We start from the raw sequence: 144179 nt of genomic DNA, 5'->3' as shown, positions 1-144179 counted from the left end.
GGCTTTACAAATAAAATTGACTTGACTCAGTTTCTGTTCTTAACACAAAATATTGTTTTAATTCAGTAATTAATTCAAATCTCTCAAAACCAACTTTGACATGTTGGAAGGCTTTTATTGTTGAGTTGCAATGATGGTAACTTTAACATGCTTGAAAAATGGCAAATTGGAAGCAACTTGAAATGAGTTATGAATGAAAACAATTAATTGTGTTAAAAAGAGAAAGTGAGAACATCAGAGTGGTGAGTATCATATGACCCTGTTGTAGTGCTGTGTAACTGAACATTATACTTAAATCATTAAGATAACAGGTAAACATGGAGGGAGTATTGTGTGGTGGTAAACTGTGCTTCCATGAATAGGCCAATAATTGTGCAAAGAAAACATTTACATCTATAAGAGATAGTTCCCAAGAGACTACGGAAGGGGAGAATCAGCAATGTCATATTTTAATCTTCTGTGTGTGATGAGTGAAGGCCACTAGGCGTGTATTGGGAGAAATGTGGAAGAGGCCAAGTTCAACTGAGACCTGTTAGAGAAGTGTGAGACACCTTTTTCTGTAGCTGAGTAGCTGAGTCATGTCTGGATTATTACCAAAGTGTTAAGATCAAGCGAGGTGGGGTTTAGCAATTAAGCTCCACGTTAGAAGGGGTTATGAGAGGTATATACTTTAATATTTTATGATTTTTCATTAGGTTCTTTATCCCGGGATCAAGGCCTTGGTTTGCTTTGTATTGCTCTTTATGCAGCGTAAACCTATTCACATTGAACTCTACCAGTTTGTATTTCTTTGAGTCTTTCCCTTATAAGTTTTGAGTTTAATACTAAGTTGTGGGTGACCTGAAGATTTATTGGCCCATCTGAAGATTTCCCACAACAACTGCATCAACAGCAAATTAAAACAGGAGCAGAACAGAAAACAGGGAAGCCTGTCACTAAAATGTAAACTTACTCATGTTCCAGTTTAAGCCTTCCTCTTTCTTTATCCAAATCATGAGTCTAAGCAGAGAGGGTGTTGCATGCTGTGTCCATTAAAGGCCCGACGTTGTGATTTGCAATTTTGAACATTATTGTAGACAGTTTGTGGGTTATATAAAAACCTGACTTACTGTTAAGTTCTAAAACTTTTGGGTAGCTGAAGTGACTGTGAGGGACCTATTGGCAAACTCCAGGGATACAATGCTGAGCACTATTTTTTCTTTAAAGTTCTTGGTCTGTATATATGCGGTTTAAAGCTCCGCAAAGAGAACAAAAACTATTATTTCTATTATTTACTTTTATTATTATTTATTTCTTAAGATAAATGAAGACATTTATTAATATAACAAAACATCTTAATACATGACAAAGAGAATAATAAAACCAAAGAATAATAAGGCCTTTAAATGGTATCAGGAACTTTAAATCACTGGGAAATAGTAGCTTGAAGTGTGTGACTTGAACCTAACTTAATGTTATAGCATCAGGGAATGCTAATAGGGCTTCAGCTCATCTAATGACATTATTTATCATTTTATTTTATTCAACATCAACTTTGATCTCAAAGTCATGTTATGCCTCATTGTTCTGAAGAGTAGTCGCTGCAGAGATGTCGTCTCAACAGGTCCTGTGTTGTGTTGGTTGCTGTTGTTAGCTGGGGTTGTGCAGGCTTGGACTGCTGTGGCAGAGTGTGGGCCGCTGCTGTGGTGGACCACCGATGAAGCTGGGTAGTCTTTTTTTCAGACTGCCGGGAAAAGTCTTTGTTACCAGCTTAGCTTTCAGGTGATGCAGTGAAAGAATCTGTTGCTGAGCTAGTGAGCCTGACAGAGGGTTATTTCAATCTGTGTGGCCCTCTTGTTTAGGCAGGCGACCAGTGGTTAGGCTGAAGCGGCGCCGTCTTCTTCAAAGTGACGTGAGCCAGCGTTGAGCTCAGGGTTTTGCTGAGTCTTTGTGATCTTGTTGAGCATCAGAAAATTTACTCTAGCTGTTCTGCTTCATTGGCTAGAGTAATTACTTTGGTAGGATAAACTTCAAACGGGAAATGCTACACATCAAAACATGAAGTTTCTTGCTAAAAATTTTAAAAGCGATAATAACTTGACTTTTCAATAAAAGGATTAAAAAGGTGCGCATACTTTAGGTCAAGGACAAAATTTATAACAGACATCTAAAGAAAACGCGAGGTAAAGAAAGAGACAGTTCAAGAACTTCTTGAGGGCCAGCCTAAAGGCATGAAGGTCCAAGTCCATCACTTGGACTTTCCAAAATAGCAACAGATCATCCTCTGTAGAGCACTCTGCAAATTCTAGACATGTGCTAAATACTACTTGTGTACAGAGGAAGCAGGGGCCTGAGGGGGGTGCCGGATTGAAGGTCAGGGTGTCACTAACACATTAGGATTCATCCTGTGGGGACTATGAGTACCCACAGTAGCTTTCAAGGAAGTCTGCCCAGTAGTTTTTTGAGGTTTTGATTAACCTTTTTAATGATCATGGGAATTTGAGCCGGATAGTGGCGCCGAATGTTGAAAAATGACCACATATTGTACATTCAGACAAGACTCATGAGGAAACTGTTGTACTTTGGATCATTCCATAATCATCAATATAAGCCTCGACGTAGCAGCAGCTGTGTCTGTTGAACAGCATGCTGCTTAGTCAGTGCTGGGCTCTGTTGTCTCGCCTGTCCTCCCAGCTCACATAATGGAAGGTCTCTGGATCCATTACCATCATTTAGCCCTGTGGCAACGCTCACACTCACTGTACAACTACACCCTGTGCTGCTGAGTCTGGACATGGACCAACACACATATGGACACACACACACGCAGATAAACGCATGCACACAACCAGCATGACTTCAGTCAAAGTATGGCGCAGCATGGTTGTGGCTGTATTTTGATTACTATAGATAATAATATAATAGTTCAATTGATGATTTGAATGTAATCAATAATTTTGACAACAATATACAGCATAATGATGCTGTCACAATAAAATTCAACATAGGATAATATTGCGCCCAGTCCTTCCCATGTGCAATGATGTGTTTTTGCATTGCCTTCCAGAGTTTAACAAAATGACCATGATTGGCCTAATTGATGATATATATCAAAAGGTCATATTTTAATTCAAACTTGATATCTCACATACTCTCCTGGGGCCGTATTCACAAAAGATCTTATGTTCCCTCTAGGAGTCCTCCTAAACAGCACCAAGAGTTTTCTAATAAGCCTATTCACAAAGCAGCTGAGAGCGACTTTTACTAAAGAACTGAGAGAACTCCTAAGCTAAGAAAATGGACAGGGTTGACACTGTTGCTATGGATGACATCATGTTTACTGAATGAAATTACTCACTTTGTCTACAGTGATTGGATGACAGGTGAGCCACCTGTGTCAGTGAATATGAAATAAAATACTAGTCACCATACAGGTGCAGAATTAATTAAATCAGATAGGTGTGGGGTCTGATAGCACATTTTGGTTTGGTAAACAATTTGGCCTGCATTTTTCCAGTGTCAAAGCAATATAGAGTTGTGCAGACCATTGTCTCCAGTGAGTTTTGGTTTATATTTTTTGTTCAACTAATGGGATTGTTATTAACAAGCCCACCATCTAAATATGCTTTTGAAAGATCATTATTGTTGTATTTTTTCAGAACGCTGATGTGATAAGGCTCATTACCTGCAGCAGTAGACTGATGAGTGAACAGGTCTTGTGAGCAGGACTTAGGAATCACTTAGTCTTCTCTCGGACAGAGGAACTAGTTTTAGCCCTAACATGCTTTGTGAATTATTCTCAATTTAGTGCTTACACACCCTTTATTTTTAGGAGTTCTTCCTAACTTGGCTAGTCAGGATTGGATAGGAGAATATGGCCACTGGTGGCTCTTGTAGTTAACTTGAGTGTGGAGGCTAGTGAAAGTCTGCTGAGTAGCAATTAAGCTATAAATCACAACAGTATTTGGTAAGAGACACTGTTGTGATGAGATAGTTATAACACTTTGTTATAATGGTACTGATTCAAGGAATTAGGTCTGACGCCCACTTATGTTTTATTTGCACAGATATGGTTGCACCTAAAAGCACAGCCAGACACAACCAGGACACCACCAGGCACCACCTACACCTCCATCAGTTTGTCACACTAAATGCTTCCATGGTTTTTGTTTGGATTCATATATGCTTTAGATCTGCACATGAACTGCATCTGAGTTACAGTTCAGCAATAAAATTATACAAGCTTAGAGAGGGAGCTGTTAGTGTAAAGTTCAAGCAGAAAGATTATTATCATTCTGATGTCCTCAACACAGTGGCTCTTACTTTCTGAATAATTATCCTAGTCACCAATACATACTCAATTGTAGTCATTTTAACCCACACCACATGTTTATCTAACCTTAACAAAGTGATCATTTTAGCCCAAACCATGATCTTTCCCTAAACTAACCAGACCTTATCCACAGTGTTGTCACGTTATAAAACATCATTATTTCATTATTATGGACGCCAGATCAGAAGATGCTCCTATGCGTCATTCTGGAGTCACATGGTCAAACAATCTGGGGGACTTCAAAACAATTCATATGCTGAAATGTTCTTCTACATAGTTATATATTAATATAGTTGTGATACAAAATCTGATTTTTATAATGTGTAAGAAGGTACACACTTTCCTGGATTTAAAAGTGTTATCATCAGAGAACATTCAAACACAAATAAACAAGGCATGTCTTAATCTTTCACTGCATGTCACAATACTTTCATCACACTCATTTGCATTTGACTTTTAGGAATACTACAGGAAGATAAAGGGTGCAATCAAATTTACATTCCTTCCTAGCATCTGTATCTTTTCCCACCATCCGTCCATCCAGCAGAAACAGCAGCCTTATGTACAGAGCAGATGCAGCATTCTCACAGTCCTGCCATACTGTGCATGAACGAAAGGCTGCCAGGCTGAATGGGAGGTTGATTACTTACTGCCGTGTCAGTAATCTACCTCCTGAGACTTCTAGGCACCTACCAGGGTTGCCGCTTTCATCCTTTTTTTCTTCTGTAAGAATAAGAGGAGAGGGAATGAAACAGAGAGACAGAGGATGGTGGTGGGTGGATTGGCGGGTAGGTAAGGGGATAGGGAATAGAGGTTTAGGAGTATGCATTCCCATTACCATAGGCTAAATCCCCTGCACTGTCAATTACATTGAAACCAGCATCTGCAGGGGGTTTGGCTGACTGTAACAGGTGGAGATGACTGACAATCAGCCCTGCGAGGATGGTTTTAATGAGGCAAATGTTGTGTTGCTCTTGTCAGATGATGACGGCAAGAAGTGTGGTGTGATACATAGAGAATCAAGTATTCTTATCAAAAAATCCCTCTTCTCAGAGGACACAGACGTGTTGACAATGCACTCAGTGGCATTATCTGAAGACACTTACACAGCAGATTTAAAATCCTTTTTAAATCTTTCATTGTTCACTTGTACTGATGAACACCAGTCTAGTAAACACAATTCACGTGCAAGGGAATTTTTTTCATAATGACTTTTTATCTGAAAGGATTCTTCTTCTTCTAGTTGGAGAGTAAATATTGTTTATGACTGTCAACAATATAAGGAAGTCTAGACAGTATGTATTGCACTCCAAATAATGAAATAATGTCATAGCTCTGTTTACCCAATAAAAAGACAATTTCAACATTTTGTGGAATATGCTGATTTGCTTTCTTCCCTAGAGTTACATGAGAATATGGATAACAATCTCATGTCTGAGAGATTAGCTTGAGTGATTAGGTGGTTAGCCTAGCTTAGCAAAAAGACTGGTAACGGTGGAAACTAAGTACATGGTTACATCTTGTTTTATTTTGGTGTTTCCTGTTGATCCCTTCAGGTTGATCATCTGTCTGGCAGGCACCTGTGCTGATTAGTGGGCTCAGTCTATATAGGCAGGTCCTCTTTATTCAGTTCTCTCCTCTCTCTCTCTCTCTCTCCGTCCTTCTGCAGCAGCACCTTCCTGGTGCTAGGTATCTGGTCTTCACTTATTCATCCATTTTCATTAAGTTACTTTAATAAATTCATATGTAGTACATTCCTACTGGTGTGGTGTCCATTATTATGTACGGTGTTTGCGCCAGCCGTAACAACATTTACTCAAGTACTGTACTTAAGTACAATTTTGAGGTACTTGAGTATTTCCATTTGATGCTACTTTATACTTCACTCCACCTCCACTACATTTCAGAGGAAAATATTGTGCTTTCTACTTCACTACATTTATCGGACAGCTTTGGTTTGTAGGGAGGATAACCCTCTCTCTTTTGAATTGAATCATTAAAGAGACAACTGTGGGTTGAATAGACCCTTTCAGAGACTCCCAAGATCTGCAAAAGTTGGCCTTTCACCTCTCCCAGTGGGAGTGACAAAAATGAAGCTGGCCAGACCAAGTAGTGGTGCTCTCAATGTCCTGAGAGACCATAGCTGACAAGATAAGGAAATTAACAACAGGTCATGAAAACACTTAATGACCACTTGGGTCGGTTTAGGAACACAGAAAAGAATTCAAGTCAGGAGGATTCACATCCACATGGACAGAGAGTTGAGTTACTTGAGTTAAGAGACTGAAATGCACTTTTTCATGTCAGGATAATATAATTCACCCAGATTACAGGGTAGCTTTGCAGCATCGACCAGTGACCGATGAGGATTGTCAGACAGAATGGAGGCAGACGAAAAAAACTCTGCACTGCAACAAACAGTGCAGAGTAAATCTGACTTTGCTTCGTGACAGAATATTATATATCGGACTTTAACTCTGAATACAGAACAGTGAGCAGTGACAGTGTTAAGTTTACCTGTCAGTAAACTTTTGTGGCTGCATCCAGTTTGAGTACAAGCCAGGGTCTGGCTCCTTGTCATCAAAAATAGATTAAAGACACAATGTTTGGTTGCAGTTTTTCACCCCGTCATCCTTCCCAACATCTCAAAACAAGCTGAAATGGAGACGGCAGACTCTGTGGTGTTCTGTCCATCAGGAACTCTGGCTTGTGTGCAGCTGTGCAGCTCTCAGTAAGTTTGCAATGATCGACATAACTGACTCCAGCACACTGTTTGTTTTATGATTCTTGCACATTGGTATGATATATCCAGACTTCATGAGGAAAAACATTTTGTAAATAAAAATAAGGCTCAGTAAAGAGATATAACGCTGCTCAGCCTTTGCTAAATGGCTGTTCTACTGGCCGTAAAAATGTCAGTAGAGTCAGTCAGTCTGATTGGATGGGACGCGTGCAATGCATTCTGGTTGTTGTAGGATTCCCCCTTAAGAGCAGTATGGGGAATCTTCAGCCTTTTTCTCAGTGTTCTCTTGTTGTAGCGTACCAATTTCAAGAATAAATGCACAATTCTACTACATAGGTGACCTAGTTTTAAGAAACCATAATATTCACAGCAATGAATTTTCCCTTTAAGAAACTACCCTCAGTCTCTCTCTCTCATTCTCTTCCTCTCTCTCTGTCCTCATGTTAACCCACACACACAAACACCCACACCTCCCTCTTTTCTCTCCTAACTTTGGGTTTTGCTTATCTCCAGACCTCTGTCATAAATCCAAGGGTGCGTTCCTGAAGTGATTTCCCTATATTCTCTTTGTTTGAACCAAGTCTGAATCAATGTGAATTATCTGTCTAACTACTCAGTAACAACTAGTAGTACTTAGCAAATGTTTCTTGAAAGGTCGTCTGACTCCCATGTCTGTATGATATAAAATAACTGAATTAATAGAATTCTATTTTAATACATTCCTCACCGTGTGGCAACACTGCCATCTGTTGACTATGGATAGTGAAATCTTTGAACACTAAAATATACGAGTGAGTTTTATTTAAGACTGTATTCTATCTTGTCTTATATTGTGTGATCAGCTAATTGCTGCTTTAACCATTTATGTATTTACTAGTAATAGTGGAAATTATTTTGATAGTTAAAGTAGTGAGGAATGTTAGGCCACTGATTTAATGATACTTGAGATATTGTTGTTTAATCCATGTTTTCTTTTCGAATGCTTGGGTAATACATTGTAACCTGCGATCCATATTTAAAATCACTGTTGATGAGTGACCATAGTGATGTTTGAAGTATGTGATTTGTTGCGTGTAAAAACTCAACTGAATTAATTCACTAGAATTCACAGGAAATATGAGCAATCATTTTAGTCACAAAGGACAAGCCGCTATCTTAGGAAAGTCCCAAACTGGGAGCAAGGGAATTAATATTCATTAGAGGTTTGGGCAGGAAGTATCTTTCCCATGCCCAAAACTTTGTGAACTGATAAAAGGCCTGACATTGCTCATCTGAACTCCGAAAACTTTGCTTTTTTGTTTATTTTAGTTTACTAGACGTCTTCTTTATTCTTCTTTTGTTTCTTTGTTTAAAGTATGTGTACAATTTAACCTTTTTCTAAACAAGTTTCAGAGTACCTCAGTATCAAATTGAATAATTGTTTTCTTTTGTTTCATATATTGTGTACCATTAAGCCTCTCGGTTTTATAATATTTTCTTTCTTTGAAGCTTCCATCATCCAGCCAATGGAATAAGAAGTCAGTGTAGCCAGAAAGATCTGTTTGACTTCAACCATGAATCACCAGAAATCACAGAGACCTTACTACCAGACAGCTGACTACTGGTCCACATCTGATTTCCTTGGAGAACTGCCAGCAATGCTACGGCCAGGACCTCTGCCGTTGGCCCTGAAGCACGACCGCCATACTGGCTAAGAGGCCCTGCTGTCGGGCTCACTGCTCAGCTACCCAACTGCATCCATGGAGTTGCCTGGGAGCATAGCAGCCCCGGGGGCATATTCATGGTGTAGCCCTGCAGGCTAACAGGCCTGCATCCCGCTAGGAAGCCTGCACACTAACTTCAGGACCTGCTGAAACAGTGTCATCTCTACAATACCCCAACAAATTAGGTATGACCCGTAGCTTTCTGCGATTAAGAGTTGATGTTGAATAAGAAATAAGTTAATTCCCTTAGAGAAGCTGATTTTCCCTCTGTGTCCCACCATTCTTTTATAACTCTGAGTCACATACTTCACTTCACTATCGTCCACTGAGTTAAGGTTTATCTCACCATTTATCTCATCTGTTATTCCTTTGTTTGATTATTTTCCTTATCATGTATTCATTAGACATTTAGCTATAAATAAATGTCCTCATTTATCAGCAAGAAGCTGTCTGTCTGTGTTCTTTGGAAGTAGAGGACAGAGGTCAATGTAATGGAAATGACTCAGATTCTTGGTTATGAGGCTGAGTAATTTGATTTAATTATTTCCTTCTAATTAATTCATTAATGGAGGTGGTGCTCCGTCTTACGAGTGAAAATTTAACACAAAAGCAGTGAATTACTCCTACAAATTACTTTTCAGATGAAGATTTGACACAATAGATAATATAAATATAGCCTAAGGCAGCAATTCATGGGTTTGAACTCTTTTGCACTCAACAGAAGGAAGCAGCTTGACCGTCAAAAATTAAAGCCATAAACAAAAACTATCTAGCCTCAGGCTTCACAAAGGTGAGCAAAGTCACTTCAGCTAGTTTAATTCTGTTTAAGGAAGGAGTGAGACCATTCAAACACTTGTTTCATCATCAGAAAGCCTGCAGCATTTCAATAATTGCGCACTCAAAGTTCCACCATTTGCCCCCCCTTCATCGGATTTGAACGAAACTCGGTATGTATGATAAGAGATAGCGCAGGATGTCTCCAGTGAGTTTAATCAGGATTGCTCAAAGGCATCTTGAGTTATGAGCAAATATGGGATAGGCCATGCCAACTTGCACTTCAGATGTTGGTTAATACTTGCTCCAAAGCATACACACCAATTTTGGTGAAATTCTATCTAAATTCAGATTCATGTTTGTGGCATTTGTGGTATCCCCTATGGATCAGGCTCAAAATGCTTTGTTAGACCTATTCCCAATCATGGACTGAAGTTTTGTACCAAAATTTATGATGATTGGACAAATGATTAAAGAGTTATGGCCAATATTTTGCAAAACCCTGCCCTTTGCGAAGATATTTTGGTTGATGGCAGCCATGTTTTTCGACTGATCTTGCTTATTTATAATAGAAATGTGTATCTCAGTCCCCCAAGACCGTATACCAAATTTGGTGTTGAATGAGTAAAAATTCCATTACTGTTTTTCACATTATGCATATTAGCAAAAAATCCATCATGGCAGACTTTTATAGTCCGAGAGACTTTTTGTAGAGCAGTGAGCTGAACTTGTGCGTGAAATTTCAAGTTAATTGGACTTACCGTGTGAGGGGCGTGGCTGATTCCAAAATTGCATTTCTGGGCATTAATGACAGAGCCACTATCTTGCTGATTGAGCTCATGTTTCTTGGAAAGCACATGCACATCATTTTCTAGGTTTTAGCTCATTCCAGCTCATGGCAATTTGAGCTGTGGCAGAGGACAACAAATAATAATAATAATAATATTGATAATAAACAGGCACGAGCTCAGAAGGGTTCTACCTCTTCGGGGTTTGAACCCTAAGAAGTTTTTAAAATACAATACACTGACAAGATAAAACCAGTGTTTTCCAACCTTTTTGGTTTTGATGTCTTACAAAAAGCAGTGTGTAGTCGGGGTCACATTTCAAATGTCTATGAGTTGTTAACAGCTCCACCAAATAGTGATTTTTCCCTCTAAACTTCTCACATGCTTTCACATGGTACTTTTGCTGTAGTAGGATTTTTCATGCTGGACTTTTACTTGTTATGGAGTAGTTTTACATTGATGTAGTGATACTTTTACTTAAGTAAAGGATCTAAATACTTAATCCACTCCTGAAGACTGGAAGCAAGGGAAACAACTAGCCTGGCTCTGTCCAAAGTTCAAAAATACACCTACCAACTCCTCGAAAGCCGACTAATGCTGTATCTTGTTCGCAACCCGTACCCAAACAACAAAAACAACAGTTTTTCATTTTAAATGTCAAATTGTATGTTTGAGCCATTAACAAGTTCTTCAGTGCAGCATTTCTAGCTATTGAGGTCATGCAGTGACATTTCACATGGTCCACAAACCACATTTAATTCATAGTTTTTTTGTGCATCAGTTATGAAAGTGGACCAATTTCCACCCGTTTGACTACTCATAAATACTGCTATAATAAGCAAAACATATATGTATGTGACACCTTTTGACACAGCTTTTGGAACTTTGGGCAGAGCCAGGCTAGATGTTAAGATAAGATAAGATATACTTTATTGTCCCGCAAGGGAAATTTGCAATACACCTGCTGACATATAGAACGTAGATCATACATACATACATACATTCAAGATTAAATGTGCTTAATATGTTTAAATGTGCGTAAATTCACATGTTGAGTGAGACAGTATATTTTTAGGGATAATAAGGGAATGGAGAAGGAAAAAAACAAACAAATCGAACAAGTGTACTCCTAGACGCCGATTGGTCTGAACCATCGGTGGTTCGGACACGAGCGCATAACTGACATGATGGGTCTTGCGAATCCAGCTGCCTTGCAAGGTAAGTCTTTATGCTAAGCTGGGCTAACCGTGTACTACAGTATCTACAGCTGCATATACTTAACACACAGACATGATGATGATATTCATCTTTTCATCTCACTCATAGAAGGATGTGAGTACGTATGGCTGAAAATAGTGTGTGTGTGTGTGTGTGTGTGTATGTGTGTCTGTGTGTGTATGTCCTATAATTCATCACACATGGTGCCAGAGGGGCTTTTTCTTCATTTAATTACTATAACATCTGTAACATCAGTAATGTCAGATGAGATTGTTTTGCACAACCAAATATGCAGAGGCCATAAAGGATTGTTTTGTTGTAAATAATATAATGCAGAAAATAAATACGACCTGTGAAGGAAATATGATTGTATTGCACTATTTCTAGCAAACTTTATGCATTCATTTTATATGACTAAAATTAAAACTGAGTTCCACTGACTAAATGTGGACTAAAACAAAACAAAACAAAACAAAACAAAACAGACTAAAATGTGACTTAAACCAACTACAATTTTCAATAAGTGACTTAGACTAAAACTAAATTTAAAATGCCTGTCAAAATTAACTCTGGGATAAGGGTTAATGCTGTTTTAATATAACCGCTCTCACAGGGCCATAAATTGTACAATATTATTATGAGGAGGACTGATGAATCCTACTCTTTTCTGTCCGCTCATCCTGATTCTCAGCAAGGCCCTTTTGGCCCCCAGAGTTCTATGGCTGATGAGTCACCGGCTGGAAATCGATCTCAGTGAGCAGCACTTGCAATCATCCACATCGACTCTCCACACACTCACTTGTCTTGTTAAATAGCAAGGTTTCCTGATTGTGGATATGTACAGAGCAAAGACACAACGCTAGGTAGAATTCCCTTTTACTCCCCAACAGAGAGTTCATTTCAGCTTCTGGAGGGACAGATTTAACACTGACATAAGCACAGTATTCATTATAAACAGGGTCAGGGCAGGCTGATGAAATGGAAACAAGATAAGGTGGTGAAGCGGTGATGCCTGCGTAGCATCAGAGTGGGCTGCGGTCATTAAGTCGTATTATGTCACACTGACTGTGAGTCTGGATCTCAGTGGGCCTCAGGGCTCACTGCGTGGGATGCAGCGCTCACATGATGTCAGAAATAGAAAGAGTGAGCCGAGCCAGTGTTTGCAGGATGAAACATTACACACAAATGTGGTGATTCATTGCGTGTACACGTTCTCTGCTTCAGACAAGAACAAGATGGCGGCACAGAAAATTATACAAAATTCCCTCTAATGATTTCAAATGATCCTAGGCAGTTGTATTGTTTAAGTCTCAGTGCTTATACATGAATATATATCATAATCATCAAATATGATTTGAATTATCAGTAGATTCTGTAAAAAATGTATTGTGTATGAGATGTATTATGTATGAGACGATATGATAAAAATATTAACATAGTACAACAGCTAGAGGTTTATTATAACTTTGGTCTTATTTCCATTTCTATCAGTTATGATAACATGTACACAACTTGCTGGGATCTGGGCACATGGCGTCATCACCATAAATGTTTTTACATAGCTGAGACCAAGTCCTCCCAATGCATAAGTTTAACAATTCAATATTTGAGGTGTGTGACCAGGCAAGATTGCTTGACACTGTCTTTTTTTTTTTTTTCTGGTAAGTTACTATACCTTGAGACTTTAGCTCTTAAGTTCTTCAATGAGTAAAGTGTCAGTGCCCCAAGGTATAAATACAAGCTTTTTTGGATAGGGAGTACAGATGGTTTGAAAGAGGAGTGAAGGAGGCCATCTTCATCAAAGTAGAGAAACCATCTCTCAACAGGGGGCGAGGCCACACTCTCAGGAACCAGGTAGATTTTTGGACTCATCTTCTGACAGATGGGGCAAGGTGTAGGAGTGGCAGAGGGAGTGGCTGGCGTGTTGGTGTGAGTAGGTGGAGTGCCGGGTGGTGTGGCTGAGGGAGTGAGGGGAGCGATGGATAGAGTGGCATCAGTTCCATGTGCAGATGGGAGCACTCTCACCACCTAGTGAGTAAAGCATGGTTAAACACTTTTAAGCGAAATGTAAGTAACTTAGAGGATGAATTATCATTGTATTAATGTTAACATTATTATCCACAGCCTCCCTGGACAGAGGAAAGATGTCTCCCTCACGGAACCCAGCCATGATATTTTGGACAATGACAGCAGTGGGGTAGACATGTTTGAGGAAAGGTGAAAACTGCTTCTTCCCCACCACAAGACCCCCCTCACACCAGACCCATCCTGGAAGCCATGGTAGAGAAGGCTGTCTTCAGTGGGTTGAAGACGGCAATGTCTATGGCTTGAAGGACATGTGTTTTGTGGGCAGGTAAGCAGAGTATTTCAACCTTGTTTTCTCTGCAGTACATGACATCTTTTGACATGTTTCTTGTAGTGGTCCATGATGAGTATGAGTGGTCTCTTCTCAGGGGCGTGTTACACAAAGTGCTGGAGCCATTTGAGGAAGAGCCCAATTTTATTCCCATCCTATCTAGGGAGAATATTTGAAGGCTATGTGTTTGCAATTGGATAGTCATTTCTGTCATCAATGTTGACATATCATAAAAACCAGTGGGAAAGCATTTAGAAATTGCATAATATTGATTAACCAAATAAATACAGAATAAAATCAATAAACCTTAATTTTCTAATCTGTAGCTAAAACTATGTTGCAGCGAAACACATTTAAGGTCTATGATCCCAGCAATCAAACTGTAGCTAAATAATACACTGGTGGTTAATATCAAATAATTTGATGCAATTATACAGTGTTACTTATATCATTGTCTTAGAAAGTTACCGTGAAGGTCGTTAGGTGGCATGTACATTAACAAGGTTTGGGAGCAGTTTCTGAATATTCCTATCCTTTCAGAATAACAAAAGTGTTCTGAAACACAATAGTGTGAACACGTAGGTTGGCGGAGTCTGCCCATATCTGGAAGAAGACAAAACCATTAATTCCAAAACTGTCCATTTCCTTTCATGGCTGGTGGGAAGGGCTGCCTCTTTTAGTTCTGGTCTGTCTTTTTCCTGACATCCTTCATGCCCCGAGGCATCAATACCCAAAGACATTGATCTATATCACGACAGATCATGTTCTGACCACATGAACACTCTTCTTGGGGCTTCATTCGCTGCTTCTCTGATGCTGTTGTGTGCATGCATTTGCACAGCGATTACCTCATTAGTTCAGCATCATTTTGCATGATCAGCTGACCTGCTGTGCAATAATTAAAAGACTCTCTGGCATATGCATAACCATGGGTGGGCATAACTGGGCCCACCTACAGGGGCAGCCACTCAATCACACAGGGTCAAAGCTGTATGAATGAGTACCAGTCAACAAATATTTTAATGTTGTCTGGATTATGTGACTACTGAAAAGAAAACGTTTTTTATTTGGTATGGGTCTTCTTTCCCACTTGAAGATAATTCTGTTTCTGGCTGGCAGCAGCTAGATTTTATAACTCAGTCACTCAGTGGAGCATTGCAGGGCAGAGTAAAGTAAACTCTGTTTTAGTTAGCCTCAGGTTCATATAACGGTGAAACAAAACACTTTTCTTGACTTCATGCCATGAGGAAAAGAAAGAGTTCAAATTCACCTTCTACAAGACAGAGCTGATCTGTGAGTAGACTAGCGCAGCTGCTAATTCACTGCTAAAACAACCTGTTAGCAGCCACTTTTTAGCAGCTGTGAGGGATGTTGAGCATAAAGTTTGTTCAGCTGTTTAATGGACAGCTCACTAGAGAGGACTTTCCATCACTTGATGAAGAACTGGATGTAAATTTAGGCCCCAGTGACATTTTTTTCCCATGATGAGTGGTGCTGTACAGTGATATCACTCTCGACATATGTCAGTCCCTGAGAGAGAACAGACTAGCTCAATGGACTGTAGTGCAATCATCACAGGTAAACTAATCATATTTTAGTTTAGTTTTAGTTTCAGTTTATTGTACATATGGGTCAGACCCTATAAGGAGTGGATGTTGCTACTTCTGCAGGTGTGTAACTGTGTGGTTATTTGTCTGCTGTGTCAGACTGTTATACTCTTATGTCCAGTTAGTTTGTTGATATTTTTTTTGCCTGTGTGTGTGTATATGTAGGGTTTAATGTTAATGCTGCTGCTGTGTTGTCACTGTCTGTGTGTGCATGCATGCACCATTATTTGGCAGTGCTGTGTGCTATGTGCTATGCCCTCCATCAGGTGTAATGATTTTCTCCACTTTGTTGGCATTAGAGCCTGTAATGTAACTTGATTAAACACCAATGATTTAACAAGGATGGTAATAGTTGCCTAGTTTTTGCCAACCTAATTTTCTCTCTGCCCACCTACATTAAGATTTTTGGTTACACCACTGCCCTATGGGTTACAATGGCAAATAATTGGAAGTCATTAATTGTAAGTGTATCAATTGAAGTGTTTCCATTCCCCCTCATAATTAGTACCAAATTACTTAGTTCTGTCCAGGAAGTTTCTTATTATTAACAAATTGTGGACACATAAAATAAAGTGTTGCCATATCTGTTTCCCAGAGATATCAGTTATATTCTTGGTGCAGAGGATTCCCCACTTAGACAAGAATAGAAAGAATGACATATTAATACTATTACTTCACTTACTCACCATGGTTATATGGTTATATGATATGGTTATATTTCCAGGTACAGAGGACAGCACATGTTCCTCCTATCACTGACTTGAGGGCAGTTTTCATCATGCAAAGGGTGTGACATTGATTCATTCTCATGTCAATGCTTCTAAAGTCAGCATGAAGCATAAAACCCATGTTGTCACACATTGTATGTTTTGCCCATATTGGCAGCACACAGAGAAGAAGTAGGACATGCATGGCTAAATGCATTAATAATGTGAGTGTGAGTGTAATGGACACATACAGACATGTACACACGCACATTTACACACACAGAGCCATGCCTGCAGGGCCTCAGGAGGTCTCTCAGTGCTGCCATACTTGGATCGACTCCATCATACTGAGCATGTCACACAGTGAGCACACTTGGCTTAGGTTCATCTGCGCTAACAGAATCTTCATTCTCTGCCAGAGCGGCACTGTAGCCATGAAGACTTTTTTCTCACTTTGTAAATTATGAATTCTCTCTCCACCTGAGGGATGTTCCATTAGTCCATATGTGCAGGCTAAAGGCTTCGAGAAATGAAACAGGAGAGAGAGAGAGATAGTAGTCGTGTTGTTTGTGGAGGAACCAGCATTTTAATGAATAAGATACATTATTCAGCTGCATGTGCGGTGAGGGACTTTCCTACAGAGTGCAGTAAAGACAGTTTCAAATATGTGAGGAATTGAAGGAGACAGATGTTGTGAACAAACACAAAATTGTGTTTTATATAGACTTTTTCATACCTGTGAAAACAGAAAATATTTTTCTTAAACTGTGGTCTCCAAATGCAGGTCAAGAAAAATAGTGGTGTAAAAGGCTGAAATCATGGATACAAGCAGTCAAAATAGGTTTCCTCTAGAGAGTGTCTGGGCTCAGCCTTAGAGATAGGATGACGAGCTCGGACATCTGGGGGAAGCTCAGAGTAGAGCCGCTGCTCCTTTGCATCGGAAGGAGCCAGCTGAGGTAGTTTTGGGCACCTGGTTAGGATGCCTCCTGGATGCCCTTCCTCTGGAGGTGTTCCAGGAATGTCCAATTAGTAGGAGACCCCGGGGCAGACCTGGAACATACTGGAGGGACTACATTTCTCTTCTGGCCTGGGAACACCTTGGGATCCCCCAGGAGGAGCTGGAGGGTGCTGCCAGGGTGAAGGATGTCTGGGTAGTCTGATGCCACCACAACCTGGTCCCATATAAGCAGCAGAAAATGGATGGATGCATGGATCAAAGAGTCATTCAACAAACAAATGACAGTGCTATTAAAGAAAAATGTATAGGAGCCGGAGCAATGTGAGATGTATGATAATGTGTCTTAATAATAACAATGATCCTTTATCAAGGAGTGAGGGTTTGGAATCCTTTCTGTGTGGGGATTGTTTATAGACTGATGAATCACTTTTAGTGTATTGCTTTTTTATTGTTTTTTGTTGTTCTTGTTTTCTATCATCCTTTTGGTTTGTGAATTTGGGGGATGTTCATTATGAATGATACTCATCACCATCCACATATTATTCAATCAGGACACTCCTCCCACTGAATGACTGTGCTGACCTTATTCAGCCTCTCGATTTTTTCTTTATTCCATTTACAGTTTTGTCTCTTAACCTCTGGTTGCTATCATCGGCTATACTAAATACACAGTAAACTCAAGTCAGCAGTCTCACTCCTGACCCTACTATACATCTTTCAAAGTTGGGAAGACATGTCCACGTTTATGAGGAGGTCATGTGACCCGACACCATCGCATCAACTGCAGTTATCGAATTAAAAAGACCATCTTTGCTACAGATTTATGTAGGGAGTTGAGCTTACAACCAGCACAACAAACTTATATGACTTGGTGTTGCAGCAGTAGTTTGATTTTCATCAAAAATGTCAAGACCACTAACACTTACAATGATGTGCATTGTTAAGTTATTAACATGATTTGCATTTTATACAAACAATCACTGAAGCAGCTAATTTTTGCTTTGTTGGTCTGGAAGCTGCTTTATGAATTAAAATTCAACTTTTCACCCAGTAACTTCCCTGTTGCTGGGAAACAGGCTGAGGTGTTTTGAAACTGGTGGGTTTAGAAAAAGGCTTTGGAACCAAAAAAGGCTTTTTATCACAAATTTATCATTCCAAAGAAATAACAAATAGAGGTGTTTAACTCTGCTCAGTGGTGACTGAGAGCTCAGGCAGGGTTCAGTTTGTTACTTAAAAGCTTATTAAATTACTGTGAAAGTGATAGAAACAGTCATAACATGATAACTCTGTTGCTGATAATTGGAAGCTGAGCTGTTGACCTCACACACACACAAACAGCACTTGGCTGTGTTCAGGGTACTACTGAAATGAAGACAGTCAGAATCAGTGTGACACAGCATTATGAACCATGATGCTTTCATTTACTGACGTGCAGTATGAACTGAAGTGCAGCTGAACTGTGACATGGTTAGAACAACTGTGAACAAATGACAAAGTCTGTGACTACAAATCTTTGAACTGAACTGAACAAAAGGATGGGAATCAGCAGAGTGAGAGGTAATGTATGCCTCTTTTGACAAACCCTTATTTAATGAGATAAATACATTTATTTGCATAATTCAGCTTCTGTGATGATTTTAAAGTCATTAAGGGTCATTTTTCAGATCTTACTGCCATCCTAAATTTAGTATAAAGTTATTAGTAAAGGTGGAAGAAGTACTCAGATCCTTTACTTAAGTAAAAGTACCAATACTACAATGTAAAAATACTTAATTACAAGTAAAAATCCTGCATTTAAATCCTAGGTAAGTAAAAGTACAGAGGTATTACCAGGTAAATTTACTTAGTATTAAAAGTAAAAGTACTTGTGTTGCAGAATATTGGGCTCTGACTATTAAATACATTTAATAAAGTACATTATTTATACTGATGAATAAGTGTATAAGCAGCATTTTATGGTTATTATTTGATCCTCAGGACTTTATGAGAGTCACCAGATAAATCTGAGGGATTGTGAGATGATAATTTGTGTAGAAGAAAAACCTAAATTCTACTATATACATTTGGATTCATTTCAGAACCTCTTCTCTCGTCTTTGTGCTTTCATGATATACTGGAGTTTTACCTCTTTGGGTTTTATTTATTTGAAACAAAGTTTAGAGAAGCTAACAACTCACAGACATCTGAAACATGACAAGTAGACACAACTACACACTGATTTTATGTGAAGTTTGAGAGCGGCTGGTTTAATCTTAAATAATGCAGCGTAATTTAGAAGATTGTTTTATTTCATTTGAGTAGAACTACAAAGTAGCAGAAAATTTAAATACTCAAGTAAAGTACAAGTACCTCAAAACTGCACTTAAATACAGTACTTGAGAAAATGTACTTAGCTAATTTCCAGCACTGGTTATCAGTGTACCATACATTACACTACAACACCTAGATGGATTTCATAGATTGCAGTCATTTACAACATTACTGTATGTAAGCCCATGCAGCACTCCAGCTGTTAAGCAGCTCCAGAGGCATACTGTGTTGACACTGTGTTGCATCAGGTGGCAACATAAGAACGTATGATATCCAGCTAGCATCCATTCATTGTCATAAAGAGAAATGATAATAAACAGAGAACAAACCAATTTAGAAATGTCTCCTGAATGAGAGATGAAGTCTTGACCAGTGATTGGCAGATTATTGAAACCTGTTCAACATGTCTGGCTGCTGCACAGCTTCACTTCACATCTGTCAACAGAGTGAACACATCCTACAGCTGTACTTCAAATGATTCTGCTCCACACTCTTCTTTGCCCTCTGCTCCTCTTTCAAAATAAAAGCCCTTTGTGGAGCAGTTTAAGCGTCACTGATGTCAGAGTGAGAGCGACGCATCACTCTGAGTAGACAGGACAACGTGCTTGGGATGATATATACTGAATGTAGATTATACAGTTGAATTGAGCATATAATCAAATAGTGAAGAGGCTACGTTTCATATAAGCAGCTTAGGGAATGAATTAAACCATTACCAACAAGCTGCTATTATTAGGAAGAAGAAAATAACAAGGATATAAAGAGCTAATGGACTCATCTGTACGCAAACTTGAGGGATGTTAGAAATATGATACTACATCCACTTCAAATGGTTTCCATGGGAAGACAAGGCCAATGTTATATACTCATCTTATTATTCATTTTATTATTGTCAACAAATCCCATGAAAAGACCAAAACCAACAATGTGTCTCCTGTGTGTGGCTTTCAGCCCCAAGCTCATTGTTTCCTACTGAAGATGTAAATCTTCATATAGTTTCATTTTTAACCTTTCACAAATTGTAGCAGTCAACAGTGACCCCAAAAGCACTTACTTGATACTTGAAAATGATCAATATTAAAGTTTATTTGAAATTATTGTAGCATGCCCCAATAATGCATACAATGAAAATATGTATGGACACATGTAAAAAAAACAACCTGTGTTTTACTGACTCACTGGGACTCTTGTTATTATAGTTATTTTGTGAATGAGAATGAATTAAATACAGAAAAAATCAAAATAAGAAAATGCCCAGTTTGTGCAAAAAAGAACGATATAAATGACTTACTTCCGCCTGACAGTATTTAATTTATACACATTTTTATGTAGAAGGTACTCGGAGGGAAAAAAACAAAACAAAAAAAAAGTAATTTCCTAAAACAGCTGGTCACTGTAGTTTAGCAAACGTTACTCAAATAGGGTGAAATTTACATTTGTTGGGGACTATTTTTAGCAGTGGAAGAATCCACATTCTCTGCTCTTGTGAGTACTTGTGGCAGTAGGAGTGTGTACAGTGTGTGTGTTGATGGTAATGAAGGAACATATCACCCGGTGCAATAATGTGGCTCATTGATGTGTTTTCAGTCATTTTTGGGCAACGAGCTCTATGACACAGAGGAATAAGATATATCAGGTTTTGGATACACACGTAATCCCACATTACTTGTTCGTAGGGTATATTCATTCTGGGTTTGGGTCTACACATGAGATTTGTTCCCAAGAGGAAACATATAGAATATCACCAGACCTACTCTTCCTCTTCCAACTAATTACACTAGCAGGTTACTGTGCTGTTCATATCATCTGCACACAAGAACATGTGCAAACAATTCAACACTATACCAAGAGATATATACAGTATTTTTTCTCTGTAAAAGGAACTCCAGGCCGAGTGAAGCCAGTAGAGAACACAGCACTCATCAGCACACTTAACATTATTGTACAGCACTGCTGCACGTACGTGTACAAACACATGTTCTCTCCTTCCCCCACTTCTTCTCACTCGCTTGTATTCCCTGCTGCATTAGGAAAAAAGTGATGGTGGAGGGCCTAATTTTCACAGCACTGCTTTATTTAAAGAACCCTCTTTAATATTTAATATGATTAAGTGTGTAGGATAACCTACTTGGTAGTAGTATGTACTAGCCTGTGAACATCATGCAGGGAGGGAGAAATACAGTGAATGTCTTTTTTTTCTGCTTAATGCTTAAAGCAAAGCTGAAGAGGTTGTTTCCAATTGCACACAGTTATTGTTCTGTATGTGCAAACCTCTGACCTTATTCTATTCTAAGCTTTTTGGTTGGTAATACTAATTTCTTTTTATGAGTAGGGTTTGACTGATATGGGTTTTTGAAGACTGATTTACATACAGATATTTTTGATAGAACATTCTAATAAACATTCTACTGTGCCATGTTGTTGTATTGCTAAATTAATTTGACCATATTTATTTAAAGCTGCATTAACATATATATTTTTCTTATATTAATAATGGTTGAAATTACTATGTATAATGTGAATGGGGTTGCTTGTGGTGGCAAACCCAGAGATTTATCACCAATTGTCATTATCATCATTGCCTTTCAAAACGACAACATATTTCATGATTTTTTGCCCCATATCAGCAAAATGACATTGTTTATCAATATGTCCGCAAATGCATACAACTATTACAAAAAAAAATCCCATATTCCCAAAAAAACAAAGGACATGACTTCAGTGTCCTCAGCAGTAACTATGCAGCACTATAACATCACAGAAGAAAAGACTCCTGAAAGACAATGATCATAATTCACATGGCCACTAGAGGTACTTGTCAGGTACACTTAATATTGGTTGATTAAGTCATCTGAGTGATGTACAGATGCTTTTCTTAGGAGGACAGTCCCATTATTCTCCTCATCTCTACGGAGCTTTTCAGTCTCTTTATAATTCATTATCTGGGTTTTCCAGACTGTAAACTCTACTCTCATTTTCAGTGTAAAAGCTCTGATAAGCCCACTGTTCACTACCTGCCCAGCGCCAAACAGCAGACAGACCAGAGACTAGCTAGTGAACACAGTGGAGCATTTAGCAGCTAAAGTGACAGATAGTTTTGATGTACGGAATGGTGTAAATAAAGTTCATAATGCTGTGATGTTCACTGCTGATTCTAACTGTCTTAAGTTCAGTAGAAAGTTCAATATATTGCTTGTTCAACCTGTTATTTTGTTCAGTTAGCACTGTTATAAGGTTAATAGCTGAGTAGTCAACGCATAAAAAAATGGAAACATTGAAAATTAGAAAAAAAAATCTCAAAAAAGGTCATAACACTTTGCTGAGGTGGAAAAGTTGGCGTGTTGATAACAGCAAAATGTGACAACGGAAACACACTTAGCGAGTAAATCATGACGTACATGAAGCATGGGACTTAAAATGTCATATTTACATCATGTTTTCTACATTGTTTTTCACTGTTTGAGATTTGACTGGCATTCTTTCACATACATCATCTCCACTCCCACAAGCTAGTGATTCAGTCAGTGACAATGAGGATTCAATGTTAGAGATGTGTTTGTACATGTACTGAATGACACCTTTACCTAACAATAATCAGGTGACCAGAATGATTCCAAATGAAGACTAATGTTGCTGTGTGTCTGCTGGATGCGTTTTTTTTTTGTTTTTTTTTTTAACGAATATTTGTTTCATACAAATATTTTAAAAATGATTTGTTTTTGGGAAGAAAAAAAAAACAAGTTAAATACCAGTGCACAGGTTGGTTACATCACTATCTCAGTGTCTCTCCTCTGCTCCGCTGTGACGTCTATCAGCAGGTCTCAATGAGGGGAGTCACATCCACCTGCTACATGATGCACATTTCCTAATTTGGACATCACTCCCAGAGTTGGGGATGTTCCTCAGAGATAAAGCTGAACATCTGACACAGATGAAGTGCTTCCAAGGGAACACTTCATGAACACTTATTGTGACACTTTAATATTCTAAAATTAAAAGCATAATAAAAACAAAAAACAGGATTTTTAAACCTCTTTCCACTTTTATTCGAATACAAATACAAATAATTTTGCTGCCTCAAAAAATACAGATACAAATACAAATACTGGGCTCTCTGCACATCCCTAGTAGACAGATTCCAGAAAAATAATAACTCAACTAGTCTGACCTTTGAATACTTTAAAGGTAGCATTAATCTAAACCTAAAACAAACCTTTCCTCTCTGAGCAAAACCACAAATGTTTTTTTTTTTCCATTCCAGCAGTTTTTGGAATATTTTACACATTCAGTGTAAAAACAGGCTGAAACTATTTCATGCACAGTGAGATAACTAGACATTTAAGAAAACAAACCCACACACATCAGCTGACACACTCCACTGAATTCTGACAGTGTTTGTGGAAATGAGGTGAGCACAAACGTTTCCTAGACCTGCTCTTCATTATGGACTGAAGCTCCTCTGTAACTGAAAACAGATAAGCATAAACCCTAAGTTTGTGTGTGAACTCCAGCTCAACTCCAGCAGAGAGATTTTTTTCAACAGCTTAAACCTTTTTAAGAGACATGCAGGGCTTTTCAGTTCAGCCGAGGAGTGATAATAATTACAGGTGCTTCAAAAACATTTGCTAAAAAGAGGTTTCTATCGACATGCTGTCATAGAAGAAGACGAATGATCGGCAAACTGTTGATCATAACAGCTTCATTCAGGATTAGCCCTGCCAACCAGAAGAACTCTGTAAGACTCTTTGACAGCGGGGAAGAAATAATATGCTTGTTGTTGGAATAACAGTCCCCAAGAAGCTTCTTTTTCATGCTGATAGGATGGAGTCATTTTACGAGGGACATCCAACATTTGTTTTTCACTTCACAAACAGAAGCCATAGCAGGTAATAGTGTGAAATCAGTCTTTATTATTATGTCAACATCTCAAAATCAATTTAATTCTGACTTGTTTTCTGTTTTTTTTTTTACATATTCAATAACAATAAAAGCAAAAAGAGAGAAAAAAAAGATCAGTATAAAAGGATCATTGAAGTATTATGTTACAAAGACATTGCAGATAGCGAATCTTCATGAAACATGTAAACATGTAAACTTGAAATCTCCATCGGCACAAACAACCAAACATTCTTGAGAGGGTTTAATAAAGCATTTAAGGCTAATTTGCGTAAAGTTTCACAGCAGATCAATAGTGTTGTGAGTAATTCAAACCATTCTGATCTCACATGTTCACCCAAAGGGAAAACTCCAACTTTAGATATCATCTACATATCACAATATGTGATGCTCAATGCATTTCTAGAGCAATTTTTTGATGAAATATTATAGTTGTTCTTTTTGGTTTTTACCGTGAATAAATCTGCACTGGCAGATTCCTCTTCAGTTCATAATTGAGCAAATACATTAAAGACACAGGACCTTAACTTGAACGTTTGATCATTTAGCTGTGGCAGGATCAGACTACACAGTATTTTTGTCTTTTCAAATGATCATTGTGTATTAGGCAATAAGAGGCTTAAATTCCTGCTGAAACCTGGCTGACAGACATGTTGGACCTCGACCAATCATATGTTCTTTCACAACTTGTGTGGCCTGCAGATGAACAGGTCAGATGCCAGCAACTGACTGCAGCACCAATAATGAACGTTTCTATTTGGGTTATTCTATCAGGGTTTTATGAATGAAAGTGAAGCTGGAACCATTTACAGTCATGAGCGGTGAGGGTGGGCTCTATTGTAATGCTCCTGAGTCAGTCAAATGGTTCCAGGCTCACTGAAATGACATAAAACACCATTCCTCTCCAGCCTCCATCTGTGTGTTAAAGTGATGCTTTTTGTCATTCAGACGTGGATGACTTTTACATTAATGACCTTATCAGGACATTTACAGAGAGAGACGATATTTGCCACCTGGTGTGTGAGAGAGAAAGGTGAGTGAAACATGTTACAATGGTAAGGAAGAGGACTTTTTTGCTTGTTTGCAGCCTGCACTATTGATGGATTTGAAATGTAATTGTGTGCATATGAGATGATTATTGAGACATTATATTTATCACAGTGATGTTAGAAGGTGAAAGAAGAGGCACATTTCTCTCTCTGCATGTTTAATCTTGTGCTGCTGCAGCCTTTACGTTCATCTGACAGCATTCAGTTCAGACTTGTATCATGTTGAAAGTGATACTCAGACACGAGGCCGACGTTAAATTGCCATTGGATTAACGTAAAAAGGTGCATGTCTGAAAGGGGCTTTAGAGTGCTCTGTGTTGTCAAACTGTGATAGAAGGTAAAGAAAATCTGACCTGCTAGTAGTTTTTGTCAAGACATTATGAGGTGTCCCAGATGTTTTCCTCTATAACCCCCCACACAAGATAAAACCAGCAGTTGTCATTACCAGGCTGATAGTGGGTAGTCTGATCCTGGCATCATGTATGTGTGTTTATGACCATACCTCTTACTGAAATCAGGTCCTCAGGCTGCATGGCATGTCGGTAACATAGTATAGAGACAGTTTTTGAAAAAAACAAACAAACAAACAAACAAAAAAAACTTACTAGCTTTTTACAGATCTGTTTCCAAAGCTGAGAATGAACTTTCACACTTAATACAGATGAGTCTCTTGGAACCATGTCACTATATGAGCTCCCTGATGGCAGTCTGATAAAGACTCAGGAAAAGCTGTATTCTTTGCTAATAAGCTATCTAGCTAAGGTTCAGGATAGATTTTGGTCAGTCACATGGTTCCATCGATATGGTATTAGTGACATATTTGGGTCACAATTCAGGGGCCCCATCCATTTAAGTCCGCATTCTGAGATGAATGAATATGTCACAGCGGCTTGACAAAGACCTGTTGTCTCAGTTGGATGAGAACAAAAGCAGGTGTCAGTATACACTAACCTGTTGCACACAGGTGCTTGTTAATGGTTCATTCAGGCCGTTCAGCTAAAGAAGTTGGACATTTACCTCCCAGTTATTGACATTCAGAAAGATCATTGGTGTATACATCACTTAACCACTGCACTGCAAGAAGTAAACGCTGGAAACCAGCCATAAACTATACTGTCTATTGTTGTCAGCAGCCTGGACATGTTCTTCATCACTACATGTTGCTGTTTGAGTCATTTACATATTATGACTGAAAAATGTAGAGCTGAAATAATTCAGACAATCGATCAGTTGCCAACTGTTAAATTAATCATTTTGAGTCATTTTTTAAGAAAAATAGTCCAAATTCTGTGATTCCAGCTTCTCAAATGTGAATATTTTCTGGTTTCTTAAGTCCTCTATGACAGTAAACTGATTATTTTTTGGGTTATGGACAAAAAAAGACATTTGAGGACGTCATCTTGGGCTTTGGACATTTTATGGACCAAACAACTAATTGATTAATTGCGAAAATAATCGACAAATGGATTGATAAATGAAAATAACTGTTAGTTGCAGCTGTAGAAAAATGGAAATCCTGTAGATATATTTACCATTTATTACAGAATGGCTCTTATTTTCATAGTCTTGGCCATCATACAGATCAGTTAGAATATCATTATACTCACCATCATGACTAATCCACCATAGCACAGGAAAACTGTGATAAGTACGGAAGAGTTAATATATGTTTTGGACACTAGGTCAAACAAACCAGTTGCACGTCATGTTGTGTTAGCTGTTCGAGTGCAACTTCCTGATGGTAAAGTTCCAACTTGAGGAGCTGAGGAGGATGACCTGAATGAATCATTAGTTTTGTTTTTTTGAGAAGTGAGGAGTGGGAACTGATGATAAAACCACACTTTAGTAGTAACAATTGCAACTGAAAACTGTAAAATGGAGCTAGAAACACCAGGAGTCTTCATTTAATTTTTGGCCATGCACATGGAGTTGTGTAAACACTAATATATGGATAGTTGGATCACAGTGTAGGCTTTAGTGACATACAATCATCACTGGAATGGTGAGACTGGGATTAACATCTTTGGCCAGACAGACAGAAAAGGAAGAGAGGCAGAATGTGCTTGTTTCGTACATGATGCATGTTAGCATGAGTTGACATTGGTTCAAAGTCTATATTTGGAGGTTTTTGGAGGACAGACAAAAGTGGGTGTGCATTATGTAGTTCCGAAAGAGCAGGCAACCTTCAAGTTTTGGATCATCTCCACATATTAAGAGGCGTCTTCCCCATCTCTCTGTTCGCTGGCCTCCACTCTCTGAGACAGGAGGAATGACTCCCACACAGCCAGGCACTGGAAGAGAAGACACACCATCATCACCTTCATTATCATCATCAGGTTTGGTGGACCCCTACTGTGACATGTCCTCTGTAAAAGGCCTACTGTATCTTCATGACAACTGAGCAAATACTACTGATGAAGACCGTAAGATGTGGTTTGACAAAACTAGTCAACAAGGTTGAGCTTGAGTTAAGATTATTTACTTAAACAACTATTTCCGAGGTCAGATGTAAACTTTCATGGTCAAATTTATGGTTGACGTCACCCACACTCTACATGCATCTATTCTGACACAGGCTTTAGACCAGTGGCAGTGGTGGAAGAAGTATTTAGATCCTTCACTAAAGTAAAAGTACCAATACAGTGATGTAAAAGTACTCCATTACAAATAAAAGTCCTGCATGAAAAATCCCACTTAAAGGTAAAGTCAGTCACTCTGGTTAAAGATTGCTGATATTTGAACTAAACACCCAAACAAATACACCCCTCCCTTCATGCTCCTTCAGAAGCTCTGCCCCCAAATTCCTGGATACACATTGTCAAGACAACAACCAAAAGAGAAATATGGTGGAATCCAGAGCGATCCAGCCCTCCATGAAAAATATTAGGCCGCCCCTGGGAAACTTAATCTTTCCCTTTCATAGTTTACATCAAACGTTTTACATGGCTTTTCACAAATCTACAGTAAATAACAATGTAAATACAAAATGCATGTAAGTCCAAATAAATATGTCTTTCTGTCTACTAATAGTGCCTGTACATGAAACCACAGGTACGGTGCCATGTCATGTGTCAGGCTGAACATATCATGGAGCTGAAATAAAGTCTGATAAATGTACCAGGTCAATTACAGATTAAAAAATATGTAGAATCACTGCCTGTTTGACCAGAACAGATTTGTGTGTCACAAACACAAACAGCTGGCAGTGACAGAAATGGTGTGCCGATGACATTTTTCTGAGGCAACAACAACTGCAGTACTTTCATTCTACCATGAATGAGGCAGTCTACCGCGTCAGTTTCATAGTACATTCACACTTATTGGATATAATCATAAAACAAACTTTTTTTTTTTGGTTTATTCTTAGATTAATTGAAAGAATTAAACTAATAAAAAGACATACAGGTGTGTTTCTGGCATCATGTTGCCTCCCAGTGAACAATGCTGATAAAACTGGCCCACGCTTGAATCTGATTGCTGACCCCTGCTTTAGAACCTCATAGAAAACTATGGTTTCCCTCTTAAAAAAACAGGATAACAGTACCTCACAGATTATTTAAATAAACTGCATCATATCCACCATCATAGAGCCACTTATGCTTACTAACTAGTATCAATTCTTTTCTTACTTATTCTTTGTTGTACATTGTCTTCAATTTATGTTAACATCACATTTTAGGTTGAGGATAAAAATACGTTTTGAACATTTTCATCTTAGAGATAATCATCATGGTGATAATCATCACAGTATTTCTTTATTTTACCACTGTACCACTGCTAGCATCATGATTCTAATCAGCACTGAGCATCAGATATGAAACAGTGTTCTGTCAGTGTCTGAAGTGCTTTCCCCAATGTCTATCCCAGCACTTCTCGCCTCTTTCTCTTTTGATCCCTCTCTCTCTTCTTCCTTTGCCTAACTCCATTGCTATCTCATCAGTGAAGGCACACTGTTGGACCGACAGAGGCACTGAGACAGTCCCATTGTGTTTGTATGTGTGTATGTCGCAGAGGACTTGACAAAGTGAATCGCACTTTTATGGCAAAAAAGCAGTTATCTAGATAGCAGGAGAGGCAGACAGGAAGCCATGCAACCAGAAAGTGAAAATGAACCTGGGTTCCAGTCTGTCAGCACACATCAATAAAGTGCAGGCACTTTTTCCAAGGTAATAGCAGTTTGTTTAGAGGCAGCAATCAGTCAGAGCCTCGGCCCGCCGACTCTCCATTTAACAGCCAATTTCTCTCAATTGCACGGACGGCACCTTGGTGGCACTGTGGCAGTGCAGGCTGGAGGTTTGGTGATAGAAATGATTTTAGGAGGCAGAAATGTCATTGGTCGAGTTAAACCTCAATAGGAAGAGCCCCAAAAAAAGTCCTGTGGAAAGGGGAGCAGGTGAGTCAGGAGGAGGCTGATGTTAAGACTCAAACTCATCATTAAAGAAAGAAGACTAAACAACTTACCTAGAATTTAACTCCTACATCAAAACCTAAATGAACACAATCAGATCCCATTCCCCTCCCATCAGTAGGAGTTGCTAGTGCAGCTGTAAGGCATGATCCCTCACCAGCTTCCCACCCACTATCACTGATATTTGCTGTAGCACTGATGCCACAGACACGGCTGCCAGGGCTAAGTGTTTTTATCCATGCACTACCCAAGATTAGGGGTTTCACAAAAGTTTATCTTTAATTCACGAGATTTGGCAAAATAGTAGTGGAGTAGTATTCAACTAGTTGCTCATCTTCATAATAAGTCTGAGGTTCGTCCCTACATCTAACCACTTCCCCTGTGTGTGGATCAGTATTTGTCTTTTATTCTCACAAGCCAAAACTACACTGTTATAGAAGTGGATGCTAAAAAAGTCAAATCTAAATAGATCTAGAAAAATCTAATCTAGATCTAGATTTTTAAAATTTACTTATTTTTTTTACTTGAGATACTGCTCAGCCCTACACTGCTACTACAAAGCTGCAACAGTTTTCTTTCTACTCCAGTAAAACTTTTATGCTCATCGATCATTGTTTTTCAGGTCTGTGCTCGTAAAGTCTAATAAATAAGACAATATTTTGCAGAGGGGATTGAAATGATGCCACACCTAAACAGTGTCAATGCATGTTGGATGTTGTTTTATAAATCAACTGTTGTAAATCTGGTGATGGATGAAATCACATTATCCGCCAGTATTTGACTGCTGCCCACAGTGCTGTCTCAACCCAGTCTCACGGCAGTTTGTGAAATAGTCACAAAATTTAATCTGATAATCTCCACATTTTTGAATGGAGTTCTGCACACAAGTCAGCAGGTCCTCTGATCAGCCCATCGGACTGATGTGGACTGTACTGATAAAATAAAGAAATAAAAACAAGGATAAATTTGCAGGATTAAATGTTGAGTAATGTAGTGATTATAGTTACAAACAATACAGTGTTTTTGCTCTCGAGTCCTGACTGACTGGTGCAGGCACAAAACATATTTTCAACTGAAATACATTAGTTTGAAAGTCGTGCTATCTATAGATTAAATTTGGTGACTATTTCACAAACTGCCATTAGACGGGGTTGCTGTCTAGTGTTTTTAGTAGTCAGTTGACTAATTGATTGAAACCCAGTATATGTGAGTTATATATCACTTGTGAATAGTGTGCATCTTCACAAAAAAAACCCCAAAAACACTTAATGGCTCCTAAAATCAACCATTTTGCCCTTTCTGCCTTAGCCTGGTTTGCTTTAGTCTTAGTTTATTTGACACAAAGAAAGGGAGGGTCAAATATATGATCATGTCAAGGGTAACACAATAAAATCCAAGACTCATTTCTGCTGTGTTCCTTCATGTAAAGACAGTATTGCTGCAGGGGTCCAGGTTCCTAGGCGACATAAGGCAGGAGGCACATCACAGCAGACTGTGATGGGAAATGAAAAGTGACTGCTGACCTTTCAGAGAATCTTTTTCTACATTTATTCAAATGATTTCACGAGTCAAATGTTTTCTTTCACCAGCTCATCTTGCGCTATTTATAAAACATTACATCCCATCATTTTCATCTGGTCCCCTCACCCAGTCTGACACAACAAAAGATTCCAGCATACAGAAGTTAATATCACCGACTGCATTGTACAGTATGTCACCACTGTTGCTGAACACACTACTATTCTCAGCTTCAGCTTTCAGTATACTCACAGCTTCTGTGAATTAACCTATTAGATCACTTTTTGTTGTTTTCTGTTTATTTATATCCTGTTATGATGTGGGATGTTAAACATACTCAACGCATAAAGGGCCAGTATAAGATAAATACGTTTTTAACTGTAATCATGCAGAGATATTCCAGTAGTAAATGTGCAGAATATCGGATAATGTTTTAAATGTTTGTCTACAAGGCAATGTGATTAGAGTTAGTACTAATTGATGTCTTTGCAGTGTTATTTTAAATTCAAAGATACGGTGCTTTCAGTTGCAGAGAACAGCTATAACACTGAGGGTGTTTCTAACAAAGCAGATTCAGATGTTCTTGTGCAGCACTAAATCTGTCCAAGGAGCCTGGATTTAACAGGCTGTTGACTCAGCACAGCCTACTTTAAAGAGGACTACAGAGAAAGCCACGAGACAAGGAAATTGTAGCGCATTAATCTGACAACAACAGAGAAACCTGGTAGAAAAGGAAACAGGATTTATTCATTTCCAGTTAACAAACAGAAGAAGAATTCATGGTATTGTAGCTTTGGATTGGGTGGAGTCTGGATTTATTTCAGCTTTCTGGATAACCAACAGTCTGTAAAGTCACAGCGAAATGAAAAAAATGACATTTTCCAAGTTCTCATCCTGCACTCAGGCGTGTACAAACATATATCCAATCAAATGTTGCCTAGAGCAACTAACAACTGTTCGTACAATATGAAACAGACTTCTTAAAGTCAGGCTGCTGTTCCAAGAACAAAGGTCAATGCCTGTGAAGCTTAATTTATTTATTATGTGCCACATTTGTGTAACAAATTACCAGAGGATCTAAACTCAATCTCAACTCTGACTATCTTTAAAAGCAGGCTTAAAACCTTTGACTCTCTGCTGCTTTCAAATGTTGTGTTCATCACTTTATTTTGTTTTTATGTCGACAGTTTGATTTTCCATAAAATGTTGCAGAGAATGTTCTCTGTGTAAGTTCTATTTTCTTCTTCAAAGTTCAAAGAATGAATTTGCTTCTCTTTGCTTTTCTTTTAAAGTTTGCTTGTAATTCATTTTCATGTTAAAAATTCTGAAACTGCCCTGTATTTGAATTGTGCTATTTAAATAAATATACCTTGCCTTTGGCTAATACTGGTTCAACGCAACTTGAGTCTTATTTTCGAAGTTTTGACCTTTATTCTTGTTGGACAAAAAAACCCAAAACAAAACAAAAAAAAAAAACTGAGCAGTGAGACAAACAGACTGTAACAACCATATTGACAAAAAAACGAAAAATGACATCTGACAATTTAGCAAAACCCCAATTAGGTTCAATCACATGTAATTTAATGTCCAGTACCATTTTTTCTATTATATCTACACATGGCAACTATGGTATGGTTAAGGATAGGGAAACATTGTGGTTAAAGTTCTAATCCTTCTGGTTTCAATCCATGGTTACCCTGGTAACAGCAAGTGCAGGTTAATAGCAAACAATCTTTGAGAAGCTACTTTGTCATTCTTCATCTAACAGCTCACTGCTGATCCTGACTGTTCCACTATTCCCTTGCAAAGTTTCAAAATGATCAGCTGAAGAAAAAAATGCCCAGTGACGACATTTTTGATTGAACAGTGGTGTCAATACTAATCGCACTGCGTTTCCTGCGGCTGCTTCACAATAAACAACACATGTTTTGTTAGTTAAACACTTTTAATGTGAAGCAGCAACAGATGTTAGCATTAGCAGTTACTTACAGCTCTGACACAATGTAAAGAGAGCTACCAGTAAACAGTAATAGCTTCCTGTGAGTGCTGCATGCTTAGAAAGCTGATCTGAATCCGATGTGGGACTCCGCCACTGCCAATAAAAACTACTATATAGTAGGTAATTACTGCATGTAAGTGCATTGAATGGCTATTGCAGAGAAAATGCAGACCACATATAGTAAAAACAATGGGTTTCATTTCATGACAATCCTAAAGATTATACCTTTAAAGGTTAAAAGAAATAAGCTAACATCATTTGACATTCTGTGACAAAACTAAAACTCCTGTCTTCTGTACAAATGTCCGGGGAGCACCATGCACACATACACCACCCAGACCTCCGCTTGACGTTTAAATCATGCATTGCCTATTCGAACAATGTTAACATTATTCCAAGGTACCCTGGGCTGGTTCACCTTTGACCTACTGCACTTTCAGTAGTTGCACAAGCACTGTGTTTCTGTGCAATGAGGAATTATTACTGACATTTCAGGAGTGTAGTGAGAACACTGTTATCACAACTGACAAAAAGGATGAACTAAACTACAAAAATAAGAAACAAGTGTAATACACCAGAACAATCCTTTAAGGTAGCAAGAGCTTTAAATGAACACATGCATGTACAGTGTAATACACAGAAACAGACACATCTATTAATTAAATACACCATGATACTGCACAGCAGCATGCATTCAGCCTCATTTTCAGTAAACACACACACACACACACACAAGCAGACACAGCCAGGGCTAAAGCTTTAATTACAGGGTTCATTAGGAAAGCAGAGGCCTGATCAGCCGACAGCTATCCAAGCTCCACTGCTGCTGAATAGGTAAACACTGAGAATCAGGACAAACACACATGGACAGCAGGGACACATACTGCAAGCCCTCTCACTAACACACACACACACAGTCAAGTTTTTGCAGTCAACAATCATGTCAAAGGGATTTTCTTGTGTATTTTTATTACTGAAAGGAAGAAAAAACACCGAAGGACAGTGAATGTGTTTGTCAGCTGATTGATGTTAACATTTGAAGGTAAGTTTTGAAGTTCAACGTACAGCCAACAAGCTAATTAGCTACAGAGTGTCAAAGATCTAACAAACCAAAGACTTAAGGAGAACACTGTCACCGTCTCCTCTCTTGCTATGAAAAAGATGGTTAGTCTGAGTTGTTGTTACATTGTCATTAAAAGTCTTGTGGAAAGCCATTTCAGAGAAGATCTAAACTGAGATACTGTCTTGCTGTATTGTACAGTGTGGCATCAAAAGACTTAAAAATAAAGACATTATATTTTCAGCCATAGCCAGTCTGCTATGCGTGGTTATTAACAGTGCTAATGTTTTTAGCCACACTAGCAGTATGGCTCCAGGGATAGCAATGTTGGGTTGGTTCAACACTTTGGTCCAAACTGAAATATCTTGACAACTATTGGATGGATTGTAATGACATTTGGTAGAGATATCAACGTCATAACTTTGTAATAACTTATGTGATCCCCTCACTCATAGTGCCATCATCAGGTCCATTGTCCAGTAACAAATATTATCATGCTAACACGCTACACTAAGACGGTGAACATGATAAATGTTATACCTGCTAAAGCATTCTCATTATGTGCATGTTACAGTAGCATTAAACCAGTACCATATAAACCAGTACCATTTAAATGTTTACTTCATTACAACTGCTAATGATCAAAAACTAACTTTAGACCTCAACATTTATCCACCTCACAATGTGGTTTTCATTCCAAAGAGCTTTACAGAGCCACTAGTGTAGCTACACTGTGCACACGTCTTAACCATCTCTGGTGTAGTTCTGCATTTGTTAGCTTTAAAGTTAATCAAATCCAATATCTTCTTAATCCAATATTACATTATAATTATGAAAATCTGAAATAAAATTATAATCATAGCTTTATATAAATATTTGTGCAACAGCTTTTTTAGCTCAATGTTCATATGCACTTGCCAGAGAAGGCAATGGCATTCAGGTAAAGAAACAAACAAAATACATATTAAAGCCACAAGAGGCTTTATCTGTTCTAAAATCACTGTAAACCACAGCCTCACATGGCTTACTGCCTTTATGAAACAGTTACTACATATAACTGGGAAGCTTTCATAAAATAAATGCACAGCAACAAAAAAGTGCATTAATTTATTGATAACAAATAATCATTCTTCCACCAAGCAATGTAGTTCTTCAGCAACATTTAGCAGAATGGTTGCCAAGCAACACACAGACGCAGTGGAAAGCATGCTAATCAGGTTAGTCAAGCATGCTTAAAAATTAGGGTGATTAACATTTATCTGGATATTGCCATTAATTGTGCAATTGTTGAAGCAGTGTTCAATTATGATAACACTCCTCTGTGCTGGTACAAGGGTGTTTGACTCTGGACAGGTGTGCCGAATTTATACAACCCGGTCAGTCTCCCTACTGACTCTTTGGCACACTGCCCCCCCCCCGAAAAACAGCGTCTGTCTCTATCAGGGAGAGCCAGGTAGGTTACGCTGTTTACTGACGGTGATAATGTGATTTAGGGCAAAAAAACTTTCCACAATGCATGGTGGGTCAGGATCTCTCTCACAACAAAATCTTACTTCTTGACTTTTCCAGCTCCTTCATTTCTCTCTCATTAATTTCAGCATGTCTCCTTTCTTTATCTTCCTCCTCTATCCTGTCCATTTCTTTCCACCACTCATCCACGCTAAGTCCACCCAGTAAATCAAGATTCAAAACAAAATCTGACATTTGAAACAATTCGTATAAGTGACTAATTGGCACAGTAATACTGTTGTAATGCGCTCACAGGCGTGTGTTTATATATTATTTTTACAATTTTAGTATTTAGTATTTTGCAACGGTTTCAAACACAGCTCAGCCAATCATCATCAAGGACCGGAACGATCTGTTTTATAAACTGGAACAAACAATCAGCAAAAATATGAGTCAACAGCTTGTCCAATTCTATGATGACAGTAAAAATACTCCTGAAATCTAACCAACATCCTTCACATATTTATATCAGTATCATTCTCCACCACATTCCCTGTTGCTATGAGGTAACCATGGTGATGCTGACAAGGCTCTGCCTTCGCCATCCATGGTGAAGGCAGAGCGGAGCACAAAACACTCATCACAGCCCTGCATCTGAATGAAAGATTACTGCATCATCAATACCTGCTTGATTTAGTAAACATAAGCTTCACCATGTGTGGGAAGCAAACAGTTGATCAACTGATTTGGTTGCCTGTACTGTGCCATCACTTACATATTGAATGTGAAATGAGTGCTGGGTGTACGTTTGAATTTGATACATGTGTCAAGTGTGTTTTTGCACGGTCCTGTATCTGTTTTCAAGTTTGCTCTGACAAGCCATGACCACACATGTAGATACAGTACATGGGTATTTAAGAAAAAAAAAACAATCAATCATTAATACCAGTTTTACATTATTAATGAAGGTTATTGTAATGCGGAGTCACATGTGTTGAATATTTCTGATATTAATGATGGATTCACATCCCTCCTGTCTTGCCGCTACTCAACAATATGCAGAAGGTGCAGTAGAAACAACTCTGATGAGAACTGCATGTAGATGTTAGGGATGCAAAACCAAACCGTGAAAAAATGAACCGTTCACTACACAAACCACGGCCCAACACACGTGAGTCGTAGTTTTTTGGTAATACAAGGAAACAAAAGTTGTTAGGTCTTGTGCATGCAGGACTCTCCCTTCCCTTTCCCCATCCCCTTCCCCAGAGAGTAGCTGTCCAGTCAACTGTCAGTATACCAATGACAGGTCACATAGATGGAACTGGAGAGAGGGAAATGGAAGCTGAGAGGCAAGAATACAGTGTGGAGATGGCATGTGGAGGAGAAACATTTGAGGATGCAGCGTTGACTGCAATGCTGCTGCTTCTCAAGACCAAGAAAAGTCTTGTCTATTGTTTCTCCAACTGCTGGAAAAGTGAAGGTTAGCCTCAAATTTAGTGACCTGGCTCACGTAAGGTGGACTGACCTTTAAGGTGGACCAGCTATTCTCATTTTAGTGTCAATCTCAGATGCTCCTAAACAGAGAACAGAGAAATGTGTCGTCCATCAGAGATGAACATGTTTCTGCAACAGTATCTTCTTGTACATCATCTAACGCAGAGAAAAAAGTGCCTGAAGGGCAACACACACCGGCAGTGTATGACACACATCAAAACACATATCTATTGTTTTCTATACAAGCCCACTCACTGGCAGTGTATGACATGCATCAAAACACACATGCCTACTGTTTTCTATTCAAGCCCACACACTAGCAGCCACGAAACAACGCATGATGCATAAGGACATGCTACTGTCCTGTGTCCCAGCACTGATGTGAGACAATGTTCCAGAAAAGCAGCTATTTTAATAAATTCACTCCCCACATTGACATTTCCCAACTACCACAACTTAAAAGGAACAGTTCAACATTTTTGTAGTCATGCTTTTTCAATTTCTTGATGTTTAAATAATGCTGGTCTCTTCAATCTGCTCTTCAATAACATGACTTTACACTTTCAAACTGTGTGCAGTGCATACGCCAAAGTCCAATTTCGCCTGCAGGTGATACGCCAATCTTCCCAGGGACATGATGTCAATATAATGTGACTTGCTTTCATTTTATAAGGTGTTTTTTGGCTTATTAGAGGGAGGCAGGTTGAGTGGATGGCTAGATAATTTGTTAGCAAAAAGTTGCAAAAGCAGCAGGAGAGCACTGTTCAAGACCACCAACCAGACATCCTCAAAGTCTTGTCAGGCATTTTAACTGTAGATTTTTACTGTCATAGGCCCTTTTTCTGTTGATCAACTTAGCAATTAATCACTTCAGCTATAGTGGTAGTTTTTTGACAACATAAATAAATAGACATGTCAAAAGAAACGCTCACGAAAGGCTGACAAATCCACATTCATACACTAAATCTGCATGTTTGAAAAGCTCTCTTTTCCTGTCCACACTACAATGCTACTACCACCATTGTTTTCTAAATGTCAAAAATTTACTTTGCTCACTGTGTGTCTCAGGCTGAACATGGTCCCTTTCTTTTTTTTTTTTGTTCAACATTCTCTTCAACGCAGCTCTCATTCTTTTTCTATACTTTTTTTTGTTGTTCTTTCTACTCTCAGTATGTGTGTGTGGATATGTAGAGGTCAGAAGGTACTCTAAGGTCAGGGGTGTAGCAATTGCTAATCTGAAATAGCATTTACACACATCCCCGGGGGGTTATGCAGAGCTTACACAGCTCTGTGTGCTCCCTTCACACTTATTTCCTGGGTTGCCCTTTTGTCGCCACTGTAACATGTTATGTCCATGTGAGCACAGACGAGCCATAAACCTAATGAACCCACCACCCACTCATGTTAGGTGGAGATAAAAAACAAACTCTGCACAAGAAAAACACTCACTAGTGCTGATTCTGAGGGAAAGCCAAACAGGATGGACAGCAGACTGTATGTGAATTAGACAATACTTGAAAAGTGATGTACCAATCTTTATCCCTCCATCCATTTTCTGCTGTATATTCTAGTCTGGGTTGTGGTTGCAGCAGGCTATGCACGGCGGTGCTTATGTACTGGGGATATCAAGATGTGTATCCTGAGGTCTCTTCCTTGCTCAACATGCCTGGACTACCTCCATAGAGCAGCCCCTCATCCTGTCTCAAATGATGTTTTCAAACTTAGCATTAGCATCATAAACTCAGTATTGTATTCTTTGAGCTACATGGCTACAGCCAGGTGTGCAAAATTAACAGTACTAGCTAGAGAATGAATCAAGGTCCAACCTTGACTAGCAACAAGGAACCTCGAGATTGTACGGTGCTCAATGGTTAGTGGCACTGACTACTTGTGACTTGAAGACTCTGGCTAGATGTTCAAAAGCCCAGCCTGGGATGCTTCTGGTGGTCCATTTAGATTCAGCAGTGTCAGGTCTTAAAGGATATGTCTAGTGATTTTCTATATTTTTCTAATTGTCAAAAAAATCTCGTGCAGAGCCAAAACAATAATTTATTCATCCTACCTACAAGTATTGTGTATGTACCCAAAGTCTGATATATCTTATTTCTCTGTGCTGTAGACCTCTATTGTTGTCCAAAAACTGTTAAAAACATGTCACTGAGCCACACCACTGCACTGGGTGACATGTTCCTTCATCCATGAAGACAGTGGTGACTGTAGCTAGAAACGGCTCCAAAGAGTAATAACAGTGATAAGATAGTATCCCGCAACTGTGCATGTGCAGGACTATGGGTCCATTTGTAGAGCTTCACTAGTGTTGTAGAGGAATGCTGATCAATGGTTCACTCATCAGGTAGAAGAAAGTTTCCAAAGCCTTTGATGTCTTATGCTGAGAATATTGATTGAACACATGGCCAAGCGGAGAACAGAAACAATGAACATCAAGGTGTTCTGCACGTAGATGTTGTCTCTTGCTGTTCTGAAGATGAAGGTCTGACTTTTGGTCTTGAACCCCAACAGATCAAACAATATGACAAATTACTCTATTGATCAGGTCACTGTCAGCACATTCTGGTTTGACTGTATGATTATGCCCATGGAATCTACACAGTCACCTATCTGTGGTGTCTAGGGAGTCTCAGGCCATTTCCCTGACCTTGGTTACCGGGACAATTCCGGTTCACTCTTTATAAGAGTGGCTCCTGCTTTCCCCAAACATCCAGACAGCCGTGCACACAAGGAGAGAAACAGTGTCTCTCTGTGTAAAAACTGATATTGCTGTAGTACAAAGTCAAGAGGTTATGATATGTAGCACAACAAACTAGAGAAGCTCTATAAACAGAACCACTTTTGAATGCATGCACAATGGCATCTGCTGCACTAGGATCCTTACTCCTGAGGGTTACTATCTTGGCGCCGTTTTACTCTTCGGAGATGTTTGTTAACAAACTACCATAACCACCATCTTCAGGAACGAAGATACATGTCACCCAGTAAAGGTTGTGGCTCATTCACATGTTTTTAATAGTTTTTGGACAACAAAGGAGGTCTATGGTGCAGAGGAATAAGATATATCAGACTTTGGATAGACAAACAATTCATTGTTGGTTTGGCTCTGCACATGAGATTTGTTGACAATAGGAAAAATATCCATATCCATTAAATCGGTTTTCTCGTTATCCACTCCACCATTATCTTTGATGCTTTAAGTGGAATACACATTAAGATATTGGTCTACGTGAGTTGGTTTCCTGTACACTGTTGTCTACATGCTCCTGTCAGCCTTTGCATCAACACAGGTGTGAAGGAACGGCAGCTTAACATACTCCTCTTGTTTAGTAGTGAGCTGGGTGGGTGACCCCATGGCTTGTCACAGTTCATAGTCATTGTTTCATTTCAAATCAAATGTGCTGAGGCACAGAGCAAAGCAACAAAAAAGAAAATAGTTGTGTAAGGTAAGGATAAGTTTGTCATGCCATCCACACACAGTTCGTCACACTTGTCCTCCCCTGCCTGTTCCTCTGTCACACTGTGTTAATGGTGTATGCATGTCATATGGGAATAACTGTCAGAAGGACTTCACGGTCAGAGCGATGACTTGGTAGTGTTCAAGCGTTGAAAAATGTCTAAATCCCTCAAGATTATATGATTGAAGTTCTTTGTTGACAGTAGGGCTGCAACTAAGAGTTTCTATTATCCATGCATGTATTGATTAAAAAAATTAAATAAATGTTGGAGGTTAATCTGTAAAATGGCAGAACAACGGGACAATGCCAATCATAATGTCCTAAATCCTCACATTTGAGAATATGGAACAACTGATTGTTTGACAAACATTTCAGCACAAGTTGACTTGGTCACAAATTATTTTCCTTCAGACGCTTTGCCTTTTTATTCAGTCTCCCCAACCACCCTCATCCATCCTGCCCCTCTTCTCCCTCCCCCTTTGTTTCCCACTTTTTCCCTACACCTCTTCTAGGTGGTATAAAACCCTCCCAGGTGCAGGTGTCTTATTAGATTCTTATAGGCCGTCTCACTGTGCTCAAGTCCAATAAATCATTCACAGGCCCCATGGCTACAGTAGCCCACATCTGTACCTGAATAACAATAGCAGCAATGGCAAAGAGTGATCTCATTTTTTTGGAATCACTCCATAGGACACTAAGAGATTTATTATTTGCTTATTGTACTATGGAGTGTCTGGAGAACAATGTGTCAAAAACATTTTAAATTCAGTGCGAGTGGTTTGCTGCTTGTAGAGTTGAAATCAAGAGTTCTGCCAAATGAGTCACTGAGATGAAATTAATGTAGTAACTACACTTAGTAACTCCACCCATCCTTTTGGATGGCATCTGGGGGTAAAAGACAACACAATCTTCAAACTACTTTATATTAATTAACTTCATTTAATTAAGTTAAGATTGGGATCTCTTTTTCAATAGAGACCTGAGAACAATAAACATTTATAATTGGATAACAACACAACCAGCATACAGATGTCCAAATTTTTTTGTGCTGTACACACAATCACATAGATTCTTGTTCGTCATTTTTTCAAAAATACACATATTGTGTGTATAAACAGCTTTTTCTGCTCAAAATTAGCTTGTGCCAAATACTTTGGCCCCTCCTTTACTGTGACAAACTTAGAATGCAAGGTCTATTTTATACATTGACTCTCATGCATGGCTGTTGGTAACATAGCAAGCCTTCACAAGCACTGGCAGAGCAACAACACCGTATACAAACAAGAGATGTATTCCTCTTCTGCAGCAGTCAAAACAACACATAGGCCCGTCATCTACTGTGCTATATTCAGATAGTTAGGGCTGATGAACAACAACATTTAATTAATTGCAATTAACAGCAGGACTGCTCTTATTTCAGGCAATAAATGCATGAATGAATTTACTTCTAGTGTTTATCCAAGTAGTATCTGCTCATGGTTGGTTAGCTCTGACAACCAGCACTGTATGAATTCACATTGCTATCCATGCTAAACGGTGCGGTGGCCAATCGGTGTCCCTACAAACCTCATGTCACACACTACGTAGCCACACCTCCTACACTCTATTGCATTTTTAAATATGGTGGGGGGAGGGAGCTTGCAGAATTTGGAGGTGTAGTTATTCTTCAAAGCTTGAAGGCAGCTTGAGAGCAGTTTGCAGATCATTCCATTTAAAAACATGTACAATACCTGAAACAAATTCTGTCAAGATAACATTTGAAATATCTAGAGATAAGTAGTAGTAGTTTCAAAATATTAAATGAGAGAAGAGATGTGAGGTAGTTTGGAAGCTTAAATAGTGGAGCTTTATAGATGCCTATCATGATATGATTATTTCTTCTTGTCAGTAAGGAAGTTCTGCCATAAGGAAATAAACAGAGAGCAATGATGAGTATGTAATTTGTCATTAGTGATGCTTGAGTAATGCCCTATGATAAACAAGGTATGTGCACATGTAGTTGAGATTACCACAGGCCATTTGATGAAAACATGCTGTCTGAATTAGTGTTGGATGATAGGATGATACAGTTACAGATTATACAGTGGGACTGTCAACAATGTTGCTTTACTACTTATACCATGGCAGGCAACTATCCTTATAAAGGATAATCTTCATCACAGTCTCACAGTCTTTGGTTTTATTTTTATAGTTTTGTCCATAACCTCTATATGTAAGGAACAGGGGGTTTTATACACCATAGCTTATGGTAAGCAGTCAGATGGTAACACATCTTAGACAAACCCTCAGGTTAGTCTTAAGGCCTCAGTATACTACAAACTGAGCACAACACCATGAACCATTGAGAAGAGATTGTCCAGCAGTGTGCATTGTTATCCCTATTTGTATGATTCATAGGGATTACTTTTACCTTGAGAGGAGATAGGGCAACATGTTGTGCAACATTGTTTCAAGCATACTAAACTGAACTAATTTGGAGGAGAAAATTATGAAGGTGAAGGGTAAAATTGTTTCCCAAACCGTTCACAGACCTGCTTCCTGCTTCAACTTTGACCTGTACTTAAAGTTGTGTGCACTCACAGTTTTCCTGTGCAATGAGGGATTATTAGCAACATTTCAGGTGTGCTCCTTTTTAGTTTGAGCTCCAAAAATAGTGGTTAATAAATATTATGTATAAGATAAGATAAGTGTCTGACTGCTCATGTTTCGTACCCCTTTGGACGTAGTTGTATCCACATATTGGCGATGACTTTGATAAATAGTGTTATCACAACTGATAGAAATGATGACCGAAACTGCTTACGACTCAAGTTATAATTTACCAGAGTTATCCTCTAATATGTCTGGTTGCATTAGGCTATTGCCGGCGATGTTGCATAGCAGTGTTTGATTTGAAGTTTGCAATGTGATGAAGTGATTTGATTTGTATTTAAATCACTGGACAAACCAAGAACAGACATTCATATTTTGTTATCTAGTTATTTCCAGAAAATGCACTTCATCACAGTAAACTGTAAGTTAATACTGTGATATAAAATTACTATGACAAGATTTTATCCATACTGACCACCTCTAGTCTGACTAATGGCTTCTGTGCTGTTTTTTCACCACATGGGATTCCTAATAGCACTGCACAGTACGTTGGGGTAAATTGATTCACAGTATATCAATAAGGTTTTCAAAAACCTTTTAAAAGTTATTTAACTACACCCCACATGACTCTGAGTGCAGAGCTCATAAAAAAACCCTCAAAAACAGGAACTGAAGCTCTTCACATGCTCTGAATACATTTAGAAACACCAGGTATTATCCAGATGGGACAAATTCTCAGAAGATCCACGAATGTGCCAAAAAAACAGCAGGTATTTGGGGCTGTAATTAATACAAGGAGAAGGTAGAGAAAAATCAAACACGTGCTACAACACAGGATTGAAATCATTGAATATGCAATACTAATATCAACCTAGCAGTCCAGCATCCTGTCCAAACAGTGCTGTAAATTTGAATGCAATAAAAAATATCTTTACATAAATGATGGGGCAAAATTACATTGGTTTTAGATTACCGCAGTAATACCGTATCACCCTGTTTTTGGCAAGGTAAGATTGCATTCTCTGTGGACTGGTTTTATGCTAGGACAGAACTTTTTTCATTGCAACTGAGGCTGAGTAGGGAATGCTCTGCTTCAGCACTGTCCTGATTTACACACATTCTCACTGGAGAGCTGCCCGGTAGGCTCAAGGGACTATAATTGACAATCTGAGAATCACTGGTGTGTTTTTCTGCCCTTCATCCTACCCTCACAGCAATCTCATATTAGATGAACCTAGTTCTAGTTCGTTTTTATACATTAATACTATATTAACTTACCAAAACAACTTAACATCCGTAGTCCAGATGTAGTTACAAAAGTCATCCTTCATATTAAAGTGATTTTTTTTACTTTATTGTTAATATTTTTATTATCCTAAGAAATAATTCTAGGTCTTTGTAGATACATCAGGAATGCTGCTCTGAGTGGGCAGGCCCTTGTGTATGTGTTTGATTGACAGCTCAGCTTCCAGGGGCACAGAGAGGTCTCAACACACCTCATTGCAAAATGTATCTTACAAGTGTTTTGTTGGCAGTGCTGGTGAAAAATAACCCCTTTGTCTTGTCTCTTGTGAGTCTAAAGCTTGCAGCCGTGTTTTTGGTGAGTATGTAATTAACCTACTCAACTTTGGTTCCCGAGTGATGTGTTTGCACAATGTTTTTCTTATTTAAAGAATAAGTGAAGTACTTTTAGGTGACTGAGAAGATCAGAAATGAGCAGAGTTTTTGTTTCTTGAGGGACTTGAATGTGGCTGGTTGTCTCCAGGTTGTTGCCCCTGTACATCATGTGCATCAAGGAGACCGTTTCTCAACTTCTCCAGGTGACGTCATGGTGCAACTTTAGAGTCTTGTGTCAAGGAGGAATGGTGATGGGCCAAGAAAGTATCTGGAGGTCCCATTCACAATCAAGGGGATCCTGTTGTGTCTCCAGTGTGTGAGTCCATATGTGTTAAAGGGAGTTTAGGATCAAACCAATTAAACATACTGATGTTGACATCTGCAAGGAAGTTTTGAAGCCTTTTAATGAGCTGCAACTGAGCAGATGATTAGCTATCTAGCCTGCAGACTGATGTTAGCAATGCATTTTTCCTTGGTGGATATTTGTTGGGTAGAACCTCAAACAGGCTAAGGGGCAGGACAGGACATGTGTCAATGTGTGTATCGACATGTGTCCATGTGTGCAGATAAGGAGGAGACATTAACTAGAAAGCTGATGCTGGTCACAGCCTTGGCTCTTGTTTACTGGCTATTTGTCAATGTCACTGTCAGCCAGTTATTGAGCAGTGATGTCACTGCTTTATGCAAATACAGATCATGTTGTCATGACTTTTTTTTTTTTCGAAGGACTGCAGAGGATTGTGATTTGTATACTGTAGCAATAAATAAATAGTAATTTCAGTTGGACTATAAAGTTGTCTATTACCATTTCAGTTTGCTTCATGACCTGCACCTGAAATATTGTCTTAAAGTTTCTGTCTTTTCCCAGTGACAGAGCAGTTCTCCTGACGAGGCCACTGCTGCTTAATAAATGTAGAGAACACAGCACTAACAAGACAAGTGAGCGTCTGAGCTGCATCAGCTTGATGTACCGACTTGCCAGTGCAAACATCTTCTAATAATCTGAGTCATGGAATATTTATTGCATACATTGCAGGGCACGATTGATCTGTGTGCCTCCAACTGGCCTTCCAACAAGAAGTTGTTCTGTTTGCACAAAGACAAACTTGTCTTACAGAGAAAACATGTCCAGCTCAGGCCAAATAAGGGAAAAAAAGTGATGGGTTTAATCTTTCATCGATATGGACGCTGCATTGTTTTTATGAAAGAGGCTGGATTGATTAGAAGTCTGTGCTGGTTGGCAGAAACAAGAGGAGTGACAATAGACTAGGAAAGACAAGATTCTGGTTTCCAAGGAGCTGTCAGGTAAGAATCATTAGGTACTGAATTGCCTACTCACTCACTCACTGAGACACACACACACACACACACACACACGCACACACACACACAAACACTCACAAAAAAGGCAAAAGTAAAACAGAGTCAGGACATCTTTCAATAACAGCACCATACCACTACATCTGGCCAGAGTGAGTTCACCTAACTTTTTTACTAAAACACTGTACAGTTACAATCCTTAAGATTTTCATGAAATCAAACCCCATTTTTCATACATGGTCTGCATTTTTCGGGCATCCTGTACATCTCTCTCTTTATAGTAGTTTTCATTGGTAGTCGCATGGTCCGCCATTCCTATGTTGGATTCAGATTGCACACTTAGGTTCAATGGACTCACAGGAAACATGCATATAATCCACTGCACTGATTGTTCATCAAAAATGCATCTACATTACAAGACAAAAGTCACTTTGAATCTTTTCAAGGGAGTAATGGAACAGTCAGCAGCAGCCACAGTGAGCTGTTAGATCAAGAGCTGCAGGCGACAGGCTGCACACCTCCAACTCAGTAAGGTAACCGACTTTACTGTGTCCTGCTGTGTGGAAAACTTCTTGTGCCATGCATAGAATGACATCAGGTCAAGGTTGTTATTATTATTGACTAACTTCTGTATTAAAACTACATGTTTGATTGTGCTGTAAACAGCACCTAATCCGCACTTGGGACTAATTACTATTTTTATATAAACAATGGCTCAAATGATTGTGTGTAATGTGAAAAGGGTCGCTCATATTGTGTGGGGAAGCCTGACCACAGTGGCTAGGAAGGTGGTAGGGGGCAGAGGACTTGCTATGTGTACAGTCCGCACGGTCACAAATTTAGGGCTGCACACGGATGTCTGCAGAGGGGTCTGCATGGACCTTGCAGACGACAAAATGTATTTCACGCAGACCCTCGTGTCCATGCACAGGCAGAAAGCATGAACTGGCCCTCAAAAAGGAGCAAATATTGAACTACTGAGTACATACAGAGACAACACAGTGGACAACAAGAAGACTATGATTAGTGTCACATCACTAGACAACCCCCGAAATCCTGCAAGAACACAAATTCTCCTTTGGACAGAAATGGACATCCATCAAAAGTATTTTGTCCTGTAATTTAAGATGCAGTTTACAGTGAAATGTGTGAATGAGATGGCAGATAGAGGGATGTTAACACTTTAAACATAACATATTTGACCTATTTTACAGGTTCCTCAACGGATCTACCACTTACATAACTACTCCAGTTGACCCAGATTGGAATGAACTCGGTCAGATTAGTTGTGACATATATATTATATATGTTTGGCCAAAATTCCACATTCCAATTTTAAAATGAACTAGCAGTTGAGTACATTAAAGTATGTTACACTGTTGTAGCTCGACGCTTTGAAATATTTTTCTCGGTTCATGTTTTTAGTAATACTACGTTCACACATCAAAAAATGGAAGCTGCTCATGCAACATTAATAAACACACAACTGTTCTTAACTTCTGAATGCTTAGGAGCCTTTGACTGTCATTAATGTTTCATTTCTGAAATATTCAAAGTATGTAATGAGTAAGAACTAAATGTATGTGTGGTATAACTGTTAGATATGCACAAGTCAACCTCATTCTCATTATTGTGCATGTCCGTGGTCATATCCATAAATTAGGCATAATCAATGTTTTAAAGCTCAGTTTCTAACATACTATTTTTATAGAAATGCTCTCACATTCAGAAGCAAAAAGCCCTTTGGCTGCTTCTATATACATGTTTCCACATGCACACACAGACACGTGCACACACACACCACTACTCATTTGTTGTATTGCATTTGCTCGGAGGGGGTAACTGTACTGGGTGATGAGTGTTTTTGTCAGGGCTGCTGCAGGGAGAGGCACTGCAGAGAAACCCAAATATGACAAGGACACACACACACACACACACACACACACACACCCTAATATTACACTCACTGTTAAAAAAAGAAAAGTACACCCATACATCGTGCTCTTTCAATATGTTAGCAGCACTGAAAACTGTTAAACAAGGAAGGCTGACTGAATATGGATGCTGTTTTTCAGCAACACCCTGTTTAGTCACAGTATTAAAGCAGATATAAAACATCTCCAGGTCCATCTACTTGACATTGCTAAAGTACATCTGCAGATACCAAGCAGCAACTACCATGACTTTATGTGGAAGTACCTTAAAGTGACGGCTGCTAGCTGCTTCAACTGACTCCCATTCAAAAAGCCTCAACAAGGTAGTGGGGCGTGTTTCCAGAGCATGAAAGGCAACACCCCACACTCCTTATTTGGAAGCTCCTGACTCCAAACGGAAAAGATGGCGCCAACCACAAGCTGCAACTCTGGGTTGTAACCGGCTCCAATGCAAAACAGTGGGTGAGGTCACACCTGGTTACATCCATCTAGGCTATGTAAACGACTGTGATCAGGATCTGGACCAGAAAAACTTGATCCGGACATCCCTACTTATAAACTGTACACTGATATCTCATAACCTATTGAGTATAACAGGAAATAGCAGTGTAGTAACATACGATGTAATGAAGATGCAGTGACATCCAGAAGTGATCAGTCAGCCATCTGTCCAGAGAGTCCTGGAGAAGAGCACTTCAACAGAACAGCCATGCAGCACACATTCAAATCCAGAGAGGAAAAGAGGACACCTGACCAACCAGGAGTGTGTTTGATAATCAGCAGACATTACACTGATGGAGAAGCAACAGCAGCGTCCACAGGAAATAAAACGGCTGACAACCCTTCTACAGGAGTTGTGAGGAGAGAACAAAGTTGGCGCGCTGCTACCCTCTGCTGGCAGAGCTCCAGCTTCCAGGACTAAAATACATCCAAAGCAAAAGGAGGCAAATTTCTGATTTAACTTCATGCTTATGTGATTAAATGATTGTTACCGTAACAGCTTTATTGTTTCATTCTCCCGCTGTAATGCGTTCTACTTCCAGCCCCGCTGCATTGTTCTTTTCTCATCGTCTAATTCCCTCCTGTCTCTGCCGGGCTGCCTGCTCGTTAATCTGGATATAGGATTGTCTCTTCTTCTCTGCATCTCCCACTGCTCTCTCCTAAATCTTTTTTTTTTTTTTTTTTTCTACATTTCAATCTCTTACACTCTTCCCTCCTCTATATCTGTATCCTATTCTCAGGTTAAATCCTCTCCCTCTGAAAAGCTTCAAAAATCATTCTGACAGGTGCAGCTGCAAAATATATCTTCCCAGTGAAATGTTAGTGCAGAGTTGTGCAAATAATCACCTCGGGTGGATTGTTTCATTTTGTTAATGAGATGTCTGGATCACCTTATCGACTCGCCAACCATCACAATATGCTTTAAAAAGGTTCACTAACACTGATGTGATGAGGCTCATTACCTGCGAGAGGAGCTTAGACACTTAGACACACACACACACACACTCACACAGGACGGAACACAGCAGTCACAACCACAGTACCTGAGAGAGAAAACACTGTGAGAGAAGTTTATCGCCCTTCTCCTGTGTCAGTGTTGGAGCCAATTAGTAATCAGTGTCCTTTGTCATTATCCAAACACCTCCTGTGTATCACCTCTGTCTTCCAACTCTGCATACTGATTCGAATCTCCGTGCTGCCACCTTATTCCCAATTTATACAAACTGCTGCTTTCATGTGTGAAGACAGAAGATGTTTTCCAGACTGATGGTGTTCTTTAACTGCACATTAGCTCCAAACGGAGTCCATTCTAACAGCTTATTTAAAATCATAATCCCCAGTCTCTCCTCCCTCAAATATGTATTCACAGTTTTACAGCAGAGTTTAATGTTGTATGAATCTGAAGCTTACCTTCTCATAGTATTCCACGTTCTTCTCAGCAGTGGAGATAAATGCTGACTTGAGGTCAGTTCTCATACTGTTCTGCCAGCGGGACCAGTCTCCTTTCAAGACGTTGTTGGCTTGTTCCACTCGGTCTGCCAGACCATCCACCTCCTCCTGCAGCTGCCAATTACAGACACACACTTCAGAGAGGAAGTCTGGCAAATACAACAGTTTGAGCAGAGTTTGAACTGAGCTTGGTTCTATGTAGTGGTGTGAGTCTGCCAAGTATATACAGGTAGTACTGGTCTGTTGTCTATTACTATTGTGTGGGTGGTGGGTGTGTGGAGTCAAGTCCTACATTTTGAATCATGAGCCTTAAACAAGTCAGTTTTTTTAAACAATGTATTTGTTATTATAGCACATAAAAAAGAATGCTTTTGAAACTGGGTACATTTGGGGCATCCTGGTGGGGTCTAAGACACTTACTAAACCCCATCAAATAAAAATGACAAAAAAAAAAAAAATCTATAATTTCTGTGCTGAATGTTTTTCATAGTCTGTCTGTTTTTGTCAAACTCATTAGAATCTTTACATCTAAATATGATAATCTGAGGTGAAAATCAAAATGAACCAGCGCACACTGTAATGACTTTACTGTGACTTTATTAAGAGCGAATGACGCGTTTCGCCTGTAGCCTCTTCAGGTTCACTCAGTACGGTGGTTAATTTTGATTTTCACCTTATTATGTTCCTGCGACCGACCGGCACCTGACTGAAAACACTGGCTGTGCATGAGAGAGAGTTCTGTCCTATGATAATCTGAGCTTCATCTGTAGTCTGAGCGTCTGCTGCACTGACAAACACACCTTTACCTCCAGCTCGCACTACCCGACTGCCTGCTGTCAGACACACCTCTGTTCTCACTATTGTTATGCTGGTTGTTAATTTGGATTATCATTATTTGTTTTAAACAGAATGTCATGGGGAAAACTAAATACTTATGAATACTGATACAATAATGGTTATATTTAGGCACTCAAAGCATACTATTTATAAAAACTATCAACCTAAAAGTTTTACAGAATGTTTGTCAGTGGAAATGCAGAAGTTGTAGAAGTGCTCTTCATGTACATGTGTTCATGTACTTCACACAGCTCAGGATGACCACGCAACTAGAAACACTCGGGAGCATCCTGGTGGCTGAGTGGTTATGATTTGTACCATAAAACCATAATGATCATGTTGAACTCTCTCTCTCTCTCTCTTTGTTTCCTGTCTGTCTCAACTATAAACTGTCCAATGAAGGCACCCCTCCAATGTGGCATCAGTCCATGTTTTATTTAATTAAACATGGACCGATGCCACATAGCACAGTGTTTAGAGCCTAAGCTGGTTTGCAGTGCCTGTCCCTGGATAGGCCTTTATACAAATACACACACCTCTCAACACATGCGGAGCAATGCAAAACATAAACAATGATACAAGAAAAATGTCTTCTAAACTAAACTAAAAGCGTCTGGTTATTCATCACTACATGACTGATTCCTCATTAAAGCTGCACTAATCAATATTTTCACATTGTCAATGGATCGCTCATAGTGAGTATGTTTACATGCGCATGAGTATCCCGGTTTTGACTCTCATCCTGGTTCATATTGATCCAGGATGATCCAGGATATTGATTGATACTGATCATATTCTGGATATGGTGTTTACGTGGAACATTAGAAACCTGGTTATTCATCTCTCTGCTCACATGAGTGTGTTTACATCCTCACTAGTATCCTGGTTATGATCAGGTTTTTGGAGTATCCTGGTTACGTGTTGCACATGTAAACACCTTATCCTAGTTTTGAGAAACCTGGATATGCTACCTGGAGTACTCCAATAGAAACCAGGATACTGTTGCATGTAAACACCTGATCCAGGTTTCTGAACTTTCTTTACTGGTATAGAACACGGAGGCCAAGACGCTGAGGAGTCAAGAAACAACTGGACACAGATGATCAGAAACGTTGGAATCATGTGAACAGGGAGATGAATAACCAGGTTTCTAATGTTCCATGTAAATGTCATATCCAGAAAATGATCAAAACCAGGATAAGAGTCAAATCCATCAGTCTCTGATGAGTCTAAATGTTCTATATGTAAGTCCCAATAGCAACTCACTCACTATTAGAACGGACCATTTCAGTCACACTGTTTGTTCTCCTCTATAAATAAATATTGCTACACCACAGCAGAGTAACAGGAGGGAGCAGAGAGTTACAAATAAGTGGAGATTATGTTTTACTGAACTATGGTATGGTTCATGAGTCTGTGGCCTCTTACATAACCATTAGAAAATGACTAGAGACACAATAGAACAGTTATTACAGTAGGTGCAGTATACAGTACCTATTGTCATGTGTATTTTAGCATAACAACATGGACAGTAAATCTAAGCAGACTGTATGAAGAGCCTAAAGTACACATTATACTAATATCCTCACACTGCAGATAATCAGATGTTACCATGCTGCTGGATTCACTGAGTCTGAGCGGGATTAGCTGTCTGACATTTAGACTGACAATGGCATTTACTCAAGTCCAATAAACAAAGCATGCTTAACATGGGCTTATCCACAGTATGTGCACACACACACACACACACACAGGTCTCAGTGGCCTGCTTGTTATTGCAGTGGTATCGATCCAGCCAACTTTTCAAAACTGTGTGTGTGTGTGTGTACTATCACTTGTCTTTCCTATAAAACTCTGTAATACTAAACACAGCTTCAGGAATCAAGCAGTGTGTTCAGTGTAGTACAGTAACTGTATAATGAACTTCCAGTATGAATGAAAAGTAATGATTAATATAGAAAACAAACCATGTTATCAACATGAACAAGCGTCTTGTGAAAAGTCTGGCTTGAATGATGTGAACAGACAAAGTCAGGTTTGGTTTCATGATTCTGAAACAAAAACCATCCATTTCATCAAATCATCATCATAGTTAAATTGCAAAAAAACAAACAAATTAACATGCAAAGAAGACCGTATTGTCCTTTTGACTTACCAATGCATCAGTGTCTTTAAGGGACAGGTTCACGATGTTTCAAGTGTGTCTTAAACCAGCAGTCAGGTCCATATGAATAATGAAAGAGGTTTTCCTCACTGTAATCATTCCTCCTGTTCATACTGGCTATTAAAAGATCCCCTTCTAACGTGCTTTCAATGTAAGTGATGGAGGACAGTGTTTCCCTGTTGAGCTGTGGTGGAAGTATAGTAACACAAAGAGGGACTGTTTCACTGGTTATTTGGGCTCCTGACTGTTGTTTAAAGACACACTTGAAAAATTGTGAACCCATCCTTTAACAAACTACTAATATCATAGAATGACTTCAATAATTAGTTTAAGTACTTTCCCATTTAATAACACTATGGTAAACTTTTAAAAATAAGAAAAGTTTAGACTACAACACTAAATAATTTAAGACTTCTTTAATCAGAGCAGTCTTATGTTAAAGTAGCCCTATAACAATATGAAATGACTCCTTTACAAGTAAAAGTATAAAGTAGGTCTGCTATTGTAACTCTATAAAGACACACAGATTTAGAAAATGTTAATGGTGGAATACAGTGTATGAATGAGTGACACTGGTTCCTTGCTGTGAGCTGCAAAATTAGAGCAGCACTGCCCCCTGCTGGCTGTCATAGAAACACATTCATTCTCTGGAAAGGTTGACTCATATAAAAAGCTCAATATTTTCTTTTGCAGTAAAGGTCAAGTTAATGTTTACAGAAGAGAGAAATTGTATTCTGTAGTGTTTGCAGTTCAGAACAATTCTCACCATATTGGCCGGCACAGTTCTGAATTACAGCTTATAGCTCACATATCTGGATAACTGCTCATTGTCTGGAGTCCAGATCTGACATCTGAAGTCTAAAAGGCCCACTAGCAGTCCCTCTGCCGTCCATGACCCTTGTACTGAGGGAAGCTCTAGAGTAACATGTCTTCATGGGAACAAATTTCAGTACAGTGACGGATATGTGGAAAACTCTGCCAAACCAGATGTGAAATCACGTCATGTCTGTTCTGATCCACTTGGTTATTACAAATATTGACACACAGACCCACAATAACACAACAGAATCCTAACTGACCCGATTAGACAGCCTGACCCTGACCCAGGTCAGGTCTCAGGTAGTAGGAACCAACAGGACCAGTGAAGACTTTGGCTTCTTTCCAATAAATATGAAAACACACTCAATGCTTGAAGTGTGAGAACGGACACAAGAACATACGGACTATTAACAGTTCAATTTAAACATAACATTATCAGTGTTGAAAGCCTGCCTGTTCAGGGCTGCTTTAGTGCTTAAACTGACCAATACTGGATTTTTTTAGGCTGATATGATTGTGATATTTGAGAGTGTAAACAACAGTAATAATATATTGACTGATGATAGTTTTTTGATAAGGAATTTTGATAAGGATCACTTAAATAAGTATTTTTTTATATGCACAGCCAATGATGCCCTCTGGCTGTCAAACTATGCCGAGTGACTCGGTCTAGTTACTTATCAGCTTTCATATGCATCCACATCAATATATGTGTAAAAAGCCAAACAGCTGATTGATCAATCAAGCTCTACTCCAGTGTTGCATTTGTATAAAGTTGAGAAGTCTGAGAGAGACACTGTTTTCACAGGCTGAGTAGATGCAACCATAATAAGGATAGTGACTTTAACGTAGAACATTGGTGAAATGCCCCTTTAACCTGTACTCTAAGCTCTGTCAATAAGTATATACGTTAAGTTTTTATCCAGGGATGCAGCTGGCCCTCTTTAATTCTCCATATGACAACTACTTACAAATCAACATTTTTCCCACCTAACTAATACATGAATAAATGAAAGGAAGCCTCTTTAAATAAAAGCCGGATGAAAGCCAGTGTGTTTCCTGGGTGCTCATTCAGCTCAGTGTGTGGCCACATCGTTTCTTTGATAAAAGCCCTGTTGGAAACAGTAACAAAGGCATCCATTTGATATTTCCCTCCTCATTAGTGGAGATCTGTTAAAGGCAGAAACAGACTGATATGCATTAAAGGCTGCAGGACTGAATTAAAGCCAGTTCATTCACACACACACACACACACACACACACACACACACACTGCTAATTAAAGCAGGAATACAATACAAGTCTATGGGGGAAATCTCAGTCCTGCTTCTTAATTAAAATCTCACAGATGGATTTTGATATCAGCTGGGTGAGGGCATACACACCTGCAAATCTACACACACACACACACACACACACAGGCAAACACCACAACTACAGTCTAAAAATAGCTCTGTCCTTTGCTCGCCTAACTTTCCGTCTTCATTCTTTGTCTCCTGACATTTTGAAGTGAGTCATCATCTAAAAAGGATATGGGAATTTTCATTACGCTGCGATTAGCTGCTGGGCTTACACTGTGAAATAATATTGACAGCTCTTATTCCCACTGAGCTGATGACTGACTTCCATCCGACTAGCCTGGATATTTAGATAATCCCCCTAGGAAGCCTTTTTTCCTCCCCAATATGAGCTGAGGGTGGCCCTGTGGGAGATGCCCCACTCCACGCTTCACTTTATTACACATAATCTCCGGGAAGATGACAGAGGACACACAAACACATCTGCTGGCACAGAGAGACACAAGGAGGGAGGGAGGGAGGGGAGTGTGTGTGCGCGGATCTGAAATTGCACTTACTGCTTCTTGGTCGACCTTTTTGGATGCCAGGGCCTCGTTCTTGGCCTCAAACTCAGCCTGGATGTTGTCTCTCCGTCTCATCACAGCCTTAGACAGACAAGCAAAGAGTTTTGTTGTTTCATTCAATAAAGTCACCTTTTTTAAAAAAAGAATTCACTAATTGCCCAGGGGCCCATTTCCCAGAACAATCGATCTCTGTGAGTGTTTTGAAGTGTGATTCCACGAATGTTGCTCATTTTTTACACACGTTTCCCCCAAACAGCTGTTAAAAGCATCCTAACATGGCAGTCAATGGTGCCAGAGAGAGGTTGTTGAATCGATCTGAAGGAAACAATGCTGACTGAGCTGCCTGTAAGTCTTCTGTAAGTTCTCACCCTTTTTAAAGGAGATCAATTTCTAGGAAGTTTCCAGGACATTTTAAATGATATCAGTCAGTGTGTGGCTATACTTCTGGACCTGAATGTTGCTCACAGGAACGTGGATGTGGTTTTATGGATTTTATACAGAGCTCAACAGAAGAGAATGTAGAGATTAGTTGTTATTTTGTTTACATTGAAGAGTAAAACAAGGTTTCTGCAGGTTTCACCAAGTTAAATTTAAGACTTTTTTAAAGACATTTTAATACTGCATAGAATGCAAGCAGCAGAAAAATAATGGATGAACTGATGGATAGATTAACCAACCAAAAAATAATGAACTGATTTAAGGTCAGAGGTCTGGAACAATAGAATCAGGGATTGTTTTCCAGCCAAGTTTTGCTAAACTCACATAAAAAAAATCATTTTTTTAAAATTCATTTAAAAGGCCTTTGTGAATGAAATATAAGACTTTTAAAGCCTTTTTGTTTTAGGAAACCTACATCAAAGCTTTTTAAGATTTTTCAAGACCTGCAGATACCTTGTAAAAGAGGTAATATAGTTGACATATTTGACCTGACACTTTACATTTAATGAAAAAACAATATACCTGAAATTACTAAACGTTCTGCCAATAACATTAGGCTAAATGACCAAATAACGTTGGTTAGCTTAGCATAAACAGATTTCCCTCCCACTGTAAACTCTGAGCACAACTAATTACAAAACATGCATATTTTCCCAGATACACAGTACTGCGCAAAAGTTTTAGGCAGTAAAGTAAAGTGAGGATGCTTTGAATAGTTTTTATTGATCAGTCACCTTGATCCAAAGTTGAGTAAACAGCAGAAACCTAAATGAAATCAATATCTGCTGTGAGCAGCGTTGCCTTTAAAGCAGCAGCAGTTCTCCTCAGCACACCTGCACACAGTTTTTCAGGTGATTGGCAGGTCGGTTGTTCCTGCATCTTGAAGAAGTTGCCACACTTCTTCTGTGGATTTAGTCGTCTCAGCTGCTTCTGTCTCTTCATGTTAATCCCAGACTGACTCCATGATGTTGAGATCAGGGCTCTGTGGGGTCCAAACCATCTGTTGCAGGACTCCTTGTTCTTCTTGGTGATGAAGATAGTTCTTTATGACTCTGGCTGATGTTTGGGCTTGTTATCATGCTGTAGAATAAATTTGGGACCAATCAGACGCCTCCCTGATGGTGTTGCATTATGGATAATGCTGACTTCAGGTCGGACTTGGTGTGGATTGAACGGACAGAACGCTTTAATAGCACTTATGCGCCACTCACATTTCACTTTCTATGTGGATTCCCAGTTAGGATCTAAACATCTAGAGTGCCTAAAACTTTTGCACAGTACTGTACATATATAAATAAAACTGTCATACATTCACAAAGGATTGTCAGTTATGGTCATTTTATCTTTTGGCATCTTTTGGAAGCTCAATTCAGATCTTTATGGTCCCATAAGAGGAAATTATTTTTGCAGCTGGGCAACATAAAAACACAAACACAATGAGACAATTGAATACATTATAAGTGCTGGTACTAAGCAGGGTGAAGCCGTCTTCTCTGCTGGTAACCAGGGAAATCAGAAACAAGAAAAATAAAGTGCTGAGCTGTGCGAGGAACCAAGAGACAGTTTATACTGTATCTAAAAAGACTCATTGCACATGTGATAACTTGAACCTGTTGCACCTCAGTTTTGGAAACCTGTCTCTCTGACTAGACAGTTTCATTACAGCGAGTGATGCTACAGTGATTTCCTGTTATGTCATCATATTTGGCTGATTCATACTGGACTGCTTAACAAATTGCCAAAGGGTTTAGTAGAAAAAACATGTCTTTAGTTGAAGTTACATGCATGAGCCAGCTGGGATGTTGTCTATTTGTCCTGAGGTGCATTCAGGGGCTCATACCATTCAGGGGCTCGTACCATAGTTTTTTTTTTTTCATTATCCAGCTACTATCAAGTTGTGGAAAGCCAGTCTGCTGTATTCCAGGTTTTCCAGGACATGTGCAAATTCCATACCTGTCCTGAGGCAAATTTGTTAGTTTGGAACAGATGTGAGGTGGAGGAGGAGACATGAGCAGTGTGGTTGCGGCTCACCTTCAGCGTCTCAGCACAGAGGACGTACTCATGCAGGGCGGGGACCAGGACCTCAGACAGATGGTGGATCTGTTCCTCTGTTTCCTTGCTGCACCGCTCCACACAGCTGGCCACGCCCTTCAGCGGCTCCTCAAGCTCCTCCTCTAAACCCGCCCACTGGGTGTAGGTGGGGCTGTACTGCTTCAGTTCATCCAGATACTCTGGAAACACAAGGGACACATTTAACCACGATCCAGTTGGAGGTAGCTTTAGCTCTGTGCTGCATTCGTGTCAGATTGAAATAACAGTTGGGATGAAACAACAACTTAGAATTTCTTCATACAATATGATTTTTGAGACAAAAGTTTTATTAAATGAAAAGTAAAAATTGCTATATGCTTCAGCCACCATTCAACCCTGTACCAGACTATGGAAGTCTATAGCTGCCAATATTAAAATGAAAGCATTCAATCAAATTGAACTGTCATTTTCTATTTGTGTGCACAAAATTAAATTATAAAAACCCTAAATTTGCAATGATAAGCTCCGCCCATGGTTCCGCCCCCAAGCTGTGACTGGGGACAGAAAAACCAATGATTGATTTGATTTCACTGTGGCATAAAAACATAAACGACATACATACATATTCAAATGCTGAACATTTAGTCAAAGTATTTTTAATTAATTGAACATGACATGACAAAAAAACCAACACATTTCTTTGTGCCCCTGGCTGTGACTGCTGCAGTACCTCTCTGTTCCTTGATGATCCTCTGGGTGACTTTGTCCACAGAGGAGATCTTGTTGCTGAAGTCATCCACATACTCCTGCATGAGACTGAACTCCTCCGGCCGGTTCCTGAGGCCTCGTACCGAGTTGGCCACCGCCCTCACCGTCTCTCCCATCCGGCTCAGGAAGCCTGGACCCTGTTTCCTGTGAGACGCCAAGTCCTGCAGGTGGTCCAACACCAAGACTTCAGTTAAACTGTGCATCACTGTTAGTAAAAGTGCTCCATGACACAATGAAGTTCAGTATTAAAGGAATAGTTCAACACAATGGAAAATTTATATTTATTTTCTTTTCTTTCTTTCAAAAAAAAAATAATGTGGACTCTCAGATTTTCCCTGTGTGTGTGTGTGTGTGTGTGTGTGTGTGTGACCTGTGCAGTGAGGAAGACTTTGAAGTGCTGGCTGTAGGACAAGATGGGATGCTCAGAGATCTTGTTGAGGAAGCGATGCAGGGCTCTCTTCCTGGTCTCGATAAAGTCGTCGTTGAAGCGCTCCACCATGCCTTTCATCACAAACTTCTCTGGCAGAGGCTGAGGAAAAGATCCATACATTGTGCTCAGTCAGAGAGTCAAACAAAGGCAGCGTGCCATGATGCTGATGCGGTTCCACAGAGCCAGTATGGTGTCAGTTCCCTTTCATACAGGGAAGTAAAGAGTGGATAGTGGACACTGAGCATTTAGTAAGAACATGTATACCGATTCTCTTCCTGTTCTTTTGGCTTCTTTAATTCAGAGCTCTATCAACTTCTGTCATTTGTGTGGATTTTAAAAATAATCATAAATTATTTCATCTTTATATGTATGCAAAGCAGATATTACACATAAAGCAATGTAATATAAAAGTGTATCAGAAAAGCTAAGTGTTAAGACTCAACTCCCAAATTATTCCAGAGCTCCTGGAAAAGATATTTGTTTCCTCTATTCTCATCCCTTCCTTCAGCATGAAAATATGAAAAAAAACAAAACAAAAAAAAAAAAACAGTGCAGGAACTGGAGAAGGAGCCTAGTTTGGCTGTATTAGAAGGTATAAAGTCTGTGTAAGGACTCAAGGGGGGGACGTGTAAACACTATTCCAGAATTTGAGAGGTGGATAAATGGCATTTAAACACGTTTACCTTCCACTACAGCCCTGCTTATGATCCGAGTGAAGGACCATTCTTAAGACCATTTCTTCTGAGTTTTATATATACTAGCAGTAATGTTAAGTATGTATGACTTGTGGTTGAATAATTCAAAAACACTGTTATGGGCCAGGTGGCAAACTATTCCAAAAGGAAAATCAATTAAAAAAAGGAAAATGAGATACCACATTGACTGCCTTCCAACCTTTAATATGAGATGACATATGAAGTCACTGCAGCAGCCCACAGATGAGCAGAACAGATGATGTGGTGTGCGGATACATACGTGGACTATGAGCGTTGGGTAGTTTTCTTCCAGTCTACTTCGGAGCCAAAGGAAATCCTGGTAGCGTCGGCGTACCTCATACTCACTGGAGTCAAACTCGCTCCGTGTGGTCTGGAGAGAGAATCCCAAATCATTACCAAGCCACCATGCACCTTTTTAAAGAACATGGAGTGTTTCCATATACTGTATACATGCTAGTATTCAGATGTTACACAGATCTGAACCTGTATTCATCAAGTGTCTCTCAGAAACTCTCCTTGGAACTGCACCGAAAGTTAAACTGGGACTAAAACACTTCAAGTACCTCAGAGTAGGACTGAGATATATTGATGAAGCTTCCCACATTGACTTTCAGCAGGGACGTTCTTGTCTCAAAGTAAAACTTAGGATGAAATTCGGAGTTTTCCTGATGGTTGCTGATAGTTATTTGGAATATTAAACAACTGGAACATTTGAAACGCAACCCTAACCCTCGGCCCCATCCTGTTTACCCTCTACATGCTCCCCCCTTGGATGTGGCATCAGCAGACATGGGATGTCTTTCCATTGCTATGCTGATGATACCCAGCTGTACATCAAAACTGCCCCAAGCCCTTCTGCAGCCAGGTCACACCTCAGCACCTGTCTTAACCCTTATATACTGTTCATATTCTGACCCTTGATAGTATGCAGTGGGTCATTTTTGACCCGGCTCAAGTATCCCTTTATAATTCGTCCTTACATCAAATTTTGAACCACAAATGTATTTTGCGTCTATATATATATCCTTCATTAATGCTTCAGGGAGCAGAGTTTTTCTTTAGGTTTGACATTATTTGTTTATAGAGAAAATACGTTCACAATCATGCTATATTATGATTTCATGTTATCTAAAACAGGAGAACAAAACAGGTATAATTATTTCTATGAATTTTATTGAGAGTGAAGGATTCAACTTCGACTTTTGAATGGTAGGTTCCCACCCGGTGGGATCAAGCTGTAAGATTTTCTCACAGTCAAAGGAATAAGAGGTGTGTGTCCTGGTCACACTGTAGTTCAGTGATAACATCCTAACACAGCAGCCTCTCTTAAGTGGCTGAAGTGTTGATCACACTGGACTGCATCAGAAGCAGTGTCACAGTGTGCTGAACTTCAACAGACCTCACTAGCATTTGGTGCTGGGGCTGAGAGTAGAGTACTAATGCATGCACAAAACTTATTTTCAGACTTCTCCATTTCCATCACATCCGTTAGGTTTGCAGTTAGGCTCTGGTGGGCTGAGGGTTAAGAGGTTGACCATGAACCACAGTGTCCACAGTTTCATGGCAGGCCAGACCTTTGCTGCATCTCACTACCCATCTCTCTCTACCCCTCATTTCCTGTAAGTGAACAAATAAAGCCCCAAATGGCCAAAAACTAATTATTAAAGAAAACAAACTTTGTAGAACTTTGCAGCATATATGCAAAAAATTATGCTAAAATGAATAAATATCGTACATGTTATAATGATATTCAAAAATATTCCACTTGCATAGTAAAATGTAAGTAAACATGGACAAGCCAATGAATTGGCCTAAAAAAAATTAAATATTAAAAGAGTGGGGAATGATTGGAATTATCCCAGTTAGTCTTATCCAATCACATGGTTTACTATGCTTATAGTAGAGCTGTGCTGTTTGTTTTTCCATAACCTCAGCAACAATCAGCACTTTATCTGATGAGCTGTAGGAGTAGTCACAGCTGTGTAATGTTATGAGGACCTCAGCCTCTGTGGGGAAAGCATGTCTTGTCCTTGTTGGTAGAACAATTCCACCCAGCACAAGAAGTGTGCTCAGTTTTTAATCACAATGCTAGCTTTTAAATGAGGTGATTGTCATCAAAGGTTCCCGCAAAATATCTCCTCCCATGATTGTCTCTGGCTGACCTCCATGTCCTGGCAGCTCCTCACAGTTAGGAACCCCTGGAGCTCTCCTAATTATCACCAAAGTCTGAAGTGATTTTCTAAGTTTCTAAGTTAAGGGGAAACCACTTATTCACACATCAGTGTGTTTCCAGGTGTTGGGAACAACTATATGTGTAAAAAGTTGTGTTAAGTTTTTTGTGTCTCCAGAGTGAGCAGGTAATGTCACTTAAGTCAAAGTAGGACCAAATATGCCTCTGACAAAGTTTGGTCAATTCAGACTTTCTTTCAGATTTCTACTCTGAAATGCTTGATAAATACAGGCCCAGTTCATTTTAAGAACTTGTTAAAATGGGTCAAATCAGTTAAGTCCCCCTCCACTAAAAAATGTGTTTTTCTTCTTGTTCCTACAGTTGGATGTTTGAGCTTTTCCACACAGAATGATGTATGTGCAGAGTTTATTTTCACATTCATCTGCTGAAAGTGGAAAGTTTCTCTCTTTTTGTGGAAAAAAATCATATTAGCCCCAAATTATTATTGAAAATTGAGTATTTTATACACATCTTACAACATGCCTGGAGGGGATCTTTAACATATTGTATGCATATAAACATGCAAGGCCTCCTTCCTCACCTTAGTCACTACTCTGTACATGATGAAGGTCTCGATGGCAGTGACATGGCTCTCTGGGTTGTCAACAGTGATGAAGAGGTCTTTGGTGTTGGCATCCTGCTGTTCCTCGTCCTCCTCCAGTCGGTACTGGTTGACCATGGAGCTGGGAGAGTTGGGCATTGGGTCTCCATCTGCCAGGGATGTGTTCTGGACCAACAAGACAATGTCACTGTTAATCCATAGTGACTTTTACAACAAGCAAAAGCTCTCCATTATCCAAACTACAAAACAAGAAATAGAAATACAGTAGCTATATAGAGGATTTGAACTTCTCTCTCAAGCTGTCTTGTTTCACTCTTTACACAACTACTACCTCTCTCTATGATGGCAGGCTTTTCACCCTGCCCTCAAGTGTAGCCATTCCTCTTAGTATTAACTAGTTAGTAGTAATGTTACCACTGATTTGCTCCATACTGTTTTTCTGACACTAGATTTTCTGCACTTTTTGCAGGTAATCATGATTGAATTGCAGTTGGGCAGGCATGGACAAAATACATTCATACAGAGTACATACACTTTAGCACATGTTTAAACAAGGTTCAGGAGCATGTAAGGAAGCTAAAAGAAACCTAAGGTATTGGAATAGGTATCAGGAGATGTTTTTTTTCTTTGCAATGATTTGCGTCATGGCAAAATAAGCTTGAAACCTTCTATCACTTATTGTTCTTGGATCTGTGAAAGCAAGTTGTGAAGTCAAGTGACATTCTCTCCAGCTTTGCTTAACATTCACAAATGGCTTCACCTCATCAATCATGTTGAAACACACCCATAGCAACCTCTGTTAGAGTTTTACAACCTTTTGGCTGCAATGTCATTCTACCCTTAGTTCTTCCTCTTTAAAAAAGTGTATTGAATGTGTTTGGCCCAACTTGTAAATCTGCCTCTCAAGCTCAACAAAGTTTCAGTTTCAACCCATAAACTACCAAGAGCAAGAAGCCTGTTTTCCAACAGAGGGTTCAGCCATTGGAAATAAATGATCTGCTGTATAGCACGTGTTTGAAAGGCTAGAAATTCACATAGTAGGTCACATATCTCAGTCTTTTTTTTAATTATTATTCTTTTCTATCCCATCCAATAGTGGAGTTGTCGGAACATCTGGAACAAGGTCAGTGGACGAGCCAAATGCATCCATCTAAAACCTTGAATTATTACTAATGAATGCTGTCCATTTAGATACAGCTGAATATGTGAGGATTCTGAACACTGTTAGCACTTCTTATCCATGTTGGTTAAATGTTATGCTCAACAGTTCATTCTTGACCTTGGAAAAAGCAGCTAACAAGGCAATTCCAACTCAAGGTCAACTCACTGGCTTGTTGTGTCACACAGAATAATAGTCTGAAAAAATATTGTGTTGATGAAAACTCTGTGATTAGCTCCAAAACAAGTGAGTGGACCTTGAGTTAAGACTGTTTTGTCATCTGCTGTTTACAAGTTCAAGAATGAACTATCAAGGTCAGGAAATGAAGACAGCAATTTTGATAAGTGATTAACCCAAAGTCATTTATCAAGCGAAAATGCCAAACACTTGTTTCTCAAGTGTAAGGATTTGTTGCTTTTTACTTTTTTATAACGTTACAAATTTAATATTGTTGAGTTTTGAAGTGTTGGTCAGACAAAAACTGCAATTTAAAGAGATAACTTTGGGATTTGAGGAACTGTGATGGACATTTTTCTTTTTTTTCCCTTTTCATACTTTATAGACTAATTGCCAATTACAACTAAACACAAAGTACAGCTGAGGCTGATGGGAATATTATTGGTTAATGATGAAATACCTGCAAAACTAAAGTACTGGACTCATCCTGAGGGGAGCATAAATGTGTACTAAATTTCATGAAAATTCATCTAATACTGTTAAGACATCACTTAAAACCAAAAATGTCAACCTCATGGTGCTGAAAGAACACATACTACAAGCGTTACTGGAGTTGTGACCTCTGTTTATTATGGGACTAATGTGTCTCAGTTTCTGGCCCTCATTCTATCTGTCTGTACACAATTTCATGACAATTTCAGTCTGGACCAAAGTAATAATTGTTACTTGCATCCCTTGACTTGTCACTTTAATAAGAATATAAAAGTATATCACCTGCTATAATTATCACCACTATGACTGCATCCAAATACTTAAAATACACAACATTTAAGGAGCATATTTCATCATTCTAGAAGACTGCAACTGTGAGGATTTTCAGAAGTTGGGATTTTCAACAGTGATACACTCAGCTTGTCTTTGAGGACTAACTCTGAACGCCATCTGGACCCTGTGGGCGCATTCACAATTTGCAAACCTATCCAGATGGTGTGTGGGGTAAGAACTCGATTGAGGATAAATATGCTCAGTACAAAAATTGGACTGGATTAATCCCTAGTTAGTCCATCCACCTCTCTCACACACAGACTGGACTGTACAGTACATTCAATAATAAAGAGTGAAAGTGTTGCCTTTGTCAGAACTGAGCTGTCAACTCTACAGCAATCCACAGCAGTGACATCAATTTGAGAAAAAAAACTTTGATTCCCGGATCAACAACATTCTAAATGGTAAAAAGGTCAAAGATCAGCAGTAATAAAACTCATACAGCTTGAAGAAATGTTCATTTTACCCAAATAATGATTATCCATTATGTATAATATGAATAACATCTTCAGCACTCCACCTAGTGGTTAATTTAGGTTACGTTACAGTAAGCCAAGCCATTTCAGACACATTACTTACAAGATTTACTTATGGGGCTTTTGACGAGCAGTGACCTCTGCTGGTACAAGTGGTAATGACAGGATATTTGATTCTATTGATATCACTTCCAACATCAAATTCCAAACAAAATATGATCGGGAAAGAGCAGGGACAAGAAACAGACGATTAGTCGGCTAATACTTTGAACAGCACTTGACCACACACTCAAATGCAATTCAACATTGTGACATTGTCTTTTTCAGTCAATAATAAAAAGATTTTGGGAGCGATTCCAGTGTGCTGACATTCCAGACTATTAAACATAAAAATCATTCATTATGTTCATATCATCCAATTATTTGGTCTCTACAATTTTTGTTAGATTGAATAATATATAAACATTTGAAATTATTCACCAGATAATTCCACAGTTTGACTCCATATACTGAAATAAGACTGCTTTAATGTGTGCAAACTGAGTTTTAAAATGAAATTTCCTTCTATGATCATCATCACCTGATCTTAACACAAACATGTTTTCAGGCAATAATCCACTTTAGGCTATAAATATAACTAAAAAAGTAGGCTAAATTCTTCAGTTTTATGACTCTTGACTTGATAAACCGCCTGATTCATAATTCATACTGCTCTATTATATGTGTTGCCCCTCCAGTAAAATAAGTGAGAAGTGCAACATGTCGAGGGCTTTATAATCCAAAATACACTTTTGCTTTGTTCACAGTTGTAATACTTTTGGAAACTATTTTCTTTATATAGGCTAAGTTACGTGAGGTTTCCAAGAAAAAATTATGGTCTATGATCACGCTACTCTACTGGGGGGGGGGGGGGGGGGGGGGCATTACAACAACAGCTAGTCCACCTCTTTGGTCCAGACTGAAATATCTCAACTATTATTGGATTGATTGCCATGACATGACTTTGATGATCCTGACAAATGAAGACGTATTTTCATCTCGCACCACAACAACAGCAAGTCAAAGTTTTCACTTATAATATATTAGCACAAAATTCTGGAACAAATATTCAGCTGACTTTGGCGCCTTTTCATCTATCACCAGCAGCTAATGGTGACATACTGTACTGTGTGTGTGGTTCATTTGGAAGCACGGGCCTTTTCACAGTGGACTTTATGTTGTCACATTCAAATGATCCAGTTTATGCAAACAGCAGTGAACCATGAGCATTAGTGTGCTGCTTGCAGGTCTGTTTCCTGTAAAAACAGCTGAGAAGCTGCTGAGGTCAGCAGAGGTTCCAGAGCCCCGCCCCCTGCTCCGCTCCACACTACAGCACGGTGACAACAAACATGTGATGACTTCTCTCTCCCAGATAGTCTGCTTATCATTTGACCATGCATATGCTGCATGGAGTACTCACTCTGCCTCCTTTTCCAGGAACCACAAACAAACCAAAATGGCAACACATGCTCTGCTTTTAACTGCAGAAAACTGAAGTTAATTCAGACCACAGTATGCACGCACTAATATCCACAACTAAATTCTTTGTGATGAGCTCGCCACGAGACTGGTTGTTATGGTAACAGCCTGAGGGGAGAAGGAAGTAGCGATTTCTACAAGATTCTGGGGTCCACAAATGTCATCGTATGCATATGTTACATTTAACAACATGTGAGACTACCTGAGCCAAATGTATCCACAACTAAAAATAACTGTTATTCACAGGAAAAACTGCTTTGGATCATGTAGCAGCTCAGTTGTTATAGTAACTGTGTTAATGTGTTTCAGTACAAGAGGAGGCGAAAGCTCCTGGCTACATTTATTTCATTTAATATCATGTTTGACTAGAACTAAATGAGCTCTGGCGTCAGGAGTCACTGAGCAAATTCAGCTCTGCAGGAATGTTCAAAAATCTTGAAAAATAACGAAAAGAAAAGAAATGTATGTAACTGTCATCTTCAAGACTGAACATCAAATCTAATCAAAATGAATTAAAACTCATTTAATTGATACTCTCTGAAATTAAATTGTATTGAACTGAGAGACAAAAATCCAGCTCTGTGCTAAAAATAATAGTTCATGTAGTTAGCAACAGTTTAGCATATTTAGAACATGATCTTGCAGCAGATCATGTACACTGTACACTGTACACTGTTGTTTATTCATCACCACTATGTATGTATCATTACAACCTGCTGTCTGTCTCTCAGTGCATGAATGAGTAGGTAAGATGTAGGAGCAGGTGTGCCAATATCAAAATATAATGACACAGTTGGAGACAAAGAGGGTTTGCTGTTGTCCTCATGTTGGGACACGTCTCAGTGTAAAACCATACTGACACCACTTATCAACAGGAGAAAAGACAGACTGCGTTTGATTTTTTTTCTGTGTAAGTCTGTAGTCAGTTTAACCATGGTTAGGTCCATGTCAGCATCAGTACTGTTGCTATGGCTACCTGCAATTTCATTCACTGTATCTTGCACACTGATTTAGAATTGTGGTTAAACTATTTTTCCAGATGTCTTCATATAACAAACAAATCAAACCGAAAGCAGTGGGAATAAGTGAGTGACAGCTTTTCTAATATAATTTACAGTAATGAGACTTAATGGAGTGAGTTTGCAGTATATCATCTATATATAGTAACCATGTTTGAATTTGTCTTTTTTTTGTCCTCTATCTTCAGGGATGGCAATGAATGTCTCTCTAGTCCAACACTTTGATCCAGACGGAAATATCTCAGCAACCACAGGATGCATTGCCAGGGGATGTTGTACTAATGGTTCCCACTTTAGTGATTCTCTGACTTCCTCCAGCGCCTTCATGACGTTGACATTTGTGATTTTTAACCAAATGTCTCAACAGCTGTTGGATGGATTGCCGTAAAAATTTGGTTCACATTCATGTTCCCTCAGGATGAAGTGTAATCACTTTTCATCTAGTGCCGTCATCAAGGCAACAATTTACTTTGTCTAATACTTTGGTTTATAACCAAATATCTACAAAACTCAGCTGCACTTTGTGCTAATTAGCAAATGTTGGCATGCTTACAAGCTAAATTAAACAACGGGTTGATGATTTTTCACGTCTGTCTTAACAACAGTTAGGAGCCCAAATGAACACTGAAATTGTTTTTTCTTGCCATAATGATCCCTCCTGTTCATACTGACCATTAGAAGATCCCTTCATAATGCACTTACAATTACAAAAGTTTATCTGAAGCTAATATAAAGCTTCAAATGAGTCAAATCAAGTAGATATCTTTCAACGTTACAGTCTTTTTAGTGCTAAAGTCCCTCTTTTTGTTACTATACTTCCACCGCAGCTCAACAGGGAAACACTGTCTGAGGAAACACAAAGAGGGAATTTGATGCTAAAAAGACTGTAAACGTGGCAGATATCCACTTGATCTAGTCAATGTTTGTGATCACACCAGATGGCTCTCCGCTTGGCTCCGTTCCGCTAAACATACGCACTTCGTCTATTTTTGACGGAAGCCGCATCAAGCTGCACAGAGCAGATCAAACCGGGCAGGACGTCAGACACGGTAATGGCATAGAGCATCCAATCAAGTTTCAAAATAAAACACCCCGTGAAGATCGTATGTCGCATCACTACATCAACATGACGTCATGACTGGTGGCACCGGGCCAGGCGTCAGCCGGGTCAAGAGTGTCTGAGCAGATATTTGACACCATGGACAACAAGAGGTTCATCTTGTGAAGTGGAAAATCACAAGATTTTATGACAGCAACACTGCCAAACATGGCTGATGACTCTTAGTTTAGTTCCTTTAGCATCCAGAGGTTAATACTCCTTTTTAGACTCTCTCTATGCATTGAAAATGTGTTCTTTATGATAAACTGTTAACAAGTGTGGAACTGAAGTGACAGCTATTCTAACTCTCTGTATCTATGATATAAACTAGATCTACATTATTAACATAATAACTGTTAATCACTGCCTGGTTATAGTGATTAGTATATCCAGGAAGCTAGCACTGAAATACATTCACTGAATATATTTATATGCATCACATTTAAAGTATGTTAGTTCTGTTTGTTTCTCTATCATAGTTAGGCTACGTGATTTGGGTAGATTTTTCATATACATTGTAATCTTTACCTTAATGTCAGTGTTTTCTTCTGTATCTTTCACATACAGAAGCTCAGCGCACCGTCTCTCTACAAGCCTGTCTAACTCTACCAGCATATTGATGTGTATGTAAGTCTCTGAGGGGAAAAAACAGCTGTGCCTGGAAGTGCCTTCATGGAAATAGAAAAGGCCAGTATCACAGTGAGCTGGGCAGCACAGCTTCTTTACAGGTTTGAGGTTAAACCTGCGGCAGGTGAAATGACACACCCTCCACTCTGAAGGACGCACTGATCAGCCTGTTTTTTTCATACATTTTTACTAAAGCCTGACCTAGATATGTACTGAGCAAGACATTATGTAGTTTTTATCATATTACTATTATGTCATTTACATAGAATGAGTGTCACGCTACATGTTAGCAACTCATTAGCTATCGTTCACACTACTGGCAAACCATGACATTCACTGGCTTGGTGGCTAACTGGGAACTAATTTAGATACAGTTCAACTGTAGCATTTTATAGCGTCTGTCAGCGTTATACTGACAAGACAGGAAACGACAGGGCCGCTGTTCATTCACTTGCTAGAATTGTCTAACTAATAATAAAACGTAAAACTAAATTTGTCAACAGGCTTCACACCACTCCACTGCTGTGCTGCTGATGAGGAAGAGGAGGAGGAGGTGCTGACTGTAGCTTACTGTAACAAAACCAGGCTGTCAGGCTTATTTAGTGTATACAATTATGAGCGGATATGCTTTATTATCATTCAACTCATGTATTTCACTCACAAGTAAGCACCTTGTCATGAAGACACGAACACAGACTCTGTTCTGCTTTGTCAGGGGCCAGCTCAGCTGTGATGCCTTCAAGTGAATTGAGATTAGTGTGTTGCCAACAGCTGAGTTGGCTCTGTGGTGGACAAACTACACAATAGCAACTACTACTGGTAATAAAGTTACTTATGTTACTTATCGGCCGTGAAAACATCAATACACATTTATCTGCAGTTAGCTTCTATTAGATGATAAAATCGGCCCGCTGATGTATCAAAAACTTTCCAAGAGCCACCACCGTTCCTCCTGTCATGTTATTTTTCCAACCTGGAATCATAACTTTACAGTAGTAATATAATCCTCTCTACAACTAACCGCTTGGGTATTGTTGAAATGTAAGAATTTCAGCACCGATTCCAAAATGATGGGCCTATTTTTTCTGATATCTCATTTGTATAGTATGAATATGAACACAGCAACTGATTCATAGATTAGTCAAACAATAAAAGTCATTTATCAGGCAAATCTGCCAAATATTCTCTGGTTGCAGCTTCTCCAAAGCCATCCTCTGTTTTATATCTTTATAAACTGCTCTGAGAAACTGTAATGGGAATTTTTCACCATCTTGTAATTCATAAATCATACTAAATAACCAACAGATTGATCAACAGTGAATGTGATTATTAGTTGCAGCACTATCTGAAACAACCTGTTCACGAGCTACTTCCTGCAAATACTGACTGACACTGTTGTTGTGGAGTAAAGAGGGAAGTTTACAACCACAGACTATAAAAGCTGTTACCAGTCAACATTAGGCTAGTTTCTTTTTAACATGACCACAATCTTTTCTTAACTTCAGGCCAAGCAGTGTTAGCTGCCTAAACTTAACAGACTGAAGATACATGTGATACATCCAGTGAGTGGCAGGTCTGGGCTTTTGCTAATTTTGTTCATGAGAGGTCAGAGGAGAATGGCCAGACTGGTTTTAGCTATAGAGGAGCATCTCTGAACACACAACATGTGGAACTTTGAAGTAGAACTAGAGCTACAGCAGCAGAACACCAGGTTCCACTCCTGTCACTGGTTGAAAAACCACATACTGTAATCATACTAGTGATTTTAGCTTGATGGTACTGATCATACTGTGGGTGAAACTAATAAATGTTTAAAAATAGTGAAACATGACCATCACAATAACCTGGAAAGCTTCAAATAACTTGTTTTGTCTAAGAAACAAAACCCAAAGACATGCAATTTAATTTCCTATAACATTTACTGTTTGTTGTTGTGTTGTTGTATATTTTGATTATAATGAATCTAATTATCTGACTAATCATTTCAGCTCTAGATGTTACTTGAATAGGTGCTTTTATTTTGACATAAAACCCTCAACAATCAGCAATCATCTCTGACTGATCACAGAGCATCTTCACATGTCAGGTGATATTCCAAACAAGCATCTTTACATCTTCTGCCAGCCAGGAGATGACAACACAGTTGCTGTTGACAACAATAATGCACCAGAGGCCTGTACTATGAAGCAGCGAGGTCACTTCAGGTTTAACTCTGGGTTTTCAGTCCTATAACGCTGGTTCACTTCTTACCGGGGTTCATCACCATGGTAACTTACTCTGGAGCAGGTTAACTTCAGAGGACTGGATCACAACCTGTCAACACTCCAACCACTGACCAATCAGTCATCATTCTTACAAGATCCCGACATGGACAGAAGTCCTGAGTTACAATAAAGTGACAAGTAAAAAACAGCGATATATATATATTTCTATAGGTCAGTGGAAACATTTTATCATTCCATGTTTCTATTTCCACTCTGGTTTTAAAACAGAGCTTCTAACAAACAGAGAGATCGTTTACAACACTAAACACATGATGATGATTTTAGCTGCATTTTAATAGTATAAAGTTTATTTCTCCCTGGAGTGAAGCTGACAGTGATTTTACACTCTGATTCCATCACTGCAGCTCAGAACAACATGAGACAACTGTGTGATGATAACTGGAAATAAAAACTAAATATTATCTTTTATTAGAGAAGTAATCCACACTGTTAATTGGCTCCTGTGATTATAAAGCAACATTTGGGTCAGTTAGACCTCATCACTCGTTAACTACTTTTCCACTCTTTGCTTCAGTAGCAGAAACAGTCTGATGTTATTTTTAAGTTTCTTTTTTTTATGTGACATATTCAGAATGGTCACTTCATTCATGGTTCTGATGATGTCGCTCGTAATTAACAACCCTTGCCTCTGTAGCTGGATAGTAAAACCACAGGTTGACTGAGTAGGTTGATAACCAGCTTCATAGTACTGGTTATCTGGACGGCCAATGTTAGGCTCAGTGAAGCCAGATAAGGAAAAGATATCCCGGGTATGTTGAACTTGCTTTGTCGTACAGGCCTCTGGTTTACAAGGTAAAGCAGCCCTGCGCATGGTTGCACATTGCATTGGTGATACACACTACGGCCCTTTACATTCATGATTTGTGAGAAAGTAGAATGAAACTGCTGTTCTCTCTGTTTTGATTGAGCTTCCCTCAGTTCACATTTGGCACTAAATCAACCTTAAAGCCCTCACACAGAAATACATGTGGATGTATTAAATCACAATATGTTATCTACAGTAGGTCGTGAAGGCTATGTTCTTTTGATTATTATTATTATCAACACCATTTCTACCTTTTTAAACAAATGTGTGGTTCAACATTTATATCTACTATCTCTGACTCCTGTGATCAGATCACATTTAGACTTGGAGAGCTATGACTGCTCATTTAAAGAACAGTGATACATGTAACTTGGCAAGTAGTTACAGAATTTATTCAACTTTAAAGTCACTGTGAGGAAAATAATGTCACACCAGACATCATTCAGAAATTTCACAATTAATAGTGCCCTCTATTATGAGCATAACACATGGCCTATAAAACATAACTATTGAGAATTGTAAACTCTTAAAACGTTTGATTCGGCATCTGCACCATTAAGCACTCAATCAATAGCATTTTAACTTGAAGTTCAAGATCAAATTCGTTTGCTTAAAAACAGGTTTTCAACAGGTGAACCAGTCTGAGCTGAAACTCTGTTGCAATCCACTGCAAGTGTTGATTGTTGTATTAAAGTCAAACCGAATTGAAAAGTCGAACCTTTAGGTTAGTAAAATCTCTGAAGTACTTGTCTATCTGGTGTAAAGCTTTGAAGTTAAGCAAACAAACATCAACTTCATAGAAAACTAAAGGGAGTTTGGCGTTTGTGTTGTAAAAAGCAGTAAAAGGCGGATGGGACAGTCGGGTCCTAAGGTCAGCTCATCAGCTGATTCCTTCTCTACGTCACTAGGAGCACTTCAGACTTCAGAGTGGCACAACCTATAAAACAACAGTATGAAATAGGCTGTGTGTTGTTCTACATGCTAAAGGTAAAGCGGCTATGTCACAGCCAGTCAGGGTCAGATCGATCCACGTAGCAAGAAGAGCGATGTTCGTGTTTGCAGCTGAGAGATTTTCGGACAGTTGTTCTTTACCTTGCTGAAAACCTCCAGGTCTTCGTCTTCGTCCAGGTCCAACATGTGTCCTGAGAAGTCCGCAGGAACCGTCTGTCCGCTCATCTCACTCTCCAACTTTCTCAATGAACTGATACAGACATGAGAGGTAAACTTCCCCGACAACTTCAGAACTGCACAAAGACACCGAGAGTAAGCGAGACCGCTACTTCCTGTGGTCGGTTTCACAATAAAGCTGCGTGTCGACACGGCGGGAGGTCGCCGCTCATTCACTCTCTCACATTCTGAACGACCTGAAGACTTCTCACCTTTCTTGGACGTACAGATGTTACAGTAATCGGATGACTGTCGTTAAATGAGCATAAAAAATAGACAGCAATGCAAAATGTTATAGATTTGTTTTATTTTTCAATTGTAGCCAACAAACTGTGGTCAGAACAGCAGCGTGCTGGGAAATACACAGTGGAAGGTGGACAGTGTTCCAAAATAAAGACAAAAAAAAAAAGATTTTGTTAAATTTTTTCATCGTGATTTCTCATGATCATGATTTTTTCCTTTTGATCATGTTTTATATACTATTAAACAACAGTTAGTCTGAGCCATGTAGAGAGATGTCATTTTGAATGTACTTCTATACATGCTTCACTTTAAATGTTCACACGTGTGTGAGAGTGTGTGCCAGCATCTCTTTGACATCCCATTTAATTAATACTTTGAGTTTTTAAGCAAAACATCATTATAAATGAGTTAATTTTCACAAAATAAATTTTGATATTTATTCTTCTGTATGTGATTCTCTCATCTTCAGTCTAATTATTCAAACTTTTTCATTGGAATTTTCATTTTTTTCTTTGATAGGTGACTTCAAATATTCGGTATGTAGCCTTTGCCTTTTGTGTGTTTCTTTAAATGTATTTAATTGGTCTATTAGATATTAATTATGCTCTGCTGCAGGTGTATGAATATGTTTTCTCTTTGTTTTATTGTATTTATCACATACAATTATTTGCAGTTTACATGTTCGTGTTTGCAATGTTTTTAAAAAATCCAGGCTTTTGTTTTGGCGATCAGCAGGATACTTCCGGTATGGTCCTGCTTTGGATCGCTCCTCTTGACGCAGCTGATATCATGAGCGCGCATATGCGGAAGGATCAGAACAGCAATCACTCCCTTCATGATTCAGCTGTGGGAACAGAACAGGATTGCTTACAGAGCACTTTAAGTTTTCCAGCAGATTCCAACCAGTGAAAACGAGCCATGATGGAGGTTTACATGGAAAAACTAATGGAAGAAATAATGATTAATAGGAGGGAATTCAGAGAGAATCTCTGTGTGGCAGCAAGGAATGTCCTGCAGGCCAAAACTTTGCTCTCAGAGGGGAAGAGAAGTCAGAACTGGCCCTGCAGTGTGACCACTGTTGAAGCAGAGGTTACTGAGCTTTCAATGCAGTTTAAATAGTCAAACTTCCAAAATCACAGTCAACTTTATTGGCCAACTATGTTGACAAGGAAACTCTCAGTGTACACAGTAAAGAAAACAAATTCACAGGACACAAATAGACATACAGATAAACAAAGATCAGCAAACTTGTATCTTAAGTGAGAAATTATTAATATTTCACTTTATTCTCTATTAAACAGTGTTCAATGGTCTTATGTTTTTTAAATTTATTTTTATTAACCCTTTATTTAACCAGAAAGGTCCCATTGAGATACAATATCTCTTCTGCCAGGAAGTCCTGGTCAAGATGGCATAAAAGTTCACATACAAGTACATATGCGGACAGATAAAATCACAAAAAACATACCAAAACAAAACAAACAGACACAAAACATCTAAAAAGAAAAACAGCTAAAAAGATCCATGGCAAATAACGGTACTTGTTAAAAGCAATAACATTGTTCTGTAAAAACTGATTTTAACATTTTTAAACATGTCAAGAGGGTAAAGATTCCAATTGAGGTATGCTTTGCAGCTCATTCCAAGCTTGCAGGGCATGAAAGTTGAGCGTGAAGTTGGAGTTAGATTCATACATTCTCACTGCACATTCTGATTGGATAAAAATTTACATATGTTGGAAATGGTGTATGCATTGCTTTTGTACGTACATACATCTGGTCCGTGGACTTGAATGTTGTCGCATGTTAAAACACAACTAATTAACTAATTAAAAAGGTCACTTGCTTTTTTGATTCTGACTTGTAAAGATACTTATTGTATATCAATAGGTAAAAATCAGACACATGGCAAGGTACCATCGGGTGATTTGTCCGTTGGTGTCTTTCATCAACTCCAGCCATTATAGTGCTTTGTGGTCAGTCTCCAAGGTGAACTCACTTCCTAGGATGTAATACTTGAAGGAGTCCAGGGCCCAATTGATCATCAAGGCTACCTTCTAAACTGTCAAATAGCAGACCTCCTTGGGGAATAGCTTTCAACTGATGTAGGCCACACTGTTGATCCCTGCAGAAGCACAGCTCCAACACCCCTCTCAAGTGCATCAGTTTGCAAGATAAAATGTTTATCAAAATATGGACTGTGGGGAACTGGGTTCTTACTCAGGGATTGCTGGATGTCCTGGAAAGCTGCCACTGGACCTGATTGGGGCATCTCAAGTCAGTTCTGTCTGTCAGTTGAGCAGCCCTGGTTGAGAAATTTGACTATGAGAATGGGGAAGCCAGCCATCCCAAGGAAAGATCTGAGTTGCTTCCTGGTTTGTGGAAGAGGACATGATTCAATTGCATGGACTTTATAAACTTGTGGTTTAACTCACCTCCTATGGTGAAGCCCAGGTACTCAGTTTCCATTCTGGCAAGGACACACTTGGCTGGATCAATTGTCAAGCCTGCAGAATGCAGGCGTTCCAGGACTTCCTTCAGGTGTCCCAAGTGCTCCTCCCAGGTGGCGCTGTAAATGACAATATTGTCAAGATATGCACATGCAAAATCAGAAAGCCCACAGAGTACCTGGTCCAGGTGCTCTGGCTTGAAAAGTTGCAGGGGCACTGTGTAGTCCAAATGGCAACACTGTAAACTGAAAGAACCCTCAAGGAGTCCGGAAGCCCGTCAGCTCCTGAGACTGCTGGGTCAGAGGCACTTGCCAGTAGCACTTGCAGAGGTCAATGGTGGCCAGGTATTTTGCTCTCCCCAGGCCCTCGATGAGATCATCAATCCATGGAGTGGGACATGAGTCAAACTTTGAGTTCAAGTTACCTGAAGTTACCTGAAGTCAGTACAAAATCATATTGTTCCATCCTTCTTAGGAACCAAAACCACTGGATTACACCACTTACTTTTTGAAGGCTGAATTTTTCCTAGGGATATCATGAGGTCCACTTCCTTCTTTAGTGACTCACGGAGATGCTCTAGTATCCTGAAACTCGGTTTCAACACAACATCATACTCTACAAGTTTTGTGCAACCTGGGTAGTCTTGAAATATTTCTGGATGAATCAAAGCTTTCACCTGAGACTGCTGGTCTTCAGAGATATGACTCAAATCCAGATTCCATGATAAGGATTTCACCTGTTTCCTGAACACAACAGCTTAACACCTTACGACTGCGCTAACTCTCACACACAACTTCATTTCAAGACACAACAACCTTTAGTAAACTGTAAATGGTAAACAGGACCGCCTCTCACATATTTTAAGTCCACCACAAAAGTAATGAGTGTCCCATCTCCCTGCTTGAAATCGAGTCTCTTTCATTGTCCACCTCCAAAACCTCCTCAGTCACCAGTCCGTCAGAGAGCCAGACCTGGACCCACAGCTCCGAAACCCAGTCCCAGAGCGACAAGCAGCACCAGGGCACAGAGACGGCTCAGTATCTGACAAAAATCTATCACTGCTTTTGACTTATGTGAGCCGAGATCACTTCTATTGAAAGTCTCTCATTCCGGCGTTGTTAATACGTTTATCTGCTGTTCAGTGTCCCCTGCACTACAGGCAGTAGTCTAATGATAGCATGTTGCTTTTCATCTCCGTCTTTTTCTTCTCTCCCTCTGCAATTCATGCAGTCCTGTCACTTTCTATCCGTTGGTGTTTTGCATGGCCTCCAAACTGGCTTCTGATTGAGATGGAGCTGATTTACTTATGACCCAACAGGATAGTTAAAATTAGCTCCAACTCAATCAGCTACAACATGACAATACTGCTTAACTGTTAATGTATCCAATCAAATAATATAAAATCTATTATAGTATAGCACTCTGAAAGGGGCCATTCTAAATAATGAGTACTTTTACGGATAAAACTTACAGGACCGGTTAATAATTTTTAAGTGTGTCTTAAAGCAACAGTCAGGTCCATATGAACAGTGAAAGAGGTTTTCCTGACTGTTATCATTCCTCCTATTCATACTGGCTATTAAAATATCCCCTTCAAATGTGCTTTCAATGTAAGTGATGGAGGCGTTTTGTGCAAAAATGCATTTAAAAGTTGATGTGAAGCTTATATTCAGCTTCAGCAGTCTGAGTTAGTCATATCAAGTGGATATCTGACACATTTACAGTCTTTTTAGCATCAAATTCCCTCTTTGTGTTTCCTCGGACAGTGTTTCCCTGTTGAGCTTTGGTGGAAGTATAGTAACAAAAAGAGGGACTTTGGCACTAAAAAGACTGTAACATTGAAAGATATCTACTTGATTTAACTCATTTGGACGCTGAAGCTTCATATTAGCTTCAGATAAACTTTTAAATACATTTTTGCACAGGAGGACTGTGGATTTTGTCCCCCATAACTTCCATTGTAAGTTCATTATGAAGGGATCTTCTAATGGTCAGTATGAACAGGAGGAATGATTATGGCAAGAAAAATCTGCTTCGGTGTTCATTTAGGTACCTGACTGTTGTTTTAAAATTGTGAACCTGTCCTTAGCATTAACATTTGGTTGTTTGTGATGTTGAACATGTCTTTTTAATGTGTACATGTTGATCAAATGGTTGCGTATCTGAGGCTCTGACTGGGGGTGGTGGGGGGTTGTGAACTCAGGGACAGTCTGTGTCAAACTTGCTCAGAACACCACCAAATGAAAACACATGATATTACAATGAAGTCCTTGACATGAGTGTTCTGACTGAAATGACATATTTTCTCTGTCTCACTTTCTTCTCTCACAAAATACATTTTTGTCACATGAAACCAGGTTTTTTTTTTTTTTTTTACCATTTAACAGATGTTTCCATAGGGACTATTTCTTCTGAAAAAGGAGTTCCTATGAAAAGTATCCACAGTGATTGGATTATCACTGTGGAATATCCTGAGTAACAGAAACATTGTTGCTGGAAAAAAAAACACTGCTGCTGAATTCTTCTATGCTGTGAGCACCACAAATTAAATTCCACTGTACTGGGGTGGAGGCAGAAGTCTCATGGACAGATATCAAAACATGTACAAATAAACCCAACACTATCTGCATGTCCCTTTAAATGTATCACAACTAAGCATATGTGTGTCAGGTATAAAAAAAGAGGAGAACCAACCAACCAACCAAAGCCTTTAGAAAACTACAAGTATAAACCTGTCAGCATTTCTATGTCCAGACTCTTATCCGCTGGCTGCCTCAGTTCACCTCTGAAAGCTCATGTCATGCTCAGCCAGCACCTGAAACAATATAATGTATTCCTGTGTATTTGTCAGAGCAAGACTTCCTATCACCTTCAGCCTTGTCAACACACCGCTGCACAGTCAAACTCTCTGTCGCCTCGAGGACTCAAATAACTGTCAGAGCACAAAGAGAGAGTGCAGACTAACACGAAGGGGCTGTGTACAGATGGAGCAGTCATTTGCATAATGTGATCATAATCTTTATTTACTGTAGTGTGGCTGGCCTGCAGGCTGCACTGACAGACAGCCCCTGCTCCACCAGCAGAGAACAAACCAAAAGATGTCACTGTTGCACAAGCCATGCTGTGTGTCACGCTTCAGTCCGTCCCTGATAGACGCATCCTGGTCATCGATCACTTGGCTCTCTGTGTTCATCACCACAGCTGCTACCTCACATATTCCCCATTCCTTCACTCCAATAGCAAACACAGCTCTTCTGAAAGACGAAGAAAAACTTCTTGCAGGAAGAAAAATTTGATTTTTAAAAATTAAATTCATAAAAATAAATTTTAAAATACATATTTTTATATTAAGAACTACTTTTCTAAGCCACAGGAGCTGGAGAATATTCACCTCTTCATTCATTCAAATACTCTGTATATGTATCTTGAAAAAGAAGAAAAAAATATCTTTCTTTTCTCAGCATACAGATGTTTTCTAACTTCACCAGCCTTGCATTACATGGAAACAAGTGAATTGAATAAATAAGTAAATAATTAGATAAATGAAAACACAGGAAACATGATTCACAACATTGATGACATACCATAAAACAGCCCTGAACTCTTTTCATTCCAACAACAATTAAAAAACAAAACAAAAAAACATTCAAAACAAAAAACATTTCACCGGATCAGCTCCATTGATACATGATGTGTTGTTTAGCCTCATACAGTTTACTTATTGATTCATTTTATTTCTGTTGAATATGAAGCATTCTGGCTATTATACGCTATAACAAAATGTGGATATGACATAACCATACATGTTAGGTGTAGGCATTATGGTATGTGCTTCCGATTGCCCTTTGTTGTGATGGTGACAATGTTGGTAATAGTAATATTTATTTACTTATATACGTATTGATTAGTTATTTTTTAAACACAGAATATTTGTCATATGTAGTAGGTGTGTAGGTGGTTTAATAAGCATCTTGGCACCTTCTCTGTTGAATTTACCAGAGAAAATATTAATAAAAGATCTGAAAGGAAACTATACAGTCAAGAGAGTGCTGGGGTCTCTATTGCACAGTTAACACTCTATTTACATATATACCAGCGAATAAGATACACTGTTGTTGGTTTGTCAATCATTAGTAATAATTTGGGGCAATGAGATATTTCCACATTGAGTAAAATAGGTAGAGTTGAAGACACCAGCATTCAAAAACAATTTGATTATTTGAACAAAAACTTTCAAAGTGCACAGGAAGTAAGTGTCAAAAGAAACTGTTTTAAATTAAACCGAGTTAAATATATTCTATGAACAGTAAAGCTTTGAAATATATCAGGTTGTTTATGATCAGAATTTATAGAAATGTTGTTCAGGTTGTTCCAAACTGTTTTCTTCATTGACATAACCAAATGTTTTATATATAAAATATAAAATCAGAATTCAAAAGATGTTATATTTTCCCCCTTAAAGTATGATTTCTGCTCAATTTCTTCTTGGTTTCATACCAACAAAAGTCATTCTTAAAACACTGAGTGTTGCAACAATAATCAGACTGAGGAAAATAACTGGAAATTTGAAAAATACAGCCTCTTGAAATAAAAGGTTTTCTGAGAAATTGAAATTCTGAACTGGCAGCTGTTTCAGTTCAACACTCTAAAAGATGAAACTTGAAATTCCTTAAATTTCATCAAAGCTTGTTACATCAAGAAAAGCAACCAGCACATCAGAAAAGACCCTTGATTATTCGATCCAGAGGAGGAAAATTCCCAACAGTGAGTTTCCACTCATATCGATTGATCCCAATAAAGCAAGGCTGTGGATGATCAAGTTGTGACGCATCAACTAAACTGACGGTCAAATTCTGCATTTTCTTTGAAATCAATGGTGTTTTACTCCCAACTCACTTATGTCGATGTGTCATCTCGTTGCTCGCTGAAACATCACCAATTATTTCTAATGGACAGAAGATAATCAATACGTATTGATCCATTCTCGCCTCTACAGTAACAATTACAGCTAGTCTTCCACTTGCCAGGGTCAGATTGCTCAGTCTACACTCAGCGCACGTACACATTCACATATGCACACACACAGTGGTGCAGATAATTATCTATTTAAACACTCCACGGGATATTTTTTCTGTATTTTCTCTAAATGCACAGTGCCAATGGCATTACAAACAATGTGTCGTTCCACTTTTGGCATTTTGCAATTCAAAACGATGCAAGCGGCGCCTGAGCAGAATACTGAGGAGCACAGATATGCGTTTCAGCCAGCAGCATTAACATACAGGAAGCCATTATCACATCTGGCCTTTGCAGCCAACAGGAAGGCTGCTGAGTGTGTGCACTAGTGTGTGTGTGTGTTTCAGTCTGATTGCATGTTTCTACCTTGTGTGTCTGTGTTAATTGTTTTTGTGCATGCATGTGTGTGTGCACACGTAAGTATTATGCATGTACATGGCTGCATACTGTGTGTGTGTGTATGTGTGTTTACTGGTACATATGCATAAAGCAGATGCAATACATGCTTGTATGTGGTGTGTGTGTGTGTGTGCCTGTCCAAATTACCCACGTGTGTGTGTGTGTGTGTGTGTGTCTCCCTGTCCCCCACCTTTCAGATTAGAGGCTTCTGTAATGGTTCTACAAAGGTCAGGGTTTTTCAGTGGTTGGGATGTAGCGGCAGGCCGTGTTTAAAGGTCACCACGCCACACCATCGCATTATCTCCTTGCCATTTCATAGCAGTTTGTCTGTCTGATTGATTTTTTTTAAATAAAGCTTCACCTCCTCCAAGGCTCAGTGTGGCTGCTTATTCTTTCACAGTGAAAGCAGGGGGGGTGGGGAGGCGGTTGTTGGAGATTTGTGAGTGTTAGACAGGAAGAGGGACGTCTACTTTTCGTGCCTGTGATGGTGATGATGATGAGTGCTCCCCGCTCATTCGCTGGCAAAAGTCGGCTGGGTGAGCGTGTCATCCACTAATCGGAAGATTTGGCGGTTCGATCCTCGGCTCCTCCGGTCTGCATGTCGAAGTGTCCTTGTGCAAGACACTGAACCCCAAATTGCTCCCGGTGGCTGCGCCAGAGGTGTGTGAGTGTGTGTGTGTGAATGTGCATTAGATTAGATCCTGATGAGCAGGTTGGCACCTCGCACGGAAGCCTCTGCCATCAGTGTATGAATGTGTTTGTGAATGGGTAAATGTTGACTTGTATTGTAAAGTGCTTTGAGTGGTTGGAAGACTAGAAATGCGCCATAGAATTGCAGTCCATTAACCATTTAACTCTGAATACAGAACAGAACAACAGTGACTGTTACCTCGTCCAAACTAGGTAAAAGAAACAGTGTTTGTTTGCATACCATTTCGATATATCCAGACTAGGGGTGAGCCAAATCTGAATATGGTATTCGGCAAAGCACAACGAATATTTACGAATATTTATAGGAAGAAAAAAGAAAACATGTCAACGATGCTCACATGGTTTTCCTCATTAGAGCGTGGTGGTATTTGTGCTCAGCATGCTTGTGCTGACGTGACACTGAACGGAGCGTGTGTGTGTGTGTGTGTGTGTGTGTGTGTGTGTGTATGTATGTGTCACTGCTAATCTGTATATGATAAACCAAAAAACAACAAAAAAACATAAACAATATGGGATACTTTCACAATACAAGGTAGTCTTGAACTTGGAAGTATACCACGAGTAAAACCTCAGGTGAGTGTTCAAGAAAAATTGCACAAGTGTCCGTGTTTGAAAGTATTGTTTACAGCTGGGTTAAATAAAAACTATGGACCAGGTCCACAAAAGGATTGTGCAGTTGTTGTGGCCAGTAAACTTGTGCAAATGAGACAAAAATAAGTGTGTAATTCATAAAGCACCTGCAAAGGGTGAAATGCAAACTGCCAAGCAAATAGTGTCATGGTGCGCCTGGTTCATTTGCATGTATGTTAATTAGGTGTTATTCATACATTCAGCGCAAAATAAGCAAATATCTATGCAAACAAGCCTCGAAAAACATCAAGACCTAATTCACAAAGACCAGCGCTAATAGCCACACACAATCAGGGTGAAGTTATTAGCATCTTCAGATAGCTGGTGTTGACTGCATGTACACTCACTCCTCACTCACTCTCTCTCTCTCTGTCTCTCTCTCTTCAAATCTTCAAGCTTGTGAGGCTTTGAATGGTATTGAATTGATACTGAATTATATCAAGGGCCAAGTCTTCAGTCAGACATTGGGAGGGCCGGGGTCAAGTGGGGTTGTGGGCTTATCTTGGATTTAAAAATAAAATAACAGCGTTGACGGAGCTCAGGATTCATCCATGCAGTAAGGGGCTGCTTTATTACAAACAATTTCACCGTATAAATCTGGAATCTGTGTGTAGCAGCTGACCTGTGTAGATGTGTAACAGAACACAGAACATTAATTACCGTCAGATCCTGGCTGATTCAGTGTTAATGAAGTTACCGCTGCTGTGCCATGTGTATAAATGTGCACAGCCTCTTTCTCAGTTTGGAGACGCACTTATGGTTTCAGCTGCTGTGTGATGCTGCAGCCAGCTGTGACACACAGCCAGCTGTGGGCAACAAACAGAACATCAGTACTGATGTTTCTGTGAAATCCCGGATCCCTGATACGCTCAGTGACACCTGAACAACATTATTGTAAGATTCAGACATTAATCTAATATGTTTCAGACCTCCCTGAGTCACATTAATAGCTGTAGCCTATTTTGATGGACATTTCAGTAGATTATGTTATAGATGCAAAATACCAGAGAAGTAAAATAGCAATAGCAAAATATATGAAAGTTATGATAGTTTGTGATTGTGGAGAGCTCTGTATGTGCACACCTCTGCTAATTAAAGACATGGAATTTGAGGTTTTTATGCTTCATTATTTTTCGTAAGCTCAGTGTGACACATTTCCCGGTATGAGCTAACGCTGTTTTCTCTGTTGTGAAAACGGGAGTGCAGAGCAAATTATGTTTTTTTCTGCTATTTTGCTAATTGTAGCTCATGGCAATGTGGGTTATCTTGCACCTGTTTTTGAGTTTTAACAACCGTTAGTGAGTGTATCCTTATAGCTGTCCTCTTTTCAAAACAGTAACGTTATGTGTGTGTCTGTGTGCAGAAACATTAAATGTTAGGCTTTAATATCCTAAAATTAGAAGTGTACTAAAAACAAAAACACTGTTTATTGTTACGACTGTTTCCACTTTTATTCAAATACAAATGCAAATACAAATAATTTTGCAGCCTAAACAAATACAGATACAAATACAAGTACTGGGCCCTTTGCCCATCCCTAATCCAGACTTGATGAGGAAAAATGTTTTGTAAATCAAAATAAACCTCAGTAAAGAGATATACCACTGCACTAAATTTGTCTTTGGTGCTAATCTGGCTGTGAACACACCGTCAGTAGAGTCAGTCAGTCTGATTGGACAAGATGTGTGCAATGCATTCTGGTTTTTGTAGGATTCCCTCTTAAGAGCGGTATGGGGAATCTACAGCCTTTTTCTTAGTTTTCTCTACTCATAGGGCATACATTTCCAAAATAGTTGCACATTTATGCTACATAATTTTAAGAAATGATCATATTCACTGTGGTGAATTTTTCCTATAACATGGGAGTGTAAAAATGGGTGAGCATTTGCAGCATTGCAGCCTGGTATCTCCAGCCCGGAGAGTGAGGAGGTCTGCTGGCTTGTTAGAACATTTTGTGCTGATATTTTTCATTTCAGTGCAGAATTGGGAATTTAATAATTTAAACTCTGAATCTTGATACACAGTGCTTGTTTTTTCCCTCTAGTAATATTATTCATTAACATTTTGTTGGATTGTCCTTTCACCCGGCTTTTATTTTCATGTGAGGACTATGGATGACAATGTGGGTCAACTGGTCAACATCTTATGATGTTAATGACTCCCTGACTGTTAATCCGGTGACACCAATTGAGCCTGGTCTTTATATAACTGAGTTAGTTTGATTTGATTGTTGATTATGTAACACAAGTCTGAATACTTCAGTTATTCAGAGCTGGTTTTCTGTTTTAGAACTGCTATCAAAGAAAAAAGTTGATGAGCCCAAATCTATCAAAGTACAGATTTATTCACAGTTATCTAGATCTTGATGGAACCCAATACATTCTCAGATACAAATAACTCCTTTCCTTTCAATTCACCAATAGTTGTTGATATAAATATGATTTTAGATGAGAACATGTAAAGTACTAAGATATCATCTGGATATGTTAGTGTAATAATCACACCAGTAAAATGTCTGTACATTATAGAAGCTATAGAGTGCTACTGAACCAGCTGAATCTTGGTTCAGTTTGTTAAGTTGACTGATGACTGAAGTTGACTGAATTAATGATTTAATTTCTGACAATATTTAACAAATATTCTTTAACATTTTTGAGAGTACAGTGATCAGGTTTCCATACTGTCAGCAGTTAAAATCTAGCTGATTTTTCCTGTAACTCCATGACTGAACAAAATGATTTGAAAGAAACCAAAGCTGTAATTAAAAAAATAAACCTTTTCAAAAACCAAATGAAAAGATATTTGCAACAAATTAATGAACAGGATCTTAAACTGGTGGTCTGGGGCCACAGGAGGGTCCAGGAGCATCAGGGGCCAGTGTACTTGTTATGGATCGTGCGCTTTCACTTCGTGCACCAGCAGATCCGTTTCCTCTGCAGAGAAGTGTTCTTTCTTACTACTTGGCAAATGCACCATTATAATAGCAATCCACCAAGGTACAAGTGCACCTGGCTTTTAAGGGGAATGGGAGATGAATGGGAGATGAAACTCTGATTGATTTATTGCATGTTACACCCAAAACACATCCATGATTAATTAAGAGACTAAGGACAACTGTTTTGAACCATGCACCTGGCGCTGCAACCGTTTTTCCGCTGTTAAACTAGGAAAAGTAGATTTGGACACACCCTAAATGCACTTGCGCCATGCGCTTCAGACCGTGCGCTTTGGATCGTTAAAATAGGGCCCTTATTTTTTCTTATCATTTGTATCAAATCGCACCACCCTTTCTGTAAAATGTCCTGAGCATTTATTGTTAAATACCTGCAAAGCATTACCTAATAAAAATAACAAAACCTATTGACTGACTGTAGATATGATAGAGGAACCTAGTCCTAGAACCTAGGAGAGGTGGACTGGGCCACAGCTGATTCTCAATAAAAGATCAGTATTGACAAATGGATGTGTTGGTGTAACCCTGCTAAAAACACAACTCCCTATACTCTCCACTCACCAGATAACTGGCACAGCATCAGGATCCATGCATAGCCACCAGCAGCATAATAATCAGATCAACCAATCCCCTTCAACAATGGCTTACGTTGATCACTGCTGTCAAACTGCTTTTACACACTGTCATAGCCATTAGCCTGCACAGGCCTGAGTGGCTTCTTGCTAAGACAGAAGGAAAAAAATTCAACCAAATGGAAAACATCCACTGTGACTGTTTGCCCTACACCACGTCCAAAATGACTAAAGTAGAAAAGCATTACTGACAATTATGGCACAACTCTTCTGTTTGTCACTTTCCAATGTTTTTCCTCCCCCCTCCTCTACATCCATCCTCTCTGTCTAATGTTGAATGAATTGCTCTTGTTCAGGAAATTGCTGCTAACGGTGGCAGGCAGCTCCAAACATGTTCCACTTAAAGAGAGAGAGAGAGACAGACACAGAGAGAGATTAAATGGGGGAACTTGGCCACCTGGATGAATGCAGGGACTGAACAATTAAAAATCAATTTACCGTCAAAAAGCTTTGCCTTCTAATTAGGACTGCATGCAGGCCAGAGGGGCTTTTCTGTTGAAGGGCACTGCTTTTCCCCCCCTTGCACATTGTTTCATATTCGTGTTAATGTTTTTCCCCCCTAACTATCCCATTGTTTTTCATCCTCTGCTTACATGCCCACATAATGATAATGCAGCGGTAAATAGTGTATTATTCAGGCACAGACTAGTACAATAGGCCTAAATGTATCTGCCAAAATGGAGACACGTTTGTTTTGATTCTCAGCAGGTGTGCAGGGTTTGGCCCAGTCTTTATTCTGATGCGGATGACAATGTCTCATAGAGCATGAAACTCACTGTACACATACCAACAAATACATGAACGTTCAAGGAAAACAAAGGCCTGATCCAACACTCTGATTCTTTATGAGAGGAACTCTTACTTTTGTTTGGAAGCCATGTTGTTGATCGTTTCACAGTGATGGAGTGTTTTGTTTTGACTGTTTTAACCACTGTCCTTCGTAGTTAATAGAAATGACAAAGTAGGGCTGGGCGATATGGCCAAAAAATGTTATTTCCTCTAATCTTTTTTTCTACCAGTAAAATGCTAGCTTGACACATCATATTTTTGGGACGTCATGTGCAAGACAATTGAGCAAGAATAATAAAAGAGCTGCACCATCTGCATGGCTGTCCTACATGCATAAAATACAGGTTATCTCACACTGCTATGGACTGTCAGTACCAGATGTTTCAACTAATTAGTGTCAATCCAGTTTAATAATCAGTTTCAGCGCAGACAGAGCAGAAAGGTCCATTCACTAATTGATCTGCTGCTGTTTGTGTTTCTTCTCAACACATCAGCCTGATATCTGCAGACTGCTGCTAGCTAGCATTAGCTATCCAGCAGGTAGAGACAAACCGAACAATGTAAAATCTGGAAAATGTTCAGTCGACTCCCAGCACTTCAACTCATAACCAGAGATGATACCTCATCCACAGACAAACAGTGAGCACAGATCAGTATGCAGTATTAAGTGTTGTTAAATTAACTATGAGATAGCCAGAGCAGCTAGCTTCTTGCAGTCACCACAGTCCCGTAAACTGCAGCAGGTATACTGTACTTCACACTTAACAGGGCTGTTCTGACTCAAGACAGCTAATGTAGCCAGCTATTATTCAGACTTTAGTTTAATGTTTTGGATAACTATGTGAGATCATTAATCTTACAAATCTAATAAGAATAGGCATGAAGTCAAATGCTGATAAGCAAAATAAGTGGCTTTGAAAGGCTTTAAAAAATACACGTTGGGGTGTCCTGGTGGCCTAGAGGTCTAACATACTGTCTGTGCAATAGTGATGACCCTACTTTGAGTCTGGTTGGGGACTTTTGTTGCATATTATCCCCTCTCTCTGGCCTCCCTCATTTCTATCATATATTTGCCACCTACAATATAATTAAATGCAAAAAATAAAAAATAAAAAATTTGACAATTAAACAACAGCAACTACATGCCAAGAAAGGGTATCATGAGCATTCGTGGGCAGCTACACTGATCTGTTGGATTTGTCCATGGACATGGTTTCAAATTCATTTTCAGTGAGAGCTGTCCATAGTTCTAGGGAAATAGACATTAGATTTCTATGGAAAACACAACATGAAACATTGGCATAAAACAGAGATAACTGCAGGTTTACCACATTTTAAGGATGACTGTTTGTCAGTCATCCATCAGTTCAGACTTTGATTCTGTGCAAGACCTCTTAACCACTACTGGGCAGATTGCCATTGCAATTTAGATATTCACTGTACCCAGGGGATGATTCCTGATCATGACCCTCCTGACCGTTATTCTAGCGCCAACATCAGGTCAAAATAATAATAATAATATTTTTATTTTTATAGCAATTATCAAAACAAAGTGCTTCACATAGAAACACATAAAAACACAGCAATATAAGAATAACAGTACTAAACGAGCAACATAAAAATGGTAAAACCCATGAAATAGAGTAAAACTAGAATCAGATGAAATAAGGGAAGACAGTGTGATAAAAGTATGTTTTGAGCTTAGATCTAAAAGAAACCACTGACTCAGCCTGCCTTATTTCCTCAGGCAGGGAGTTCCAGAGCCTCAGGGCTCTTAATTCAAAAGCTCTGTCCCCCTTAGTCTTCAGCAGGGAGCCTGGAAGGCCTCTGCCCGAGGATCTGAAAGTGCGAGCAAGGTCATGCAGGGATAAAAGATCTGAGATATAATGAGGAGTCAGACCATTTAGTGCCTTGCAAGTAATGAAAAGAACTTAAAATCAATTCTAAACTATACTCGAAGCCAGTGTAAAGAGGCCAAAACTGAGGTGATGTGTTCAAACCTGTTTACTCTGGTTAAAAGCCTGGCAGCTGAGTTCTGCACAGTCTATAGCCACTCTACAGTTTTTCTATTTAGGCATGTAAAAAGGCTGTTACAGTAATCTAGGTGTGATGAGATAAAAGCATGTAAAATGGTTCCTGTATCTTTAAAATTTATAATAGATGGAATTCTGGCGATGTTCCTTAGTTGATAAAAGCATGTTGTACAAGTGTTGTAATGTGCTGCTCAAAGTTTTAATTACAGTCAAATAAGACGCCAATTTCCAGCAACAGGTTTAATGTATCTCCCTTGAAAAAGTGTTTGATTAATAAAACCTTATCTTAACTCATCTTAAGAATTGAACTACATTAGCTGTAGATGTTCATGGCTCCAGAGGATGATTCCTAATGTTTCTGGTGACCCCCTGACCTTATCTTTAGCGCAATCATGAAGACAACACTTGTTCAGAAGAACAAGCATCAGGAAAAATGTCAACTTTGCTTACAAAAAATGTCATAATCTAACGGACACATTTCAATATGACATTTGCTTTATGCTTCCAACCAGATAACCCTTTTGATTGAATGACCCCATGACCTTTCCTGCAGAATGTTTAGCTCTGTACTGATAAACTCTAAGAATATCATCAGTATGTTTGTTCCTTTGTTTCTGGGATGTGATGAACATTGCAGCATCTACAGGCCACAAGAGGGGCTTTTTAAAATGTATGATAATTCATGATGTGTGGTCTATTTCTTTTCAGTCAAACACAGTGCAATAAACAGTGTATTCTTCCTACAGCACTTCTGCTCTGCCCACCACACTGACTTTCAGAAACAACTCAGCAGAAGTCTATCCGTCAGACAACAGAGACTTTCTGCGCCACCAATGTGGCCTCCCACTTACTGTATGTTAGAATGTATTGCATGGAATAGATTTGCACAAATTGAAATAATTTGTTCAGCAGAGATCGTTGTTTTTTAATCAGGGGACATTTTATAGAGTTTAATGCTCACGTCTTATTAGAATGAGCACTGTGTACCTGGTGCGTGGACGTTCTAACTCTGGTTTAAGAGGACATATACTTTTTGTGATTCCAAAACTTGAGGTGAATGTATGTAGAAATGTAAGATAAAGCCCAGGTTTTCAGCAAGTTGTTTTTACTTTGCCAACGGGATGACATCAGGTCTTCGTGCATGTCCATAAACAGCTGTCCATTCCCAAGTCTTTGTTGCTAAGGTTATTATATGGGTTATTGCCATTGTCCACTCTCATATTCTGGATCTGATTCAGGCATGAACATTATGGATGTAATTGAGAAGTTGCCATTTTAAGTAAAGAACTAGAAAGAAAAGTGAAATCCTACTTTTTAAAAAAAAAAAAATTACGCAGTTGATGTAGTAGATGAAGAGACATCAGTTAAACAAATGAGACAAAAATGTTACACTTGTTCATTTATTTATTGAGGAAAATGGTCCAATGTTACATAATTGTGTGAGGAAAGTATGTGAACCCCTAGGATTATCACCTCATTTGAAGGGGAAATTAGAGTTGGGTGTTTCAATCAATGGGATGACAATCAAGTGTGAGTCTGGGAGGTCCTGCCTTATTTAAAGAAGAGAAATCTGGGTCTTCACTATCAAAGTCTGACCTTTACAACACAGGTTTGTGGAAGTGTGTCATGGCTCAAACAAACAAGATTTCTGAGGACCTTAGAAGAGTTGATGCTTACCAAGCTGGGAAGGGTTACAAAATCATTTCTGAAGAGTTTGGACTCCATCTGTTGACTGTCAGACAAATCATATACAAATTGAAGACATCCAGCAACACTGTTACTCTCCCCAGGAGTGGTCGAACAACAAAAAACACACCAAGAGCAGGTGTGTAATAGTCCGGGAGGCCACAACGGATCCCACGGTAATGTCTAGGAAATTAAGATCTCTCTTGCAGTGGCTACAGTCGATGTTAATACTTCCACCATCAGGAGAACATTGAACATCAATGGTGTGCATGGCAGAGTTGCAAAGAAAAAAGCCATTTCTCTCCAAAAAGAAAATTGCTGCCGTCTACAGTTCGCTCAAGACCACGTAGATAGCCAGAAGGTGATAGGAAAAATATTCTGTGAATGGATGAGAACAAATTGGCTTTTTGGCTTGAATGAGAAGTGTTATGTTTGGCAATGAGCAAACACTGCATTCCAGCATAAGAACCTTATCCCATCTGTGAAACATGGTAGTGGTAGTATCATGGTTTGGGCTGCTTTGCTGCCTCTGAACCAGGACGATTTGCAATCATTGAAGGAGCTATGAGTTCTGAGATGTACCAGCAAATTCTACAGGAAAATGTCAAGGTAAAGGGTTCACAAACTTTCAAGCAGCACTGTATGTAAAAGTTCTGCACTGCAGGTTTAAGTAATCCCCAATTCCACAGTCATGGTTCTGTGCAAATATGCATTCTAAAGTTCACAGTATACCAGAGTACCAAGAGTATGAACAATAGAGACTTCCACCGGCTAGCAGTGGCTAACTTCCGGTTAGCTCTCTGCTAACTTTAATGGGGATAAATTTAATCATGTGGCTCTTCTAGACTTTCCTAATGTTATTGGACCAAATGGATCAAATTCTAAGATTGAAATGAATCATTTTGAGGGGGTTGTGTGATGCTCAAAACAATTAATCCACCATTTTAAAGCTGCAACAGCATGTGTCGACAGTGTTTTTTTAATTACTCTCACTGCCACAAGGGGGAGACAAAATCCCACACTGTGAAACTATGTAACTTTTGAAAGAATAACACTTTGTGCCTGTCATGAATAAAAAGTTGAATTCATAAGCAATTAAACCCACCTTTGCTCAATTTATTACACTCGCTGCTACAGTCTTACTTGACCAGTAGTTTTTGGTGGCTAATATTAGCTAATGTCAACAAACTTCAGGTAGATTTTCATCAGTGTTTGACTCATCTTTGCTTGTGCTTCTGTTACACTACAATAACAATACAATACAATTATTTTACAATACTATAAATTACAGTGTGTGTGTTCATGTTAATGAAAGAAAATGTCACCCAGTGCAACAGTGTGGTTCAGTGAAAGTTTTAATAGTTTTTGGACAACAATGGAGCTCTGTGATAAAGATGAAAAAGATATAAATCAACAAATAATATTAATAAAAAATACATTTAATTTGTACTGCACTTATCATTCATAGTGAAACTGAAAGTGCTACAGTATTAATAACATAGAACACACAACATAAAGAAAATAGTAATAAGAGTTAAGATGAAAAAGCCTTCCTGAATAGAAAGGCTTTTAGGCCTTTTTTTAAAAAAAAAGAGTTTAGGGTCTGTGCTGCCCTCAGATTGATCAGGAAAGCTGTTCCACAAATGTGGTGCAGCAGAGCAGAAGGCTTGGAATAATACAATATATCAGACATACAATCCATCCATTGATAGTTTGGCTCTGTACATGAGACTTGTTCACAAAAGAAGCCTTTGAGAATGTAACCAGGCTTCTTTAAGAACACTTTCTGTCATTGTTAAACTTAAATTCTTAAAAGCTGAATCAATAATCGTCTTTTTCATGTCTTACCATTTTGTTGTATGCTGTATTTTCTTTGGTTATGTTTTTCTACAGCTTTTTTCATCTGACAACAGTATACACTGTAAAGGTTTGCAATTCTGTGGAAACATAATCTCGAAGTACGTGTACAAAGAGATATCAGTATACAGAGTGCATCATTCCTGAATCTAATTTGAGGGGAGCGTGGGTTAGGGAGTTGGGATAGACAGATGGTAGAGGCCACTTGATGCTTTTTTTTTCACTAACTCTCCCTAGAATGTCCCAAATTTTACTGCTGCTAACATGCTTGAATATGTACGCTAGAATATTCAAAAATGATAAATGTACTGTGAGATAGAGGACGGGTTTACATAAAATGCTTCAATTTGACACAAGCACTTTAACAAATGTGACTGCAGTTGTCCTCTCCTTCAAACATAATAATTCTTAACCTGCTGTTACAACTCAGACCAGTCTCAGCAACAGGCCTCAATTAAAAGTTGATGTAATTATTAACAGCTCTCAGAGTCTTGCCCTGTAACCTGTGAAATTTAATTAAGTCCCAGACTTTGTGTGGCAGAAATAAATGAAAACAGGCATTACTAATCAATTAGTCCGGAATAAGATAAATAAGAATGCAGAGAGAGGCATGATGCAGGGCTGAAGTGCTGAGATAACATGCTAGCATGCTGAGCCAACATCCAGCTGCTCTCAGTGGCTCTGGTGCCACAGAGACTACACTCCTCAGAGGTCACAGTCTCTGCTGCATGCTGTGTGTCTGTGTGTTTGACCCATAGCCTGTAGACATGTCAGCTGAAGCTTTTAGAGAGGATCCACTTGGTGGAAGTCCTGGGAGTCCTCCTTCAGGAACATTTGGCCGTTCAAAGCCTGATTCTTGAAGTAACAGATTTGCCTAATTTATGTCTTTATGAAATTGTAGCACAGTAGCTTCATCAACCGTGTTAAAATGTAAAAATATAGCTCCAACATAGTTACTAGATAAAGGCCTAGCCAAGGGGATGGATTTTGGGTTTGAACCCCACCCAACCAACTGTAAGTATGGTTTAGAAGTATTTAGAGATAACACTAAGAAATATTTCATCGATGGCAGCATGAAAACTGAACATTTTGAAGCATTTCATGAGGGCAAAGATGACTCACAGAATACAAGGACAGACTGAGAAGTGTTATAATGAAGGTAATTGAACTTTAAAATATAGTTTTTTATATATATATTTTAAAATATGTCTGGGGGGATCTTTAATTAAAAGTAGCAATTCCATAGAAATACTCCATTAAAGGTAAAAGTCCTGCATTCAGAACTGTATCTGAATAAAAGTAGTATTATTGTCATCTAAATGTATAAAAAAAAACTAGACTAAAACAGTCATGCAAAGTGGCATGAGTTTTATATCTATAATATATAATATTTGGATATCATTACTGATGCACTAATGCATACTAATGTTGTCAAAACTACTTTTAATAAGTTTATATACTGGTGATTATATTGTTTAATCTATAACAATGCATCGTATCTTACAAACTGGTCATATGTTTTACATGTAAAATCCTAATCTGAAAGGTATGTAACTATAGTTGTTAAATAAATGTAAATAAAATGGTTGGTATCAAGGATAACATTATGGACTTTACCACATCAGAGCAGTGATTTTCCCTTATCAATAAAAATGTGAAAAGGAGTTAAGACCGAATTGTTTTGTGCTTGTGTCCTACTTTACTTCTTCCAATACTTGTTAATTAGCACTGAACACAAAGGATGGGATCATCATTAGTCTTTTAGGCACCTTACCTTGTCACCACCACCTTGAGACCGGACATTGTTCTCTTGTCCAAGTCCACCAAGCAAGCAGTGCTGTTGGAGCTAATAGTCCGCTGGGAAGACCGCTTAGAAGAGGCCTTTGAAAAGAATTTCGGCAAGTATAAGGGACTAGTCAGTGACATCAATCAAGATGGCTGGAGAGCAAGGTGTCAGTGGAGGTCAGGTACAAGGGCCTTGCAGCCCAATCCCTGTCCAGAACTTTCAATTATTTAAGCATCAAAGGAAAGAAGAAAAGGGAACCATCCGCAACACAACCGAAGCAGCAGAGTGAGCCTCAACATGGTTTTGGCTCAAGGAAGGATAACCATGGGGGGCAAAGTAGCCAGCTAGCCATCTGACCACAACCTGGAGTCTGATCAGCATCAGCTGGGTCGCCTGGAGGAGGTGTGAATGATGTTCAAAGACCCAAAGCACCCGATGATTCCAGGAACATCAATGAAGGTGTGTCTAGAACTATCAGCAGCTGTATTGTCACACATAAACCAAAGTATTGGACTGAATTTTGACCCGATGATGATGAGGTGCAATGATTTTAAACTTTTACGGTTTTTGTTGTTTTGTTTGTTATTCCAATCAGAGTATTTTTACATGTCTTAAAACATGTCTAAAGGGGATCTTTAAGGTAAAAATGAAGTAGCCTTATGTCGATGTGCGTGGGGTAATCTCTGAAGTGAAGCTTTTTTTTCTGCCTGGGCACAATCAGTGAGGTTCTGGACCAAGCATTCTCAGTGATACACAACTACCTTATAGCAAACTGGTGTTGTGCTAACAGACCTAGTAAGGTAACTGCCTCCCCATCACTCCTGGTAGATGTTGTGGAGGATGACAGTTGGTGTGGTCTATGGGACATCTGGAATCGATTCCCTCACATCATTGAACTCCTGCCGATGATGGGAAGACAGCTGCTTCCCTCCTCTCAGTATCAGGGTGACACTATGATTATGGTGTGATGAGGTGGTGGTGGCTAATCTCAGACCTTTCTGGCTACATTGAGAAGCTGTAGTATTCACCAGCTGTGAATCACTAGCAGCAGCTTGGTCAACTTCCCAGATGGTGGAGAGTTCACAGGGGAGGGTGTCAGTCATGTCCATCACTCATTGTGGCATTCCTTTAAGCATCTTGTTGAAACAGTCAAACTAGACATCTGTATGCATACACTAGAATGAAGTATGCAGGTATTTTACCTGGGGTGGCCAATAGAGATGAGGCATCAGCAAAACAAAGCAAAACCCCTGGAATGTTTGCAATTCCATGGGATGAGGCCAGGTGTTCCCATGTAGCTGCTCTCATATCTAGGCCATGACATCCACTGCTGTGCCTTGTACAGGTCACTGCACAATACTGAAACATCTATAATAGGTACCATGGAGTTCTACCATTCTAAAGGTCTAATTACCACAGTTGGAAATTCCATAAACCTCTCAATTGTCCAAGAACAATCAAGCATAGGCACATCTTAAAGGATAATTATACAACATGTAGTTCCGACCAAGCAATCTGATTGGTCAACTAGACATTTAGAATGGCAAGATGTGCTGTCATGCTGATTTGAGCACGTTCTAAAAATCAGCATGACAGCACATCTTGCCGTGCTCAAATGAAAAAAGCGTCATCACTAAAAATATTACCCCGCCATTCATTAAAACTACAGACTGTGACATTGCGCTGACAACAATAGTCATTTCTGGGTAGACGACTGGTGGTTGATTTGAATTGCAGAGATATGTGAACTTGGCAAACTTGTTTTTTTCTGTTGTCATTTTACACCGTAACTGTAACAAAGATATATAGTTAAACATGGTGGTCCGCCCTAGCTGACATTTCTGTTGGCTTTATTTATATACTGTGTTGCTAAGCTAGTGTCTTTGGTTTGTTTTGTTCTGTGGGGGGGATCTACGGTGAAAGCCCGGAGAAGAATTTTGAGTTGTCTTTCTTTATGTTTGTGAAACTGGATTGAACTGAACTGATTAGGGGTTGTGGGGAAAACAAAACAGACCCTTTGCCGAGTGGACTGAACTCTGAGACTGTGAGACGAGTTACACACGCACACAGTCACACACACACACACAAAACCTGAACCCTTCTTCACTCTTCATCGTTACCTGGCACCCCCATACACAGCAAAACTTAGCCAAGTCGGACAAATCAAGAGATCGCACTTACTATAGTTGTGTGCAGTTTTCTTGTGTGATGAACATTGTCAAGATGGCTTGTTATTTGTCAAAGTTCACCAAAATTGAACTTGACATGAAAAACCTGTACTAATTTACAAGTGAATCCACCAATGATTCCACTGAAATTAATCAAATTTGCAGAAATGCCGCTTTTTTTAATCCTGGTGTGTCCAGGCCATGACACTATGCTGATTTTGGTGAGTATGATGTTATCACAATTTTTAGAAAAGTTGGGCAAAACTCGCAAAACCTTAATTGCAATAAACTAGAATTATCATTTAAAGCATCATATGTTTAAAGAATCATTGCATCATCAAGTGTTATACAAAAGCTTGATATGAAAGAGGAAAGACAATAATGATTGAAAATCCAAGTCATTCTTTGGAGTGTTTGCACAAACCAGGTATGGTTACTGTGTGGCATCAGAGTCTTTTATTAAATGAAAAAAAAAGAGTCAACATTCAGAGAGAGCTGTGATGGGTTTATTGTTGAGACTGATGGCTTGCAGATATTAGCTCCTCATACTCATGCTCCCTTGACTATGCTGCTACTTTGGCAGAGGTACCACTGGCTCTTGCTAATCCTCTGCATAAGCAGCCTGATCATGGACAGTGGCAAAGAGAGGGGTATGGGAGGCTTTCTATGAGCAGCACTGTCACCTCATTGGTAGGTCTAAATGGTCATTGACAGAAGTGTTGTGGAAGATTTTTTAACATTCTAATTGTTATGTGTTAAATTTGAAAATATTTAATATCAGCAGCATAATTTGAATGCCAATAAGAAGTAAGCACTCCCCCCCTTTTTGTAATCTAACTGAGCATGCAGTATAGTGTGTATGAGTCACTACTTACTATTTTCCATCTTGAAGCTTGGGCCATATGAACCAGGCCTACTTGTTCCACTCAAACTCACGGACTCTTGAGGACAGACCATTTTCCTGGATCCCACTCTAACAATAGCAAAAGTAGCCACCTGCATACGACACTTGTTTGGACACAGTTATGGATATAAACAAGTATATTGCCAGTAATGAATTTTCAAACAATCTGTTGAGATTCCTGCCTTAGTGCACTTTTCCACACTGTGTGATTTGTTAAAAGCTGCTGTATGGCTTTGAATACTCACAATGAAAATGTGCTTTTGCATTACAAAAGGATTAATTCATTTTTCACATTTTTCACATTAATTTTTAACAGAAAGATACTGTATGTCATTGACACCTGTATTGTGTGTTAAGCTATGATAGAACACAATAAGTGATAACATAAAGTCCTATCTGGCCAGCAATCCATAGCAATGTTAGTACCATTTCTTTACCAATGTATTGTTTGAGGCGGACAGTAGATGTGAACATGTACCGCTGCCAATGCTGGTCTTCACTCTCCATTGTTTTGTCATTTCAGTCAACCACATTTTGGATCGGGTCTTATTATCCTCAGGTCTATTTTGATTAGATTTGACTAGGACACTTTCAGATTGTGTGTATGTGTATAAATTATAAATTTATACATATATAAATTATAAATTTATACACATTGGGTTTGGATGGGATTTCCACAGGCCCATTTTGAATCAGGTCCAACAGTTTGCACCCATGAACACCTATATATTAGTGTATCAGGATGTGAAATAAAGTCAGCAGGAGATTGAAAAAAAATGACAGTGTCAGACAATTTTTAAGAAAATCCTAGAGTGCTTGTTACTGCTGACACTTTTTTAAAGGGGACATATTCTGCACATTTCCAGTTCTATATTTTTAATCCAGGGCTCTACTGGAATATCTTTGCATGATTTACAGTTAAAAAAAAAAAAAAAAACTTCTCATTTGAGACTTCTTTGTCTGAAACAGGCCGTTTTAGCTCGTTTCTTTAAGGCCCCCCCCCCCCCCCCCCCCCCTCTGATAAGCCCACTCTGTTCTAATTGGTCAGCTCATGGAAGCTACACCTCGGGAGACATCTGCTGGCTCCGGAGGCTACTTCAACAACTCATGAAACAAAGTATAGCAGTATAGCGTTAATAGTGTAGTAGTTGGATTTTACTACTTTTTCTTGTTCTTTACTCGAAATGTCAACTTCTTGAATAGATCTGTACATGTTCGAGCTGAAATCTGACCTGAAATATGAGAGTGGACAATGCTAACAATGCATAGAAAAACCTTAGCAACAATCTTAGCAACCAAGGCTACAGAACGTACGGCCATTTATGGGCATGTGCAATGAGCTGACATCAGCTGGTCAGCAAGGTAGAAAAAAATGTTGCAAATGAAGTGTTCAGAGCAGGTTGAAGCCCTGAATTTTGACTTGCAGGGAGCATCTCTACACATGTTCACCTCAACTTTTGGAACTTTGACCATGTTTACCATAAATATCTGATATGCTAACACTGTATAAATAGCAGAAAATAACTAAAAGCATAATATGTCCCTTTTAAATATGATGTTAATAGCAACAATATGGTAAAACCCTCAAGTGTAGCCATGTTTACTTATGATTATGTTTCACTAAATGCAAAGTTCTCAAAGAGGATTCCATTGTTGATTCAGTCCTACTTCTTTATTCTCCAGGTACACACAAAGTACGCAAACAAGTATATGAACAACGCTGTTCACATCACAACCACTGTGAGAGAAGCAAATTAGATATGTGCACATTTTCAAATGTATATACCTTATTGTCGGTGTGGTTGTGATTCAGAATAATTCAGATTGAAGCCAGTTGAGATGTGAGTCACACGGTGATCTTAAACCATAGAGACATTGTGAAAGCTCCAGATGATGACGCATTTTTTTTATTTTTATACCACAATCAAAGTTTCTGGTCAGAGTGTTTCCAGTGTGTACATGCAGAACACGGGAGACTATTTCAACCACAGAGGAGGGATTAATAAAGTGACACAACAGCATGGGGATTAGGAGTGTTTCCACTGCTGTTTCCCTAATGAGACACTCCCCACCCCCAATCCTTCCATTAGCTCTGGGCTTGAAAGCATGTAAGGCCAATCCACTTGTCCACCTGCTACCTGTGTATCCTGCAGTACTCCATCACATTAGCATTCACTTTCTTTTATTTATCGTCTTTCTCTACCCCCACCCACTTTCTCCATCTGTCTCTCTTTAGCTTTCTCTTCGGTTCAGCTCAAATCTGTTTTAGCAGCACAGTCAACATTTGTCAGTGTTATATTCATTAAAATATATTTCAAATGTCATTGTACTTTTTCCTCTCTCACCCTTCAGTGTTCTGAAATTGCCAGCAGATTTTTCCTTCTAGTCATCTTGACCTTTGTCTCTCTTCATTCATTCTTACTTGAATCTTTTGTCCCTCCATCAGCCATCCCTCTCCGTATCTTTATTCTTTTTTCCATCCTTATCTTTGCATATTGTATTTATCTCTTTACCTGCATGAATCTATAATGTTCAACCAAACTTAAAGTTGTTGGAGAATGAAATATTTAATTCATAGACAATATAAAATGTGTCTGAAACAACTCATGCTGCATAAAAGTGTTTTGCAGCCAAATGGTTGCATGGTGAGGAAAAGGCCTGTAGCTGCTGAATTATACACATCAAATTCTCTATCGGCTTGTAAACAGCAGAAGCTCATTTCCTCAGGCTGAATCACCAACAGACATTAGTGTGTTACTGTGATAGATTTGATCTCATCCCATAAAGTGAATGGTTTTTAACCAAAGCCTGAGCAAAACTCGATTTTTGAGTCCAATACCAATATCAGTATCAATATTTGAGACATAAAAGAATCTGAAAAATATATATTTGCCGATATTTGTTTTTTTTAACATAAAGAGATAACATAAACATAGCGATAACTTAAGTTTGGTTATTAAAGAACTGTGACCAAGATATGTGCCGAGTGTCAGTGGTGGAAGAAGTACTCAGATCTTCTACTTGAGTAAAAGTAAAATACCACAAGGTAAAAATACTCCATTAAAACTAAAAGTCCTGCATTTACAATCCTACTTAAGTAAAAGTATTACCAGGTACATTTACTTAGTATTTAAAGTAAAAGCACTTGTTTTGCAGAAAATAGGGGTTTGACTATATTAAATACATTTAATAAACAACATTATTAATTCTGATGAACCAGTGAATAAACAGCATTTTATTATTATTAGATCTGTAGGACTTTATAAGGGACACCAGATAAATCTGAGGACTATGAGATGATCATTTGTGTAGAAAAGAAGAAAAAAAGAAAAAAAAAATTCTGATACATACATTTATGATTCATTTTCCGGAACTTTTCTCTCATCTGCACTTTTATGAAATACTGGATGTATAGATATATGTCATAGAGACTCTGTTTCCCAATGACTTCAAATGTATTTTTGGAATTTCTTGACTGACATTTCTTGTTTCTCAGCTGTTAAAATATATGCCTATTTTATTTATCTGAAATAATATTTGCACACTTCTCCTGCTCCGGAGCAAATAATGTTCAGACAGAAAATAGTCACCATATAATCCAAGATTCTGATTTGAACAAAATAATGTAATCAAAAGCATTTTTGCCACCTCAGTTACAGCCTCAAATCACTTAAGAGGTGGTCCAACTGGGATCCAGTCACACAATTTCTAAAGCCAGGAAGACAATGTATGGATTAAGCCAGGTTTTAACACAATATTGGTTGCCCCTTGACTAATTTTGAATCGGGGTAAAATTCTGCCAGATCAGTTGTCTTTGATGTACAGTTTGAGGTCATGACGACCAGTTGGATTTCTGGCTGTCTACAGTTCGAGCAGTTACACATGGTTCTCAAATGGCTGCTGTCAAAAGATACATATAAACTATAGTAAGCAGTGAGCTGTATAGGATTAATACAAATGCACAGTGTCTGCACAGCATGAGACAGGATCTTCTCCATTTCTATCCAACTGCTGCTTGCTCACAAATCATCATTCCCAGTGTGACCAGCCAAGGAGTTGATCTTTTGTTTTTGACCAGCTAAAACTCCAAGTGATGATTTGATACCATGCTTTACTAGCAACACAAGGTTTCTCATGTTACTCTGTTGCAAAGACTTCTAAACTTTCTGCTACCTGATGTTTAAAAAAATGTAACTTTATTTTTCAGTAATTTTCAGTAAATTTATAAGAAATCATATATATTTTACATGACTGGTAAAACACGATTCTATTATGTGTTTTCCTATTGTCCAGGTATTAGTTTCCATTCATTTCGAGCTCTGCACTTACTTAACTGTACTAACTTCTGCAAGTGTATGTTCATATTCCTGACATGAATGGAACTCAGTGGCTGACATATGCCAAACTTTTATAATTTTGTTTGGAAAATGGTGGGCAGTAATGTTAATTATGGGTAATTTTGGGTAAATGGGGTAAAATGTTTAAAATTGGCATGGTGCTTTAAATTATCTAGAAGAATTTACAGTATGTCACGTTATTACAGGCTATTGTGGCAAATCCCAGCCTTTCCGAGTGAATGTGCAAGACTGTCCTAAGAAGAATAACAGCATCAGTTGTCTCAGCAAATGCCACAAAACAAATGTTTACATTTAAGTGACAAAGAGGAGGGAAGCTGCCACAGCATCTCCTCTGAAAGCAGTGCTAAGTCCTAACACACACTCATACACCATTGGGAACTATCTGCCACGATGCACCTCACTTCATCAGGTCAACGGGTCAGCTTGTCGATTTTTTACCTAACCTGCAGGCCTCTTGTTCTTAATCCTCTCTGGAAATAATTAACAACAGTGAAATTTATTCATCCCCACGATGCAGCATCACCTCTCACCATCACAGATCCTAATAACAAAGTTCTGCATGAACGCATCGAGTGTCAGCTGATAAGACTTGGCACAGTGTGGCTCAATGCACCCAGACAAAGAATTTATTTTCCATCTGCCAAATGAATGGACAACATTAATAAAGATGAGATCAGTTCAAATGAATTTAATGAGTGAATGTTATGAAGATATCTCCATTCCAAAACATGGTCATGTGGGACTAATATTAAACATTATATCCTCCTTCCTCCTCTCTCTTCATCCACTCTTTCTTTTTCTCCTTATTTCTCGACTGCTTTCACTCTTCTCTTAACCCTAACCCTAATTCCAACCCCCTTCTTTTTCTTCCCCCTCCTCACTTCTTTGACTTCTTTTCCTGTGCTTCCGCTCTCCTCTTTTCCCACCTTTCCTTTGTTGCTTACTCCTCCATACCTTGTTGCATCTTTTGTATTGCTGTTTCTTCTTCTTCCTCCTTCTCTTCATGTTCATCCTCTGTTCCTTCATTGTCTTCCTTTAATTAGGTCAAAGCAGCGAAGCTCGCTGCTTTAGCCTCATTGTTTTTGTTCTCATTATTCTGTCTTTCTTTCTTCTTTATTTGTCTTAGCTAAAAGTGTTTATCCAGCAAAACCAAAATTCTGTAATCATTTTAATCTCTCAAGTCATCTGCATCTGGTATTCTGCTCTAAAAATGTCAAATTTTAAAGCTTCTCTCAATTTTCTCAAAATCCTATTTTCGACAGCTCGTCAGAAGCTGTAGGTCCAATCGTTCCAAAACTTAGTCAGGATCATCTGTGGACTTTGCTGATCCTAGGTTATCAAGGAAATTTTGATACATCAATCTGTTTTGAAATTATACATTTTTAGACCTGTGTCTTTAAGTTAAATTTTACATAAACACTCATGAATCAAAATTGGCTTAAGCTGTTGTAACCAAACTTGGTGCACCTGTTCAGATGTTTGGTCTGAGCTTCTCTATGCAGTCTTTGGATATTCTGCCAATGGGGGGCGCCACAAATGTGAAAAGTTTATATCTTGTAATTGGCTGCACAGATTTGTGCTCAGTCATGCATTTAGTAATGACTGATCAAATTGGGGGTGGCTTATCACAACAAATCTAAATTTATAGACATTTCACATTCCAACCTTCAAAAAATATGCAAAATCAATTAATGTGATATGTGATATCACTGCCTCAAGTTGTAAGAAGGTGTGTGGAAAGCCATGTCTCCCCAGTGGTGCAGACAATACGTCACATCTGGGGATTCAGATCTCCAGGATTCAAATCAAGTCTTACAGTTTTTTTTGACAAATTTCACCAATATCTTTGACAATTCACCTGAGAAAAGCATATTGATGTGTGATTTTATTTTTCAGAATGTTTTGTGACATCCCTCTCTCTGCCTTCTGCTTGTGAGGTTGGTTTGGCTTCCTGGCTCAGGAGACAGTGGGCAGGGTTGTAGAGGGCGTCAGGAAACTACCTGCACCTGAGTTATGTAGGCTTTAGCCTATTTTGGTGGCTTCCTTGTTAACTTCTCTCTTCTCTTCCTCCCAGGCCTCCAGATGGGTTAGGGTTTTGTGTTTTGTTTGCATGCATCACACACATTTCATTTATCCAAGTTAATCACTCTTATTGACTTCAATGCATTGTCCTGATGGTCTGGTGGTCTAAACACATGCTGTGTAACTGTAAGGTCAGCAGTTTGAATCCATCCTGGCACCAAGGTATGTGCATCTTCCAGTTTCTGCCCATCTGTGGTTTAAAATTTGCACAATACATGTATGTCAGATCATGTGCTTGTGATATTCAACATCTTGCTTTAATTTGTACTGTAAGCACAAAATTTTCTATTTCCCAAAACCAGCAGAATGATGTGTGATTTTGTTCAGAACTTTATCACCAACATTTTGACTGTTGTAAGCTTTTAAAATTTAAATAGACAAAATACCCCAGTTTTGCATGTGATGTCATTGCCTCAACTCGTGAGAAGGTGTGTGGAGACCATGTGTCCCCAGCAGTGCAGTCAGTAAGTCACCTTCTCTGATATACAAAGGTTGAGAAACTATATTTACAGGTCTTTTTCCTATGGACTTTAAGTATGTAATAATGTCATGTATCTGATTAAGTCTCTCTTCTGGACCTTACTAGAGGGGCTATTTGGACTCACCCACTCAAATAGTGATGGAGATCTTGTGTTTTTCCGAGTTCAGATGCATGAAGAACTGACAACCATGGAAAATGTCCAGGTCTGTCATATCGTGACCTTAGGATTATCAGGTTCTCTCTGACATTTTTGTCAAAGAATTGTTCACATGAAACGATTCTTTGACATGTTATTAACATTTTTGTAGATTTATTTTTTGATTTCTGCATTATTGGTCTTGAAATTTCAGAAAAAAAAAGGTTCTATCTCAAAAATTAATCTCAAACTTCCATCTGCAAAGCACCAATCAGTGCTTGTAATGTAGACAGGAGGACCAATCAGGTTCTGCCTCTTTAACATGTGACCTCACCGCTTTGTGACTGTAATTAAAGGGGCTGAAAGATCATGAAAAGTTGCTCAATTTTAAGTTGTGAAGCCTCAAAATTGATTATTTTATCAACATAATTATATATAACACTGGTACAAACACCAGCTGAGTTAAATTCAGTTTTGTTTTGTTTTTTTAATCTTTGAACTCAGTGAGAAGCAGATTTTTACCTTCATCTACCATGCTAGTCAGCTAGCTTGCTGACTTTCATTACAGTTAGTGCAGTTGTTAGAAATAATTACTGTTAGTAATAATGACTTAAGTTACTCTGACTACATAAAAAATGGCAGCAATGAAAACAATTAAAACAAATTAAGACTAATCTGTCTACTCTTTACAACAACATCCTTCTGTGAAGCCTCAGCGGATAGAACCTTAATCCCAAGTGAAAAGTGAATTCTCAGAGTTAAGGGCTGTCCACACCAAGAACTATAACCATAACAATAACTGTAATGATAATGATGTGAGCATCCACACTAACAAATGATAATGTTCTGTATACAGTGGCATCAAGCACATGCTGCGTGCTCCAGCTGTGTTGTCAGCTTAGGAAAATGGATATTGATGACTTGTTACTGCTGTACGTTGCACAGAGAAAGAAAATCAGAAGGGTTCACAGGTGGGCGGTGATTCAATGTGTTGCTCAGAAGTATTTCAGGACACTAGTTGCTGTGATGTTCCAGTATTTACAGACCAAACTGCTTACCAACAGTAGCAGACGCTGAAGCGTAATGCACAAAAGCGTACAGACGACCGGCTTTTATTATGCTGTGGCAGGAATATACAGTATGAGCACAGATCTGAAGCCTAAAAAGGTCGCTAACTGTTATTTTTTTACATTATAATGGAGAACAAAGTTCCAGAATCATTGTATAATAAAGAGAGACAAAGCTATCTAAAGAAATCACCTCTGCGTGTCATTCTGCTCCACCTGACAGCGCATTGGTCCTTTGTGAGAAAGGACCAAAACTGCATTAAAATGGGTTTTGAAGTTTTACTGGAAATTTCAGGCTAGATGGAGATTTTGTCGTGCTGTATGACTTAGGGGATGGATTTTGAATGTTGGCTGTCAGTGTTTCCATCATTCATGAAATAAACTGTATAAATGGTATGAACAGTATGAACACGTCTATAATAAAGTAGTTCTTCTTAGTTCTAAATGCCAAAAAAAGTTGCTCCATCCGTTTAGACACAAAGGATATCACTGGTCCAGCAGCTTTTGTAAATGGGTTGTCTGGCCCGCTTCAAGCTCAGTCAGCGGGTCCACAGCAGGACTGGAATCAAATTGCTCTACTGAAGGCCCCTCCAAGCTGATCCGCATCAAGTCATCAGTTGTGGAAACTCCAGGGCAGCTGCTTGTTGAATTCTTGATGTGGTTTTGGGCAGAAAAACCTCTTTGGGCAGCTGGATTGGGGAGTACCAGTATGATCTGCACAAACTCCAGTATCTTCTAAGAGAGAAGATGACATCTTTTAAATTCATTTCAACTCTCACCTTTCAATAATCAAAACCAATATGCAACTATACAATGCTTAAATTGTGATTTTGTAATGTTGAAAGCTCAGCTTAAAAAAATAAAATATGGGCTTTTTCAAACTCATTTACTTAAAGTGCTCTATGCCTGTGACTTTCCCCTTCAGTGTTGTTCACACACATACACACTTAAATCATGGCTGTGATCTCAGCTGCATTTCCCTCATCTCCAAACCCTTCTGCTGTGCATCTAATACAATGATTCTGAAAGTGCCTGTTGTAATTCTTAAGATGATCTATTTCTCTTAAAGCCTACACATTGACTTACCCTAAACACACCTGGAATCTCATCTCATCACCCTGCTGCTGAGCAAATGAGGTCTGGATCTTCTCAAGCAAGTCACCTGGCTTTGGCTTTATCTTGAGTGCCTCTAGTCTGGTTACTGTCTTTTTGTTTAACTCTGAGGTGGCTTGAGGGAGGATCACATCGTTCCTAAATAGTGTGAGGCTACGGGTAGCTACCTCCTCAAACAGGTCACAAAGAAAGTGGCAAAATACATAGAAAAATGTACTCTCCATTCTCTTCATTATCTGTTGAGTAGTGAGTAAATTAATAATAAAATAAACATTTTAACTGAGTGTATATAATATAATAGTATATAATATATAATAAATATACTTGCACACCCTTGAACTTCAATAGAAGTGGATGATGAGGCTGCCAGATTCTCCATATGTTGAAGAACCACTGAGTACTGATCATGGTCACTGGCAGAGTCCTTGTCCTGCAAGAACACCTTTATAACTATGTGTTTGTGGGGGATCCATCGAGTTTCCTTGACACTGCTGGGACTGCAGATGTCCACTCCATGTTTGAGACTACCGACACCTCAGGTTCCGTCTTCTGTAGGGTGAGTATCACAAGTTCCAATCTATGCAAGACGCAGACAGGTAAGTATCTTTTACTAATTTGATGAGAGAAGCATTATAACTAGTTGTAATTACAAGCCTGTGTGACATACAATGAATTCTGACTATATGGCTCCCTGCCCCGCTCTGCAGGTGGGCAATCACACCTCCATGGGTGCACATGGCCCCATCTGCACTGAAAGACACATTTTCTCATCCACCCTCCATCATCCCCTGGGCAAAGTGCATCAAATGTGGCCTTGGTGGCATTCAAGATCCCTTGAAGGAAAACATAAAATCCATAATGATCAAAAAAACAAGTTGACATTCAATTCTTTGAATTGCAAATACTGTTTGTAACTTTAAAATGTTACTCTAAAATAAATTATGTTAAAAAGAGACTCAACTTTCTTACCAAGGGCATGTGAATGTTCAAGGGTCCGTTGTCCAATCACAAGGTTTATTGGCTTTCTGTTCCCCGCATACACAATTTCACATTATGTGTCTGAGATATCATTGTCTCTGTCAATCAAAGCAGCCAGATAATATTCTGCTCTCGGCTACGCTGTAAGGCTTTCTTTTATCTTGTCTGCAATTTGCCCAATCATTTCTGCACACCTTTTTATCATTGTCATATGTTGGATTTATTTCCACTCTGTTTTTCTTATGTAAGGTAATAAGTGGTCCAAACTTCACAGAGGCCGCCTCTTCTTTCGCAATATAATATGTGATGTTAAATTTTATTTTCAGCTGTCTCCTCTTTTCCTCTTCAGGGAGCAGCACCTGCCTTCTCACGGTTGCCTCCAAGTTTCCCGAGCCTTTGTCTTCTCCAGCGATGTACGCATCTCTGCACAGTGCATAGCAGTTTTTCACTTGCACGTTGCAAGAAAGAGGGAGTAGGAACGAGAGAAATAAGTAAGGAAGGAACAGTCCTGTCCCGTTATTTGATATTGATGAATTCTAGCGAATTTTTGAGGGGCTACTGCACCTGTGCATCAGGACTCTTATACATTCACATTGTTTTGATGCGATTAACTTGTAAATCATATAGATCTACTGTCCATACAGACATGCAAATATGACTTTTAGGCTAACTAGTCCTACAATTAAGCAAAGAGACACACTTAATCCAAAACCCAACAAGCTTGGATTAACAACAGCCAACAGCCCCAAACCTTCAGCAAAAACACACGGTCTACTTTCACCCACCATCTACTTCACAATAAAATTATCCTATTTCAGCAGCACAGGAATAGCAGATTATACTAAACATCAGTGAATCACTAAAGAGGTTTTAGCCGTGCACAAATGTTTTTATAGTGTTTTTATATATATGAATGACTTTGTGTACATATCAAATATTATATTAAAATGTTTTGTTAAAAAATGTATTTTGTAACATACAAACAAATAAGGAATAAAGTAAAACATCAATCAATAGTCAAAATGCAAGGAGACAGGAGGAGAAAAAAGTTTTCTGTCTCTTTGGCCGATAAAAGTATGCAATGCATGCTGGTTAGATTTTTGTCCGCCTCGATCTCGACTTGCTCAGATATCATGCACACATGGGCAATGAAACAGAAAACATAACCAAATATTAAAGATAGGCCACAATATGAAGATTATGTAATTTTTTAATTCTTGTCAGCATTATGAACTGAAATAATAAATAACAAGTGTGACATGAGTGTGACATCTGTAATCAATCCAAACATTCATCTTTGAAATTAGTGGGAGAAATATTTACTATTTAATGCAGGCTCTCCCCTTTTCCATGAGTGGGTTAGGGGGTTACATTGAATATTTGAATGAAAATTTTGCACATCCCCCATGTGTGGCCATGTGTTACTGGCCACATGTTTTCCTTTTGTTAACGCTCACCCTGCTGCTGCTGTCTGGTTCAAGTAGGAAACTAAAGTTTTATTTGAATTTCTTTATTTCGGGAATGAGATGTCAGCTGATTATGGTCGGTATGTTGACCGGCACATAGTGGTCCGCTATTTAACCTGGAAAGCCTCAATAAATGATCAATACAGAATACTGTATTGATCATTTATTTGAACGTTAGAGACTAATGTCTATTAATTGGTTTGATATTGGAGCTTAAATTTCATCATTTTATGTCAGCCCAGCGTGGCAGGGAGGGCTACCTGCTTGAAAGTGTGACCATTAAGTTGAATCTAATCTAATCTAAAATAACAGAAAGGCCAAGCAGGCATCAGCAAGAATTAATCATAGAATGTAGGTGGGAGTGAGCATTCAAGATCTGTTGCAGACAGCCAGTTTCTAGCCATCAGATACATTGTGATACGAATGTGTAAGAGAGGTTGATTTACATGAAACATTTTTCATGAACATCATTCCCGCTTGGACATTTGTATCTCAGTATACCTTATGGCCACTTCCATTTATTTCCTTAGCATATTAATGGTGGACAATTCCAGAAACAAACATTAACGTGTGTGTGTGTGTGTGTGTGTGTGTGTGTGTGTTTGTGTGTTACAATAGGTGTACTCCTGATGTGATCTGCATCTCTGTGTTACTCAACTTCAGTAAATAAAAGTGTGTCATAAAAGAATCTCAATGCATTAACCATCACCAGGCTCAACAATGAATTATTCAAGGATTTTATTAATAACTATAGTAATAACAGTCCTACAGTCCAGTGAAACTTACAACAGCTTTTGGCCTGACTAGGGTAAGGGCAGACAGCATGTTATCGGACCGAATGGATCAAATTCCGATGGGGTCATTTCACGGGGGTTGTGTGATGCTCAAAACAATTTATCCACTGTTTTACAGCCGCAACAGTAGATTATGGCCAGTGGTGAAGTGGCTATCAGGCATACTGTTTTGGGACAAATCCTGGTGAAATGGTGGACCCTCAGAAAATAAGTTTTTGGGTCAGTGGACTGTCAAAACATGCCCATTTTTACTGTCCCTCTCTGTGTGCCTGTCATTCGGGCTATGCATGAGAGCATGCTGCATGCCTGTGTCAGGCAATCACAGCCGAGAGCCCCCCTTTACTTTCACTGCCAGAAGGCGGAGACAAAAGTGTCACACTCCAGCTTTAACAGCCCATTAGTCTGACGGCCTGTTATCCCAAAAACAAAAGCCCACTGCTCCGAGGGCCCGTTGCTCTGAAAAAAAATACACACTCTCCTTGGAGTTTTTTGCCCTTAATATCTTTTGTTTTGACATGCAAATGTGCAGATGCTATTTCAAAAAGCTTCCTTTTTAGTTGGCTAAAAATGTCAAGGCTTTAAAAATAGATAAATTGGGCAGTCCCCGTGCACACAGGTACACATAAATAAACATAAATACAGGTACACATTGTCTCCTCTTACCATTCATCCAGTTCCACAGTGAAGAAACAGCTGAATAAATGGCAGCTCCAACAAAGAAAGTTGCCAGTTTCATTCACTACAAATATAACACAGCACGAATATTCCATAGTTTGGTTGTAGTTTTCAGTGAAGTTACTGTAAGTCATAAACTTTGAAGTGTTGCTTCTGCTTCATTTCCTGTGGAGTCAGCAGAAATAGAGACAGCGCCACTCTGCCATTGCAACCCACATTGTGGTCGGAGGGTGTACTCTGCTGCCACCTAGCATCTATAGTTATCAAGTGCAGCCCACACTTAACCCCTACTTTTATTGCCATGACATCACTGCGGTGATGCTGCAGGAAGTGCATCAATTGAATGTTGTGACATCTGTATACAAGCCAGATATATCTGTATATCTGGCCTCACTCTGTATAAAGTGAAGCCAAAATATCTCGTTTCCAGGAGGTGCCGTCTTGCTTGTGTGATGTCATTTGCAACCCGAGTCTGCGCAGTAGAGTCGGGCAGCGGGATGATGGTTGTGGGAAACGCCCCTCAACTTGACTCACAGCTGTCCTGTTGACATAAACCAGTCGGTAACTAACAGCTACAGCTGGTAGTGAATCACAGATGAAAACATAGATTAACCTCCTAAAATCCACCGGGTCGCCGGCGACCCGCTTAAACCAGTTGTAAGCAGTAGCATCATGCAGTAATGAGTAAAAGCAATTGGCACAATTGGAGATGATCGGAGAGGTTCGGGGACACCAGTGACACCACAAACTAAAAACCTCCTAGCTTCCATAAAGTTAGGCCTAGAGGTCTGGAATTTTATACATGTTGACAAGATGTAGAAGGTATATGGTGTTCTGCATAGTTCTGGCATAAAGCATGTCTTAATTATTGTTATTCAAATATGATTCATAATAGACGAGGACCAAAAACACTTTTTTGAGCCTTATTTGAACTGATGTAGTTTTGTTTGTGTTTTAGCCACATGCTAAACAAACACATTTCCAGAAACTAGAAGATGTCACTTGTCAAATGAAGTCTAATACATGCATCATGGCCTTACAGCTCTTCTGTTATAAGCTTTTCCATTTGGGTGTGCCAAATAGGCGAAAATTGTCTTGATATGTCTTCCATCAGAAACTGCTGCGGCCAGTCAGCTCGTCTGCCACGTCTGATGGAGGTTTGAGGGCGGCTGTCAATCATGATGCCACACCCCCTTTTTATATTGTCAAATAACTCATTAAAAACAAACTTATCAGAAAAATGAGTACTTGAACATACATCAGCGTGATATGAACTACCTAAAATGACCACTGGAAAAATTTACTTTTTACTTTGGCTCATGTCCCATCCACTAACATTGAGGGGGCGGGACTAATGACCTATACTGCAACTCATCGGGGGCAATTGAGATATTTTGGCTTCACTTTGGGGGCGTTGTCATTGCGTCCATCTTTATATACAGTCTATGCTCTCAACAGAGTCATTTTGTCACAGCCAACAGATGAGTTGATTGTTATCACAGTCACTGGATTGGCTCAGAAAGGTGGCGTCATATACAACCAACAAAGAGAGGGGCACTGAAAGAGTCCCAACATCAGCGCTAGACGTTTTGTGGTTTGTGTTTCTGTTGTTCGGAATCTCTCGCTCATGCTCGCAGCAGCTAGAAATGGCTGACATATGATCAAGGTGAGCAACATAAGCAACATCTTTCACCACATTGCTGGGCTCGACAGTGTGAGTGTGTCACTCGCATTTGCGACTAAAATAGATGTGTGTAAACTGTAAAATGTATTTAAGAGGATGTGTACAAATAAAAAGTATTACAAAATTCAGCCCAAGCAGCCTCTATTTTTTTCTTCATTCATCATCTCTCCTCCCTTCTTCCCTTCCTTCTTCCTGTTTTCTTCCCAATCCTGTCTACCTCCCAACCTCCCTTTACTTTTCTATCCTACATCCTCTCTCCATCTTCCTTCCTCCTCCTTCCTTCCTTTTTGTTCTTCCCTCTGCGCCTCTCTTACCTCCTCCTCCCTGCTCTTCCTCATCCAGAAGGACTCATTATGGCAGACTGTTATTGTTCTGCCTGTGTCACTTTCTCTCTCTCTCTCTATCTCTCCCTCTCTTTCTCTCTCTCTCTCTCTCTCCCTCCCTCTCTCTCTCTCTCGCTCACACACACACACACACACATACGGTAGTAATGTTTTAGGGGGCTGGTTAATTATTTAGGAAAACAAAGTACCACAGTCCCATCTCCAGAGAACCTAGCCATGTTTAATTTCCATAATGTTCTGGAGGCAAAAAACACACAAAACACAAACATTATCTATCTTTTTGTAGTATTTATCTTCATATATATATCTGGGTAGAGTCCAGAAAAAAAGGTTGCCTCAACTGGGTGTGAATGCTGGTATAGCTGGCTTGTTCTTGTGACTAAAAAGTCATGGAAAACATCAGCACCTGTCAACATGCAGTCTGTACAGATGTGCACTTCACTGTCAGTCTGTACCAATTATAAGCTTCTATCCACAATTTAGTTGGTGCTTCTTATGTCCAACATTAGCTTCAGAGCTGGAACAACATGACACATAAAAATATATGATACTGCCAGACAGTATGGTAGAAGTTCATTTTAACAAGCTTAAAGCTACTTGTGCAAAAGAGAAAACTGTATGTGGAGTGAAAGTTCATTCTTGAACTTGGGTTGAAAAAATAATCTGGTCCCAAGGTCCACCAATAGCCTTTTCAGGAGTGTTCAACCGTATCGCCTTCATCAGCAAATGGAGTTTCCTCAGTTTTCATCACTTTGATCACATGATAGCAGGTGGTTGTATATGGGTGATGTTCAGTCTGTGTTCAAAAATGGTCTCTGATGTCAGAAGTGTGTATCCTCCTTGGTCATTTTGTCAGTCGCTGCTATGAGTGGGTTTGGTCTGGTTTTCACAGACAGCCGATATTGTCTGTTTCTGGTGTTCATTCACTCTCTTCATGTAATGTCATATCACTCTCTTCATGTAATGTTATGTCAGAGATATCATAATTACCAGTTTCTGACTTCATCATAACAAGTCATAATTATGACTGGAAAACGGGTTTTTCTGAAAGCTCCGATATATACAACTTGGCACTTATAATAATCTCTCTATATAAAGCAAAGAATCTCTGTCTGTCTGTCTGTATGTATGTATGTATGTAAGTTTGTCTTTTGCGTATCTCAAGAACCGTTCATCTAATTTACTTCATACCTTGCAGGTGGATTGCTGGGGAAATGAGAAGGTGCAATGTCGATGTGTGAAGTAGTTTGGATGAGCGGTTCTCAAGAAATATATAAAAATACTTCATAAATCATGTTGATAATGTGGATTTGCTACTTCTTCTGCCCGTGGAGTCACGAGCAGAAATATGGACAGCACCACTCTTCCACTGCAATCCACATTGTGGTTGAAGGTGGGATTACATCTGCAGTGATAATGACTTGAATACGTTTAAGAGACTTAAGCTCTACTATTGAACTGTGTGCTTTGAACAAAACTTGGCATGTACGTGCAAGACTTAGTGCTGGGTGTCTCAGGCACGTTCAGAAATATATAATAATACCTCATAAACAACGTTCTGTCTGCTTCTTCTTCTGCATGTGGATTCAATTAGGGGAAATATCAGCAGCACCAGTCTGCCATTGCAACCCACGTTGTGGTTGGAGGTGGGATTACACCTGTAGTGATAAGAACTACCATAGAGAATGAACTGAAAAAGTTTAGAGAGTTAAGCCCTATTCCCGTTCCTCACACACAGGACTTTGTATGTATGTTCAAGACATAGTGCAGGATGTCTCAGGCACATTTTGAACAGGCACTACAGGTCATCTGATCAACTTCAGCTCAACTCAAAGTTGTAGTCTCCAGATATTCTGCATGTGAGGCATTTAGGGAGCATCGGTAAATTGTAGGATCTACTGATGGCCTGCATGTGAGGTGTTTAGGAAACATGGTTATAATTATAGCGTCTACTGATAGGCTGCATGTGAGGCATTTAGGGAGCATCAGTAAATTGTTGTGTCTACCGATAACCTGCATCACAGGCATTTAGGGAGCATCGGTAAATTGTAGTGTCTGCTGATAGCCTGCATGAGAGGCGTTTAGGGGACGGGCACAACTCTCTCTAGGTATTGAGAGATCGGCCCGTCCCAAACGGGCACATTTTGAACAGGCACTGCACTAGTGTTACAAAAGGCCTGAAAACCAAACAAATATGGACACTGATGCTTAGTGTGAAATGAATGCTTGCAAGTTCTTAACATGGTAATCTTTCCATCTCTACCTTCCATCACATATGAATGCAGCATCTCTTCTCTTGCTGTTTCACTGATGTAGTGTTCCCCACAGCTGTCACATGTGATGTCATGATGATGTCATACACCACTCCAGTCTTCCTCTCCGGAGGGGGGGTGGGGGGGTTCTATCTTTAGGGTGCACTAGCAGAGATCTACAGTGTTGAATGGTTGCGGTGAGTGCTGACTCATTGAAGACTGGCTGGATGTTCTGACAGTCCAGTCACATAAGAGAGCCCCACTGGGATGCTGCTGGAGGTCCCTGTTGATTTAGCAGTGTCCAATACAGTCAAAGGTTAGTTTCAAACCTTAAGTTTGTTTGCTTGTGTCCTGGTGTGAACATGTTTTTTTTCTAGGCTGTATTCATGGTAAATCCAATATCACATGAATGCAGCATAAGAGGACCCTGCAGTTTTTCATCTGCTCACATTAGCATGTCGCCTTTACTTTTGAGGCTGCACTGATTGCCAAACATCAAAGTTTGGGTTCAAACACTTAGCCAAAAAGCCATGTGATGCTACGTGCCTGGATTCAGTGCAAAAAAGTGTGCCGGCAGCCATGCAGAGCCCTCATCAAAAGACAGGAGAAGCCTTCAGACATCATTAGTCTGGAGTGTTATACACTGTGCGGACATGTCAAACAGTGTTTCGATGTTCTTGTGCAATGTGTGACAGTGCTTTGTGTATGTAAGTGCAAGCACTTCATGTGTGTGGTTTTTGTGTTCATATTTTCATTTAACTTTGTGTGTGACATGTTTCATGTGAGAATAAAATATCTGTGTGGAGGCACTGTTATATATGTGCTTCTTGTGTGACAGTACTTATTCTATATGCATGTGTTTGCATTCTTAAAGGATAAATCAGCTTCATTAAAACTTCGGTCTTCTTTTTGTAATTTTTGTCCATTAATCAATCAATCAATCAAACTTTATTTGTAATAACACCTTTCATACAGGTTAGTGCAGTTCAAATTGATTCACAGATGACTGACAAGCCAATAATAAGACTGAACAAGTGTAGACTGTAAAAACAACAAAAAACAAAACAAACAAAAAACAAAACAATTTGAGACCAATGCATGCGAGAAAATAAAAATAAAGTAGAAGTAAAGATCTTAAATTGGTAATTCTGCCTTGGTCTCTGCATTTTGGTCCACTTGCTCTGCTATACCATGACAGAGCAAGTGATAGATATGGACCCAGCAGGGCAACGGTTTCTGAGTTTGACTGGACTGTGGCAAAACTCATTGCCTCTCGCTCTCATCACGTACTCCTGAAGAAGATCTTTATACAGCATCAGTATTTCAAGGAGAGGCTTGAAGGTCTTCCCCACCTGGATGTAGTCCATGAGAAGCTCAGCCATTTCCTGCAGACCAGCTCAGTTGACTCTTCTGTAGTCTCCAACCCTGCACTCCGGTCGCCTAGCCCTCAGCCTGTTAGCCACCAGCAGCCAAGCTATCCTGTTTCTTCCAAGTCATTCCAGCCTCCTCTGCACTTTGGCCTGCACCTGGGACGGCTAGCCTCCAGTCTACTTCTGCTCCTGAGTTGGTTAGCCTCCTACCTCATCATGCCCCTCCAAATCCAGCCCCAGTCCCCAAGGACACTGTTGACTGGATGAACTGGCCAGACATGGCATGCTAAAAAACATGTTTCTAAAGCAAAGCACTCCATGACTAATATGAGACGCGGTAATGCGACAGTCACAGAGATATTAGAGGAGAGAATATCATTTAATATTAAAGTTATTTAACATCAACCCTTGATCACAAAGCCATATAATGCTTTGCTGTTGACGAGTTATGTTGCTGCAGAGATGTTGTCTCGACAGGTCCAGCATTGTTTTGGGCTAAGCTGGGGTCAGTCTGTAGTTAGCAAGGGTGTAGAGTCACCAGTGGTGTTTGGTAGTTGCATGGCCCGGATCGAGCCGTGGGCTGTGAGCACGTCTTGTGGAGGCAGCAGTGTTGAACACCAGTGAAGAGGAGTCAAGCCATTTCAGGCTGCTCTGGAAAGAGTCTTTTCAGTTTAACTCTTAGTTGGCTGACTGTGGTCAGCAAGCCAGCTGAGATCCAGTTTAAGCATTGCTATCCTCTTCTTGATTTGAGGATTCAGGCTTTGGCTGGCTTCTTGCAATGTTAGTTTAGTGCCAAATAAAGTTTAACCTGACTACACTCAAATCTTGAGTGGTGTAAACTTCAAAAATGAAATATTGTACATGGAAACACATGATTTAATGTTACAAATAAAACAAAAACAAACTGAACTTGTTTCAGTAAAATATTAAAATATGCATATACTTAGAAAAGAGACATAAGAAAGGAGACATCTTAATAAGGACTGTGTCTTGGCTCATGAGGTGGACGCCAGCTCAGAGGAAGATTCCTCTGAGGTCATTTTTATAATTTTGAACAAGATAGGCAGAGTTTTGGGTGTGTTTTAAATGTTTTCACGCCAAATTACTGGTGGATATTTAATGTCTTTGTTTCAGGGGAAGTCTAATGTGTGTCTGACTTTGACTTGGATAATGAATTATTTTTCTACAATGGAGAATTCAGTTTTGAGTTTTATATGCAAAATTCACACTCAGTTTGGTTGGGAGTACACATGCCTTGTTCTCTAAAAAATTGACATTTTTATTAAGTCTTAAGTCGCATTTTAAGCTACATTTTTAGATCCTGGTTGTTTTATCTACATGGGTTTTATCCACCTGGTTTTTAAGCGATTTTAAGTTGTATGTCTCCTGGTTGGATCAGCCTGCCAAGCCTTGCACAAACTGGCTTGTTTTTAGCATGGGAGCTAACTAACATCAGCCAACCGGGACTCCAGATACCGAGTATCAAGAAGCCACAACTCCTGACTGAAGATGAATTTCAATGTCCAATGTTCTATATGTTCATTTCATTATAAGTCAGTCCTTCTATGAACGTACCAAACATTAACATTCATATCAACGATTCTCCATGTTTAGACATCCAATCTTCTTTGATTCAACCTTCTCAAAACAGCTACATGTCTAGTCATGAAATAAAAGTTTAAAGCAACAATTTTGTGATTGGATTAAATCAAACTTTCAGAACATACTCAAATATAAATTCAACATAACTTTTACTTCATAATATAAAACATTCAATATGACTATTATTTTCTAATGAAAGAAAATGTTCAACTTGAAATTCTTCACACATTATATCTTTACATTCCTATTACTTCAGAAACTTAATTCATTCAATACAAATACTCATCTATTTTAACTATTAAATATGATCGTCTACGAGGTAGAACACCATTGCAGTTACCATATAAACATTCATTAACTCTTCATAAGAAAATTCAAAATCTTATCACTAGATGGCAGTATTGTCACATGTAGTAAAAATGTGATAAATTCAAAAAATAATATCTCCTCAATAGTTTACAACACAGCTATCACAGTTATAGCATTCTTTATATTTTTCTACAACAGACAACACAACATGATGATTAGATATATTTAATTCACATAAATTCAGATTTGTCTCAGATTTGCAGAGGCTCAAAATTAAAGAGAAGACCCCGAGGTGTCCTACAGGAAAGAAAGCTATGGATATTCAAGACACTTGTAGGGTCAAGACAAGACAAAGTGTCTGCTTTCAAATGAAACGTGGCAATTAATATCGCAATCGAGCCATTTATGAAGCAGTGGCTGGGCAAATGGTGGAGAATGACTACAAGCCAATGACAACAGCAAGAAAAGTGGCAGGGGCACTTGTCCCTTTTTTAATGAACTGGATGCAGCGCTGGGTGATAGACCCGCATTTTGCCCTGGTGATGAGGATGAGGAGGATGTGACATTTGTTGTTTGAGCTGGACAGAGTGATTGGATCTCAGTCAGATCTCAGTGTGCACACTGGAGTCAAATATCAATACCAGGTGTAAATGTAATCAGGTTAAATCATATCTAGATACAATCTGGATACAAATGCATTTTAATGCAAGGTGTAAAGGGACTCAATAGTACCAAGAAGAGAGACCACATCGCTCCTGTACTGGCCTATCTTCACTGGTTAGCAGAGAACTACAGAATTGTTTTTAATTTGTTCTTTTATTTGTCTTTAAAGCTCTGCATGGGCTGGCACCAGTTTATCTTAGTGAACCCCTCATCCCTTATTCCCAGACCATCTCAGGTCCCCTCAGGTCTGCTGACCAATCGCTGCTTGTCATTCCATGCTCCCAGTTAAAATTCAGAGGTGATCAGGCATTTTCCATTGTTGGCCCTAAACTGTGGGACAGTAAGCCTCTCATTATTAGATCCTCCCCGTTGACATTTTTCAAACCCATCTTAAAATTCATCTCTTTTCTTTGGCCTTTTAATAGTCACCATCAAGACATGAATGGTCACACTCTGCTTTTCTTTATTGATCTGTTTTTCTCTATTATTTATTTGTTCTCACAACGCTGTTGTGTTTTTAGGGTTTAATCCAATTTTTATTTATTTTATTCTAAACTTTTATTAATTTCCCCCTTGATCTTCATAACTATGTCTGTGTTTTTATTTGATCATATTTCTCAGTCTCTGTAAAGCACTTTGGTCAACTTTTTTTGCTTTTAAATGTAAATTGACTTAACTTTACTTGAATAAGAGAAAATTATACGTACAAGAATGTTGGTGAATGCCACACATTTTCTTAAATCACTTGTACGTGATATTTAAGAACGGATATGTTAGTAAGAGTGCTTTTTGCATGAAGCCCATTGTGTTTTCAGCTTGGCTAGCTGTCCTCTTCCAAAACATGACATCAGTTTGAGTGCAGAACAGACAGAGCTGAAGCTGGAAGAGCCCAGCGTCAGATATGTGTACCAATATACAGGAGACACACTGGAAGTAGAAGACATTTGGAAGTTACTAGTGGAATTCTAAAACAGACTGATTATGATTTTTATACAATTCATTGTTCACCTGCCCCAAAAATAAATAAATTGTCAGAAATAATGTATATTTCAGAAAAAAAATATAATAATAATCTTCAATCTTCAGTCAATATGATTGTCAGCTGGCTCAAGTCTAGCTATGATAACATTATACAATATAAAATGGCTGAAAAAACTACAAAAATAAGATTTAGTCATAATAAAACCAGAATGATCCTGTATACACCAATGCGTATTGGTGTTTGAGTGTGATTTTATTGTGATAGTTAAGTTTGTGTGCATGCATTATTTGCAGAGCAGTAAGAGTATTTAACTTGAAGTGTGTGTTATGTGTGTGTTGGTGTGTTGATTTCATCTAATCATCAGTTTCAGACTGTGAGCAACAGTACTGGTCAACAGGTGATGGAGGGATGCTGAGATAGATAGCATGACCTCTTCCTGATCAGACCTCTGATCAGATATGATCTGACCTTTACTCAGCTCCTCCTCTACCTCTCCTACTTGGCATTCTTTTCTTTCTTCCTTTCTCAACCTCACATTGTCCTCTTCCTCTTCTTTTCTCCTTGTTACCCCTCCTCTTCTCAGTATCCCCCTCTTCCTCCTCTACTTCCTCTTACAAGTGTCTGTACAAGTACAAGTGCCTCTCTCTGAAACATCCTCTCACCATCCTCCCATTTTCCCTCTCCTCCTCCTCCTTCACTCTGACCTGCCTTCCCCCCCTCCCTCCCTCTTCCCCGGTCCTCTGCTTCATCTACTCTCTTTGTCTCCCTCCTCCTCCCCCTCTCCCGTCCCAGTGTCCCATCAGGCCGAGCCAACCTAATTAGGAGTGTTGTGCCTGTTAGAGGGCTCAAACACCACTCCTGTTTATTGCAATTAGCACGGCCATTAACAAACACTTCACAACACCGGGGGTCGTCGCGTTCTGCATTATTTATAAAGTGGGGGAGGGGGAAAGGGGGAGGGACAATAGGATGTTGCTCCTGTCTTGTCTCCTTGTTCCCTTCTCCGCTTTTACTTCCTCTCTTCCTCTCACCTGACCTTCCCCCAGTTTACTACCATTAGAGAAACAAACATTTATGTCCACACATCGGGTTTTCAGAGTTTTGAGGCTTTTTCTTCCCACAGAAGCAGACAGTTTCTTGTCTTCGCATTTGCTCTAAGTCACTGGTGAAATTGAGGTAAACAGGACGATTCTGTTATAGTTTTGCTTAAATGTTTGACAAATTAATCTTATGGTATTATCATATCTACATATGTTTAGGGTTATGTTTTAACCTAGAAATAGGTTATGCAAAAAAACAAACTTCTCTGATAGGCTAATTGTGTGGTGTTGTGAGTTGTGTAGTGGGAGAAGATATTTCAGGCACCCCTGGTTCCAGGAGTAAAAACCCCATTGATTTTCCTATAGACAATGTTGCGTGACTCACAGTTTGAGCACTTCTACAGCTTGGATCGACATGAAACTCACTCAGTTAAACCCTCCGTACAAAAGATGAACAACTATGTTAGCAAATATGTTTCTTTAGTAAGAAGTGGAAGGTGCATTTAGGCAAGAAACAGTCAATCACTGAAATTAAAATTTGGTCACATGGGCCTCTGACAGCAGGCAGAAGCTAAAGATTACAGTGTTGAGAGAACTGATTTTACAATCTGCAGCATGAGTTGATTTGGATTTCAAGGGTGCAAACTTGTCACCCTTTAGTGATATTTGCCATTTTGAATCCAAAATATGATTTGTGTGATTCATGTAGATCTGACGAGTTTTTGAAATTGATATAACATGACATTGACATAAATGATGGACAGATAAATATGCCACAGTGAGCAGATCGAGGAACACTGCGACTTTTTTCTTCCTCTGAAGGCAGGGATGTGCATTTGTTTTACAGTTTGTGCAGCCGTTACGGGCAGTCATCGAACACACCTGTAACTTGAGTTACTAAAAAGTAAGAGGCTCCACCTGGTGGCGCAACTGCGTACAACAGCAAATCTGCTGTTTCCGCATATCTAGACAGCAAGCGTGTCAGACACATTTTTCACACGTTTAGATACACAGGCAGAGCACTCACTGCTGCTGCTACTCTGCTGACGTGCTGCTCGCATCACGCTTGCTGTCTAAACAGCGTTATATTGCATGTCCCTCGTCCTCTGCACTTCTGGTTAATATATTTTTAATTAGTTAAATTATTAACAGCAATTAATCAATAATCAATAAATCACTGCACCTCCCTCGTCCTCTGCACTTCTGGTTAACATATTTTTAATTGGTTAAATTATTAACGGCCATTTAATTTCTGGGTAACTTTTGAATGAATTCAGCAATTATGGCATCACATTTTACTTAAAACTTCAACAACAAAGCGTTTTGAATTCATCACACTCTGATTCACGACTATGACTGGCCTCTTCTCCATGGCAATGACAGCTGAGGATCATAGGTATTGTAGTACAGTGGAAACTGCTTATAGTGATCATGGTTACAGTGATCAACCACTTATATGAAACAAAAAGCTCAGGACAGAATCATTCCTATACAAATGCTGTTTAAAATAATTTGCTTATAGTATTCAAGCAGTCCACTTACAGTGTTCATTTTGGATCTTGTCATACATGAAAACATATGGAAAAAAAAAATTAAACTATGGTAATTCTATTTTTCTTATTTCTATTTTATTCTATTTCTATTTCTATTTCTATTTCTATTCTATTTCTATATTTTACTTTACTCCCATAGTTCATGTATGATATCTATTTAGTGGCTGTGGCCCCATTATCAGGTGTTGCAGTGTACCTCTGCAGGGTTGTGTGGAAGTGTGGGGTGTGGGTGTTTATTTGTAACTGCGGTGAAACAGAAAATCAGAAAATAATGTTTTCTTCCTCTCATTCACCAGCTTTCTCACTACCACTGCTCGGTCTCCTCATTCACTTTCTAGTCCACTCGACCACTGCTTCTCTCTGTCTCTCTCTCTCTCTCTCTCTCTCTCTCTCTCTCTCTCTCTCGCCTTTTTAAAAATGAGTCGGGAAGCCATCAACAAAGCCTAACTTTACTTTTATGTTATCAAACGAAGAGAAATGTCCTCCCCTCTTCCTAGTAATGTTTTTGTCATCCCTCATGGCAGGGTTGTACAGCATTAGAGGTTGCGTTTCTTCAAAAGTTGATTCTGGCTCAACTTTCTCGCTGTGGCATCCCTGCAGCCCCCACCCCCACAGCCTAAACGCAAAACCCGTCTGCTGCCAGTGGGTGACCTCAGGCTGGTGACGCGGGCACATTGAAATCATGACAGGAAAAAGAAAAGGAAAAAGTTCAGTAAATAAAAGTATAAAAATAAAATTCAGTAAATAGCGAAGTTGTCCGCTTCATTACTTTATATTCATGTAATAAATACACAAATGTCAATTAGATGGTAATCTGCATGAGAAATTAAGAAAAAGAAAAAAAAAAAATTATAATAATCTGCTTACAGTGACCAATTTGACCCAGACAGAGGTGATCACTATAAGCGGTTTCCTCTGTATTAGCTATCCGCATAAACAACAGACAAAACGTGATTTCTTTGAAACAAAGTTGAAATAAACATAGTTGAAGTAAACTGGTGATCATGATATAAATCTGTAGGATCATAAATTATCCAGGAGAGTCCTGATTTTCTATGTTCAGTAACATTGAGGAGATTATTTCAAGAAAATTCTGAAATGGGAATAAAGAATAGGGAAAAACACTTCCGGAACCAGTAGACCCCCCACTCCCAACTCTATATTGGCTTTTGATCATACCACACAACAATCTTCACCAGCAGTTGGAACTTGTTGATGGTAGTGCTGTCCTCAAAATGCTCTGAAGAAAACTGAACACTGACAATTCCATTCCAACAGGATGGAGCACCAGAACAGCTACTAAATGGACCTTTGGTGAGATTGTTTTTGCCTTGTAGAGCTCAGCTGGGTCAAACAAGCAGTAAACACAGTATTTTACTGTATTTGCCTGAGAAACCAGTCAGTTTGTGACACAGGCACATAAACAATTTGTAAATTGCCACCAAGACACATTAGAAGAGGTGGAATTTTCTTTCTGGATCCTGTGAGTTTCCTAAATTTGTGACTCTGTATTTTGAGAAGGAAGTTGTCCAGGTCTCCCATTAGCTTAAATACAGCGGCACACTTAAGTAGCTCAGATACACTCAGAGCTCCCTTGGTCTACTTGGGTACATTTTATCAGCTCCACTTGGGTCAAATGGAGCCCTGTTCATTTTAATCCATTTGTACTTCTCAGTGATTGAAACATGAGTCTAAAATGACACCATATAAGCAGGAAATGAGTCATTGATCTGTTTGATCATTGACTGGGAAATTCAGTCCATTAGATTACTGCTTATTCAGCACTACAGACTTTAAGTCAACCTCCAGCATCCTGAAGCCAGCTGGGGATGAGACAGTAAAACTGATCACACTGAGCTGTAAGACACAATGAAACCTTGATGATTCATGATGAAGTCATTGCAGTAGCAAAATAATAGCAGAGATAATTTTAATGTTCCTGTCTTTCATCTGGCTGCTCATGTCAGAATTGGTTGTAGTGAGGTCACCGTATTACCAGATCACAGCAATAAACTATGAGGCTGAGTCTGTACTAACTGCGATCGTGGAATGTTAGCATGTCCATGTTCAGCATGTATAATGTTTGTCATGGTATGCCTGAATATATCTTGTGTTTGGCAACGCCTAGTGCACGTTTCATAATGTTGCATTGCATTTACTGCTGGATTTATTTGCTGTATCTTGCCTGTTGGTTAAGCTTGTTCACATATAGATCACACATTTCAAAGCAGGAAGTGTATTCTACTCACAGTGACAGAAGACAGTGACACAGTGACAGCTGTTAGTTTCAAGGTGAAATCCTCTTTTCTCTACCATTCTTGCCCTGGGAAAGGCTTTGCTTGTAAGTACATTATATAATGTCAATGCTTGATATAGATGTTGTTTCAAATGTAACAGTGTAAATATTTCAATAATGCATTTATACATTACTGTGTTACATGTTAATTATGCTAAAGGCTATTCGTGTTAGCTACAGATGCTAATAGAAATATAACTGCATAATTTTAAGCACATGTTAATTGTGCTCTTTTGTTTATTTCCAGTTTTACAACGCACTTTACAACTAATGTTTCTGAAGACAAGAACAGTAAACAATTAAACTTCACTATAGCGTCTGAGGATTCATTGATTTATTATCAGTGTTCGCTATCTACTGAAGTTGCGCCCAATTAACGTGCAATGGGATCAGAATAATGTTTAACATGTTATCCATCTTAGTTTAATGTGTTAGCATACTGGCATTTTTAATTAGTGCTAAACACAAAGTACAACTGAAGGTCATTGGAAGGCCATTCATCTTGCAGGAATTTAATTATATACCAAATTTGGATGTGATGATGGTGCTAGATGAAAGAAAGGATCACCGAATTAGCAGAGCTTCATTAGCAGCGCTAAAAAACAGTCGACACAACTAGATATTTGGACCTGTTTGTTCAGCGGATCAGTTAGAAATAATGCAGGGAGGAATAGTACACGCAGAAATAGCCACAGTAATGTCCACCTCCAACAGGTAAACTACTTATTTTACTTTGCTGTGCTGTGTAATGGAGTCATGGAAAAATGCCATAAATTTAGTAGAGCAGAGCAGTTAACTTGTACGCTGAGCATGGACCATATAAAGAAATCTGTCACAAGCTGATGTCGGCTCCGGCTGAAAGTAGAAAAAAACATTGGAAACCAAGCTTTCAGAGCAGTCTGAAGCCAGTGTTTTTTGCTCATAGTGATTACATTTACCTCAGTATTTGACAGTTGGCCACTTTTAACATGACCCTCTGACACTGCAACATTATATATAGGACTGAAAATAAGGAAAAGCATAATAGGTCCCCTTTAACTGAATAAGATCTTCTGGTGGTGCTAGAGAACAAGTCAGGGGATCACCAGATTCATTAGCATTCATCCTCTGGACAAGATGAACATCTCAATCTCTTGCATGACCATCCATAGACTGAATGACAGATCGATACTGACATCCCTAGAGCCGCACGGCTAGCATGACTAAAACTAAGACACATGTTGTAAACCAGAATTACTATGCGTTAAGATTCTGATGAAGCATAAAGCTGACTTTGGTAAGGTAAAGTAATTCTTTCAAAAGTTTTAATCACAATTGATTAGATGAAACCTCCAGTATCCCTGAAAGGAAACAGTCAGTAGAATGTACTGAAACATGAAAAATAGAAACAGTTACAAAATTAACTTTTTAATAGTGAGACTCTCCAACAAAATGTGATGCCGTCTGTCCAATGTCTCTGGTGCTGACCATTTGGACCCGATAATGATAGAATATATGGTCTGTATATAAGGATGTGAAAAGTGAATTTGGTCTACTGAGTAATGGTGTCCATGGTTGACCAAGGCACACAGCAGATAAAGTGAGGGCTGCTACTCTACTGGAATGTTTAAGTGTGGCAGGATGAGATGGAGGGAGGTTTATCAGTCAGCTCTGACGGGCTTTGGGTTCCACTTCACTGTCCTCTATGAGCTCGGAGAGCAATGGAGCATCTAGGGGGACTGAATGATCCACAGAAACTCCAGGGAAAGTAAGATGGTGGGTCATGGACAGCAGCAAGCCTCACCACATCACCCTCAGGAATCACTCCCCAAAAATCACTTAACCCTCAAGTATAAGCATATAAATTGTCCTGATAACAATAGCAGGGCCTAATAGGTTGAATTGGAGTCAGAGAATGAAAGATCCCAGTGAAGATGAGGTATTAATCAGACGCCATGATGGTGCTCTGTCCCACTGGACAAAATTGAGACACTGCTATTGGGTTATTGGTCCCAAAATTAGATTTGAAATGCAGTGCTAATTATTTTTTTCCCTCCCACATCCCTCACATCCCCACCCCCACCCTCACCCATGGTGTGCGCAGACACACACATGGATAGCTGCTTGTCATTGTAATTATTGGCTGTGTAAGAAAGGAGAGAGAAAAGGGAGGATAAAAAAACAAAAAAACAACCCCCCCCCCCCCCAAACATTTACATTTCCTGGTATAAAGTGCTCACCCGAGCCTTAAAAAATGAAAACCTCTTTTGCTGGGCAGTTACTAATATAAACCGTACAGCAAGCCACCGAATGCCTCATTTATATAAGGATTAAAAATATGCAGGGGCACCTGCATTAAACATTTATGCTGCCAAGTTTGGGAAGTCAGCATTTGTTTCATTCTTCCTTCTTCTAAATTACAGCAGCTCTGTGGGGACCCGTAAAGGTAATATCCAGTGTTTGAATGTTCACAGATAATTTTCACTGAAGCAGTAAGCAGCTATGGTCTGGATAAAGGAGGTCTTATCCTAAATGTCTGAAAAGGTTTTCACATCAATCTGATTAGTCAACGTCCATGTTAGCAGCTCTGTGAGGCTGTACTCAGACACAGCAGTGCTTTGAGCTAAATGCTAACATGCTCACAATTATGATGTCAGCATGCTGATGTATACCAGTTAATATTTATCAAGTTCACCATCTGAGATTAGCTTATTATTGTGCTACCATTTTTTAAATTGGCACTAAATACATAGTACAGCTGAGGCTGGTCAGAATACCATTAGATTAGCAGGTATTTGGTCATAAACCTTAGTATCTAGCAAGTTAAAATTTCGATCTGATGAAAGGGCAGGAATCAACAAAGCTATTAAAACTGATCCTCTGGGCACCTTGAGTATTTGTAGCAAAGTTCATGGCAATCCCTCCAATGGTTACACAAGGTTAAAAAGGTTACTCCAATAAATGACAGATGTATTGTTCCAGGTATAGTGTTTGAAGCTTTACTTAAAGTTACAAGAAACTTGATGTAGCACTGTGTTTCTTCCATATCTATATGTAGGAATATATGTGTTGAACTGTGCAAAGCATTTAAACTGCTTTACAGAAAACATCAAAACATGACTAAAAACCACCATTGTTTTTTATGATTTTTCATACAAAGGTTTTGTTAGCGACACTTCAGAAAACTGCAGGTCTTCAGGCAAATACTGACTGGCACATCCATTCTGACTGACTGGTACACTAGCACACCTGCCAGCTGATTGCATCAATTATGCTGATGATGTCACAGGCCTGCACAGCTTGTAAGATAGAACAATGATATCAATACATAGGAGGGGTTAAATCTACTAATGGCTGATGCTAGAACGTTTACTTTGAAGAGTTTTTGTACATTGTCGAGAGACAAATGTCTTTTTTGTGAGTTGTCTCCAACTTTGGTATATATTTGCTGTGGTTTCCTGACACCAAACAGTTCCTGATGATGGTTTTGAATCAAGCTGAAAGCTTGAGACTGGAACAATGGGCCTCAGGTATGAATGTTTTCTCATTTTTCTTTTTGTTGTTCTTGCACAAAGCAATAAGAGGAAAATAAGAGAACTCTACGTGGGATTCAACAAACTCTCTTGACTGCCTTAACTTGTTGTAAATTGCTCATTTCAGTTTGATGAATGCCACCGGTTCATGAGGAGGTGTTGGTTCATGAGATGTGATCGTTAGCATAATCCACGCCCCTAAAATTGCCATAAATGGCTCCATGTTCCGCTCTGTTTGTGGTGAATTTCATTCACAAAATTCCCCCAAATAGTAAAAACACAGCACAGCTTCAAGTCCTGCTATCAGAAATCTGAAGACAACATGTAACAAATTTAGGAGTGACAGTAGGAAACACCAAACAATTCGAAAATATGAATCCAGTTAACATGTCTTCAGAGCATCTCTGCACTGTGACAGAAATAAAGAGAGTGCTTTGACATGAAGTTAGATGCTAAAAAAAACATCTTTATAAAGCAAAGTGCTCCGTGATGAGAGGTGGTCATGTTACACTGTCAGCTGCAAAACAGGATGCTACTGGACAGAGACCTTCAGAGAGACACAGGCAGCTGTAGGAGAGAAGTTTCCTAGCAACTATTGAAATGTATAAGTTGCTGCGCAAAAATATGCCAATAAAAATCACAAAATCTACAAACCTTTTATATAAATTGGCAGCTTGTTTGTTTTACTTAGATATTTTTGTTAATTCTGGTATCATAGCTATTTAAACTCACATTTACTTCAGATTAGGGCATTATAATTGTGAGTCAAACAAGTGTTTCTCCCCTGTGAAGAAAGGCAGAGATGATCTATTCATGACTCATACAACAGGTCTAGACCACTTGTAAATTTCTCTTGTACCTAAGAGAAAATTCTAAGTACAAGAATATTGATGAATACCACAAATGTTCTTACTTGTATGTGCATTTTAAGAATGAACTTGTTTGTACGAGTCATTTTTTATGGAATAAACCTTATTGTTATAAGTACTGAATGTCAGTGGATCTCCTGGTTCCAGCCACACACATTGCACACAACTCGGAATCTTACATGATTTTGAAAATACTTATGCAATGCGACGTTAAAGCTTTACATGCGGTATTGTTACTCCTTACACTGCACATAACTAAAGATGCTCTAACGACCATTTCACTGGAACACTGGAACACTGGAATTCTCCTACAACATACTGACCATTGTTTATAAACCTCGTATGCTTTCCAGTTGTCCCTTCATCCCATATACCTTCATCCCATTGCCCTCAATCTGCTATTCACTGCTAACTCCCCCCTCTGCCTCTCCCCCTCACACACAGAACGTGGGTGGCAGTGGGGAGGACGTAGCCACCTGGCCAAGCATGCAGGGATCCACATTAGCCTCCTGCTGTGCAAACGCCCTCCTGCATCCAACGCTGCCGCTTTAATTGTCATGGAAATCAGGCACATTTGTGTGTGTGTGTTTGTTGTGTGTGTCTCTGCGCAAGAGCTCCTAGCTGTGTGACTGATTGTGTGTAATTTTTGTGTGTGTGTGTAAATGTGTGTATGCACCTGTCTGGGTCTGCGCTGTACATATTCTGCATATGCTATGTGGATTTTTCATGATAAGGAAGTGTTTTTGATGTGCATATTTTATTGTTATTATGCTGTTCTGAAGTGTGTGTGTATGTCTGTTGGTGGTTGTACCACAAAAAGCTCATAGTATTCATAGTATGAAGTCCTACTGAAGCGACTTACTGTATAAAAGCTTTTAGTATGAATGTTTTATGATTGAGGATAAATACTGAAAATGGAATCATACACCAAGCCTTTGGGAGATGATTTTATTGGTTATCTATGATATAATGCACATATAGAATCAGTACTGATGTTCCATGCTAATACTTCAATCAGAAACACATTTGTTCTGTCCAACGGTTAACATATCAGAATACGGTAAAGATGTCAGTGTAATGAAACATAGTGTAAAGAGGCAAGTCTACATAACCATACCATTACCATGTATTGATTAATGGATTTAATTGTTAGTGTTGGTGGTTTCAGTCAGCAGCACAACAATTCCAGAGCTGTATAACAGGTGGGGACTATCTGAATTAGTTAGGAGCTGAACATTTATGGCGCTTTTCACTTCAACTTTACTTAACCCTTTCAACTCTTGGGTATTTTTGCTAGTTTTTAATTTCATTCATTTATAGACTTGTGGCTTGGTCACTGTATGTGTCCATCCATCCATCCATCCACCCATCCATCCATTTTCCACCAATTATCTGGGACTGGGTCATGGTGGCATCAGACTGAATAAGGAAACCCAGACATCCTTCTCCACAGCAACACCCTCCAGCTCCTCCTGGGGAATCCCAAGGTGTTCCCAGGCCAGGAGAGATATGTAATCCCTCCAGCATGTTCTGGGTCTGCCCCTGGGTCTCCTAACAGTTGGACATGCCTAGAACACTCCAGAGGGAGGCATTCCAGGAGGCATCCCAACCAGATGCCCAAACCACCTCAGCTGGCTCCTTTCAATGCGAAGGAGCAGTGGCTCTACTCTAAGCCTCCCCCGAATGTCCGAGCTCCTCATCCTATCTCTAAGGCTGAGCCCAGACACTCTCCAAAGGAGATTCATTTCGGCCGCTTGGATCTGCGATCTCATTCTTTCAGTCACTACCTAAAGCTTGTGACCATAGGTAACGGTTGGAACTTGACACTGCACTGATCTGCCTATAAACCTCATGCTCCATCTTACCCTCACTTGTGAATAAGATCCTGAGACAATTAAAACTTGCAATTCACTCCCAACTCCCAACCCAGAGGGAGCAGTCCACCTTCAGATTTGGAGGTGCTGACTCTCATCCCGGCCGCTTCTCATTTGGCTGCAAACTGTCCCAGTGCCTGCTGGAGGTCACGGTGTGTTGAAACCAACAGAACCACATCATCTGCAAAAAGCAGAGAAGCAATCCTGAGGTTCCGAAACTGGACACTCTCCTCCCCCGAGCTGTGCCTTGAGATTCTGTCCATGAAAACTACGAACAGAATTCTTGACAAGGGACAACCCTGGCGGTGCCCAATACCCACTTAAAATGACTCTGACTTACTACTGAGAATATGGATACAGCTCTCAGTGCAGTCATGTAAGGACCAAATAGCTTGCAGCAACAGCCCCATGCTCCATACCCATACCCCATACTCCCACAGGACCGCCTACACGGTGCCCCGGTGGATACGGTCGTAAGCTTTCTTTAAATTCACAAAGCACATGTAGACTGCATGTGCGAACTCCCATGACCCCAAAAGTATCCTTGCAAGGGTGAAGAGCTGGTCCACCGTTCCATGGCCAGGATCGAATCTGTATTGTTCCTCCTGAATCTGAGGTTTCAACAATCGACCAGAGCCTCCTTTCCAGCACCCTGGCATAAGCTTTCCTTAGTAGGCTGAGTAGTGTGATCCCCCAATAGTTGGAGCACAACCTCCAGTCCCCTTTTTTGAGGATGGGAAAAACCACCCCCGTCTGCCAGTCCACAAGCGCTGTCCCAGATCTCCATGTGACACTGAAGAGGTGCCAGCCATGACAGCCCAACAATGTCCAGAAACTTCTGCATCTCAGGGCAAATCTCATCCACATCCAGTGCCTTGCCACTGAAGAGCTTTTTGACTGCCTCAGAGACAGTGATATGAGAAAGGCTTCCAACTCTGCCTGCTCCATAGAGGGCATGTTAGTTGGGTTTAAGAGATCCTCAAAGTGTTCCTTACACCGCCCGACGATGTCTACAGTCAAGGTCAGCAGTTCTCCACCCCTGCTGAAAACATCCTGGGCTAAGCCCTGCTTCCCCTTCCTGAGTCACATGACGGTTTGCCAGAACTTCCTTGGGGCCAACCAAAAGTCCTTCTCCATTTATATGCCATCCAGGCATGCCATTTTTTTACCATATTTCTTCATGAGAGTAGTACCATACACGCAGATATGAATGGATAGAGGAGATTGTGAGGGCTCCAGGGATATAAGAACCACAAAGGATTAATCTATCAAGGAGAACAAAGTTGAATTTACCAAAAAGGACAACATGTTAATTTAATCACTCTTATTTAGCTTGTATAAGCAGTCTATACGTCCATTACTGGAGTACACAGATAATGACTGATAAACAGTATCACACAGAGCAACTTCAGATAAACTTTTAAATACATTTTTGCATAGAAGGAGGACTGTGGATTTTGTCCCCCATCACTTAAATTGTAATTGCTTTATGACACATTATCTTCTAATGGTCAGTATGAACAGGAGGAATGATTACAGCAAGAAAAAACTACTTCAGTGTTCATTTGGGCTCCTAACTGTTGTTTTAAGAGTTGAAAAAATTGTGAACATATCCTTACTAAGATTTACTGAGCATAAATCAAAAAGAGATCATATTTCTCCCATCTTAGCTTCGCTGCATTGGCTTCCTGTAAAATCCAAAATTGAATTTAAAATCCTTCTCCTCACCTATAAAGCTCTTAATGGCCAGGCACCATCATATCTTAAAGAGCTGATAGTACCCTATCATCCCACTAGAACACTGCACTCCCAGAATGCAGGCGTACTTGTGGTTCCTATAGTCTCCAAAAGTAGAATGGGAGGCAGAGCCTTCAGCTATCAGGCTCCTCTCTTGTGGAACCATCTTCCAGATTTGGTCCGGGGGGCAGACACCCACACAGATTAAAAACAGGGGGTCAGATTCCAATCTCAAATGTTACACACTGTTAAACAACTGTAGAATCTTGTGGTTTTAACAAAGTTTTAGATTTGAGTCCATTTTTATAATGTAACGTGTTCTGTTTTTGAACCTCCAGGTAACTTTTCCTCAACAGTTAGAGATGAATGTTTTCATATAAAGTGTGTGTGTGTTTTTTTTTTTTTTTTGCTCATGCTGTTGTATCCTTAACTATTATATCTATATAACAGTGCTTTGTACATGTATGTATGTATGTATTAGGAATGTGCAGAGGGCCCAGTATTTATATTTGTATCTGTATTTGTTGAGGCAGCAAAATTATTTGTATTTGTATTCGAATAAAAGTGGAAAGAGGCTTAAAAATCCTGTTTTTGTCTTTGTTTTTATTACGCTTTTAATTTTAGAAAATTAAATGTTCATGAATAAACTACCCACACCGGGTCTCGACTGGAGTCTCCCAGATCATAGACGACTGCGCTGACTACTGAGCTAAAACTTTATTCATTGCCTCATTGCAAACAGACCTCTACCTATTTATACACCTACAACACAGAGACAGCACACTGTGTAGGGAAGAACTTCAAAGGTGATTATTGCTTTGCACTTTTCATTTACTGCCTATTTTTTACAACCTAGCTTTGTGGAAAAGAGAGGGGGAACAACAGATTATGGAAAGTCCTTTGGGAGCACTTGTGTCAGTAGCTCAGTGTTATCTTTGGCAACCACCCCCAACTCCTGGAGTGATGTCCAAATTAGGAAATGTGCGTCATGTAGCAGGTGGATGTGACTCCCCTCATTGAGACCTGCTGATAGATGTAACAGCGGAGCAGAGGAGAGAGACTGAGATAGAGATGAAACTAACCTGCACGCTGGTATTTGGCATGTTCTTTTTTTCTTCCCGAATACAAATAAATTTTAAAATATTTGTGTGAAACAAATATTTGTAAAAAAACAACAAAAAAAAACACTATTTGTGCTTTGCCGAATAATGTATTTGTATTCGGGCAAACCCCTGGTATGTATGTAAAAATGTGTTGAGAAATGTAAATGTTTTGTCATATGCTCATTATTTGAATTATCAGATGCTTTAAAAGCACAACTGAGCCAAAAACTGAAGAACCCACAGTTTTGTTTTGAATGTTTTTTCCATGGAAGGAGGACTGTAGATTTTCAGTCTGAACAACCGCTTAGACCTCCAGGTGGTCTAGAGGAAAAAATCCCAGATTCAAATTCTCTGGCTACAGCACCTCATCAAACACAAGGCAGTGTTACTTGGTGGGCAGCCAATAATGATAGGAATCCTATCATTGGGCCTTTCAGACCTGACCTGATGGAAGACTTTGGGTCCTGCAGAATTTGTCACCCAAAACAACCTGAGACCCGAAGATATTTTTGTAATTTCTTCTTCAAAGACAAAGTTATATGATTGCTTTGGCAAGGCTTTCTCACACATAAAAGAAAACCTTAATCTGACAACAGCAAATACAGAGTATTGCACAGCATATTGTGTTGTGACTTCTACCAGATGATTGGCCATGGGTTTAGTAGCAATACACACTGCACTCAACTACCAACACGTAACACTGTAGCATCTTAAAATAATAAATTATATGCCTTACTGGTTGGAAGACTGACTTTGCCTTCTCTGAAAACTGGCCAGATTAATGTGGCTGGTAAACTCCAAACATCTTTCCCAGCTTGTCAACACTTCAAACAGTTATAATCCAGAACAGAACTTGGAGGTTTTTACCTGTTGTCATGATGAGGTCACAATGTTTCCACAGTGTAACAGCCTTCCCTGAATCATTTGGATTTTAAGAAACTCCCCTCTTGCAAGTTTTTGCTTTATTTCATTCATTACTGACAGCTAGCCCACGAAGCTAATGCTAATGCATTGGCTGCACTTTGTTCTCTAATCTTCCTGCTTCCCAGTGGACATTGTGTATCGACTTGCAACACATGACATCGATGCAGACAATTGGCATAAAATAAGTGAGATAATATTCTTATAAAATTACATCTGAAACTTCTGAAAAAAATACTATAACCTGAGCCCAAAGCTTTATGGGGAAAAAACAGGTTAGGTCAGTATGCTGAACTCTAGTTCCAATAGCCAGTTCCAATTTGGATCTGGTTCCAGATTGGCAAAATACCCAGATTTGCTCACCCTGACACTAACAAATCTCCTCTCAATTTTTTATTTATTTATTTATTTTTAACATTTTTTTTATTTCTACTCCTCTTTTTTATTAGCAAAGGACAGTGTACAAAACAGTCAGGGTACCTGGTGCTGACTGTGGCTTTCGCCAGTTAAAATGACACTCATTGATCACTGGTAGCAAACTACATCAGCTGTCAGATACAAATTTAATCAACATTTCTTATCTTATTTGATAAAATGTATTAACCCCCAACCGTGTAGGCAGCAGATAAACACATGGTTGCTCACCTGACACAGCTCCAAAAATAAACTTGACAACAACTGTTTATTTCTGACATATGAACAATACTCAGTAGCTGTGGTCAGGAATGCAGCTCCATCATACACAAGGTGGATGACAGTGACTCTTCCGTGTTCTATTTTAAAGTCAAAGCCAGCATTGACCCATGATATCAGCATGGTCCCCTCATAGCTTGCTAACCTCTGGCTTTCTGAATTTAAACATCCTAATAACTAGAGGCAGCCCGCTGCCTCACCATACGCATCACACACATCAAACCTCACCTTTCCACATCAGACTGAACACCCAGGTAGATGTATCATCACATACACACATGGACATGCACATGCCTAGTAACAGGCAATCTGACCAACCTCTTGTTGCAACTGGCGCTTTCTTGTTGGAAATTAGAGTGTGGACAGCAGGCTAATGATCAATAGGCAGGCCCACTGGAGAGCCACCACTGGGGCTCATTAGAAGCTACATGTGTCCGCACTGTCACACACACACACACACACACACACACACACACACACACACACACACATCCCCAGAGAGACTTCATAATCAAACATTGCACCAACGCACACGTTCCTCCCACAGAGACCTGAAGACAGCGAGGAAAGAGAAGGCTGAGGCATTTACCAATCTGCATTTCTGGGTAAAAACAGCAGGAGAAAGTAAATAGTGTCAGTGCTTCACTCTTGATTAAAGTTCACACAGTGGGCACAAAAGTCTTATTAAGTGTTAGATTCTAATATATCTGTGAATTTCATACATGTATATAAAGGTCATATGTACACTGGAAAAAAACATAGTTGGAAAAGGGATCAAAGAGAAACCAGGGTATTTTTAGCCAAAGTATTTTATAGAATCAAGATGTATTTTCTAGCCTCAAGAAATGTTTCACTGAATAGCTTGTAACTAGTCAAGCCAAATCTGGTGGAGCAAAGAACATAACTCCACAGATGGTTTACTTTCTAAAACCTATCTATGAGTGAGTGTTTTCAGGCCAACTACTGTGCTTTGTTTTGGTCACATGCATAATTTTTGTTATTGAGAATGTGCCAAAGTTGATTTCAGCTGCAGAACACTAATGGAACAATTGTTTCTTTCAGGTGCTGTCTGTCAACTGTTAAAGTAATATCCATGTGTTCATGGTTTCATGTGCTGATGGGTAGCTCAAACCTATTTAACACTGAAGTCACCTGCAAAATTCATGAGCTGAATAACAGTTAGAGAAAGTATTTTCCAAACTGTATCGTAGGAGGGGTTCAATCATACTGCCGTGTCAACTGCATGCAAGCAGACATTTAAAGGAACAAAACAATGAGCATTAAGTTTATTCCTTGGAAGCTGAAGGTTTAAAAAAAATCTTTACTTGATTTCCAGAGCTTGTATCTTGTTTCCTCAGTGAATGGAGTTTCACCTAAGCTTAGGTCATATCATAACAAAGCAGAAACCAAAAATTTCCAGACACTTGAAGCCTTTATCATCTCATCTGAATTGTTACTATAAATGTGATTGTGAAAAAATAAAGTTTACAGAATTCCATTATACCCACAGCAATCAATGTATATCGTCACCCTGTTCATTTTTCCAGCTTTGATTGTGGTTTTGATCAGGATTATTTAATGCTTGCTAATTTCAAGAGTACAGGATCATTTCATTTCAAATATTAAAATATTTTTTACATGAGTGATTGTCTTTAATTTATTATATATTTATTTGGTGGGACCATGCACAGTGTTAAACATAAATATTACCATTTGATGCACTGTACCAGAGTTAGCCTGTAGCTAATTTTCATCTGCAGTCCCTTCAGTAGGTCACAATTAAAACATATAACAGCACTATAACAAACAGAACAAAGCAAAAACACACAAGACACATAATACAAAATACAACAAATGCTGACTGCCCAAATGCAGTGTGATGAAATGGTATGGTACAATCTCATATAAAGGATATTCTGGAGGATCTAAGATAATTTACTGAGTGAGTATACACAAAGTTACATAGTGAAGGAGGGGCCAAACCATTTAAAATTTTGTAAACCAGGCACAAATTTGAAAATAATCTAAAACTCTCAAAGCTCAGTAAATTGTATTTCTCCAGTACCCTACAGTGATGGAAAAGCACTAGCTTTTTGTCCAGGGTTTTTAGAGTTTGTTTGTACAAGGACTCAAGAGGTCTTATGGCTGTTTCTCCAGCCTGCCCCAAACATGTAATGCAATAAGACATATGGGAAAGAATCATAGCATGCTTAAATATAAGATATTTAAAATCAGTGACTATGTCAGTCCTTTCACCTTTGATGAGAATATCAGCATTAGGAGGTTGTGCCATGGTTTTAGAGAAAACATACATCAGACATTGATCTTGGCAATTTATAACCTTTTCCAATGCAACTGTTAGCTAAGCAACTGCTAACTCAGCTGTTTTTGCATGTGTGTATACAACAGTGTCATCTGCATACATTTGCAGTTCTACATCATTATATTGTTGAGGGAGATCATTAACCTATCACTGACCCTTGTTGAACATTCATTGTGCACTTCACATTACTGGACAGTTCATCACAAACTTTAACACATTGTATCCTATTAGATAAATATGAAGACATCCATGCCAGGGCTCTAGTTGAAACACCATATTATGTTAAAAATCAAGCATTGTTCAAGGAGTATATTTAGATTCAAACATAGCCCTAACCTTGAAAACATATGGCCTTATTTTAAAGATCTAAAGCTCATGGTCTGAAGCATATGGTGCAAGTGCACTTAGGGTGTGTCCAAATCCACTTTTGCTATTTTAACAGCGGAAAAATGGTCGATGCGCCAGGCGCATGGTTCAAAGGGTTGGCCATAGTCTCCTAATTAATCATGGGTGTGTTTTCAGCGTAACATGCAATAATCCAATCACAGTGTCATCTTCCATTCCCTTTAAGAGCCAGGTGCGCTTGCACCTTGGTGGATTGCTAATATGACAGCGCATTTGCCAAGTAGTAAGAAGGAGCACCTCTCTGCAGAGGAAATGGATCTGTTTGTGCGCAAAGGGAAAGCGTAACAAGCACACTGGCCTCTGCTGCTCCTGGACCCTCCTGTGGTCAGCCACAGACCACCAGTTTAAGATCCTGTTCATTAATTTGTTTTTGTAATTTGTATTTTTGTTTGGTTTTTAAAAAGGTTTATTTTTTTAATTACAGCTTTGGTTTCTTTAAAATAATTTTGTTCAGTCATGGAGTAACAGGTCAAATCAGCAGGGTTTTAATTGCTGAAAGTATGGAAACCTGATCAATGAACTCTCAAAAATGTTAAAGAATATTTGTTAAATGTTGTTCAAAAATTAAATCATTAATTTTAATCATGTAAAGAATCATCAACACAGTTATCAGGACTTGATCAGCTCTCCAACGTTCTGATCCTGCTGCTGTGCAGATTTATTTCCTTCGTTAGTTTAATCATTGTTTTCACCTCATTTATTTCCTCATATGTTCCTCATGTCATCATGTATTGATGCTGCAGGAAAGTTGATCTGTGTCTGATCCGTAGTTGTCCATCTGTTTAAATACCTACATGTATTGCCATGATTTGGTCAAATAATCAAACAATTTAATGCGATTAGTTAATTCTAATAAATATTATGACTAAGCATAATGATGTATTTTTTTAAAAATATATTAATATACACAATAATAATATTTCACATTGTAATCCTTTTATTTGTTACCTTTTGCATGTTTGTGTGCTGCTGTGCGTCCTGTGTGTGTAACAAGCAGAGTGTATATTGTGCACCCACCTCTGTAGGCACATATTACTGCCTTGATAATGCGCCCTTAAAATAACAGTGAAACATTTCAGCATTGACTTTAGACCAGGTTTTTGTTGGTCAATAGCGCAATCACTCTCTGATGCCTCAAGATAGCAATGCGCCAACAATGCGCCTGACCACACCTTACTTTTAGACCAACACACCCATGGGCGCACTGATGGGCGCAAGTGCCATTTCTATTTTAACAATGTGGGCACTGGATGGGTAAATGACAACTGCGTCTGCCTTAAAATAGCAAAGAGACTTGCGCTGCACTTAGCGCCGCCCCTAATGGTTACAATTTTGCATTTTCCAAACCTTCAAGACTGTACAAACCCTGACATACATAAGGATACACTTATGAATCACCATCCGTCTATTAGGTTTTTTTCTTTACAATGTCATGATATTTAACCATTTTCATCCTAATTAATCATTTCAGTCACACCCAGTTCTGTGTGTAGCCTTCCTTCCACGCAATGTCTTCTTTCTGAGAATTTGGCACAATTTAATTTTGGGACGGTGGAGTTCACCCAGGCTTGGGCTTAGCCAGGTGTAACTACTTAGCTCCGGTCTGTTGTGGTGTGTGGAAATCCTCCTTGTTCTAGCCCCTGTTAGCAGTGGCTGGCATGGACCAGTGTGGCTCTCTCCCTGCCCTTTTCTGCTGATACTGTTGTCAGCAGCACCTGGAATGGTCCTTTCTACCTAAGAGACAGACTTTATCCAGAGATTTGATTAATACAAAGTCACCAATCTCTTCAACAAAATCAAATCATCAACTTTCTCAATGTTTCTGGTAGTATTAATTTGGTTTGACAGGTAGTTAATATATTCTGTCAGGTATTCATCAGACCGAAGCAGAATGGTTTTGTGGGGTGTCAGAGGTACTCCCCATTAGTCCTTCATGTACGTCTCATTAGACCCGACTTGTCAGTTAAAGGTTTGCTATGACTTCTTCCCATTTTGTTATTCTACAGTCACTCTGAGACTCTCCTAGACATGACTCATTGTGATGATGATGATTCATTGATGTTTTTCATTATTTAATTATCAATTTGTTTATTTTTCCTTTGGTTGTATTTATCTTTACCTTATGGTGCTTTCTTGTGGTCTTCACTATTGCATCTTCTTCTGATGGGAATGTTGTATCATCCCCCATGTTCCCCCACATCATCATCATGTTATTTTGTGTCCAATTATTTTTATTTTGTTTCCAAACCATTGCTTTATCCCCCGTTTATCTACATGTGCAACATGAGTGACATGTACCAGCACATAGAGACCGAGGATAGACACGCAACCAACTGTACAGAAATCAGATTTTCCAGTTTTGAGGAGGTACATTGATGTACCATGGAGGAAGAGGAAGCTTGTTTGACTGCAGAATCAGCCAGCACATTTCCCCGTCACAGGATCACAGGATTGCAACTTTATCTTAGGCTAGAATATATGCTTTTGTAAGTACAATCAGTTGCTTGTGCTGAGGTACCATTGGATAATGCTCGAGCTTCTACTACTATCCAGCCATTCACTGTGGCATAGCCAGCAGAGCGTTTATCAGATGGTCTACATGCTGAAACATCGGTGTAGAGAATCACATCAGAATTAGGTATTGGTGTCCCCAACAAATCTGGTTTTGGAGATGTACTCATTTCAATAGTACCAAGGCAATCATGCTCAGTTTCTGTCTAATCAAAGGAAGGAGAGTGGTTGGATTTAAGGGAGGTGAGCACTTTAAAGGTATGTAGGAAGTGGAAAGAATGATCGTCTCGTATTCTGAGCAACGTGCTGCCATCATATGCTGAATAGCAGAGCATCCTAAAATAAAACCCCAAAGTCTAGTTTACATTTTCTATTACCCCGTTATTTGCAAGCACCTTTGTCATTTAAAGTGTTAATTGGAAAAAAAAACAGAAAAACCCACACATTTTTAATATCGAAATAAGGACCATGCACCACACAGTCCTGACCTAGTACAATGGGAGAAGATTTCTCAATCATGGTGGCAACTGAAGTCACTGATCTAAGACAACCTGGCATGCCAAGGACCACAGTCGAAAGTCTGAGAGAAAGAGTAGTACACAACAGGCCGGAAATGAGACCCATATTTCTTCACCGGGATCACCAGGTTATCATTTTATAAATCTTTTGTATATATGTTACAAATGTTTTCAAACTAAGGAGTCAATGTTTGTAATCAACTGAATGTGATGTAATGTCATCGTCATTTTGGGGACACATGTTGGTGAAGAAATCCTACTCCTAGGCTAGTTGAACTCTTGAACCTGTTTCTATCTGAGGGTTGCTTGCTGACCTCTGGGGTTAGCTAGAGATATCTGTCTTAAGCCTACTGTTTTAGAGACCATACTTGTTTGTAAGAAGGTGTAACGGTTTGTGGAAGTGTCCATTTAGGGACCAGACTGTTTTTAGCTTTGCTTCTGGAGAGGTATAAAGCTGTCTAGTTTGAGTTCACAATCTTTAGAGAAAGGGCTGGCTTTAGGGAAAGGGCCAGCTGAACAACATGCTTTCTCTCCAAAAATACAAGATGATTGTATTTTTGTTTGTGTTTGGACATTTGTATAATTGTTACTGATGATGTGATGGATTGTACAGTGTTTACAACTGCTTCAACAAGTAACAATGTTTAATGCTTTCTTTATGTCTCCATGTGCCTTCTTTCTCGAGAGAAAATTTCCACAACATTTGGGGGCTCGTCCGGGATGCTAACCCACTGGCCTTTTTCCTGGAAGAGTTGACCTGTCCAGTGGCCAGGACCGATCCTAGGAGATTGCAGAAACCTCGGGGACCTATGTAAGTTAGGGTCTTTTTGCGAGAAGGCTGGGGTCACCTTCCAGGAAATGGGGACAGTGGTAAGCAATCTTTGGTTTGTTGGTAATTGTGATTAATTCTGTGGAAATTGCATTTGTTATTTGCCTCCAAAATTCTTAGGGAAAGGAAGGGAGTTTAGTTCGAACGCATGCATTGGTGGTTGTTGAAGTTTTAATGGCGTCATAGATACTCTAAGCTTAGAGAGGGAATTCCTAGGGAATTTGCCTAAAGTGAGAGAAAAGTCTTCTCTTGCCTAAAAAGTGCACAGAAAAGAGGCAGGGTTAGAGTCCGCTGCCAGGGTCCCTTTCAAGGTTAAAGTCCTTGATAAAAGCTAATAGGGGTTAGAGTCCCCTGGGCTAAAAGTGCGAGGTAAGACCGGGAACAACAAACGTGAGCCTGCGTACAATACGAGGTGAGATCAGAGTTCCATCAATATGTGAGCCTGCGTAACTAAAAGCTATATAAATAAAAGGGGTTAGAGTCCCCAAAAAGGCCTAAAATACGAGGTGAGATCAGAGTTCTATCAATATGTGAGCCTGCGTAAATTGTTAAGAAGCGCTTAGTACGGTTCGAGTCCGTGCTGTACAGTACTGTTTTTCTTTGTTTGAGTTACTGCATTTTGCTGTGCGGGTATGTGTCTGCAGCTCCTACCTGCGAAGAAGTTAATGAGAGGAGAGTTCAGAAAAGATTTAACTTTCCAAAGCAAATGTTAGCAATAAGTTGTTAAACTCGGGAGAGTAAAGGAAAAGTGGAAAAAACATTTAAAAAAAAGAAAAAAAGAAAAGAAAAGTGAGTTATGATGGCTCTGTTGCCAAAGTGGCATAAGAATTCAGGATTTCCTCAATATGGGAGTCTACAACATGCTTCTCTTAGGAATCTGAGATAAAAAAAATAGGTCTTAAGTAAGAAACCAAAGTTATTGAATATTGTTTGTGTTTAAGTGGTTGTACAAGGGTTTGTTTTATTGATGCATCACATGATTAGGCTCTTTCTGATGATGGAGATGTGCTTAGATTATGGAACACAGGAGGGAATCAGTGAGGAACTGAAGAGACCTACAACTCTGATATAGAATTTGTGTATGACTGTTTTGTTGTTGCATTGCACGGTTAAACATGATGTGTGTTAAAAGGGTAGACAT

The 144179-nt window shown here is 39.2% G+C and overlaps 1 protein-coding gene across 3 annotated transcripts; it reads right to left on the bottom strand.

Annotated features, from left to right (window-relative positions):
• Positions 1–26831: 26831 nt before the first annotated feature.
• snx7 (sorting nexin 7) lies at positions 26832–74602 on the bottom strand. Of its 3 annotated transcripts, none has more exons than XM_044340282.1 (9): positions 74168–74600; positions 63065–63250; positions 60553–60663; positions 59518–59676; positions 59110–59308; positions 58380–58579; positions 55905–55991; positions 50191–50343; positions 26832–27712 (listed from the first exon to the last, which is right to left on the bottom strand). In XM_044340282.1, exons 1-9 carry the CDS (start codon positions 74249–74251, stop codon positions 27632–27634), a joined length of 1260 nt encoding a protein of 419 aa, XP_044196217.1. In that variant the 5' UTR covers positions 74252–74600; the 3' UTR covers positions 26832–27631. The 3 variants fall into 3 exon arrangements, with proteins under 3 accessions (XP_044196217.1, XP_044196218.1, XP_044196219.1); XM_044340283.1 differs by lacking the exon at positions 26832–27712 and adding an exon at positions 32117–32191 and having other exon boundaries at positions 74168–74602; XM_044340284.1 differs by lacking the exons at positions 26832–27712; positions 50191–50343 and adding an exon at positions 55014–55161 and having other exon boundaries at positions 74168–74602.
• Between the last annotated feature and the right edge of the window lie 69577 nt (positions 74603–144179).

This window comes from Thunnus albacares, chromosome 21, assembly GCF_914725855.1.
Source record: "Thunnus albacares chromosome 21, fThuAlb1.1, whole genome shotgun sequence".
NCBI classification, from domain to species: domain Eukaryota; kingdom Metazoa; phylum Chordata; class Actinopteri; order Scombriformes; family Scombridae; genus Thunnus; species Thunnus albacares.
This window is presented reverse-complemented; position numbering and strand designations above follow the sequence as displayed.

Excerpts from the sequence above, each read along its gene's own strand:
- snx7 (XM_044340282.1), bottom strand. The coding sequence starts at position 74,251 with ATGAGCGGACAGACGGTTCCTGCGGACTTCTCAGGACACATGTTGGAC. Across the intron at positions 59,309-59,517 it reads AAGTCTTCCTCACTGCACAG|GACTTGGCGTCTCACAGGAA; the intron begins GTCACACACACA and ends GACCACCTGCAG. Across the intron at positions 27,713-50,190 it reads ACGTGGAATACTATGAGAAG|TGCCTGGCTGTGTGGGAGTC; the intron begins GTAAGCTTCAGA and ends CTTCTCTTCCAG.